The 144,179-nt window shown below is 45.2% G+C and overlaps 2 protein-coding genes and 1 long non-coding RNA gene across 4 annotated transcripts in view; 1 reads left to right on the top strand and 2 right to left on the bottom strand.

The window, feature by feature from the left end:
- The first annotated feature begins 44,083 nt into the window (after window positions 1-44,083).
- On the top strand, window positions 44,084-96,862 carry CCNJL (cyclin J like). 2 transcript variants are annotated; one of them, XM_036918150.2, is made up of 7 exons: window positions 44,085-44,921; window positions 45,293-45,407; window positions 69,107-69,320; window positions 91,094-91,396; window positions 92,969-93,128; window positions 94,632-94,666; window positions 94,906-96,862. In XM_036918150.2, exons 1-7 carry the CDS (start codon window positions 44,677-44,679, stop codon window positions 95,040-95,042), a joined length of 1,209 nt encoding a protein of 402 aa, XP_036774045.2. In that variant the 5' UTR covers window positions 44,085-44,676; the 3' UTR covers window positions 95,043-96,862. The 2 variants fall into 2 exon arrangements, with proteins under 2 accessions (XP_036773967.2, XP_036774045.2); XM_036918072.2 differs by having other exon boundaries at window positions 44,084-44,921; window positions 94,632-96,862.
- Window positions 96,863-118,419: 21,557 nt separating this feature from the next.
- FABP6 (fatty acid binding protein 6) lies at window positions 118,420-124,085 on the bottom strand. The gene is made up of 4 exons (XM_036918277.2): window positions 123,783-124,085; window positions 122,413-122,588; window positions 121,029-121,118; window positions 118,420-118,550 (listed from the first exon to the last, which is right to left on the bottom strand). The coding sequence occupies exons 1-4, from the start codon at window positions 123,847-123,849 to the stop codon at window positions 118,497-118,499; spliced, it is 387 nt and encodes a 128-aa protein (XP_036774172.2). The 5' UTR covers window positions 123,850-124,085; the 3' UTR covers window positions 118,420-118,496.
- Window positions 124,086-141,489: 17,404 nt separating this feature from the next.
- The window catches only part of LOC130680566 (uncharacterized), a 7,811-nt gene continuing 5,121 nt past the window's right edge, over window positions 141,490-144,179 (bottom strand). The window contains exon 2 of the long non-coding RNA XR_008993571.1: window positions 141,490-143,189. This is a non-coding gene — a long non-coding RNA (uncharacterized LOC130680566). The remainder of the gene's footprint in view (window positions 143,190-144,179) is intronic.

Raw genomic sequence — 144,179 nt, 5'->3', positions numbered from 1 at the left:
ACTCTGAGATGAACAAAATTTTAAGTAGACATGGATGTTGTAACAGTGCTGGGATTGGGGTGAGGTGAAGGAGGCTGAGGCAACGCAGTGGGATCCTGGCAGTCCACCAGCAGCATTCGCCCCTGGACCGCCGGGCCTGGAAGGGGAATGAATCCCTTCCCCTCACCGCCTGCCTTGACTCCTTCCACTAGGGGGAGAACGTCCACCACACAATCCACCAGTCGTGCGGCTCAGAGGCTGGCTTTACCCACTGTCTCCTCTACAGGCTGTTTTCTAGATTCAGAGCCAAAGGGAAAAAGAGAGCCAGAGATTCTGGCTCACGGTATTTATGCAACCATGACCTTCTGCTGGGAAAAGAAAAAAAATAAAACACAAGAGCTGCTCGTCTTCCTAGTATTTTCATTGCAGAGACAGCTGGTATTGTGCCGGAATACCACAGTTCTCTGGGAAACATGAAATCTGCATTCCAGTCCTTGCTCTGTCTTCAGATTCCTTGGGTGGCTTTGGCCGAGTCATTTCCTGTCTTGTGGCCTCAGTTTCCCCATCTGTAAAAGGAAGGGTTAGATCAGATTATCTCAGAATCCACCTTGGCACTAAAAACATTCACGTTTCTGTCTGCAAAGCAGGGCTAGGAAAAGAGCCTGAAATTCCTGAAACATAAAACAGCTGTATGAACCAGGCCAGCCTGTTCTGAAACACGGGACTTCCACATCTGGCCCTCTGCTTCTACTGAAGATTTTTGGCAAATTGCTGTAATTAGGTTTCCTCAGCTAGAAGATAAATAATGGCTTTTTTATTGAACATGAGCAATTTGCTGAGTTTTACATGTATTGTCTCATTTCAGCTTCTCCACACCCCTGGGAGCAGCTGCTATGATCATCATCCCCACTGTACAAATGGAAAAACTGGGGTCCTAGAAAGGTTAGGTCAATGCCAAAGGCTACCTCGCTGGTAAATGCAGAGCTAGGATTGGAAGGGCATCTGAGGCCACAGGGCACACTTTCAGCTACACTGGCCACAGGGCAGGCCCACCTGTGGGCAACAGGCCCTCCCTGTCACCTGTGTGTCCCTTTGTGAGAAGGGAGGCAGAGAAATGAAGCCAGAGAAATGAGAAGTGGCCTGATTTTGGAGCACTCCTAAGTGGAGGGGGGCAGTTGGGTCCCACACAGCAGGATCCTGCCTGACTGATGGAAGATACCAATCCAGCAGACATCTAAGTACCCACTGGGGCAAGGCTAGGGAAGGCACTAGGGGACCCCAGGACAAGTGGAGGGTCAGAATCTCCCTGGGCAGGATAGGGGTGTGGGAGGGTGAGACACTGCACCCTCTCCAGCCCTCCCTTCAGCTTCCGCGGCGTGGCCATCAAGCTCACAGCCAGCTTTGCCAATCCCTGGGCCAAGCTGAGGGAAAATTAAAGCAGGAAAGGCTCAGATTGTGTTCTTTAGTGCGGGTGGGACATCTGTGTTCCTTTTTCCTCATGTTCCCCTTTCCTGTGTCACTGGCCTCAGGCCCATGTGGACGTTGGAAATGGAGCTCTGAGGGTGGGTTGGAAGGTGACGTCCCAGGCTCAGCTGCTCAGCGTCAGTGTCTGAGGGCAGGAGAGAAACACAGCTGCTCCCTTGGTCCTGTAACCTCTGAAATTCCTGGTCTCTCCCCATCTCTGCTTAGGGACAAAAGCCTAGCAAACATTTCTCAGAAAAGGCACAAAGATGGCTCTGCACAGATTGCTTTGTTTTAAAAGACATTCGCCATCTGCTTTGCAATTTTCCCTCAGACTGGCCCTGATTAAAACCAAGAAGGAAGAATTAAACTTCCCCGCTGGTATAGATTTTTGCTGATGCCCTTGTAAACCTGCAATGCCTATTCATCCCTCACCCAAGTGGTTTTCAAGGGGAGGCGGACAGTTATCCACAATGGCCTCCTGGTGTGACAAGTCCATATCCTACTTGGTGCTCCCTTATCCCACGGAACTAATTTCATGTCGAGTTTAATTAAATAGGGGTCAAGGGCCTCAGAGGTAAAAGGCCAACTGAGACACTAAATACTGAACCCCTTGACAGAATTGTATGCACAAATCCCTCTTGAAAAGCTCCCATATCCTAGTTTGAGTCCCATTCTAGGCATTGGTCAGCTACAACTTGTCTAGGAGTAATGTGGAGGGTCTTAGAAGAACCACCTTCTATAAGAAACAGAGAAGAGAGGAGGGTGGGAGTCCTGCAAGGTGGTCCTGGAGTCCAGGGCACCGGCTGCTTGGAGAAGCCTAGAGCATAGAACTTGAACAACTGTGGACTTTATCAGAAGGCCATTTTGGGCCAGTTTGTTTATTCAACAAACATTTGTTGAACCTCACCTATGTGCCAAGCGCTGAGCTAGACATTGATGATACTGGGATGAGCAAAACACAGTTATGATTTCTGTCCTCCTGGAGCTTAGAGTATAGCACAAGTGACAGACATTGGACAAATGACCACCAAATAAATGTAAACTGTCAGCTGTGACGTGGTGCCATGAGAAAAGCAAGGTGAGGGTCTGTCCTGGTAATGGTGTCAAAGAGAAGTCTACTGGTGGAGAGACAATGAAGCTGAGAGCCAAAGAGTGAGTTGGTGTGGAAAACAGAGTGGAAGAGCCATTCCACAAGCTGGACCATCATGTGCAAAGGCCCTGTAGTGTGACAAAACATGCCAGGTGCGGGGAATCAAAAAAGCCCCCTCCCCCAGGTCATGGGGAGAAAGGGTGCAAGATGAGAAGGTGAGGGGGATAGAGCCCGGATCTTTAAGGCTGGTAGTTCAAACTAAAAACTTCTGTCTTGACACTGAGAATAACAGAAAAGCACAGAATGATTTTATGTCTGTGGGCAGGTGACATAAACAAACCTGAGTTTTGAGAATATCATTCTTACAGCCATAAGAACATTTCAACTTAAACTAAAGAAAAACTTTCTATTAGAATGCTGGACCTTGGGAAAGTAATAACAATAAACATATCTATTGGGCTCTTACCAAGAGTGAAGCACTGAGCTATGTGCTTTCCATGGATTAATACATTTGCCCTTGAGAGCAACATATAAAGTAGGTGTATTACTATGATGCATTCTTTTGCAGACGAGGAGATAGTGGCTCAGAGAGATTCAGAAAGTTGGTTGAGGTCACTCAGTTGGAGACGTTGCAGAGCAGGAGCTCAAATCCAAGTCTGTGTGACCTCAGAGGTCCCACTCACAATAACCAGAAAGCTGCAAGGGACCATAGCCCTATACTCAACCATAGTTGCACACTGGAATCACCTGGGTGGGTGTTAAAAACTGAATCCTCACCGCAAAGAGATTCTGATACAATCAACATGGAGTGCAGCCTGGGCATTGGAATTTTTGTAAACGCCCCGGGTGAGTCTGCTGGGCAGCCAGGTTGAGGCCCACTGGCCCGCAGCCCAGGAAAGGCTGTACTTGGGAGGGCTGTTTGCAGCAGGGAGCCATCCCGCTGGTTGGACTCTGACCTCTGAGCTCCCTTTCAGCTCAGATACTCTGTGATTTTATGATTCACCAGTTCTGCTGCCAGAAGCCTTTCCCCAAGGTGACTGGGTTTCTAGTACTGACAGATGGAGTTTGAGGGACCTTGGTATCACCACACTGGCTCTAAGGGCTGGGCACCGAGAGCCAAGTCTGCAACCCTGCAGCACTGAGCTACCTTCCCTCTGGCCCAGCCCAGAGCAGGAGAGAGATGGGCAGCTGATCCAGGCGGCACTGCCAGAGCTGTGTTGCTCCCTGTTAGCCCCACTACTGGGGGCTTGCTATACATTTGGCCTTGAGAGCAACATGGAAAGTAAGTGTATTATTATGATGCATTTTTCTGCAGATGAGGAGATAGAGGCATCTGGAGCCTTGGAAAGTGGGGGGACCCTCCCAAGGCCTGGCCCCAGAGAGATCAGTGGTGACCATGTCTGAGGGCCTGGTGGTGAAAAGAACCAGGAAACATTCCGTACCTATCCCCTTGGGGATCCTTGGCTTCTTGAGGCCTCTGCTGCCTGGAGCAGGTTATGGCTGCTTGATCTCTTCCCCTTCTCTCTAGCCAGGCTGGTCTACTGCCACTTGAACCTGCCAAGTTCATTCCCCCTTGCACTTGCTGTTCTCTGAGCTTGGCACGCCCTCCCGCAGCCATTTGCTTGGCAACTCTGAGCTTGGAACGCAGGCCTGGTCACTTGGCAGGTGGGGCCCAGACAGAGCGCTGAGCAGATGCCGAGTTGAGTCCCTGAGGCAGGCTGTGCCCAAGCCCCCTGCTCCTCCCAGATGCCTTCTCCCTGCTGTCTGGGTTTAGATTTCTTCTGCCCCCAGGGAGACCAGCCCTTCCTGAACCACCATCACCACTATAGTCCAAAGATTCAAGTCACAGAGGCTGACCTAACCCTCTCTGAGCTCAGTGACTGCACAACTAGGGGAAATTGGAAAGAGATGGGGCAGCAGAGAGTGAAAAATAATACCTCCCATCTGTGAGCTGCTTTCTGCCTTTCCAGGCTCTTCTGGAGCTATTATCTCATTTATAGACTCAGAATATGACAGCCTCATAGTGATTTCAGGTGGCCCCCCTCTGAATGTGAACAAGAAACTTGGACAGTCAGATATTCTGTGGCTGGTACAGTCATACAGTTCATGAGTGATAGGGCCTAACCTACAACTCCAGCCAATCTTGATGTACCTTTGAGTCTCAGAATAACTGCAGATTTACCCTCAGTACCATCAGCCCATTTCACAGATGAAGAAACAGAGGTAGAGACAAATCTATCTGCCCAAGGTCACAGTGGCCTCACACAAACAGACCCAAAATCTGCATCCTTGGCACTTACCACCATGACACCACAGAGCCCTGCTTCTGTGAGGTGCAGAGAGGAGGCAGGTGGGGTGCAAATAATGCCAGTTGACATGAGTTCTGAGTGGAAAAGTTGTTTTTAGGACAGTGAGGTCTCCACTTCCCAGAATTAGAGTGACAGACAAGTTCAGTCCCAGCCCAGCTATTTTTTCCTTGACTTCCATGAGTCTTGCTTTTCTCATTTATTAAATGAGGACAATGATAGTCCTTACTTCATAGGGTCATCATGAGGGTTAAATGAGATAAAAAGCCCCCCAAATGCCTGCCCGGTACTTAACAGGTAATAAAAAGTAGTTGCTATTTTTATTTTAATTACCCATTATTATAATTTCCATTTTACTCATAACCATTCCAGAAAACAAACCACTGAAACAGCTGCCTCCAGCTCTAGGGCCTCATTGCCAGCCTCCAGCGCTCCCAGCTGGTGAAGCCACCCAGAGGGAATCTCTCCCTCTTTGTCCTTCCTTTCTCCTTCCTCTCAACACATTGGTGTGCTGGAACCAACTTGTCCGGCTTCTCAGAGCCTGTTGTTAACTTTTCAGAAACTTTCTGAGCTGGTTATTAAACACAGCTATTATTAAAACTTAAATTATATAAACTGTTTCTCCGTAAGTCTTATTTCCTCTGGTCTGGAGAGGGAAGGCACTGACTCTGTTCTGAACTATCTTTTCAAACTTGTTTGCATAGTGTTTCTCTTCAGAATAAAGGGCAGGTTTGCTTACTGTCCAGAATAATAAAGATGATGTCTATCTCCAAGCATTATAAAAGCTGGTAACTTATCATAAAAGATTGAGGTCCTTAAGCTCAGGATTCCTCTTCTCGCTGTATGTGCACCCCGCTGGTCCACTTTGACCATCCCTAGGGAACTAGGGCAGTATAACGCTGACACTCTGACTACTGCAGTTGCTGTAAGTAATAAAGTCCTTTGTCTCTAACCCAGGAGTTTCATGTCTTCTGCCAGCATCCATGAAAGTGACAATTTGTTAGCTTGCAACTAGGGTAATCTCTTAGAACCTCCAAAGTTCTTGACATAAACTTAAATTAAGTTAATTACATTAAAACAAAGGTTATAAATACTTAAAACTCAATATTTCCCGCTACATTGTGTTATTATTTATACTTTTGAGTTTATAGGTATCTGTTTTACATATTAGTATATAGTGGTGTGCTTCTTCCCAACTCTGTTCAGTGGCATAATATTGGTAGCTTGAAATCAGCTATGGGGGTTTTATTTCTACCATGGAAATTGCCTCTGCCCACTCCAGGGTGAAACATTTACCATCACATCAGCATCTAACTCCCACAAATCCCTCTACAGCAATTATCAGACCTCAGTGTCTCTGAGAAGTTTGTAAAAATGCAGCCTCCAAATTGGACACCCGTAGGTAAAAAGAAAAGTAAACCTCAATCTAATCTCATACCTTACATATAAACTAAAACAAAACTGTCATAGTTCTAAATGTAAGGCATTAAACCATAACACTTTCAGAAAAAAAAAATCACAGGAGGAACTAGTTAGGATCTGACTAGGCAAAGGTTTCTTAGACTTGACACTGAACTACAACCCATAAAAGTTGGTCATCATCAACATTAAACACTTTTTCTCTATGAAAGACCCTGTAAGAGGATAAAAAGATAACCTACAGAATAGGAGAAAGTATTTGCAAAATATCTGACAGAGAACTAGTATAGAGAATATATTTTTTAAACTCTCAAAACTCAGTTGTAAAAAAGCAAGCAATCCAGCCAGATCATGGGCAAAAAACATGAAGGAACATTTCACTAAAGAAGATATATAAAGATGGCAAATAAACACACAAAAAAGATGTTTGAGATGGTTAGCTATAGAGAAATGCAAATTGAACCTACATCACTATATACTTATAAAATGGTTAAAATAAAAAATAGTGACAGTACCAAATGCTGGCAATGATGTGGAGAAACTGGATCCCTCTTACATTGTTGGTAGAGATATAAAATGATACAGCCCCCTGGAAAACAGTCTGACAGTTTCTTTAAAAAAGTAAACATACAGCTACCATACAATCAACAATTGTACTCCTGGGCATTTATCCAAAAGAAAAGACTTATGTTCATATGAAAGCCTGTACATGACTATTTATAGCAGTTTTATTCATAATAGCCCCCAAATGGAAACAGCACAATTGTCCTTCAATGGGTGAATGGCTAAACTAACTGCAGTTCATCCATACCATGAAATACTACTCAGCAATGAAAAGGAACAAATTCCTGAAATGTGCAGCAACTAAGGGAAAGAACTACTAAAAAAAAAATTTCATCCCTTTGTCCCAGTAGCCCACCTTGAATACGGGATATGCTAGCACAGAAAGACTAGTTAATTCAGTACTTACTGAGCACCTATGTGTGCCAGGCACTAGACACTGAGGATAAAGCAGCAAACAAAACAGAGAAAGAGTCTTGCCTTCATGGAGTTTACATTCGATAGATAGGCAACAAGTCAGGTAAATAGATAAGATAGTATGTTGGGTGTTCCTAAGTGCTGTGAAGAAAGTAGGAGAGAAAATAGGTGGCTGGTTCAGGGTGGGTTACAACTTGAGCGAGGTGTTCAGAAAAGGTGTTACTAGGAAAGTGATATTTGAGTAAAGACCTCATAGGAGGTGAGAGGAGAATAGCTGGGGGTGTTGCAGGGGAGGGGAGCAATTCTGGCAGAGCGGACAAGTGCAAAGGCCCGAGGCAGCTGCATGCATGGGGTGTGTAGCCAAGAGGTCACCAGGGCTAGAAGAGATGGTCAGAGAAATAACAATATGCAGATCACACTTGGCATTAGGGGCCACTGACCTGACAGTGGCTTTTATATGAGACAGAGAGCCCCTGGAGCATTGAACAAAGGTTTTATATAAAGGATGTACATGTAAGCAAGAAATAAATGCAGGGTCCAGTTCCCCTGCAGAACTGCTGATTGGGTGGGCCAAACCTCATAGAGTTCTGAAGTTGGTTTCATAGTGATTAATTAAAGAAAGGGAGCAGGCAGGACACAGCTCCAGAGAAATGCCTGTCCTTGAACCTAGTTACAAAAAATCATAGATGAGAAATAACTTCACAGAGCAGGGTAGGAATGTTTTCCGTCTCCTTTTTCTGCTGTGCTGTGCTGGGCTTTAGCTCTGATGGGGTTGACATGGAAATCTCAGCAGCACACCCCACTGGGAGGGCGGCATCAGCAGGCTGCCGCTGCCCCTCCCGCTCCAGGTCCAGACACCCTCCCTCCTAAATGACTCGTGTACAACATCTCATTTCCATAATTTAATCCTCATAACAACCTTATCAGCTGGGTCCTGTTTCATTACATTGTAAATCAACACTGAGAAAAAAGAATTCCCTTCCATTTTATCCTTTTTCCACTTAAAGTCTAGCACTACCTCTTCAGATAGGTTAATTTTAAGGCACATTGTCGATACCAGAAATGTTAAAAAAGTGAATGACAGAACTGAGGAAATTCAGAGTTATCACATCCATTTCACAGGTAATGAAACTAATATTCCTGAAGTTCGAAGTGTAAAACAGAACCTTGACTACACCAACACTGGTTCCTGCCCATCTCCCTCACTTTAGTAACTGACAACCCCAGCCACCTAGGTTCTTGCTAAAAAAAGTCATATCATTCCCTCTACCACAATGTTGTCACAGAGGGGTTGTCTTAATCCTAAATTAACGGGACCTGAGTTAGCAGATAGAACCTCCTACTGCAACTCCCATCTGTTGATTTTTTGGTCTTGTTGATTTTTTGGTCTGTGGCCCAGTTTCTGAATTTTGTTGATATGTTCTAATCTTTTAAATATATGGAACTTTGACACTGTAGTCATTAACATCTCTACTTATATGAATATAGGAATAAAATGTTTTTCTCAGCCAAATCTTTGAATAATCTTGAAGCCTGAAGGAAAATGCACCATGGTCTTGGGCACCCAGAATACACTGATAAAGTTGATCCATTCAGTTGTATGTTGCCAATAAGCCAACCACAGCTTGCCACTTGGCAGATATGTGTAACAGATGAATAGGCACTTTCTGTGTCAGCATTAATGTATCACTGAGAGCAAGTCAGTCACTGTTTGTAAGATGAGGCATACGTCTATGAGAGAACCACCATTTCATCAGGCTGAAATATTTGGAGGGGTAAGCAAGTCATATATATGTTGAATTCAAGGATGTGTCTTTCACATGGAGTTTGTTACAAATTCTTTGAACTGAAGGCAATTACAACTTTTCCCTCTGCTGGTGGTGAACTAAAAAATAAACATTTTCTTTATGTATGCCTAAAATATATATGTATTTGTTAAAGAGTATCTTTGTCTTGAATTTTATTGCTCTATCTTCTAAGAGAACTCTTACGTATACTGAGATTTAATGACTAGTGCTGGGGCAGAGTGTGGTATTGCCCTTAATTCTGCCAGGTCTTTTTTTGGCTTAAGAGAACTTGTAGTGTACTTGGGATGAATGCTTGTGGGAATAATAGCTCTTATCAGCCTTTACAATGTGCCAGGCCCTGTAGTAAATGCATTATATACAATACCTAACTTAACTCCTTCCTGTCCAGCTTAAATTTTATGGTCCAACCTTATATCACTCACTTACACAAATGGCCTAATGTCCTTACTCTCCTCTTCCCATCATTCTCCCAGAGCAAAATCTTAATCTGGGTATACCTCTTCTTTCTCCATTTACTCATTCCCAAATGAACATCATAGAGATATATAGCTGTGCCAACTGGTCTCACTTTAAATTCACATCTACACATCTCAGATGGCACAAAATGTAGCCTGGTAATCCTACCAGCTCCCCTCTCAAACCCTGAGCATTCTCAGTGAAAAGTTACTGAGATGGGAACCAACATAATGGGATCAAGGAATGCAGTGATGCAGGGGAAGAGTAGCAGGAGATGACACCAGAGAGGTTACAGTGCCAGGATCATGTAGGCCCTTGCAGGACATCTTAAGGACTTAGCTTTTACATTGAGAGAGATGGAGAACCATTGGAGGGTTTTGAGCACAGGATTGGCAAAGTCTGACTTAGATTTTAACAGCATCACTCCAGCTACTATTTTGAGAATAGACTAAGAAACAAGGACAAAATCAAAGACAGAATGTGACTGTGATAATCCAAACAAGAGATGATAGTGGCTTAGACTCACGTAGCTGCAGGAAAGTAGGTTAGAAATGATCTGATTTGATCTTGGAGATGGAGCTAACAGGGTTTGCTGATGATTGGGATGTGGGGTGTGATAGAAAGTGAAAGGTCAATGATACCCAAGGTTCTGGCCTGAGGGCTGGAATTGCCCTTTAGTGAGATAGGAAAGAGTGGGAGGAGTGAGTACAGCGGGCAGGAGCTGGAGGAGAGTACATGAAGAGTCTCTTCTTGGGCATGTGGAGTTGGAGATGTCTATTAGCCATCTCCATTAGTTTCCTAGGACACACACCTTTCTGGGCTGCAGTTTTTTTAATCTTAGAAATGCAGGTGATCAAAATAGTATCTCATAGGGTTGCTGTGAGGATTATATGACTTATTATATGTACATCACCATAAACCTGGTAGCTTAAAACAACAGAAGTTGGTTTTCTCCCAGTTCTGGAAGCCAGAAGTCTGAACTCTAAATGCCAGTAGAGCCATGCTCCCTCTGAAGGCTCTAGGGGAGGATCTGTTCTTTGCCTTTTCTCGTTTCTGGCAGCTGTCAGCATTCTTTGGCTTGTGGCTGCATTGCTCTAACCTCTGCCTCCTTGGTCACATTACCCATTTCCTCTCTCACAGAAGCAGAACAGAACCAATGGCCTGCGGTGCTGGAATCCAAGTGTCTTAGTCTGTTCTAGCTGCTCTAACAAAGTTTCCTACACTGGGTGACTTACAAAAACCAGGAATTTCTATCTTACAGTTCTGGAGGTTGGAAACTCCAAGACCAGGCTGCCTGTATATTTGGTTCCCTGTTCCTAGTTCATAGGTAGCCATCTTCTTGCTGTGTGCCCACAGGGCAGAAAAGGCAAAGGGAGCTCTCTGAGCACTTTTCTGTAAGAGCACGAATTCTGAAGGCAAGAGAGATCCACCTTCATGACCTAATCACTTCCCAAAGAACCCACCTCCAAATACTGTCACATTGGGTATTAGGCTTCAGTATGAATCTGGGAGGACAAAAACATCAGTTTATATAAAAGAGCATATTTCATGCTACATATATTTTACCACAATAAAATTTTCTTAACAAACAAAAAGAGACACTAGGTGAATAATTAGAGGCAGTGAGTATGGACAATTGTTTTGAGAAGTTTTGTTGTAAAGCAGAGAGAAGTAGCTAAGAAGGGGAGTAAAGTCATTTTTCCTTAAGATAGGAGAAGTGATAGCATGTTCCTGTGTTGATGAGAACAATCCAGTAGGGACCATTCAGCTGCAAAAATAGGAGGAAAGGCAGCAGGAAGGCCAGGAAGTAGGATTGAAGAGCTGGTGACTTCTCTTCTGATGACTCTTGTTTTCTCAGTGAGAACAGAGGCAGGGTCATCCATCAGCCAAGAGTGAGGATGCAAATGAGGTACTGGAGGTTGAAAAAAGGTGTGAAATGGTGTCTCAGAGAGGGCTGACGGACCAGGGCTGTATCCTCACTGTGGCGTCACCTGGGCATTATTAGAAATGCAAATGATCAACCCACTCCTTATCACAGATCCAGAAGCCCAGGGAGTGGGGCCAGCCAGCTGTGTTAACAAGCCCCCCAGGTCGACCTGATGCTTGTCTTGTCTGAGAAAGCCTGGGCTTACTTAAATGCGGTAAACCCCCTGGTTGTTAGTGGCTGCATGAAGTCAGTGGACCTGAGAGGCCACTGTAGCGGTTCTGAGTCTGGGTTCTGAAGCTGAACTGCCTGCATCCTAATTCTTCCACTTAGTTGTGTGATCTCGGGTAAGCCTCTGGACCTTTCTGTGCCGCAGTTTTCTTATCTTAGAAATGCAGGTGATCAAAATAGTATCTCATAGGGTTGCTGTGAGGATTATATGACTTATTATATATAAAGCACTTATAATAATACCTTATCCTTAGAGAACACTCTGCATGTAGCTGCTATTAATTTATAGTGAAGCCTTCAGTGTGGCTTTGTATTTTTTTACTGCAACATCTAGTTGTGCAGGGCCAGGGTAGATGGAGAGTTGCATTCCCTGCAAGGCTGGTAAAAGCTGTGAAGTGAGAAAGGGCAGTAGAGTTGAGCACATGGGCAGCAAAAGCATTTAATGATAAACTGTGGAGCTGTGCTGTGTGCAGAAGCAGGTAAGGGCATGAGAGCAGGTGGAGGGGCCCGTGGATGAAAGACCCAGTGGGGTGGAATGGCTGTTGGAGGTGGGTTGGCAGAGGGGTGAGGTAGAAAGACAGGTGGGTGATCACAGCCCAGGATGCCTAAAAGGGATGGTTTACAGTTATTAATAATAGCAAAGCCTGGGTTTGGGCTCAATTAGTCTGGAGGACAAGATTGTTGGAGAAGACTTCAAGGAGCTGGGAGACTGAGGTCTTGATGGATCGTCTACCACGATAATGAAATCATGCAGAATTATGATGAAGTCATGGTAGAGATAGTGACTGTGAGGCCTGGTTTCACATCCTCAAGGAATGAGGGGAAGTGACATGGGGGCCCATAGGAGACTGTCACAAGAATGTCTTGTGTGGTGACGTGAATTCCTTTTTTTCCTTTTCTTTTTTCAGTTAATTAATTAATTTTATTAAGGATTATTGATATACACTCTTATGAAGGCTCACATGAAAAACAATGTGGTTACTACATTCACCCCTGTTATCGTGTCCCCCGCATACCCCATTACACTCACTGCCCATCAGTGTAGTAAGATGCCACAGTCACTATTTGCCTTCTCTGTGCTACACTGTCTTCCCCCTGATCCCCCCTATACCATGTGTGCCAATCATAATACCCCTCAATCCCCTTCTCCCTCCCTCCCCACCCGCCCTCCCGCACCCCTCCCCTTTAGTAACTGCTAGTTCCTTCTTGGAGTCTGTGAATGTGTTGCTCTTTTGTTCCTTCAGTTTTGTTTCATTGTTATACTCCACGAATGAGGGAAATCATTTGGTACTTGTCTTTCTCTGCCTGGCTTATTTCACTGACCATAATATCCTCCAGCTTCATCCATGTTGTTGAAAATGGTAGAATCTGTTTCTTTCTTATGGCTGAGTAATATTCCATTGTGTATATGTACCACATCTTCTTTATCCATTCATCTACTGATGGACACTTAGGTTGCTTCCATATCTTACCTATTGTAAATACTGCTGCAATAAACATAGGGTGCATATGTCTTTTTGAATCTGAGAAATTATATTATTTGGTTAAATTCCTAGGAGTGGAATTCCCGGGTCAAATGGTATTTCTATTTTTAATTTTTTGAGGACCCTCCATATTGCTTCCCACAACGGTTGAATTAGCTTACATTCCCACCAGCAGTGTAGGAGGGTTCCCCTTTCTCTGCATTGTTGCCAGCATTTGTTGTTCTGAGTCTTTTCGATACTGGCCATCCTTACTGGTGTGAGGTGATATCTCATTGTGGTTTTTTTTTTTTTTTAAATAATTATTTTTTATTGAAGGGTAGTTGACGCACAGTATTACATTACATTAGTTTCAAGTGTACAACACAGTGGTAGAACATTTATATACATAATTCTAGGTTCCAGCTATCACCCTACCAAGCTGTTACAATATCTTGACTATATTCCTTATGCTATACATTACATCCTGGTTACTTATTTATTTTACCATTGGAAGTCTGTCCTTTTTTTTTTTTTTTTTTTTTTGTGAGGGCATCTCTCATATTTATTGATCAAATTGTTGTTAACGACAATAAAATTCTGTATAGGGGAGTCAATGCTCAATGCACAATCATTAATCCACCCCAAGCCTAATTTTCGTCAGTCTCCAATCTTCTGAGGCATAACAAACAAGTTCTTACATGTAGAACAAATTCTTACATAATGAATAAGTTACATAGTGAACAGCACAAGGGCAGTCATCACAGAAACTTTCGGTTTTGCTCATGCATTATGAACTCTAAATAGTCAGTTCGAATATGAATACTCATTTGGTTTTTATACTTGATTTATATGTGGATACCACATTTCTCTCTTTATTATTATTATTTTTAATAAAATGCTGAAGTGGTAGGTAGATACAAGATAAAGGTAGAAAACATAGTTTAGTGTTGTAAGAGAGCAAATGTAGATGATCAGGTGTGTGCCTGTAGACTATGTGTTAATCCAAGCTGGACCAGGGCAATAAAACATCCACGTATGCAGAAGATTTCTCTCAGAACAGGGGGGGTGAGGTTCTAAGCCTCACCTCTGTTGATCCCCAATTTCTCACCTGATGGCCCCCCTGCGACTGTGCCTGTCTTAGGTTGTTCCTCCCTTGAGGAATCTTACCCGTCTCTGGCTAACCAGTCATCTTCCAGGGCCATACAGGGAAATGTGAAGTTGGTAAGTGAGAGGGAAGCCTTATTGTTTGAAAAGGTTAGCTTTTTACTTCTTTGCATATTTATGCCCTGTGGCTTCTATGCCCAGCATTTGTCTTGAGGTATCTTTACCACTTGGAACAATTATGATACTCGGTAAATTTGATATGAGGCACAAATTCTATTTAAGGGTTGTAATTAGGAAGGAAGAAGAAAAGCTATAGAAGTAGCAGGCGGAAGAAAACATGGGAAGATTGATTATTTCTTTGACATATCTTCTTGTAGAGTAACTTCAACATGTATAGGTTTTAAGCTACTACTTAAATTGTGCACACACATTAACATAATAGGAGTATAGTTACATAACCAAAGCATATCTGTAATTACCAGCCATCTCCAGTGAAACCAAGAAAACCAGTTAGGCACCTTAGGCATTTGTGAAAACTTATCTATGATATGGTGGATATTGTCCAACTGAACTTGAACAGTCTGAGAGAAATCAGACAAATTAAAACAACCCATTCCTGGGGACTGTTCACATGCCATATGTTCTTTTAACAGTAAATAGTCTGTAGTTGTAAGACTTTGGAGCGCTACAATTTGCACTTCTCCAAATTCTTGGTTGAGTTCCAACAGTATAGATCCAGTCAAATTTGTTGTTTTACTGTATGCACAGGCCAGCTTAGATATCTCCTTCCTCATTCCCATGGCAAGTCCAGGAACTGGTGGGATGAGTGCATCTACAGCTGTAGCAGTGCATGGATCTTTGTTGGGGTTTTTTGATGATCATCTTCTGGCATGAGTCTTCCCGAGAGTGCTGATGTTGGAAGTTCTTTTTCATATCGTATCTTAGTTCATTTTCGGGGTAGCCCAATTAGGCTTTGATCCTCTGTATAAACACAAACAGACCCTTTGCCTACACTTTTATATGCCCTTTATACCCTTGTGTAGAACTCGTTGGAGGTTACCACACAGGAACTGCCCTTTTTTTTTTTTTTGCTTTGTTTTTGGTATCACTAATCTACACTTACATGACGAATATTATGTTTACTAGGCTCTCCCCTATACCAGGTCTCCCCTATAAACCCCTTTACAGTCACTGTCCATCAGCATCTCATTGTGGTTTTTATTTGCATTTCCCTGATAATTAGTGATGTGGAGCATCTTTTCATGTGCCTGTTGGCCATCTGAATTTCTTCTTTGGAGAATTGTCTGTTCATATACTCCACCCATTTTTTAATCAGGTTATTTGCTTTTTGGGTGTTGAGGTGTGTGAGTTCTTTATATATTTGGATGTTAACCCCTTGTTGGATATGTCATTTACAAATATATTCTCCCATACTGTAGGATGCCATTTTGATCTGCTGATGGTGTCCTTTGCTGTACAGAAGCTTTTAAGTTTGATGTAGTCCCATGAATTCATTTTTGCTTTTGTTTCTCTTGCTTGAGGAGATGCATTCAGAAAAAGTTGCTCATGTTTATATTCAGGAGATTTTTGACTATGTTATTTTCTAAGAGTTTTATGATTCCATGACTTACATTCAGGTCTTTGATCCATTTTGAATTTACTTTTGTGTATGGGGATAGACAATAATCCAGTTTCATTCTCTTGCATGTAGCTGTTCAGTTTTGCCAACACCAGTTGTTGAAGAGGTTGTCATTTCCCCATTGTATGTCCATGGCTCCTTTGTCGTATATTAATTGACCATATACACTTGGGTTTATATCTCTGGGCTCTCTAGTCTGTTCCACTGGTCTATGGGTCTGTTCTTATGCCAATACCAAATTATTTTGATTACTGTGGCTTTGTAGTAAAGCTGGTAGTTGGAGATGTAATCCCCCAGCTTTATTCTTCCTTCTCAGCATTGCTTTGTCTATTCGAAGTCTTTTGTGGTTTCATATGAATTTTAGGATGATTTTCTCTAGTTCATTGAAGAATGCTGTTGGTATTTTGATAGGGATTGCATTGAATCTGTAGATAGCTTTAGGCAGGATGGCCATTTTGGCAATATTAATTCTTCCTATCCATGAGCACGGGATGTGTTTCCATTTATTGGTATCTTCTTTAATTTATCTCATGAGTGTCTTGTAATTTTCAGGGTATAGGTCTTTCACTTCCTTGGTTAGGTTTATTCCTAGGTATTTTATTATTTTTGATGCAATTGTGAATGGAATTGTTTTCCTATTTCTCTGTTAGTTCATCATTAGTGTATAGAAGTGCAACAGATTTCTGTGTATTAACTTTGTATCCTGCAACATTGCTGAATTCGGATAATAGATCTAGTAGTTTTGGAGTGGACTCTTTAGGGTTTTTTATGTACAATATCATGTCATCTGCAAACAGGGACAGTTTAACTTCTTTACCAATCTAGATGCCTTTTATTTCTTTGTGTTGTCTGATTGCCATGGCAAGGGACTCCAGAACTATGTTGAATAAAATTGGAGAGAGTGGGCATCCTTGTCTTGTTCCCAATCTTAAAGGAAAGGCATTCCGCTTCTCACTGTTAAGTATGATGTTGACTGTGGGTTTGTCATATATGTCCTTTTATTATTTTGAGATACTTGCTCTCTATACCCATTTTGTTGAGAGTTTTTATCATGAATGGATGTTGAATTTTCTCAAATGCTTTTTTGGCATCTATGGAGGTGATCATGTGGTTTTTGTCCTTCTTTTTATTGATGTGGTGGATGATGTTAATGGATTTTCGAATGTTGTACCATCCTTGCATCCCTGGAATAAATCCTACTTGATCATGATGGATGATTTTTTTATGTATTTTTTAATTCGGTTTGCTAATATTTTGTTGAGTATTTTGTGCATCTATATTCATCAGGGATATTGGTCTGTAATTATCTTTTTTGGGGGGATCTTTGCCTGATTTGGGTATTAGAGTAATGCTGGCCTCATAGAATGAGTTTGGAAGTATTCTTCTCTCTTCCACTTTTTGGAAAACTTTAAGGAGGATGGGTATTAGGTCTTCACTAAATGTTTGATAAAATTCAGCAGTGAAGCCATCTGGTCCAGGAATTTTGTTCTTAGGTAGGTTTTTAATTACCAATTCAATTTATTGTTAGTAATTGGTCTGTTCAGATTCTCTGTTTCTTTCTGGGTCAGCCTTGGAAGGTTGTATTTTTCTAGAATGTTGTCCATTTCTTCTAGGTTATCCATTCAGTTAGTATATAGATTTTCATAGTATTCTCTAATAATTCTTTGTATTTCTGTGATGTCTGTAGTGATTTTTCCTTTCTCATTTCTGATTCTGTTTATGTGTGCAGACTCTCTTTTTTTCTTGATAATTCTGGCTAGGGGTTTATCTCTTTTGTTTATTTTCTCAAAGAACAAGCTCCTTCTTTCATTAATTCTTTCTATTGTTTTACTCTCAATTTTGTTTATTTCTGCTCTAAGCTTTATTATGTCCCTTGTTCTACTGATGTTGGGCCTCATTTGTTCTTCTTTTTCTAGTTTCATTAATTATGAGTTTAGACTGTTCGTATGGGATTGTTCTTCTTTCCTGACATAGGCCTGTATTGCAATATACTTTCCTCTTAGCACAGCCTTGGCTGCGTCCCATAGATTTTTGTGGTGTTGAATTATTGTTGTCATTTGTCTCCATATATTGCTTGATCTCTGTTTTTATTTCATCACATCCATTGGTTATTTAGGAGAATGCTGTTAATCCTCCAGGTACTTGTAGGTCTTTTCACTTTCTTTACATAATTTATTTCTAGTTTCATACCTTTGTGGTCTGAGGAACTGGTTGGTATAATTTCAATCTTTTTGAATGTACTGAGGCTCTTTTTGTGGCCTAGTATATGATCTATTCTTGATAATGTTCCATGTGCACTTGAGAAGAATGTGTATTCTGCTGCTTTTAGGTGGAGAGTTCTGTAGATGTCTGTTAGGTCCATCTGTTCTAATGTGTTGTTCAGTGCCTCTGTCTCCTTACTAATTTTCTGTCTGGTGGATCTGTCCTTCAGAGTGAGTGGAGTGTTGAAGTCTCCTAGAATGAATGCATTGCATTCTATTTCCCCTTTTAATTCTGTATTTGTTTCACATATGTCGGTGCTCCTGTGTTGGGTACATAGATATTTATAAAGGTTATATCCTCTTGTTGGATTGACCCATTTATCATTATGTAATGTCCGTCTTTGTCTCTTGTACTTTCTTTGTTTTAAAGTCTATTTTGTCTGATATGAGTACTGCAACACCTGCTTTTTTCTCCCTATTAGTTGCATGAAATATCTTTTTCCATCCCTTCACATTTATTCTGTGTATGTCTTTGGGTTTAAAGTGAGCCTCTTGTAGGCAGCATATAGTTGGGTCTTGTTTTTTTATCCATTCTGTGACTCTATGTATTTGCTTGGTGCATTCAGACCATTTACATTTAGTGTGATTATCGATAGGTATGTACTTATTGCCATTGCAGGCTTTAGATTCATGGTTACCAAAGGTTCAAGGGTAACTTCCTTACTATCTAAGAGTCTAACTTACTTTCTAAGAGTCTCACTTAGTATGCTATTACAAACACAATCTAAAGGTTCTTTTTGTTTTCCCCTTTTTTTTCTTCCTCCATTCTTTATATATTAGGTATCATATTCTGTACTCTTTGTCTATCCCTTATTACCTCTGCTAACAGCTATTTAACCTTAGGAACACTTCCATCTATAGCAGTCCCTCCAAAATACACTGTAGAGGTGGTTTGTGGGAGGTAAATTCTCTCAGCTTTTGCTTATCTGGAAATTGTTTAATCCCTCCTTCAAATTTAAATGATAATCTTGCCGGATAAAGTATTCATGGTTCAAGGCCCTTCTGCTTCATTGCATTAAATATATCATGCCACTCCCTTCTGGCCTGTAAGGTATCTGCTGAGAAGTCTGATGATAGCCTGATGGGTTTTTCTTTGTATGTGATCTTTTTTCTCTCTCTTACTGCTTTTAATAGTCTGTCCTTATCCTTGGTCTTTGCCACTTTAATTATTATATGTGTTGGTGTTGTCCTCCTTGGGTCTCTTGTGTTGGGAGATCTGTGCATCCCCATGGCCTGAGAGACTATCTCCTTCCCCAGACTGGGGAAGTTTTCAGCAATTACTTCCTCAAAGACACTTTCAATCCTTTTTTCTCTCTCTTCTTCTGGTACCCCTATAATAGGAATATTGTTCCATTTGGATTGGTCACACAGTTCTCTCAGTATTCTTTCATTCCTAGAGATCCTTTTTTCTCTCTCTGCCTCAGCTTCTTTGTATTCCTCTTCTCTAGTTTCTATTTCACTTATCATCTCCTCCACCATATCTAATCTGCTTTTAATACCCTCCATTGTGCTATTCGACATTTGGATCTCCATCCTAAATTCATTCCTGAGTTCTTGAATATTTTTCTGTACTTCCATTAGCATGTTTATGATTTTTATTTTTAACTCTCTTTCAGGAAGACTTATTAATTCAGTCTCACTCAGTCCTTTTCTCTGGTGTTGAGATTTTGCTTTGAACCAGGTTCCTTAGATGTTTCATTTATGTATGTGGCACCCTCTAGTGCCCAGAAGCTCTACTCTCTGGAGCTGCTCAGCCCCTGGAACGATGTCAGGGGTCACAGGGGAGTGGTTCTGGTGCCTGGGGGGAGGAAAGAGCTGTTTCCTGTTTCCCAGCTGTTATGCCTGTCTCCACTGCCAGAACCAGTGGGCTTAACACACAGGTGTAAGCTTCTATGCTTTGTGTTTGTAGCTGCTGTAGGCGGGGCTTCCCTCTGACTGGCCTAACACCAGGGCAAGGCCTGCAGGTTTGTGAGCCAGGTGAAGGCTAGCCAGGAAGAAGACACAGCAGACTGTGTGTCATGGTGGGGGGCCTTGGAGCTGCATAGCCAGCCAGGGGGACAAAGCGCCTGAAGATCCTTTAAGTTCCCAACCCTGTTCCATGAGGTCTGCTCTTTTCTCCAGGTGTATGCACTCTGGTGCAGCCCTCTTTCATGTTGCTCTTTCAGGACTAGTTGTGTTAATTGTATTTTCATATTATATGTGGATTTAGGAGGAGGTCTCTGTCTCACCTCACATGCTGCCATCTTTAATACAATCTGCCTCAATGTGTATTTCTAAGCTGCAGGGTTAATGGAGGAGGGGGAGAATGGTCTGGGTATGACAATGAGGCACAGGGAAGTCACCAACCTCCTGCTCAGGCCTCCTGGTACAAGAGGAGTGAAACAGAAAATACACCCCACCTAAGGGAGCTATAGTGGAAACCCATTGTCAGAAAGGGGCCAACTGTTAGGTCAAGGTAGAATAGGAAGGGAATATTCAAAGAGATGGGTGGCATTGATCCACTTTCTGTGCCAGGGACTCAGCTGGGCCCTGAGACAGTGAATGAAAGAGTAAAATATCCTGCCTCATGGACTTATGTTACACTTGGGGAGACAGAGTAAACAAGATGTAAAAAGTGAGAAGTATCATTTCTTAGTGCTAAATATTAGGAGAAAAAAATAAAACAGTGGAGAGAGATTGAAGTGTCAGTAGGTAGGGGCTGAAGCCAAGAAAGGCTCATTGAGAAGATGACATTGAATAAAGACTTGAAGGATATTGGAGAGCCAATCAGCGATCTGGGGATGAGAAGTACAGTGAGTGCAAAGAACCTGAGGTAGAAGCAAGCCCAAAGGGTCTGAGGAAGAGCAAGGAGTCCGGTGTGCTGGCAGCAGAGAGAGGGAGGGAAGTTTGTGGGAGGAGATGAGGTCAAAGGGGAAAGCCGAGGGGTGGGCAGACCATGTAGAGTCCTGTGGTTATAGGAAGGAGTTGCCTCTACTCTGAGTGAGATGGGGAGCCTCTGAAGGGTTCTGGGCAAAGGGGAGATGTCAACTGCATTTCAATGGGATCATTCCAGCTCCTGTGTGGAGGGCAGAGTGAGGGGCAAAGGCTGATGGAAGGAGACTAGTTAGGAAGCTTTTGCTAAACTGCAGCGGAGAGCTGGTGGTGGCTCAGACAGGGCAGTCAGTCCTGCGGGTGTAGCCCGGGATGCCCCACAGCCTGGGCACCGAGAGCAGGTAAGAGTGAGGATACAGACACACTGAGAAGGGTGTGGGTATGTTGTGGAAGTTCCTCTGATTTCTTCTGGTTTCTTGTTGAATAAGGGAGCAGGCTGCCTGTGAGGTGGGAGAAGAAGTACTAGACATCTGCAGGAAGAGGAGAAAGTGCAAATAGTCATCTAGAGGGTGGGAGAGGAAATGGATGGGAGCCATAGTTCTTAAGCAGCCAGGCCCAACTGGAGGGCTCGCTAAGGCACTGTCGGGGGCCCCAGCCCTGAGTGTCTGATCCAGTAGGTCTGGGTGGGGCCTGAGAACTGCATTTCTGCCACGATCCCAGGTGGTGCTGGTGCTGGCGGTCCAGGGACCACCTTTGCAAACCACCAGCCAAGCATGTCCAGAATGGTGCGCCTACTTGTGGGTAATGATGGTGAATTCACTGCAACTGCCAGCATGGCTACGTTTTTGTCCAGTCATGCTCTGCCGGTGCAGAACAGGCAGGTGGGCTTAGCCCATGTTGAAGTTCAGCCAAATGAATGCTACAAATCATGAGAAAACCAATTGGGTTAAGGGTTGATGCAATCAAATGATTCCACTGACTGGCCTTGGAGTCAATCCGGACAAGTTGAGAAGAGAGAAAAGGCGACACAGTAGAGAGGGGGCAGGATCCAGGACTTCAAGGATTCCTGGGGGTCTGGGTCCTAGAGGAAGTGAACTGGAACTGAGGTTATGGATGGGGCAAGACCATAGCAGGGGAGTGCTGAGGCTCGAGGAATTGAGGGTGATTGGAGGACAGCTGTTCAAGAAACGAGAGGCCAGAGTCTTGGAGAATATATCTATCTGTGTCTGTTTGAATTTTGAAACATCAGGAGTTAAAACAGGAGTCCAGCAGAGAGAGTGACAGTGAGCCAGGAGCTAAAGCCTTTGGCACTAGGGCAGTGGTCCGGCATCTGAGAGGCGACTGCGTGAGGAGCTGTGGCAGGAGCTGCTCTCTGATGACAAGAGGTTTAAAGCAGGAAGGTTTTACAGGAACAATGACAGGAAAACACCTGGTGGCGACAAAGGCATGCAAGGAGGCTCCCCCTACCTCACTCCAGGCCCAGGAAGCAGAGGCAAGAGCAATGCTCTACCCCACCCTGCGGAGAGCCAGGGGCTATTCCTTCTACGGTTCTCCACCCTGCAAATTAGAAAACCCCCTGGGAATTTCAAGGCCGTTCCAATGCCTGGGCCCCACCAGCCAAGATTTTAACTGAATTAGTTTGGAGAGGAGCGCCGATTTCGGCAGTTTGAATGTGTAATCGGGGAATGACAGTAAGAGGGTGAAGGCACACCAAGGAGTCTGAGGATGTGGGGTACTTGGCCCATGCCTGGCCTTGGGGCTGAGGGGGAAATGGCAACTTCAGGAAACAGGACCAGAATAAGGGAAGAGGGTGGGCATGAGGATTCGAGTCTGGGGAGTGAGGGGAGGCCTGGGCTGGAGAGGGTTCCGGTGCCTGGCCTTGGTCTCAAGAGGGAGTGTGGTGGTGAGGCTGGGAGTGCCTGGGAGAGGAGGGATGGGGTCTTGCCTGGAGCACAGAGAGGGCAGTGCCCTGGAGGCGAGGGGGAAGGCGATCCTGTGCGACACTGGGAAGTGTCCGCTTGGCTCCCAGCTTCTCCGGGGGTCCGATCCCCCAGCAAGGCGGCAGGCTCTAGTGAGACAAGGTAATGTTACCGCTAGAACCCAGCCTGTGGTACCAGATGGCCTTGGTTCAACTCTCCTCCTTAGGCAAGGTACTTGATCTTTCTGTGCCTCAGTTTCCCTATCTATAAAATGGGGCTAAGAATAGTACCCACCTCCATGGGATTTTGTGAACATTGAGTTAATTTATAGAGGGTGCTAGAAGAGTGCCTGGCAAAAATAGTTAGCCCTATTTGTATTTGCCATTGTTCTTTATAAGACATACCCCAAGGCTTCTCCTTCTCTCTGCCCCCATTATTACACTAGTCCGAGCCACTGTCAGCACCCACCATCATTGCTGGGGGTCCGGCTTTCACTCCGTCCTCTAGCCACTCTCACCTGCAGCCAGGGAGATATTCTGAAACTGCAGATGAATCCATGTAAATCCTTTGATCAAAATCTTCCCATGACCTCTCATCCATGGCATTTAGAATAAAGCCCCAAATCATTATTCCTGGATTACAATGTCCCTCACCATCTGGCTTCCTCTCCATTTCATTTCCTCATCTGCTAAGTTCCTGCCTCACTCACCTTTCTCTTCTTTAACATGCCAAACACACGCCTGCTCTGGCCTTTGTACCAGCTGCTCCCTGCACCCCAGATTATTCTGTCCCTTAGTCTGTGCGTGGCTGGATTCTTCTCATCCTCTAGGTCTCAACGGAGACTCTCCATGACCCCAATGTCATGTGGCCTCCAATCACTCACTTTATTCAGCTTGTTTTAATTTTCTGCATGGTTCTCACGACCTCCTTGTATTTTCTTCATTTTGTTTGTGTCTGTTTTACTTTGGCTTTGCCCCAAAGCAGAGACTGAGACAGGATTTGGGTGCAGAAAGTTTATTTGGAAGGTGCTGCCAGAAGGTAAGGGAGGTGTAAGGGTGGCGTCAGCCTCACTGCCGTGGGGCTTTAACCCAAGAAGACCTCTGGAAGCATGGGAAACCCGCAGGGAGTCGTCCTGCCCAGGCCGGGAGGCGAAGGCTTTATCCACTGGCTCCCATCCCATTGGCTGAGGCCTTCCTCTGGGGCACTGATGCCCCGACTTTCAGGTTGTGCTTGCCTGAGGGCTGAGCTAGCTTCAGCCGCCCAGCGACAGGGGAGAAAGGTCAGCAAAATTTTTGTGTAAAGGGCCCAAAAGTAAATACGTTTTGTGAGCTATATAACCTCTATAGCAGTTTCTGAGTTCTGCCATTGTAGCAATGAAGTAGCCACCATTTATACATAAACAAATGGGCATGGCTGTATTCCAATAAAACTTTATTTGTAGAAACAGGTGATAGGCCATATTTGGCTCAAGGGCTGTAGTTTGCTGGCCCCTGCCTTATAGGAATGTAGTCTAGATCTTCTGAATTCTCAAGAGAAGATGGAAGTCAGTAGTTTATGTAAATTTCCCAGTTCTGAAAATATAAGGGCTGCCATTTGCACTCACTAATTTAGTGGCTTGCCAAATTGTTTCAGAGGTTCGTATACTCCTATTCATAAATAAAATATAAATATCAGCAACCATAATATAAATGGCATGTGAAGAATACTGTCGTTCAAAAGAGAAAATTTCCTCTGAATTGGGAAATAGTTGCTAAAGGCTTTGTGGAAGAGGTGGTGCCTAGCTGGGGTTTAAAAGTTAGGTAATATTTTTCTGTATAAAATATACAGTGTAGTATGGCCCTGGAAGATGACTGGTTAGCCAGAGACGGGTAAGATTCCTCAAGGGAGGAACAACCTAAGACAGGCACAGTCCACAGGGGGGCCATCAGGTGAGAAATTGGGGATCAACAGAGGTGAGGCTTAGAACCTCACCCCCCTGTTTTGAGAGAAATCTTCTGCATCCGTGGATGTTTTGTTGCCCTTGTCTAGCTTGGATTAACACAGTCTATAGGCACACACCTGATCATCTACATTTGCTCTCTTACAGCACTAAACTATGTTTTCTACCTTTATCTTGCATCTACCTACCACTTCAGCATTTAAAAAATAATAATAATAATAATAATAATAAGGGAGAAATGTGGGATTCACATATAAATCAAGTATAAAAATCAAATGAATATTCACATTTGACCTGATTGTTTATAGTTCATAATGCGTGATCAAAATCGAAAGTTTCTGTGATGACTGCTCTTGTACTGTTCACCATGTAAGAACTTATTCACTATGTAAGAATTTGTTCACCATGTAAGAACTTGTTCATTATGCTTCAGAAGATTGGAGACTGTTGAGAATTAGGCTTGGGGTTGATTAATGATTGTTCATTGAGTCCCCTATACAGAATTTTATTGTTGTTAACAACCATTTGATCAATAAATATGAGAGATGCCCTCTCAAAAAATAAATAAATAAATAAATAAATAAATAAATAAATAAAAATAAAAATGGCACAGTACCTCAATCCATCAGGCAAAAATATATATATATATATACAGTGTAGGAGCATTCCCAGAAAGGCAATGGTGTGAGGAAAAATATTTGGGGAACTACAGTGGTTCATTTTGACAGGGATCAGCAGGCAATAAGGCTGGGAAACAGGGATGGAGATCCAGGACCGCAGAGGGGCGGGGTCCCATCTACAGCCCTTGAGCAGTACTCAGCGCTGGTTGATGTTGGCAGTGCCCACTGAGGACTGGAGCCTGGAGGGATCAAAAATGGGAGATCAGTTTAGACACCACCATAGACTGACTGTTTGTGTTCTCCACCCCACTCCAAATTCAAAAGTTGGAGTCCTAATCCCAGGTGTGATGGTATTTGGAGGTAGGGCCTTTGGGAAGGAGTTGGGTTTGAATGAGGTCATAGGGGCGGAGCCCCCACAATGCGATTGGTGCCCTTATAAGAGAATGAAGGGAGCAGAGCTTTCTCTCTCTAACATTGAAGATACAGCAAGAAAGTGGCTGTGTGAAAATGAGGAAGATAATCCTTTCTCAAGAACCCAGCTATGCTGGCACCCTGAGCTCAGACATCCAACCTCCAGAACTGTGAGATACAAATGTTTGCTCTCTAAGTCACCCAGTCTCTGGTAATTTGTTACAGTAGCCTGAGCTAAGACACGCTGTTGTAATAAGCAGTAATAGTTTCTTGCAATGGGCTCTGAATTCAGAGCCAAATTTCTAGCTCTAAAGCTGGAATCATGGAATGGCAGAGCTGGGCTGGAGCTCGGAGATCTAACCGGTGCCCCACATCGACAGTTGCGGAAGCTGCGATCTGGGAGATGCCACCTGCCCATGGCCACTCATCAAGCTAGAGCAGAGGTAGCCCTGCAACGGGGCTCCCAGGAGCATTTGAGTGTGCATGCCCAAGTGCTTGGGGAGCACATACTCTCAGGAAGGGAAAAGACGTTTGACCACATGTGTCCTGTGAGTCATAAAAACCCAACGTAAAATTTAAAGACAGCAGAAAAAACAGTAGAGAGTAGAGACCAAAGCTTGTTAATTTTAATATGTAAGTAGCTCTTGCTTGAACAAAGATGCCAACACAAAGATGGGTAAAGGACACTTTATAGAAGAAATACAAATGACAGATAATCACGTTTTTAAAACTGCAGTCTTGCCGTACAGAAATGTGAACTAAAATCATATATTTAATTTCATAATCAGTTTTGAGGAAAATCCAATATATATATTATTTGTTTGTTTGTTAATGGTGACTTAGTCTTGGTGAGGGTCCAGGGAAGCAGGCACTTTCTAACATTGTATTGACAGGAATGTGTTTTGGTAGAAAATTCCCGGGGTTCAATTTATAAGCTATTTCAGAAGCCTTAAAACTGCTCATACCATTTATCACAGCAATTTCACTTCTAGCTTTCTATCCTCAGGATATAACTGGAGAAGAATAAAGAAAGCATGTTTTTATGATTTTCATCTCAGTGTTGTTTACAAAGCACAGAGACAAACCAGAAACAATGTAAGAGTTACCAATAGCTCCTAGTCATATTTTAAAATATCAAGCAGTAAAAGACTGGTTAAATAAATGATGATTTAATTATATGATAGAATATTATGCAGCCATTATAAATATTTTTGAGAGGTGTTTTTAAGTTATCTCGTGAAAAATGCTCATAAAATAATTTGGGGCTTAGAAGCAGCAGCATACAAGGCTATATATACATACAATTACAATGTAATGATGATACAGTAATTTTAGCTCACAATATTCAGTGTCCTGGACACGCCACTTTATTATTTGATCTTCATATAACTCTATACAGGAGATACTATTATTATCTCCATTTTGCAAATGAGGAAAGTTGGGTTAAGCAACTTGCTAGAAAGAAGCAAGACCAAGATTAAAGTCTGGGGCAGCCTCACTCAGAGCCCCACTTTTACCACTGAGCTGGCAGGAGGTAGAGCAATAGTTCAGAAATGTCCTGGGTGATGGCATTAACATCGCCATCTCAGTAAAGAGAACTTCAACCTTCAGGTGCTTAGAACTAAAATTTTGGTGTCTTCCCGATCCCCCTCTTTGACAACCCACATCAGCAGAGCCTATCAGCTCTAACTTCAAAATCTGCTCAGAACCTGGCCCCCTCTCACCTCCACCACTTCCACCTGGGGCTGCAAGCTGGTCTCCCCTCCCCACCGCTGTCTATGTGCCCAGCCGTGGATACCATTGCTTTGATATCACATGGTTGCTCGGTTGCAGTAGAAGGTGGGGGGGTGTTCACCATCTCAAGAATATCTTAATCATGCTTTAATAGCGTCACAAGAACAGTTGATACTTGTGCAATCAAAAAATGTCAAAATAGAAGATTGCCCAGCACCCCCTCCCAGTTTCAGGCCCCCTAGACAAGCAACTGCTACCTTAATTCTCTGCTCTTCCACCTTCAGTCTCTGTGCACCTGTAAGTTTGGAAGCACCTCATATAAGGTGACCTTGTGGGATCCCGTGGCCCAAGGAAAGCAGCACCATGCTGCTGGCAGTCAGGACCTCCTCAGCTTGAAAGTCTCATCAGCAGGGCCCAAAAGCTTATCTGGTTGCTTTTTACTGGCCAGTCTCAGTTTCCTTCCTGGTCATTGTCTGTCAGAGGAGGGGGTCTGGTAGGCTCAGGGGCTTTGAAGTTAATGGGGCTTTTATTTCCTCCTCCTGGAGTCTGGGAAGTTCTTAGGGTCTTGCTCCATTGTTCCCAACAGATCCCTAGTCAGGCTGGAAGGCTCCTTATCACACACCTATTCCAGAGTTCATTTATTCCAGAGTTCACAAACAAAGGCTGGTGCTGGGTGTGGCCACATGACTTTTTTTTTTTAAGCCAGTATTTTGAAAATCAGGAGATACTTTGATTTCTTTTTTCTTTTGAAAATTAACAACCAGGCAATAATAACAGGTCCAAATTCTGGAGGTGGAACAATCAGAGGGTGCAGGGGGCTCCTCATTGGGATGCACCATGAACTCCCCAGCTCACCACAGTCCCCACCACTCCACAGGTGGGGGAAGCACACTGCAGGTGCTTCCCTGGTACTTCAGCTGGGGTGGCCATTGGCCTCAAACTTGTGCTATTGTTTTCCTTACAGAGAAAAATATCCCCATTTCTCTTTCAAAGTTGAGAGTGGGGGGGAAGTTAGACCAGAAGGGCTGTGAGAATTTTCTTCAGTCAGCAAGCTTCTCTCACACATCTTCCTGATCCTCTTATGCCCCAGGCTTTGTGTCCCCACAGTGATCTAATGCCATTCCCTCCTTTGACAGAAGGAGGGACTGAGGCTCAAGGAAGGAAGGCTGCTATGCAAGTCTCCACAGTGAGTTTACAGAGTGTGCACAGCGTCAGCTGAAGTTTACAGCTTCAGGCTGTAAAGAGCAATGACCTAGAAGGTTCCAGCATGTTTTGTCATCATTATGAATGACAAATATTAGACAGCGGTGTGAGCTTCCACTCACGTTTTTCCTTTTCATAGTCACAACAGCCTTTAAAGAAAGAGTAGCACCTCCATTTTACTAACAGGAACAACAAGGCCCAAGGAAGCACTTAAGTGTCTGTGGTCACTCAACTTTCTGGGTCTCATTTTTCAGATGCAGACAATAATAGTTCCTTAGCAATCTGAAGTCTGAGCCAGGTGATCCCTTCAAGCTCCCATTAGCTCTGCTAGCCATATGTCCATCATTTATTTATTAATTCAGTAAATCTGTGTTGACTACCTTTCAATCAGGCACTGGGCTTGCTATCTTCAAGGAGCCTACACAGTGTGAGGGTAAATGGTAATGTTGCAGAGAAATGGGAAAAATTTTGCCCCAAGGATTGCCCGTGGGGAGATGGGTGAGTTCAGATTAAGAGTAATATGGCAAAGAATATCTTCGGAAAGACACATATCCTTTTGAACCACTGTAAAAAAATACCCACAGGCTCTATTGCTTATAAACAACAGGAATTTATTTCTAACAAGTTCAGGAGACAGTGTACAGGGTACACAAAGATCAAGGTGCCGGCACGGTGGCATTGTGGTGAGAGCCCTTTTTCCGGTTCATAGCCAGCATCTTCTCGCTGTGTCCTGACAGGGTGGAAGGGGCCAAGGATCCCTCAGGCGTGTCTTCATAAAGCATAATCCATTCTGGAATGCTCAGCCATCAGGACCTCCTTACTTCCCAAAGGCCCCACCTCCTAATACCATCACCTTGGTGTGTTAAGATTTCAACATATGAATTGGGGCAGGGGTGAGGGTGTGGGGGTGAGACACAAACATTCAGACATTGCAATGGGTTTCCTCTGAGGTAGAGTTCAGAGGGCACAGAGGGCTATACACAATTTGCAGGGCCCAGTGCAAAATGAAAAGATGCGACCCATGTTCAAAAAGTAGGGAAACGTGCTGTTAAAGGTACTAAAATATAAAGTTTTTTCCTTTCCTTTGCCGTCTCTTAACTTGTTACAAGTTTTTTTTGTTTAATTTGCTATTTTATGTTTCAAATAAGAAAAATTCAAAATGAAAAACATTAGCTAAATTAGCATGAGTTTTATCATTCATCTTTATATTGTGCAATTCCACCTTTCAATGCAAAAATAAGAGTATTTAGCTTATAGGCAAGATCCCTGAAATCGCAAAATTCGCATTTCATCGATCATGTGGGCTTAAGTATTTAGCTTATATAATAACAGTGCCAATGCTGCACAAAACTAACTCAACTGTTTCTGTTTCACTTCTTTTTGTGTACTTGTTTTTTGTCTTATAATAAAAACTGTGTGTATTTAAGGTATGCAACATGATGTTTTGATATACATAGAATGTTGCATATGGCAGGATCTTCTTTAAGGCTGAATGATTTTCCATTGTATGTATGTACTACAATTTCTTTATCCACTCATCCATCAAGGACACTTACTTAGGTTGCTCCTGTGTCTTGACTATCGTGAATAATGCCACAATGAACTTTTTGAGATGCACACATCTTATCGATATTGTCTCCTTGTGGCTTACTGATGAGAAAGGAAGGGCAGAAAGGGAAAGGAATGCTGGCTGCCCCATCTTTTCCTTTCCTTCTATGTTTTAATACAGTTGCCTAATATAAACAAGCCACAACAGTATAAAAAAGGATATGATAGGATTTCTTGGCCATTCATGTTTCTCAGAATGCTGTCCTCTTCTGTTATCAACTGAGCTGTGTCCCTCCAACAAGATATGTTGAAATCCTAACACTGACTATGTGAGAAAGTGACCTTACTTGGAAATACGGTCACTCCAGATATAATTAGTTAAAACGAGATTGTACTGGAAAAGGGTGGGTGCCTAACCCTGTATCACTGGCAGTGTACTTTTTAAGAAAACTGTAAGGGTGCAGGCAGATTGCAGTCATGCGCCTGCAAGGCAAGGAACACAAAGTTAAGTGCCACCACCGGAAGCAGGGAAGAGGCAAGGAAGGATTCTACTTCCTGGCAGAGCACAGGCCTGCTAATACCTTGATTTCAGAAGTCTGACCTCCAGAACTGGAAAGAATAAATTCTGTTGTTTCAAGTCACCCAGTTTGTGGTACTTTGTTATAGCAGCCCTAGGAAACTGATACACCTTCTTTCAAAGCAAGTCGTAGCTCAAGTGGAAAGCATTTCCTCTCAAGGTTGTCACTGAGAACCCCCACGCCTCGTAGGCCTACCACTGTTCAGTGTTCCAGGCACAGCAAGGAATGGCACACACCTCTTCTGTAACTCTCCTCTGCTCATGTACATGCTCCACTGTCCTTTTAGACCTTGATTACAAAAGGTGGTTCAAAGATAGAATTCCTGAGAATTTCAAGTGGGGACAGTAGAGTATTAAACCAAACACAGGGCCCTTCTCAGCACTGGCCTATGCAACTGTTTCCTTAGGGCCTCAATGATATTAGGTCACACATCCATGAATTGGCTCCAGTGAAAAGGAGATTTATTTTTTACGTATTCCTTTTCTGGTCTTTTGTCTTTCGTTATTATTATGATTAAAAAAGGTAAGACAGGCCAACTTTATAAATGTCTTAGGCTTTGAGTTTCGTTTGCCAAGTGCTGCTTTTTTATTCCTCCTACCTGTTTCTCAGACCTAATCTATCGAGTTAAGATTTCTAGTCAAGGATCATAAAGATTTGGCCAATGTTCTTTTGACTATGTACAGCACACAGCTAGAAACAGTGTAAAGGGGCTGGTTTGGTTTTTGGTTAAAGAAAAAGTGGTAAAGAAGGCTTCTGTCTCAAAGTTGATGGACCAGATGTCTTCTTCCTGTCCCTAAAACAGAGCCAGCTTCATGCTTTGGGTCCTAAATGATGCAATGCAAACCATTAAGGCCCTAAGGAAACAGTGCTCAAAGTATATATCCTCAACCTCCCCTGCAAAGCTGAGTGCTCAAAGAATTTATATCACTGACCCCCCTGCCACCCGGGATACTCACTGCAGTGTGGTTATGTAAGCTAAAGGCTGGAAACTATCAAAATGTCCAGCAAAATCTGATTACATGTATCATGATGGATCTGGACCATGGGATAACCAGGCAGCTCTGTGAGGACTTCCATGAAACAACTACAAGGGAAAAGCAAGACTCAGAGGAGGTAGACAAAAGTAGTAAAGAAGCCTTCATGCTACCATTTGTATAAAAGGTAAAAACAGCATGGATGTCTAGTTGGTAAATGCATGGATCACTTCTAGGAGGAAACAGAAGGTGCTGTTTATCTCTGGGAAGGAGAAAGATGTCTAGGCCCAGGGCAGGAACATACACATTTCACCATGTATATTTGTAATTGAGAGCCTGTACCATCTAAAAAAGAGAAAGGAAAGTTAAAGTGAGTAATCAATGATATTAGGTTGATTTGTCTTCTGAGGAAGATTGGAAAGGTCAGAGAAAAAAAAATGTTTTCTCATTTTTGTACATGGGAAAGTTGTAGGTAGATAGGATGGTCTGGATCTAAATCTTGGGCTCCCACCCTGTGAGCTTCAGCAGTTGGGGATGAGAGGATGGTAACTGGCTCATAGTAAGCACCTAGTAAAGGTTTAGTTTTTGAATGCATGCATGAATGAATCCTTTTTGGCTTGTAGTACTGTAGCATACTAGGCTTGGCCTATAGTATATACATCTCGGGGATGTAGTGGGTGGGGGAGTAGCTCAGGCTGCATTGTTCCCCTCCTGTCCACCAGAGGAAGCCACTCCTGCTAAGAACTGGGCACCATTCTACCTGGGGACAGCGACTCACCACTGAAACCATCAGTGCAATGTATTGTTATTCTTCAGAGATACTGGGAAAAGGAGAGACTCCTGAGCATGATATGCACAGGACTGCAGAGCAGGAATGATGTTTAGAATCCTCTTAAAATAGCTCCTGGAGAAAAGCCCAAAGTTTCTGCCTCTTCTCTCACCTGATAAGTGAGAGCTAAAGTTAGGAAAAGAGGACTCCAAATTAGTGAATAATGAAGGCTTTTCTTCTTCTGGTGTACCCTGCATAGGAAGATTGAGAAAGAAATACTGCTACTCTGAAAAACAAAGAACAAAACGAAACACTACTGTGAGTTGGTATTCAGTGGAAGTAAGTGTATCATGCGATAATTTAAAAATAACATTCACCCTTTTTTTCTGATTATGAAAGTAATGCATACTGTAGAAAAATTAGAAAATACAGATATACTAGAATAAAAAGTAAAATAAAATGTCTCATAATCCTACAACTCTGATTACACAGCTAATATTTTTGTAGATATTCTTCCATTTCGTGTGTGTGTGTGTGTGTGTGAATGTAGCATAATTGGGCTCGTACTTTAATTTCCTTTTTCACTCAATAAACTGTGAACATTTCCCAAGTCATTAGTCTCTTAAGAAATGTTTTCTAAGAGCCAAATCATTATTCAACCAGTGTCTGTTCTAACAGTTCACTGTGCAGTTGACCCTTGAACAACAGGCTTGAATTGCATGGCTCCACTTACACATGGATTTATTTTGAATAAATATTGTATAGTACAGTAAATGTATTTCTCTTCCTTATGGTTTCCTTAATAATTTTTTTCTCTAGCTTTCTGAATTGTAATAGTACAGTATGTACTACATATAACATACAAAGTATGTGTCAATCAACTGTCTATGTTATAGGTAAGACTTCCTGTCAATAGCAGGCTATTAGTTAGGTTCTGGGGGAGTCAAATGTTATACAGGGATTTTCAACTGTGCAGTGGTTCAGCATCCCTAACCCATGTGTTATCCAAAGGTCAACTGTAATTTTAAAAAGCATTGTTTCACTCACCTGTGGAGAATAAGAGCAAAGAAAAAAACTGAAGGAACAAAATAGCAGCAGACTCACAGAACCCAAGAATGGACTAACAGTTACCAAAGGGAAAGGGAATGGGGAGGGTGGGTGACAAGGGAGGGACAAAGTGAAAAAAAAGGGGGGCATTACTGTTAGCAGACATAATGTAAAGGGGGGACAGGGAGGGCTGTACAACACAGAGAAGACAAGTAGTGACTCTATAGCATCTTACTACGCTGATGGACAGTGTCTGTAATGGGGTATGTGGGGGGACTTGGTGATGGGGGGAGTCTAGTAAACATAATGTTCCTCCTGTAATTGTAGATTAATGATACCCCCCCCCAAAAACAGGCATTGTGATGAAACCCCCTATAGGTAAATATTTGTATTCATCTGCTAATTTTTTAAAAATAAATTTCCAGAAGTGGAATAGGGGATCAAAAGATACATTTTTAAATGTATTGAGTTATATTATCTTTCAGAAACATAGTATTAATTTCTATTCCCACCTACACCGTATTTGTCAACTCTGCATATTATGTTTTTTAAATTCCTTGATAAAGATATACTCTACTATTTCTAAAAAAATGTTCATGTCTTTGCAAGTGAGCATGAGCAGTTAAAAAATGATATTTGTCCATTTGAATTTGCTCTTTCATGATATGTCTGTTCTTCCATTTCAGGATTTTGGGTATTAATGTTCCGTAAGGAGTCTATATAATAAAATTAAACTTTTGACACATTTGTTTAAAAAAATCTGCAGTTCACCGTTTGCCTTTATGGTGAAATTTAATATGTCTGTCTTGCATTATTTTTTCAAACATGTATGTTCCTCCTTGCTTTTGGTTTCTTCCTGTGCCTTAATATTTGGGCCTTCTCTGAAATAATTCATCTATGTCTTATTTTAATTCCTTGTGATTTTGTTGTTACTGTTGTTCTTTGTGTTTGATAAAGTTATTCATACATAGGGACCCACAAAGTGGAGGCCACCTTAGTGGCCCCACCCAGGTCATAAATCGAACTCTAAAGTCAGCCTGCACTTTTCTGAAAATACCTGTCAAAAAGCCTTACATACACCAGTCACAAGTCTCCAACTCGCTTAAGGTAGTTTACGTTACAACCTTAGGAAACAGGACCTGCTTGCCTTATTTGTAAATCCTTCACCTCCCAGCCAATCATGCCCTGTTTCTGCATTGCCTCCTGAAATGCTCTATGAAACTCACTCTTGTCCCAGATCCTCTGGAAAAAGTGTCTCACTGCCTGAGAGGCATGGCACTGCCGGAATCCATGGATTGTTTTCTCTTGAATAAAGGACATCAAACTCATTGCTAAATTGTTATAGTTTTGTCATTTGACAGGTTCTTTTATTTATTTTGGTGATAGCTTAAGTAAATCCCTAGTTTGGCTTTTTTCCCTCAGATTAACTAATTTTCCTGCTAATTTATTGAAGAATTTATCCTTTTCCCCACAGAAGTTGAAATGCCCATTCATCATATGATTAATTTTTAAGTATATTGATTATGTTTTTAGACTTTCAGTTATCCATTGATGCTTATCCATCCATTCTTGTATCAACATGACAACTTTAATTATAGTTACATTTGCACTGTTTTCAGATTTGAATATAGGTATATCCTACCATTTAAAAAATATAAGAATCCTAACTTTTCTCACAGATATTCTTCTATTTGAGTGTTAGAAAAAGTGTTAAGTGCCATCCTCCCCCATCCTCACTTACCCACAATCATTGGAATTATATTAAAAGGGATATTTGGATAAAGCTGGTATTTTCATTTTATTTCTTCAAGCCTCTCTTATGTTCCAACTTTTATAATCTCTTCAATTACATTTTATTTCTAGGTGTTTTACACTTTTACTAGAGTTCATGATTTTTATTTTACATTAAAACTGCTCTGTGAGGGAGGGGCGGAAGATGGCGGCGTGAGTAGAGCAGCGGAAATCTCCTCCCAAAACAACATATATCTATGAAAATATAACAAAGACAACCCTTCCTAGAATAAAGACCAGAGGACACAGGACAATATCCAGACCACATCCACACCTGAGAGAACCCAGCGCCTCGCGAAGGGGGTAAGATACGAGCCCCGGCCCCGCAGGAGCCGAGCGCCCCTCCCCCCAGCTCCCGGCGGGAGAAGAGCAGGCAGAGCGGGAGGGAGACGGAGCCCAGGGCTGCCGAACACCCAGCCCCAGCCATCCGGGCCAGAGCGCAGACACAGTGCATGCGGAGGCGGCCCTGGATACTAGGGAAATAGGGCAGCAAGAACAGTGAGCGGGCACTGGAGGCCGGGTTCCGGAGGACATAAGAAAAGCGCGCGACCATTTTTTTTTTTTTTTTGCTTTTTTGCTGCTTTGTTTTGGCGAGCGCTTTTTGGAAGTCTTAAAGGGACAGGGACCCCAATACTAGGGAAACAGGGCAGAAAGACCGGTGAGCAGAGGCCTGAGGCTGGCACCGGAGAATGAAGAAAAACGAACGACAACCTTTTTTTTTTTTAATTAAAAAAATTTTTTTTCTTGTTTTTTTTTTTGTGGTCGTTGTTTTGTTTTGGCGGGTGCTTTTTGGAAGTCTTAAAGGGGCAGCGCGGGTCACTTAATCCAGAGGTAGGGAATCTGGGATCTCTGGGCACCCTAACCCCTGGGCTGCAGGGAGCAGGGAGGCCCCTTACGGAGATAAATAGCCTCCCAGCAGCTCCTGCTCCAACGCAACTCCACCATTTTGGAGTAGCTGCCCGAGCCAGGCCACGCCCACAGCAATAGCGGAGATTAACTCCATAGCAGCCAGGCAGGAAGCAGAAACCCTGTCTGCGCGCAGCTGCGCAGCACAAGCCACTAGAGGCCGCTGTTCTCCCAGGAGAGGAGGGCCACAAACCAACAAGAAAGGAAGTCCTTCCAGCCGTCACTCGTCCCAGTTCTGCAGACTATTCCTATCACCATGAAAAGGCAAAGCTACAGGCAGACAAAGATCACAGAGACAACACCAGAGAAGGAGACAGACCTAACCAGTCTTCCTGAAAAAGAATTCAAAATAAGAATCATAAACATGCTGACAGAGATGCAGAGAAATACGCAAGAAAAATGGGATGAAGTCCGGAAAGAGATCACAGATGCCAGAAAGGAGATCGCAGAAATGAAACAAACTCTGGAAGGGTTTATAAGCAGAATGGATAGAATGCAAGAGGCCATTGATGGAATTGAAATCAGAGAACAGGAACGCATAGAAGCTGACATAGAGAGAGACAAAAGGATCTCCAGGAATGAAACAATATTAAGAGAACTGTGTGACCAATCTAAAAGGAACAATATCCGTATTATAGGGGTCCCAGAAGAAGAAGAGAGAGGAAAAGAGATGGAAAGTATCTTAGAAGAAATAATTGCTGAAAACTTCCCCACACTGGGGGAGGAAGTAATCAAACAGACCACGGAAATACACAGAACCCCCAACAGAAAGGATCCAAGAAGGGCAACACCAAGACACATAATAATTAAAATGGCAAAGATCAAGGACAAGGAAAGAGTGTTGAAGGCAGCTAGAGAGAAAAAGGTCACCTATAAAGGGAAACCCATCAGGCTAACGTCAGATTTCTCAACAGAAACCCTACAGGCCAGAAGAGAATGGCATGATATATTTAATACAATGAAACAGAAGGGCCTTGAACCAAGGATACTGTATCCAGCACGACTATCATTCAAATATGATGGTGGGATTAAACAATTCCCAGACAAACAAAAGCTGAGGGAATTTGCTTTCCACAAACCACCTCTACAGAACATCTTACAGGGACTGCTCTAGATGGGAGCACTCCTAGAAAGAGCACAGCACAAAACACCCAACATATGAAGAATCGAGGAGGAGGAACAAGAAGGGAGAGAAGAAAAGAATCTCCTGATAGTGTATATAACAGCTCAATAAGCGAGCTAAGTTAGGCAGTAAGATACTAAAGAGGCTAACCTTGAACCTTTGGTAACCACGAATTTAAAGCCTGCAATGGCAATAAGTACATATCTTTCAATAGTCACCCTAAATGTTAATGGGTTGAATGCACCAATCAAAAGACACAGAGTAACAGAATGGATAAAAAAGCAAGACCCATCTATATGCTGCTTACAAGAAACTCACCTCAAACCCAAAGACATGTACAGACTAAAAGTCAAGGGATGGAAAAACTTATTTCAAGCAAACAACAGTGAGAAGAAAGCAGGGGTTGCAGTACTAATATCAGACAAAATAGACTTCAAAACAAAGAAAGTAACAAGAGATAGAGAAGGACACTACATAATGATAAAGGGCTCAGTCAAACAAGAGGATATAACCATTCTAAATATATATGCACCCAACACAGGAGCACCAGCATATGTGAAAAAAATACTAACAGAACTAAAGGGGGATATAGACTGCAATGCATTCATTCTAGGAGACTTCAACACACCACTCACCCCAAAGGATAGATCCACTGGGCAGAAAATAAGTAAGGACACGGAAGCACTGAAAAACACAGTAGAGCAGATGGACCTAATAGACATCTACAGAACTCTACATCCAAAAGCAGCGGGATATACATTCTTCTCAAGTGCACATGGAACATTCTCCAGAATAGACCACATACTAGGCCACAAAAAGAGCCTCAGAAAATTCCAAAAGATTGAAATCCTACCAACCAACTTTTCAGACCACAAAGGCATAAAACTAGAAATAAACTGTACAAAGAAAGCAAAGAGGCTCACAAACACATGGAGGCTTAACAACACGCTCCTAAATAATCAATGGATCAATGACCAAATCAAAATGGAGATCCAGCAATATATGGAAACAAATGACAACAACAACACTAAGCCCCAACTTCTGTGGGACACAGCAAAAGCAGTCTTAAGAGGAAAGTATATAGCAATCCAAGCATATTTAAAAAAGGAAGAGCAATCCCAAATGAATGGTCTAATGTCACAATTATCGAAATTGGAAAAAGAAGAACAGATGAGGCCTAAGGTCAGCAGAAGGAGGGACATAATAAAGATCAGAGAAGAAATAAATAAAATTGAGAAGAATAAAACAATAGCAAAAATCAATGAAACCAAGAGCTGGTTCTTCGAGAAAATAAACAAAATAGATAAGCGTCTAGCCAGACTTATTAAGAAGAAAAGAGAGTCAACATAAATCAACAGTATCAGAAACGAGAAAGGAAAAATCACGACGGACCCCACGGAAATGCAAAGAATTATTGGAGAATACTATGAAAACCTATATGCTAACAAGCTGGGAAACCTAGGAGAAATGGACAACTTCCTAGAAAAATATAACCTTCCAAGATTGACCCAGGAAGAAACAGAAAATCTAAACAGACCAATTACCAGCAACGAAATTGAAGAGGTAATCAAAAAACTACCAAAGAAAAAAACCCCCGGGCCAGATGGATTTACCTCGGAATTTTATCAGACATACAGGGAAGACATAATACCCATTCTCCTTAAAGTTTTCCAAAAAATAGAGGAGGAGGGGATACTCCCAAACTCATTCTATGAAGCTAACATCACCCTAATACCAAAACCAGGCAAAGACCCCACCAAAAAAGAAAACTACAGACCAATATCCCTGATGAACGTAGACGCAAAAATACTCAACAAAATATTAGCAAACCGAATTCAAAAATACATCAAAAGGATCATACACCATGACCAAGTGGGATTCATTCCAGGGATGCAAGGATGGTACAACATTCGAAAGTCCATCAACATCATCCACCACATCAACAAAAAGAAAGACAAAAACCACATGATCATCTCCATAGATGCTGAAAAAGCATTTGACAAAGTTCAACATCCATTCATGATAAAAACTCTCAGCAAAATGGGAATAGAGGGCAAGTACCTCAACATAATAAAGGCCATCTATGATAAACCCACAGCCAACATTATATTGAACAGCGAGAAGCTGAAAGCATTTCCTCTGAGATCGGGAACTAGACAGGGATGCCCACTCTCTCCACTGTTATTTAACATAGTACTGGAGGTCCTAGCCACGGCAATCAGACAAAATAAAGAAATACAAGGAATCCAGATTGGTAAAGAAGAAGTTAAACTGTCACTATTTGCAGATGACATGATACTGTACATAAAAAACCCTAAAGACTCCACCCCAAAACTACTAGAACTGATATCAGAATACAGCAAAGTTGCAGGATACAAAATCAACACACAGAAATCTGTGGCTTTCCTATATACTAACAATGAACCAACAGAAAGAGAAATCAGGAAAACAACTCCATTCACAATTGCATCCAAAAAAATAAAATACCTAGGAATAAACCTAACCAAAGAAGTGAAAGACTTATACTCTGAAAACTACAAGTCACTCTTAAGAGAAATTAAAGGGGACACTAACAGATGGAAACTCATCCCATGCTCGTGGCTAGGAAGAATTAATATCGTCAAAATGGCCATCCTGCCCAAAGCAATATACAGATTTGATGCAATCCCTATGAAACTACCAGCAACATTCTTCAATGAACTGGAACAAATAATTCAAAAATTCATATGGAAACACCAAAGACCCCGAATAGCCAAAGCAATCCTGAGAAAGAAGAATAAAGTAGGGGGGATCTCACTCCCCAACTTCAAGCTCTACTATAAAGCCATAGTAATCAAGACAATTTGGTACTGGCACAAGAGCAGAGCCATAGACCAATGGAACAGACTAGAGAATCCAGACATTAACCCAGACATATATGGTCAATTAATATTTGATAAAGGAGCCATGGACATACAATGGTGAAATGACAGTCTCTTCAACAGGTGGTGCTGGCAAAACTGGACAGCTACATGTAGGAGAATGAAACTGGACCATTGTCTAACCCCATATACAAAAGTAAACTCAAAATGGATCAAAGACCTGAATGTAAGTCATGAAACCATTAAACTCTTGGAAGAAAACATAGGCAAAAACCTCTTAGACATAAACATGAGTGACCTCTTCTTGAACATATCTCCCCGGGCAAGGAAAACAACAGCAAAAATGAACAAGTGGGACTATATTAAGCTGAAAAACTTCTGTAGAGCAAAAGACACCATCAATAGAACAAGAAGGATCCCTACAGTATGGGAGAATATATTTGAAAATGACACATCCGATAAAGGCTTGACGTCCAGAATATATAAGGAGCTCTCACACCTCAACAAACAAAAAACAAATAACCCAATTAAAAAATGGGCAGAGGAACTGAACAGACAGTTCTCCAAAAAAGAAATACAGATGGCCAACAGACACATGAAAAGATGCTCCACATCGCTAATTATCAGAGAAATGCAAATTAAAACTACAATGAGGTATCACCTCACACCAGTAAGGATGGCTGCCATCCAAAAGACAAACAACAACAAATGTTGGCGAGGCTGTGGAGAAAGGGGAACCCTCCTACACTGCTGGTGGGAATGTAAGTTAGTTCAACCATTGTGGAAAGCAGTATGGAGGTACATCAAAATGCTCAAAACAGACTTACCATTTGACCCAGGAATTCCACTCCTAGGAATTTACCCTAAGAACGCAGCAATCAAGTTTGAGAAAGACAGATGCACCCCTATGTTTATTGCAGCACTATTTACAATAGCCAAGAATTGGAAGCAACCTAAATGTCCATCAATAGGTGAATGGATAAAGAAGATGTGGTACATATACACAATGGAATACTACTCAGCCGTAAGAAAAGGGCAAATCCAATCATTTGCAGCAACATGGATGGAGCTGGAGGGTATTATGCTCAGTGAAACAAGCCAAGCGGAGAAAGAGAAATACCAAATGATTTCACTTATCTGTGGAATATAAGAACAAAGGAAAAACTGAAGGAACAAAACAGCAGCAGAATCACAGAACTCAAGAATGGACTAACAGGTACCAAAGGGAAAGGGACTGGGGAGGATGGGTGGGTAGGGAGGGATAAGGGGGCGAGAAGTAGGGGGGTATTAAGATTAACATTCATGGGGGGGGTAGGAGAAAAGGGAGGGCTGTACAACACAGAGAAGGCAAGTAGTGATTCTACAACATTTTGCTATGCTGATGGACAGTGACTGTAAAGGGGTTTATAGGGGAGACCTGGTATAGGGGAGAGCCTAGTAAACATAATATCTGTCATGTAAGTGTAGATTAGTGATAGCAAAAAAAAAAAAAAAAAAAGGGCAGTTCCTGTGTGGTAACCTCCAACGAGTTCTACACAAGTGTATAAAGGGCATATAAAAGTGTAGGCAAAGGGTCTGTTTGTGTTTATACAGAGGATCAAAGCCTAATTGGGCTACCCCGAAAATGAACTAAGATACGATATGAAAAAGAACTTCTAACATCTGCACTCTCTGGAAGACTCATGCCAGAAGATGATCATCAAAAAACCCCAACAAAGATCCACGCACTGCTACAGCTGTAGATGCACTCATCCCACCAGTTCCTGGACTTGCCATGGGAATGAGGAAGGAGATATCTAAGCTGGCCTGTGCATACAGTAAAACAACAAAATTGGACTGGATCTATACTGTTGGAACTCAACCAAGAATTTGGAGAAGTGCAAATTGTAGCGCTCCAAAGTCTTACAACTACAAACTATTTACTGTTAAAAGAACATATGGCATGTGAACAGTCCCCAGGAATGGGTTGTTTTAATTTGTCTGATTTCTCTCAGACTGTTCAAGTTCAGTTGGACAATATCCACCATATCATAGATAAGTTTTCACAAATGCCTAAGGTGCCTAACTGGTTTTCTTGGTTTCACTGGAGATGGCTGGTAATTACAGATATGCTTTGGTTATGTAACTATACTCCTATTATGTTAATGTGTGTGCGCAATTTAAGTAGTAGCTTAAAACCTATACATGCTGAAGTTACTCTACAAGAAGATATGTCAAAGAAATAATCAATCTTCCCATGTTTTCTTCCGCCTGCTACTTCTATAGCTTTTCTTCTTCCTTCCTAATTACAACCCTTAAATAGAATTCGTGCCTCATATCAAATTTACCGAGTATCATAATTCTTCCAAGTTGTAAAGATACCTCAAGACAAATGCTGGGCATAGAAGCCACAGGGCATAAATATGCAAAGAAGTAAAAAGCTAACTTTTTCAAACAATAAGGCTTCTCTCTCACTTACCAACTTCACATTTCCCTGTATGGCCCTGGAAGATGACTGGTTAGCCAGAGACGGGTAAGATTCCTCAAGGGAGGAACAACCTAAGACAGGCACAGTCGCAGGGGGGCCATCAGGTGAGAAATTGGGGATCAACAGAGGTGAGGCTTAGAACCTCACCCCCCCGTTCTGAGAGAAATCTTCTGCATACGTGGATGTTTTATTGCCCTGGTCTAGCTTGGATTAACACATAGTCTACAGGCACACACCTGATCATCTACATTTGCTCTCTTACAACACTAAACTATGTTTTCTACCTTTATCTTGTATCTACCTACCACTTCAGCATTTTATTAAAAATAATAATAATAAAGAGAGAAATGTGGTATCCACATATAAATCAAGTATAAAAACCAAATGAATATTCATATTTGAACTGACTGTTTAGAGTTCATAATGCATGAGCAGAACCGAAAGTTTCTGTGATGACTGCCCTTGTACTGTTCACTATGTAACTTATTCACTATGTAAGAATTTGTTCTACATGTAAAAACTTGTTTGTTATGCCTCAGAAGATTGGAGACTGACAAAAATTAGGCTTGGGGTGGATTAATGATTGTGCATTGAGCATTGAGTCCCCTATACAGAATTTTATTGTCGTTAACAACCATTTGATCAATAAATATGAGAGATGCCCTCACAAAAAAAAAAAAAAAAAAAAAAAAAAAAGGACAGACTTCCAATGGTAAAATAAGTAACCGGGATGTAATGTATAGCATAAGGAATATAGTCAAGATATTGTAACAGCCTGGTAGGGTGATAGCTGGAACCTAGAATTATGTATATAAATGTTCTACCACTGTGTTGTACACTTGAAACTCATGTAATGTAATACTGTGTGTCAACTACCCTTCAATAAAAAATAATTATTTAAAAAAAAAAAAAAAAACTGCTCTGTGAGCTCCAATTGAAGCTTATCAAAGGTCATTAAAAATTTTTTTGCCAGGTGGGTATTTGCTCTCAGGAAACTAGTCAGAAACCAAAAACTCTAGTAGTGGCTATTGAGAGTGTTCATTTTACACCTGGCATGGCAATTACCCTTTACACAAATTATTTTATTTAATGATGGAATATCTCCAGCAGGTTGGTGCCATTTTTATTTCCAGTTTACATGGTTTCCGTGTACAGTTACATGAGAGTTTCCGTGCTTAGAGAGTCTGAGGAACTTGGCAAAAATCACCCAGTTGGCAGGCATATTTTAAACAGGTCTGTGAATCTCCAGATGTATCACAAGAAACAGCCCAAGACAGCCCAATGTTGTGTCAAAAGATGAGCTGATTCAAGGGGGTGCCTTTCCCAAAACAATCAACTGAATTAAAAGACAGTACTTTCCATCCACCGGACCGTCCAAAAGACTGATTTCCTCCAGCGTAAGGAGGTGTAGATCTGTACTTAGCAGGAGCAAAGTAAACGCTAGTTGATTTACTGAGACTGCTTTAGAATTAGGGACACGTGGATAATCAAGAGTGGCTTTTCTAGAGCTTTCGTGGGAATTGTCCGTTTGAAAGTCTACCTCTCCATCGCAGGGCAAGCTTAAAAGGGTGGTAAAAAAAAAAAAGGAAGAAAGAAAAAAAAGCAGGTGGAACCGTCCGAAGGTTGGCTAGAGCAACGCACGCGGGAGACAGAACTTTGAGGAGGCATCCTGCCCGCGCGTTTCACGCGTGGTGCGCGCAGGTGGCGTGCGGCCCCTGCGCCCCCGCGAAGGTGACAGGAAGCTTTCCACACAGGCGAGTGGGGAGGGTGGGCAGGAAGCCGCGCCAGCGCCGGCGAAAGAAAGACTCTAATTCCCAGCCCCCCGCCCCACGGGGTGTGGGGGCCTGCGGCGCATGCGCGAGGCCCGGCCCCCAATTCCCCCAGCGAGGGAGGGAGGGACGGAGGAAGGCCCCCGGCGGCCGGGAGGCTGCAAGCCGCGGCGGGACCCGGACGCTCACAGGGGCGCGGCGGCGGCCGGGACGAGCGGGGCTGCGCGGGCGGCGGTGGAGACCAGCCGCGTGCAGGCACCCGAGGGCAGCGCCGTCTCGGCCCTGGGAGGGGCCTGGCGCCCGCAGCCCCCAACCCCGGACAGGAATGGGTGAGTTTCGCCCCGGCTCGAGGGCAGGATGTGGGAGCAGGACAAAGGCTGGGTGGCGGGGGAGGAGTTGGGGACGGCCAGCCGGTGGCTGCTGCCGGAGCCGCAGCCTCAGGCGAGCCAGCGGAGTAGACAACTTTCTCTGTAACTTTTGCAAAAGAGAAGATAAAAAGTCTGCAAGTTGTTGCACAGCTCTTAGGTCGCCCCGGGTCCCGCGGGCAGAGGGCACCGCAACCCTCTCGGGTCGGGAGGTGACCGCCACCTCCGCTGAGCGGGGGAGTGGGGGGCGTCCGGCCAGCTCCCCGGCCGGGAATGAGCACAGATAGGATCCCGGGGGCGCGCTCCGGCTGCTGAAGTTGCGCGTGTCCACGCAGGGTGCGCCCTGAGAGCCCGGTAGCCTTGGATTGCGGCGCTGCATACCCGATGATGGATGAGCCGTGGTGGGAAGGGCGCGTCGCATCGGACGTCCACTCCACCCTGCGCGAGAAGGTCAGTTCCTCTCCGCCCTTGTCAATCACAGGACTGGGTATTTAAAGTCCCTTTGGCTGTCGGCTCGGTGTCCTCAGGTCGCCCCCCGTAGGTACTCGGAACTCCTGGTGTTTTGCTTTCCTCCTGCCTCTAGCCTTCTACCGCAGTGTGGGGGAGGATGAGGGTGGAGGGAGATTGGAGGGCTTAAATTAAACTGGTTTAAATTGATAAGGAGCCCAGAGCTCCCAGTCATCTAAAGGGAAGATTAGTCACTAGTCTTTTAGGCGGTATTTCTTCTCATGTCACTGCCACCCGAGGTTATTTTAAATGTACATGAATGGATGCAAAAAAAATGTGTGTTTATTTTATTTACAATTAAAAAATGTTTAGCAAGTTCTGTGTAGGATAAATCATGCTTTTTTTACGTTGATTGTAACGATATAGCAATTCCTTTTAAGATAGTAGAAGTCGTGACTTGATATAAATATTAGGTAAAGACGGGATAAGGTGTATATGGTTATGCCCCTACCCTTCAAAAAATATCTGGAATGAGACCGATACAATTTAAGAAACACCAATCTAAATGAGAGGCTACAAAACTAGGAGGATGTGGGGAGAAAAGAGACACTCCTCTGCCACTTTGCCCCTGGGGGTGGCTGAAATGTGATGTCTGCACTCCCCTCACCTGGGGACAGAATACAGCAAGTCCAGAGGGCCTGAGGCTTGGCCTTTGGGTCTTGCCTCCTGCCTCTGGGCTGCGACTGGGAAGGGTGGTATGGGGAGTGAAATAGAGGCGTGTATTGGTTTCCTAGGGCTGCCATGACAAACTACCACAAACCATGGGCTTAAAACATTAGAGATGTGTTCTCACAGTTCTTGGAGGCTAGAAGTCTGAAGCCAGGTGTTGGTTAGGCCATTTTAATGCCTATTAAGTCTTAGGTTGTCACATCTTGTAGATGCATCACTCCAACCTAAGACTGTTGTCACATGAGCTTCTATCTGTATGTCTGTCTGTGTCTGTTTTCCTTCCTTATAAGGATACCAGTCATTGGAATAGGGTTACCTGTAATCGGATGACCTCATTTTAACTATTACATCTGAAAGACCGTATTTGCAAAGAAGGTCACATTCTGAGGTTCTGGGTAGACATAAATGTTGGGGGGATACTACTCAATACAGTGGAGGTGGGAGAGTTCTTCCTAGTGGGGTACCCGGGTCCATACATCCAGTATATTTGTACTAGTGTCCAAGGTGTTCTGCTTAAAAAGTCACCAGCTCTTCTGGGTTTTTTATTCATCAAGGAGTAGCTGTCTTTCAGCCAAATTAATTTTTTTCTTTTTTCCTGTAGGTACTCATCTATCTCTGTCTTGTGCTGCTTGCTCAGGCTGTACCTGTCCTCTGCTTCCCCTGGTCTTCTCCCTGGAGCAGAGTGGCCAAGGTGTAGCACAGTCTGGGTGGCTAGAAAGAAATCTAGGTCTTGGTGGTTCAATTGAAAAGCAGGAATAGTGGGATGGAAATGAAGCAGGATGGCCTTGGTCCTCTCTGGAAGGTGGTGGTTAAATGAATTAGTGAGGACTGCCATGGAAATTGGGCTTCCTTGTTTACCATAGGTTTAAGTGGTGGTTAGTTCTGCTCATAGCTTGGAAGGAATGGCTTTGACCTCATTTGCCCCTTTCCAGCAGGAAGATTTCTGAGAGCAGTATAATCTCAACCAGCTCAGTTGCCTGAGAATTCCCAATGTTTTATACATAAGGGAGCATATTTTAAACATTCCTCCAGCCACCCAAAGGAACAGGGCAGGCAGTTCCCCCATTAGCTGTGCCTTACCCATGCCCTAATGCCATATCAGTTCCCTATTGGGCTGCCCACCTCAGAGGGAGGACAGATTTATCAAGGTTTTACAGGTTAGAAATAGAAAATTCACTCAGGGGTTGATGCTCAGGGTCACCCAAGACTTGAAGCTAGTTTTCTTAGGGCAAACCCCGGGTTCTTTGGGTTACAATGTCCCACCTCCCCAATCTGTTTCTCCTTTATTTCCTCTCCCTGTTCAAAGAAACAGTTGCTTCTCCAGAAGATTTGGCTTAATGGAGAGTTTGCAGAGAAAGTGAAGACTAGCTCACCTTTTCTTGAGGAATTAGAGCTGGCCCTTTTTTCCCCAGAGTCATTTTTATCGAACATCTACTCTAATCATACATTTCTAACACTGTACAACAATCTTACAGGTGTCTGGCACACAGGAGACACTCACTGTTTGCTGAATGTTGCCAGATGAATACAAAGCCTGTTTCCATACATGCTGTGAAATTGTCATCACAGAATCAGGAGCAGTTACCACTTGACCAATGCAAGAAGCAAAGCTGGGATTGTGGAGATAGTGGGAGTCCCACTTTGTCCGATGTGAGATTCCACAATAGCATTATACGATAGTGTGCAAAATGGGACACTGGAAATGTACCTTGGAGTTAGGTGCAAAGTAGTAATGATGGTGAGACCCTGAGCAGCTTACTTAACCTCTAAACCTCTTTAAACCTGGTCCCCATCACCAGTTCTTGCCACAACAGCCAGAACTTAGATCATGTTACTTCCTTGCTTATAGACCTCCAGTGTCATCTCATTGCACTTAAAATAAAATTCCCAGTCCTTAACCACTGCCTGTAATACCTGACACATTCACACCCTGGCCTGCCCCCCTGACTTGTCTCCTACCCCTTCCCACATTGACCTCCTTTCTCTTCCTTGAATAAGTTAAGCTCATTTGTGTCTCAGGGCTTTTGCATTGGCTGTTCTTGCATTTAGAATCTACTCTTCTTTGTTATGGTTTCTCCGTGTCACTCTATCAGATCATACTGTTTTATTTTATGTTTACTAGTATCTGGAATTATTTCCTGACTATTTACTCTCTAGTCCTCCACACTAGAATATGTGCTCCACAAGAACAGGCCTGCCTTTGTCCCATTCAGTGCCGAGCCTTAGGATCCAGAACAGAGCCTCTGCAATCTGTGTGGACTGTTGAGAAGAATGAGTCTTCATTAATTTTCTCCTCTGGAAATAGGGGTTGTTGTATTGAATGTCAGGAGTAAGTGAGAGACCCTAAGAACTGTGCACAATGCATGGTAGGTACATGACAGGTATCATGTCTTTCCACTTCAGATTGCTGCGTGTAAGACTGACAGCCCCTTGTGTGATCAGGATAAGGCTTGGGGTTTGTGACCACCCTGCAAGGGGTTCATAGGTGTCACATGTAATCCTTATAAGAAAGGAATAGTTACCCCATTGGGTGTTGTATGGTGATGGGTTTGAAGCTGGGAAAGGTAGCAGTTGGCTAAAACTCATGTGCCTCCTGAGGGCTGGGGCCCGGGAACTAGACCCCATCAGGACGCTCTTGGAACCAGGCTGGATACAGCATCCTATAAGCATTATTGAAAACAACCTTATAACACGAAGAGTCTTTGTAGTATAAACCCATTACTCTGGTCTTGTAACCCAGCAAGGGGAGAAGGGAAACCTCCTCCCACCAAATCGCTCTACAGAAATTTCTCCCAGGCCACCATTATTACCTTCAATTTATTCAGCCTTAAATTGCTCCTTTGATGTCCTTCCTAGCCCTATTGCTTCTGTGGTAGCAGACCTAGAATCCTCTTCCTTCGGCTGCTGCTGCTGGAGCTGGAGAGCGCAGCTTGTACAGGGAAATTAGGTTTCTTACCTGTTACACCTGTGATCTCAAACTTCCAGGGAGGAGCAGGTCATCGCCAGACCAGTGGAGACAGTGAAGCTGTTGGCAATCTGTTTCTGGTAACTGTGTGTATGCCCCTGTGAGTATTCAGTTTAAAACCCAGAGCCACCTTTTTTTTTTTCCAAAGGATGAATCCCCCTAAGTTTAAAATAAACAGGTTCTGGGTGCACATGATGGAATTAGGGATGGGACAAACCCTCAGCTTAAGCCCAGCCCCTCGTCCTTAAAGTCCCTCTCCCCTCCACCATGTGTCCTGGCCCAACGTCATGCTTACTTCTCACTCTCCCTGTCACCCTGTAACTTCTCCTACGCTAGAAACAGTGAGTTCCTTACAAGTATGACGTGTGCCTTATATCTCTGCATTCCCAGACCTAGGGACCAAGGGGTGCCCGCCACCTCACCTGATGCAGGCACAGGCATTGTGAGAGCACAGAAGGGGAGGACCACACTCAAATGGTCTCTTCTGGGACACAGTGAGTGCTGGTGTAGGAAAGCTTCCAGGGTCCCTCGGCGGGCCCTTGGCCTGCTCTTGGCCTGGCCGGGGCAGCCTGTGTGCACAGCCGTGATGCTGGCTATGGTGCCAGGCGAAGGACCAGGGGAGGCTGCCTGTCAGCTTCCCACATCCTTGCATGTTCACATCCTCCTCTCTGATAATGGGGGGGGGGGGCATGGGGGAGGGAGTAGAAATAGAATTCCTCACAAGAGCAGATTTACTGGCACGGACCAAAGTCCAGTGTAAGGATCTTAGGAAAAGAACTAGAGGTTGAGCCCAGATAATAGAAATCCAGATCATTCCTCTGGACTTCTGCTAGGAGGTTACATTTTTCTTCCTGAATTTTATATCCTGATGAGCAGCAGAACAGGTAGAACTTGCTGTGGCCTGCTTTTGATTTATGTCCATTTTACAGCTAATCTTTACTCTCCAATCAGGAGGAAGTGTTGATGTCAGTAGCCATAGAACATGTTTAAGGACCCTCACTGCTGTGGTTTAAGGTTTCTTGGATGTGTGGAAGACTTTCGGGATATAGGGATTTGGGGGGTACATGGGAGAAAAATCCCACCCTCCCAAAGCCATGTCAGCAAGTTCTACTTGGCGTGACCTGGTGGCTTTATCTGTTGGACTATAGGGAACCTGTGTGCCAGAGGCTCCCCCCTCCTCTATCGGCTCCCCTTCTCCCAGGACTGGAGTCATGATACCTCAGGGGTCTCCTTGCCTGCCACAGATTTGAGGTCTGCAGAGCACATGGCCACCAAATGCATTTTTCCTGCTTCCTGAAGTTTGCTTCATTGCATACTTAGAGAACTAGCTGTGTGACACCGTGTTTCTTGAGCCAGTGGACATTTTTACTGATTTATGACTGAATTTATACAAAGATCTTTCAAAAACCCCAACAGCAAGGATGACATCCAGTGATGGCAATGCAAGTGACTCCTGCATATTGAGCACTCGCTGTGTTTCAGGCAATGTCCCAAACACATCCCCTTGTATTACCTCACACTCCTCAGATCTGCCCCAGTGCTGGGATTGACCCCATTTTACAGGTGGGAAACCTCAAAACTCAAGGTGTAAGTAACTCTTGAAATCAGACAGCTAAGTAAATCACAGCTTGAACATAAATTCACTTGAAAAAACATCCACTTTAATAAAAAATGGAATTACAAGGCAGGGAACAATCAAGACTCTACCATGCATGGCACTTTAGGTTCTGTGTTTTTTAGTTTGTGTTCTAAAAACTAGAACCATCAAATGGTATTTGATGGTTCTCCCTAAACCACCCTGAGAAGCCAGCAGCCTTGGGTTCTGGCTTTGCTCTGGGTAATCGGGAAGGGCTGATTGCTGGGCCAGGCCTCCCTTACTTGGTCCTGGGGGGTCCTGGTTCCCCACCTGTGTGTGTTGATTCTCCCCTTGACGTGATTCAGCCTCTGCTGTTGCCTGTCCCTGGGGTGGACGTGGTGGACTGTTCTGACTTGTCAAGGAGAGGAAGGGACACCTTGGAACCTTCCTCTCTTGCCTGAAAATGGCAGCTAGGTATGGTGGAATCTCATTCCCGCTCCATCTCTGTGCCTGGTTAAAGCTATGTCATTTTCTAGTAATCTGTAATGCTTGTACATCCTTTTAGTTATCACTTCCAACATCAATATTTTTTCTTCTCACTCCTCCCACTAAATTCCTTAAGCTTCCCCATTGTGGGACTGAACATCTGTCTCTTGATAGAAAGTGGTGACCCAGGTCCAGGCTCAGTGTTTTGGCTAAGTCACCCCCTCATTGGCTTTTTAATTTACTTCCCTTCCTTTTGGGTTTCTATACCCCAAAGGGGCAGCTCTTCCCAAATCATGAGACATACCCAGATCTACTGTAGGAAAATGTTCCAGACATTGGCAGTGGGACACGTCTGCCCACTTAGTTCCAGGAACGAGTCACACAGGACTTTGAAACCCAAGTGCTGGTTTTAAAGACAAGCCCTGACCTACATGGTTGCTCCAGGGTTGTGTTCTCAAGGGAGACCCGAAGCCGCAGACTCCTGGGGCTCCTTCCTGGAGGTGAGGGCGAGGCTTTCAGTGTAAGGAGGAACTTCCTGCAGTCCAGCCTACAAAGGTGACCTGGGCTGCACCCCGAGGTGTAAACAGAGAGGATGGGTTGAGAAATGGGGTTAGGGGGCCAGGTGAGATGTCATTCAAGGTGGCATCCAGCTTTTGAGACTCCTCGAGTCGCCAGTCCTCACCGGTGTTCTGTAGGAAGCTGGGGACAGGACTGAATCATCAGAGCTTGTGTTCTCGGGTCCTTCTGGCCTTAGAACCGGGAGTACTCAGCACGCCCACTGCTCTCTGCTGAGACACGTCTCTGTGCAACTTACCTGTGGAAGCAGATCACTTAGGGGCTTCCTTTCATCTGCAAATCAGGACAGTGACCCCCACCCCTCCTGCCTCGCAAGTGTCCCAGGAGAAAGGGGAATGGGCGCCCTCCATCAGCCTCTGGGGCCCTGGACTGTGGCGGCAGGGGTGGGGGGGACCTGGACCCTCTGAGGAGAGGACAGTTAAGGCTTTGAGCTGGCCCTGTTGGCTTGTTCTTTGTCTTCCTAAACCACACAGCCCTTTGGGTAAAGGGAGTGCAGCCAGCGCTTCTCGTGTGTATCTGGCACCTGGCAGAAAGTGGGTCTGCTGTTTTTTTCTCTTTTCATTTTTTTTTAGGTTATTAAACACATACACACACAAAGTGGGCTTTGGTTTTATTTTTTATTTTGCTTTGTCCTAAATAAATGCAAGTGAACAAAGGAAAGTAAAAATCGCCCCCCCTACACACGAGTCCTACCACTTGGAAGTAGTGTCTGTAGACATTTTGGTCTAGGTTCTTCTGTTCCTTTGTGTGCGTGTCTTCACAACACATTTTTATTTTGAATTTTTTTTTTTTAGTAAAAAAAAAAGGAATGAAAATATCTCAAAGCACTTTGTTCATTTTGCGTTATACCATGCACACATTTCAATGTCATTTTTCTCTACCCAACTCCTGATTATTGGACATTAGCAAAAATTCAGAAATGATTTTACTCATGTTCTCCTGCTTCCCAGCAATTTTGCTGACCCAGGATGTCATCCTTCAAAAAAAATTGGTGCCCTTTGGTCAAAATGATGTTTCTTGGCTGTGTTTAAAAGGAGCAAGAACCCAGAGTGGGAAAGGCACTGGAGGATGGAGGGGGAAAGCAGGGAACTGTGAATACTTTCCAGGACCTGGGGAGCCCCATCTGCAGCAGGGAACACGCCTGAGCCCAGTATTGGGCTGAATGAGGTCTCTTGGCCAGAAACCTCTGTGCCCCTTCTCAGCCCCATCATTGATGTGTGTGCTGCCCTGACCCCCAAGTGGAGTTCCCTGGAAACGGAATCCTCATGAGGCCAATTTTGAATCATCCTGCAGCCTTGGCTCCCTTGCAGGTCACTGGAGCAGATGGTGCCAGAATCGGGGCATCCTTTGTCCTAGGGACAGCCACACTGGTACCACCAAGTATTTAGTCAGAAACGGTCTTCCAGGGATGTGGGTGGTTGGTTTGGGGGAGACCGGGAAGGAAGGAGGGATTATTAGAACAGAAGCATCAGCAATTGGATAGATTGGTTTGTTAAGGAAAGTTGCAAAGAACCTAATTGCCTATCAGAAGGAAATTGATTTCACTGTTGTTCATTCATATACTAAAATATGATGGAGTCTTTAGATGTGACATGGTAGACAACTTTGTACTTAATGACAATTGACTTTTCTGATCATTGTAAAAAATCCAGACAACTCAGAGCACTTCTCATTCTTTGGAGTGTAACACTGTTTTTTCCTTAACTTTTAACTATAGAAATTTTTGAAAGTACATGAAAGTAGAGAGAATAGTAGAATGAATCCCCATGTACCCTCCAGCCAGCTTAGTTTAGTGCCTGCTTCATCTGTTCCCCAGACAGCATATCATTTCACCCGTAAGTATCTACTAACAGATAAAGGCTTTAAAAAAAATGTAACAACTAGGCCATTATTACACCTAACAAAATTAACAATGATTCATTAATATCTTCTGCTGCTCAGTCTTTATTTAGTTTTCCCCAGTTGTCTGAAAAATGGCTTTTATGGTTAGCTTGTTCAAATAATGATCCAGATAAGATCCATGTATTACCTTTTAAAAAAATTATCCTCAAGTCTTTTGTTCTCTAATGGTCTCCCTGGTGCTACCCCGCCCCATTTCCTTAAACAAATATTCTTTCATGCAATTGATTTTTGGAGAACCCAGGTCATGGGAGAACTAATGAACATCCCCTATCTTTATTTGGCCTATTACTTCCTCATGGTATCATATAACTTGAGTTTACTAGTAACAATTTGCTTTATATACTTCCTTACTCTTGTGGAATCTTTACTATGCCATAATCTACTTGTTCCCTAGTTGTCAGCTCAAATATCACTTCCTCAGAGAAGCCTTCCCTGACTCCTGGACAAAGTCAGGCCTAGGCCTCTTGTAATGTTCTCAGACCACCCTGGACCTTTCTTCAGCTCTCAGCGCAATTGGTCATTCTGTCCTTATTCATGGGATTATTTGATTTAGAGCCAGCTCCCTCCCTAGGTGGTGGGCCGTGGCGGGGGCAGGCTGGGGCTATGTCTCCCCAGTTCTGAGCCGCATAGCTGCTGCCTAAGAGGTATGTGTGCATCACAGACACCTAATCTGAGGGCTGTGTCTAGCTGCCCACATTGCCTTCCTGAAGTGGGTAGCATGGCTGCCAGGAGTTGTCCCCTGCTGGGAGAGAATGGCCTCAGGGGCTTACGTGCTCTGCCAGGGTCTCCCAAGTAAGTGGGAGAGCTGGGCCTTAGCACCTTGGGATCTGCTGTCCAGAGGAATTGCAGCCAGCCTGGAAGTCGGTGATGATGTGACATGACCTTCCCTCCAGCGGGCCACAGCCACCCAGCAAGGTGAGCAGGTGAGGCTTAGTGGTATAAAGCTGTATCCCTGGTTAGTCTCTCCTTTAGTGTTAATGTTCTGTTTTGACACAATTTCAAACTTACAGAAGAGTTGCCAACACTACACAATTGTGAACATTTTAACACATTTGCCTTATCATTCTCTTCTGTCTTGGTGTATTTTTTTTTCCAGAACCAAGTTGCAGACATGTTACCTCATTATCCAGTAACAGAATTTATTCCACATGGTTACTTTTAAGACTGGCCATGAAGTGGTTTCTGATTAACGGGTAGAGACATCTTCCCAAGTGTCAGGGACCTCCCCAGGTGCCCATTGGGGGAGGAAGGGTTTCAGCATTCTGGCCAGGAAGGGGGAAGCCTAATGGCCATGTCAGCCATTCCGTCTGTGAGTCTGGGGAAGGCAGAATTCTGGCTTATTTCCTTGGAGGATCCCCATGGCTGGGTTAGCAGACAGCCTCTTGGTCCAGCGGTCATTTACTACGCCCCATGTAGAGCCTGCATACCCACAGGATGCTCTGCCGGGAGAGGCCACAGACCTGACCCCCACCCCCAGGGGGACCTCATTATTAGGAATGATTGTCCACATTAATGGTTCTTGCTTGACAACATTCCTTTGAATTGTCAAGTCCTCAGGCAGCCCCCTCTAGTAGGTACTATAATTATCCCCATTTTACAGATGGGACATGCTGAAGTCCCATCTAAACGTTTAGAAAGTGAAATAACTTAAATAACTACCGAAGGCCATGCACCTCGATGGCAGAGCCAGTATTCGAAGCCAGGAAACCTGGCTCCAAAGCTCACACTCTTCTCCCCTGCACCAGCAGTGACATCCCTTTGCCTAAGGAGGTGCAGGAAGCTTCAAAGAAGAGGTGTTGTTTGATCTAGGTTCAAAGGATACGTAGAAGCTTGTGGAGGAAGTTCATCTACCAAGGCCCAGGGCAGTGTGACAGTCACCTGTCAGTGACCTGCCAGTGGTGTTCTGGTGAGGAAGGAGAGGGAATGGGACCAAGAGCACTGGGGGTGCAGGTCTCCCTAGGCATTTATACTTACATGAGAGCTCATGGAGAGCTCGAGAGGGGAGTGCTGGATCACCAGAGAGTGGCCTTGACCTTGGACACTGGGTGTTGGCAGTGATCCACAGCAATGGCAGCTGAACCAGGGCAGGAAGTGGGAAGCCTTGAGAGCTTTAGGAAATAGGGTCAAAGGACCAGTTAACAAAATGAGTGAAAGATTTCAAGTTTCTTACTAGTTGGAACAAAGTGATTTTCTGTTGCTGAGCATGACTGACCTTCTTCACAATCAACTTTGCTCTTAGAGAGCTCCTTGTAGCAACTGCTAGTTTTCACATACTCTTTAAAAATTCCCAGTGCCCACTAAGTTAAGGGAGTTGATATTTATTGGGCAGCTATAATATGCTAGACACTATTAAGTTCTTGATGCACATGCTCTCATTTGATGATTAAAGTTGCTTTTTAAAAAACAAGGACAAGTAAAATATCCTTGAACATCAGTGCACGTTCATTCTCCCATTCAACAGATGTTTAGCAGCTAACCCTATGCCAAGCACTGCTAGCCACTGCAGATAGCAAAACAAAGTGCTCTACCTTCGTGGAGTTTATAGCTGAGCCTCAGGCTCTGTTTGTAAAGCATGGATAGGTGCCCAGCTCTGCCACCTGGAAGTCTGATTCAATAAGTCAGAAAGTGGGAAGGGTTGTAGATCCCTAGGGCTGCTTTAATCTGGGGGACTTCAAACAACAGGACTTTATTCCCTCACAATTCTGAAGGATAGAAGTTCAACCTCACCATGTGTGCAGGGCCGTGCTCTCTCCAGAGGTATCGGGGAGGACCCTTCTGCCCCTTCTAATCTGGTGGTTGCCAGTGGTCCTTGGTGTTCCTTGGCTTGTAGCTGCACCAGTCCATTCTCTGCCTCTCTCTCTTTCCATGGCCATCTTCCTGTGTCTGTCTCTGCCTAGTCTTTCCTCAGAGTGTCTGTGTGCCTATTTTCTTAAAAGAGCACCTGTCATTGGATTAAGGCCCACCCTAATCCATATGACCTCATTTTAATTACATCTGTAAGGAGCCTATTTCCAAATGAGGTCACAACCTGAGGTTCTGGTAGACATGAATTTTGGGGAGATATATCCAATTCAGTATGGAAGAAACTTCCATCTTTCAGTAGCTTCCCAGGAGCTTTCAATGCCTGTGATCAAGTGGCCAGAGTTAGTTGCAGAAACCCTGGACTGTCGATCAGCGAGGGAATGGAGTCCCCGCTGGAGTGACTGTGGGGTAGTGGTGCTGGTTACCCAACTGACCCATTTCGGGCTGCATGTTAAGATCAAGGTGTCCAGGAGAATCCATCAGAAGGAACCTGGACATTGGAGATGGGAGCACGGAGCAGAGAGCTCCTGGGACCACAGCTTAGAAATGGTGAGCCAGGAGGAAAGGAGGCGAGATCCAAGGACTGGACCTGTTACAGAGAACCAGCATAGGAGCTGCCTCCTGGCCCCTGCCCCTAGCTAGATAACGGACGATGTGGAGAACGAGGAGCACCCCGAGCTGAGAAAGTGTGAGGATGTGGTCATATCTGGAAGCTGCTGAAGTGAAGAATGTGGAGGTGTTTTATAAGAAGGCCTGCAGTGTTGTCTGTGGGAGCGCCAGGAGGGCTCTGTGGCATGAGTGGGAGTGGGACCCTCAGAGGTGGGCAGACGTGTCTGTGGCCCCGATGGAATGCCCGTCAACAGTAGCTGGGCCTGTGGCAGAGCGTGCCCCGAAGGGCAGGGTCTCTGCTCCTGGGAATGAGGAGACGTGTCCAGATCTCCCCCCCGCCATTTGCTGAGTTTCGGAGCCAGCAAGAGATGGGGGCTGGAGTGAGCTCTCTGTCTGCCGGGAGACAGCTCCCGGCCGCATGTGAGCAGGCGGCATGTCAGGCTTTCCGGGCAGCACGTGCTGCAAGCCACCCTCTGGAGAATGTTGAAATGGATTCCCCGCAGAGGTGTTGCTGCTTTACTGAAAATGCCCCTTGGGCTTTATGAAGCAATCGGGGTGGGGAGGGGGAGGAGGGCGATTCTCCAGCCTCACAGGGCCTCCCAGGTCGGTGGTGCCCAGGGCCTACTGAGGCTTCTGAAGAGCAAACCTACCCCCTCCCCTTTCTTTTTCCCTTTCCAATTTGCAAGTCTCCACTTCCTGTTGGTCACCTTGGTTACCCATGGTGTTTCTTCATGTCTTGCTACTCTTTGCTCTCAAGCTGACATGACCCCTTGAGCTGTTTCCCAACCAGCTGGCCCAGCGCCCAGAGGCCTAGCCTCCCTAGGGAGGTAGCAGTTGGCAGCACCAGGGGTGAGCCTGGTGGGAAGCATAGGGTGGGGTGAGATGCATAGTGGTTTCTTCCAGCGGCTGGTATGGGAGGGCAGCTCCAGCCTGCTCTGTACCTTGACTGCTGATAAGGCAGTTGTCACACTCAGAGCAGTGCCTCACCAGGCCCACCCAGCGACTCTGATGGCCAAGTTCAGGATTCGCCACCAGTGTGGCCTAGGCATTGCTCACCTGAGCTTGGTTCCCTGGGTACCAGTACTGCCTTGCCAATGGGTTCAGCCCTGGGGCAGGTTTGCTATGGATTCAGTGTGACCAAAGAAATTGACAGCAAAATGTTCTTGGGGTGAAAGGGTTATACCCAACTTTATTTCCAGGTGGCAGGTCAGTCACTAAACTCCCTATCACTCAGAGTGAGTGTGCATGCAGCAAGCTGGTCTCTGCCTCTGGGCCTCTCTGTCTGCACAGCCGTCCTCCGGGCCTCTCTGCACAGTGGTCCCGCACAGCCACCCTCCGGGCCTCTCTGCACAGTGGTCCCGCACAGCCATCCTCTGGACCTCTCTGCACAGTGGTCCCGCACAGCCATCCTCTGGACCTCTCTGCACAGTGGTCCCGCACAGCCATCCTCTGGACCTCTCTGCACAGTGGTCCCGCACAGCCGTCCTCTGGACCTCTCTGCACAGTGGTCCCGCACAGCCGTCCTCCGGGCCTCTGTCCTCAGCACTGCCACCACTCCAGCCTCTGCTCTGCTCTCCTGCAGCCTTGCAGCCCTGCCACCATGTTGTGCCCAGAGCACTGGGTGGAGCTCTTTTTATAGAGTCAACAGCCATGTATTGCCCACAGGTGTACAAGCTAGTCAACCAGGGCCAGGTGAGAATCCTGGCCACAGGAACTCTCATTTTATCCACAAGTACCAGCGGCAGCATGGCTGCCCAGGCCCACCTGCACAGGGTGGGCATTGGGATGTAGAGCCTACACTGAGTTACAGCTGTCAGTGGGGTGGTGGTCTCATGGGAGAGAGAAGTAGGGTTGTGCCTGTGCAGAGAAACCAGACAGGGAGGCCAGGTAGTGGTATGGGCACATAACTTGCTCTTGTCTCCCGGTGGTGGAATTGCTGGTGACTTTAATTTTCTCTGTATGGTCTGTATTTTCTAAAATTTCTATAGTGATCAGATATTTTATAATTGGTTTACTATAACATTAATTTTGGGAGGAAAACACAAACCTATACTATCCCATGGAGGCCCTAAAACATAGAGTTAAGAACACAGAATCAGAAAGCCCAGATTCAGATCCATCATTTATTAACTGAGGGACCTTAAGTAGGATACTCAGTCTCTCTGAGCCATCCTTGTTTGGACTACTGATATGTCTGAGCCATCCTTGTGAAGGATGAGAGAACAAAATGTATGGAACCCAATGTCTGATATATTAAATACACACAGACATGTATGTATGTATATATATGTGTATATGTGTATATATAAGCTTTCAAGTTATATATGATTCATATATGTAAGGTGGAATTTGTATAAAACTACTCATCATAATGAACAATTCCAAATACTCATGAAGATGAGAGGGAAGGTACAAGGAGCTCAGGGAGCTGAATTCCAGGGGAAAGGGCTCTGTCCTTGCCTAGGGGTGACATGTGCCTCAGTTTACCCAATAGCAACAGAAAGTTTCCAAGGAGGAACCAGGCCCATGTTTGTGGAGGATTGGGGGCTGCCAAAATTACAATGCATATATGTGTGTGTGTGTGTATACATACCCTGTATATGTATATACTCACATATATATATGAGATGGGGCAAGGGTGGCAGGAATGCACCTTGGGCCCAGTGCCTGGAATCCCTGGGGCAGGGACCCAGCACATGGCTACCTGGGGCTTCTGTGAGCTGGCATCTGCAGCCTCTTGCACCTCTCCAAGGCCCCTAATATCACGGCCTTGTAGAAATTCTTACCAGGGCAACTCTGCAGGTGAGAGCTGTGGTATTTAATTTCAGCAAGCTTTCCAGAAAATCCCTCAACTTAGAATCATCAACTTATTAGGCACTGAGCCAGGGATTTTCAACCGTTTCACCTTGCAGGTGTCCTGGGGTTTAATTTTCCCCAATGCACCAGTGCCTGACTGCCAGCACCTTAAAGCACCATTTCCTAGAACAAGGAATGTTGTTACTCTGCCCCCTGGAAAGGGGTGGTAGTGGCCTGTGGATAAATAAATTTAACTTAGAGTTTCCCAAAACTATGAGATTTTTCCTGAACATGTTTCAGGGTGTGGATAAAATGAGAGTTCCTGTGGCCAGTGTTCTCACCTGGCCCTGGTTGACTAGTTCACTGCACACCTGTGGGCAATACATGGCTATTGACTCTATATAAAGAGCTCTGCCCCATGCTCTGGGCGTGACACGGTGGTAGGGCTGCAAGGCTGCAGGAGAGCAGAGCAGAGGCTGGAGTGGTGGCAGCGCTGAGGACAGAGGCCCAGAGAATGGCTGTGCGGGACAACTGTGCAGAGAGGCCCAGAGGACGGCTGTGCGGACAGAGGGGCCCAGAGGTTGAGACCGACTTGCTGCATGCAGACCTGCTCTGAGTGAACAGGATTTTAGTGACTGACCTGCCACGTGGAAATAAAGTTGAGTATAATCCTTTCACCCCAAGAACGTTTTGCTGTCATCTTCATTGGTCACACTGAATCCATAGTGAACTTGCCCCGGGGCTGAAACCCACTGGCAAGACAAAGGCCTCTAACTAGGTAATAGGAAGAAGCAGTGTAGTGTGCAGTGTTTCCCAAACCAATGACCATAGAATCCTTCCCTTCAGGGAGCGTATCTTGGGACTGGGGCATCATGGAACACACCGGGAAACATTGCCTTTGAAATGACTGAGTATAGAGTGCATAACTGATAATTCTTGATGCTCCCTGTTCTCTGTAAATGCTGAACTGCTTTCTCCTTGGAAAGCCTCGTTGCTGTTGAGGCACATGCTGCCCCAAGGCAAGAACAGACTTGCTCTTTACCCTGGAACTCAGCATCCCCAGTTTCTTGTACCTCCCCTCTGGTCTTCACAGGCATTTGGAATTGCTCACTATGTGAATAGTTTTGTTCAACCTAAGACTAGGAGCAAATCCTTTTTTCTTTACCTTTTCACTTCAAGTATTTGCCATTCCCCAAATGTGGAGGTTTGGGGATATATGGAATGCCTCTGTGTCGGGTGTTGGGGTTCCAGAGCTGAACAAGATGAACCCAGTTGAGGGGTGAGGAAGGACACCAGAAGTAAATGAATGGGTGGCTGGATGAATGAATGGATGACAAGTATCTGACAGGGACTTGGGACTGGGGAACACTTATCAGAAGTGACTTCTAAGCTGAGATCTGAAGGAAGAGTGGGTTAATGAGAAGTAAAACCAGGAGGCAATTAGAAAATCACACAGTGCACGATACCAAGGGTTAAAATGAAGACTTACCTTCTCCCCTAATATGAGAAACCAGGATGACTGGCTGAACTTTACCTTCAGAATCCTCTGAGGTTAGCCTCCAATTGCTTACAGAGCCTGTGCAAAGAACACATGCTGAATTTTCTCCCCATTATCCTGCAACAGTGGCAGGCCAGGCTCTCTGCCCAGCAGTCTTTTGCTGGGCTCAGGCTCTGTTTAACTGCACTTCAGGCTGGCCTTATGCATCTCCCAGGCACCTGTGAGCCCAGCACAGGTGTGGAGTCAGTGCCTCTGTGGGGGAGGGGGAAGTCAGTGTAGACCTGGAATGCCTGGCAGCCTGTCCAGGCGGCCCGCTCCTCTGTATATAGCTCAATTTCGGGCTTCTGTGGGTTGTGCATCACTTGTCCTGGGCCTCCCTCAGACCGTTGTCCCTCATGGATAATCCTTTCTGCTTTGGAACCCCCAGGCAGAGCTATCGGTCAGCAAGGGGAGTCATTTCTAAAGGACTCAAGCCTGACACCCTGACCTGACCTTCCTCCAGAACACTGCTCCCATGTCACCATGGGATTTCCGCAGGGAAGGCTGCAGGGCCAGGTAAGGGAGACTTGGCAGGGGAGGGAGGGCAGAGCAGGCCACAGGTGGATGGCGGACTTCCCAGTGGTGTTTGCTCAGGTCACACCTGTGTGCATCAGAAAACCCCCACTCCATTTATCCATGCGTTCATTCACTCACCCAGCAGATGCTCATTATCCCTATGTGCCAGGTGCCAGGGGTGCAGTCAAGAGCTGAGAGAAGTGGCTCCTTCCCTCATGGAGATCACAGGGAGGGGGCAGTGGGTGCAGAAGGACAGTAAACAAGCAGACCCTTTCAGTCAGTAAGAACTGTCGACTGGGAATGCACAGGAGGGTGGCTAGGGAAGGCCCGGTGGATGCGGGAGCAGAGCAGAGACCACAAGGAAGAAAAGTGGCCCACATGTCCAGAGCGGGTCTGCTAAAGTCACAGCACAGCCTTACAGAAAAGCGCAAAGCAACCGTTGCAAACATTGTTTCCCACGCTGTCTGAAGGGGAAGTGGGGCACACTTGTAAGTTATGGTCCCATTCTGTGAAAGTTTGCACAGAGGATAACATCTGAAGAATGCATGCAAGACTTAATAGTACTTTTCTCTGCATAAGGGATTATCAGTGATATTTGTTATTTTCTACTTATGAGAGTTTGTCAGTGAACACATAATCCATAATAAAAAGGAAGAAGAAAGATTGGTACTTCTGCTTAGACCTTGGCAGGGCCTTGTGAGGATAAAGCAGGATATTTAGCCTAGCACTGGCCTGGGAAATGTTATCATTAAAGGGCTGATTTTGTCAAAGTGAGGATACAGGAAGCCAGGGAGTCCTTGGGGTACAACTTGAGCAGGAACCTTAATTCAGTGAGTGTCTGGTTCCTCACTCTTTTTTTTTTAAACTGGAAACAGTAATTGAAGTAATACAGTGGTTTATACACTGAATATTTTTTAATTTCAATCTTTTTTTGACATACATTCATTTCCAGTGTACAGCATAATGATTCATACTTGTATATATTGCAAAATGATCGCCACAGTGAGTCTAGTTAACCCCCATCATCACACAGTTACATTTTTTTTCTTAGGATGAGAAGTTTCAATACTCACTATCTTAGCAACCTCAAATATGCAATACATTATTGTTAACTATAGTCACCAGGCTGTACTTCACATCCCCAGGACTGACTGACTTTACATCTGGAGGTTTGTACCTCTTGACCCCCCTTTCCCATTCACCCCCACCACCCACCCCCGGCCTCTGGCAGCCACTAATCTATTCTCCATCTATGAGTTCATTACTTTTTCATTGAATGTTTTTTCAAAATCCTCTGTGTTGAAAAGCATTAAAGTAAAAATCACACAGGGCCCCAGCCCTCTGAGATAACCACTGTTCATGTGTTGATGTATCTCTAATCATTTTTTTCCTAGCCCATTGTTACTATTTTTAAAAAGCAAACTGCTGTGATAACAGCAGCAGTAAGGTGGCTTTCCCCGCTAACTCTGCTGTAGCCGTCTGTCCCTGTGCGCCTGCTCATCTGCTCATCTCACCTGAGGAGCATGTGTTCTCCTGTCTGGCTCAGGTGATAAAGGGCCAGCAGCCTGGCAGGGAGAGTTTCAGGAAGCCTCTGCCTGCTGCTCTTCATCTGTGCCCTCCCTGCAGCCTTTCTGCTGGCCACACCGATGTTGCCCCTGGCCCAGCTGAAACAAAGGTCACCCTGCCTGGCCAGGCTCCTGCCCGCTTTCCGCCCGCGCTGGCTGCCGAGTCCTGCCAAGCGCCTGCCTGATCCTGGAGAGCTTTACAAGCCGCCCCGTGCAGGCTGCTCTTTTGTTTCTGGAATCCAGGCCCCTTAGCAGAAGGAGCTGGCTTCATGCAACCCGGCTGCCGCCGTCAAGCTGCCTTAGGTCAAGAGTGCAGCTCCTTAGAGCAAAGCCCTTGTAATGAAAGCCTTTCTCCTGTAATTGGAATAATCAGCTGGACTTTCAGACTAAACAGGGTAGGCATGCTGGTGTGTCACATTGTTGTTCATTTGCCAAAGCATTGCCCTTCTCTGAGTGCCAGAAGCTGAAGCTCAGGGCTCTGAATTCCATTTGGCTTGGGGCCTCTGCCAGGACAGACTTGGGAGATGCAGGTTTCCTTTCCTGCAAAGGCCTCAAGTAGAAAGCTTTATTCCACCTTACAGGTTCCTTTGAGAGGCCAGAGAGCTTTTGACAGAAGCAGATAAGCTCAGTTCAACTCAGGTTTGATTGCCTGACTTGAAGGAAAATCCACCACTGCTTGCTGAGTGTTAAGTGCCGAAAGTCTACATTGTATGGCAGCGTCACCCCCGTTTTTCAGATGAGGTCACTGGGGGTTCAGAATTCACATGCCTGAAGCTAGTAGTTCACCTTGAGATTGAGTTGAGCTTCTACCCCAGAACTGCCTGCCTTCTGTGCCAAGCTGCTCCCCCACATATGGGGGGAGGAGTGTATTTGGTATAGGGCAGGACATCACTATATTCATTCTTTTTTTTAATAGACTTTATTAGAGCAGTTTCAGGTTCACTGCAATATTGAGCAGAAGGTACAGAGTTCCCATATGCCCCCTCTGCCCACACACACGCATAGCCTCCCCACTGTCAACAGCCTCCTGCAAGTGGGACATCTGTTACGATGGATGAACCTAGGGACACGCCCTAATCACACAAAGTCCATAGTTCACATTAGGGCTCACTCTTGGTCGTGTACATCTATGGGTTCGGACAACTGTATAATGACAGGTGTCCACCGTACGCCACGCAGTCTCACTGCCCTAAAAGTCTTCTGTGCTTGGCCTGTTCATCCCTTTCTCCCCCAGCCCTACTCCCGGCAACCCGATCTTTTTACTGTTTCCACAGTTAGGCCTTTTCCAGAATGCCCTGTAGTTGGAATCACACAGTATGTAGCCTTTTCAGATTGGCTTCTTTCACTATGTAATAGGCATTTAAGGTTCCTCCATGCCATTCATGGCTCTTCATTCTTTTTTACTCATGCAAATATTTTTGAGTACCTGCCTCTGCACCAGGCACATTCTGGGCACCAGGAAAATGGATCAGGCAAAATGGGGATGGCCCCTACTCTCTGGAGCTGTAGTTTAGCAGGAGACATAAACAGAAGAAAATACTTGGCGGTGAAGAACAACATGCTGAGAGAGCGAACAAGGTGGACCTGATTTAGAATGATGAGGGTCAGAGAAAGCCCCTCTTAGGAAGTGATGTTTAAACTCATACTGAGGGACGAGCAGAAGTGAAGGCGAAGAGCATTGTGAGCAGCTGTGGTTCTTAGAATCCTGCCTACCCCAGAGACGAGCTTTTTCCTTGAAGCTCTGCCTTCTGACTCCTTCCTGACATCTATTGTTGCCTGTTGCAAAGGTCCATCCTTTTCTTCTGTGTACCGATGGCTTCCCATAAAAATGTGCTCAAGCCAGTGGACCCTTTTCCCAGGACAGTGTACAGAGGAAAGACCTTCAGTGTGTTGGTCTGAGCTGTCTTCTCCCACTTGGCAGAAGGGAAAATCTACAAGGAGTTAAACTTGGCTGAATTGAGCAGGGAGGGAAGTCAGAATGTTGCATATCTGACTGGTGTTCTGGGGCTTTGAACTGCCTTGATGAGGGCAATACAGCCTGGGCCAAAGGTCACTTGTCTAATTTCCGGCAGCTGCTGCCTACAGAGCACCAAGGATCTGTAATTGTGGTTGCTTCTTGCCTTGGAGCCCTCTGCTTAGAGGAAATATCCTAGTAGCCTGCAAGCTTCTGGGGGCTGCTGGATGGTGGGAAGGGAGGCCGCTGTTGGGGAATGCTGTAGCCCCACGTTGGCTGCAGCGCCAGCTGTCCGGTCATAGCCTGGGGCCTGGCTGAGAGATCTTCATACATGGCCACCCTGCCCATGTGGGGACCCAGCTCACTCTCCCAACCTGCTTTGTCCAGGCACACCCTTCCTGTCCAGCTCTTCCAAGTGCTCCAGATTCCCGGACTGGGATACCTGCATGGCTCTTCAAGTGTCATTTTTCCTGTTGACCTTCCTTTCTTCCCTGAATCTTCAAGAGGACAATTCCCAGATGTTCTTCTGAAACTTGGCTAGCTAGAGCTCTCCTTGACATCCCTGTGACCTGCTGCTCTCTGCAGAGGCCACACCTTGCTCAGCTGGGCCAGGGGTGTTCTGTCCTCACCGCCACAGTTGGGTCCCCCTTGCCTCTCAGCTTCTCCCCCTCCCTCCCTCCATTCCTTTCACACTTAATTACTGGGCACCTGACACATTGTAGTCACACACTAGGGTGGTGGGAAAACAATGACTGCAAAAGCAGACCCAGGCCCTGCCCTCAAGTAATTTGAAATCCCTTGGTGGCCACAGAAATTCATGAATGAAGAGGAATAATACACAAAGAAGGTAGGTCTCTTCTTTAAAGAAATTAAACTGGGGATAAAAGACATCTCCATGATTTAAAAAAAAAGTAAAACGTTGAAGAAAAGAACACATGAAAAATCTTTTGGTCTCAGATTTTTATTTCAAATTAAGCCCTGGGGCCACAGACTTCTTCAAACTCAGTTTCAGTTTCCTCATGTGTAAACATAAAGAAAAGGAAATAATCAGCTTTGAGCACTTTCCATGAGCAAAGCTCTAGGGCTCCTAGGTGCCGTGTACTGGCCCCTAGGCGCTCTGCAGAACAAGGCAGAGAGAAGGGGTCCCAGCGTGAAATCTCAGCTCCAGCTCGGCTTTCTGGGAAAGTTCTCCATTCACTCCGAGAAGAAGGGGTGCTTTCACAGGCTTTCCTTCCTACTGTTGGGTCAGTTTGGAATTCTGAATTGCCTTGTTACTTGATCACCATCTCTTAGTGGGTCATAAACTCCATGAGAGTGGGCAATGTGTCCATCTTTTTGTTTTAAGAGCTTTATTGAGATGTGTCACATGCCATAAAATTCACCATTTTAAAATACAAGATTCAGTTGCCTTTAGTATATACTTAGAGTTGTGCAACTATCAATGCTATGTAGTTTCAGAATATTTTCATCCCCAAAAAAAGCCTCATGTTTGTTAGCTGTCACACCCTGCTGTTAACCTCTACCCCCCCAATTCTGGCAACCACTGATCTGATTTCTGTTTATATGGCTTTGCGTGTAATAGGCATTTCATATAAGTGGAATTTTACAGTATCTGGCCTTTGATGACTGGCTTTTTTTCACTCAGAGTAATGTTTCCAGTGTTCATCCATGTTATAACATATATCAGTACTTTGTTCCTTTTTATGACCTAATAATATTCTATTATATGGATATATGTACCACATTTTGTTTATCCATTCATCAGTTATGGACATTTGTGTTGTTTCTATCTGGGGGGGTATAAACTGTTGTAAACATTCCTATACAAGTTTTTGTGTGGCCATGTGTTTGCATTTCTCTTGGGTATTCACCAAGGGTTAGAAGAGCTGAGTCACATGGTAACTCTGCTTCACAATTTGAGGAGCTGCCGAACTGTTTCCCACAGTGGCTGTACCATTTTACCTTCCCCCCAGCAGTGTCTGAGGGTTCCAGTTTGTCCATACCCTCACCAAGACTTACTTATTTTATGTTTGTTTTTACAATATCTCATTGTGATCGTGGTTTGCGTTTCCCTGATGACTAGTGAAGTAGAGCATCTTTTCATGTGCTTATTGACTATTTTGCTCTCTTTGGAGAAGTATCTATTCAGTCCTTTGTTCATTCTTAAATAGGATGTGCCTATTTTACTTTTGAGTTGTAAGAGTTCTTTATATTTTTTTAATACAGTCTCTTACGGATACATATGATTTGCAAACATTTTCTCCCATTTTGCAGGTTGTCTGTTCACTTTCTTGATGGTGTCCTTTGAAGCATGAAAGTTTTACATTTTAAAGTCCAATTTAGGTTTTTTTCTTTTGTTGCTTCTGCTTCTGGTATCATACGAAAGAAACCATTGCCTAATTTGAAGTCATAAAGATTTGCTCCTGTTCTCTTTTAGGAGTTTTATAGTTTGATTCTTATATTTAGGTCTACGTCTATATTATTCCAAATTATATCCCCAGTACCTAGAATAATTCCTGATCTGTAGAAGGTACTTGGTACTTATTGAGTGAAATGAATGAATTACTATCTTTTGAGTGAATGAGTGAATGAATGAATGAACAGGTATCTCCTAGTCCCAGTACTGTCACTACCTAGGTAAAGCCCCAGGGTTAAAAGAGTGGCATTATACAGAAGAGGGGCACCAATTTGTTCTAATCTCATTTTCCATGTACTCGCCATTAATGAGCACGCACTATTTATTCCTTTTCTACCAGCTTCTCCTTTCCAGTTTCTCCTCAGTTTTGCTTCTCTTCAGTTGCCCTATTTTACAAAATGTTGCTAAGATATTTCCTAAATGAATTGTGTCTACTTTAGTTAAATTGTAAACATGGAAGTATATAAGTTTTTTCCTGTCATAACAATCTTGGTCGGTTTGACATTTCTCTTGTTGGTTTTTCTTGTGTTAGACAAATAGGTGACAGGGCAGTGTGTGAGATACAGAGTAAAAGTTGCCTCCCAAGGCGGTATGATGTCTGCAACTTACTTTTAGGAAAAAGTATATGTGTGTGCAAAGAGAGAAAAGGTAAAGTGGCACCAACTCATGAATCTGGGCGAAGGGTATTTGGGGATTCTTAAAAAAAAAATTTTTTTTTTTTACATTGACTCTTTTTTTAAAAATTGTCTCTCATAATCCCATCCACAGAGGGAATTAAGCCATGGACGCTGACAGGTTACTGTGTGCTCGAGATGTTTATGTTCGTGGTTCAGTTGATCCTCAGCGACTGAGGAGGAGAAAGAGGTGAAGCAGCTGGCCGGGATGCTAGAGCCTGGCTGAGTAGTGGAACGGAGATTGGGATGTGTGTCTTTAATCTCAAGGCCTACAGACTTGTAAAGCCGTGTACATCTCAAATAGGAAACCCCTCCCAGGGGCATGACAGGCTTCTTTGGAGCCAGCCGTCTCCTTTACCTGCCTCTGTCATCATGTCCCTGCACCGCGAGCCTGCCATCAGTGAGGGCAGATGGGAGACAGTCCAGGAGTTTCTGTAATAGACGGGCTGCCATCCTGGGACTTGAAGGAAACGAGCAGGGTATGGAGAGAATTGGTGGCCCCTAAGCAACCAGCAGGCGAGCCCCCATGTCTCACTTTCTTGGGGCATCCGAGGCTCCCGGGAGCAGCCCTGACCCCCATCTGCCCTGCTCGTCTCCAGGAGCTGAAGCTGCCCACCTTCCGAGCCCACTCCCCGCTCCTGAAGAGCCGCCGGTTCTTTGTTGACATCTTGACCCTGCTGAGCAGCCACTGCCAGCTCTGCCCTGCGGCCCGACATCTGGCCATCTACCTGCTGGACCACTTCCTGGATCGCTACAACATCACCACCTCCAAGCATCTGTACGCCGTGGCGGTCTCCTGCCTCCTGCTTGCAAGTACGTGGAAACTGCTTTCTGTCCCATGCTGTGTCCTCCCAGTTGGTGAGCCTGGGTGCTTCCAAATCAATTTATATTTCTGTGGTCTTTGCACATCCTCTGTCTTCATCTGTAGCTGAATGCGAGTGATAGTAATAATCAACATTTGCTTTAGTATCTGTAATCTGCCAGGCTAAGTGATACGGATTTTAACGGTTTCATCTTAGTGAATCCACACAGTGACCCTAGGAGACAGACACTTTTAGTACTCCATTTTACTGTGGCACAGAGAGGTTGGGACATCCAGCTAGTATATAGCACACGAGATTTGAGCCCAGGACTACATGGTACCAGAACCTGTACTCTTAACCCCATGTCACCTGCTTCCTGGCATATAGCCTCTGAATGAGCTGGGAGCAGAACCCTAGCAACCACTGCTCTTAGAGGTGTTCAGAAGTGTGCCTGCTTGATTGGGGCCCAGATGGGACCTGTTATGTAATCACCAGGCCTGGGCACAGGCCTCTTCAGGTTTGTATCTTTCATTGAGACCTCACTGAGAACACAGAGTACCTTTGACCATGTTTGTCGGCTGTGATAGGCCGTGATCACTACGTGAATATGCTGCTGCTTGGTTATCTGCTTAAAACACAGTTCTCCATGCCACCCTGCTGCCTAAAATCACCCCCTGGTTTGCCAGTAGTCTGAGCATAAGGACAAGCCGTCAAGGTGCTACTTCTCCGAGCTCATGCCTTTCTCCTCTTCAGTCCCTGGGAGTGGAAGCCCCCTCTGTCACAGAACTTTGTGTATGCTGTTCCCTCTGCCCTGAGAGCTTCCCCTCCTTGCTGCTACCCCACGCCATCCATCTGGTCCTAGTTGGACACCACTCAGGCCCCAAATCCCTAAGAAAGCCTTCCCCTACTGCCCTGGGTAAGTTCTCCCCGGTAGTCCCATGGCATCGTGTACCTTTAATTAACACCCACCTCCCCCACTAAACAGTGAGTTTCAAGACAGGAAAGGAGCTTGGCACATACTAAAACCTCAACAACAAAAAAATTTGTGGATTAAGGAACTGAATGGAGTTAGGGGTTCCTTTAGAGCTGCGCTTCCACACTTTTCCAAATGGCCCTTAATGCAGAGGAGCAGAACGCCCCAGAATGGCCAGCTGCATCATGAGGGTTCCTTGACATTTAGTATTTCCTCTAAAATTCAATCAGATTTTAGATTCTCCTCTGCAATGTATTACTGTCCTGTTTTATTGTACGGGCCCCTTCCCAATCCTTGAATCCCGCTAATGCCATGAGACGATGGCACCATTTTCTCCTGTTGCATTGTCTGCACTAGGCACATGGCCTTGAACCCCCACAGGCGTGATCCCCAGCCCCAGAAGCCTGGCTGTAGCGTTCCCTCGAATTCTGCCTTGTGTTCTCCCTCAGCACCTTCCACCTGCTGTTCTTTATCATCCTTTCAGCTGGTTTGGGTTGACAGGTTCCCAGTTTGGGATTTCCTCTGCTCTGGGGGAGCTGGAGTGCCTGTGTCCTACAGAGGAGCCTGTCTTGCTGGGAGTCCAACCCTTTGCAACTTCAAAGTCACAAATCCACGTGCAGCCCTTGCGTGTTGGGAAGAGATGTGGGGCCTGGGAGACAGCCCCATCAGGGAGGGCAGAGTGGGCGTCGTGTTTCAGGCGGCCCTGGGGAAGTCTGCGTTGTGGCCTTTGTCCTGCTGCTGTCTGTGATCTGTGGCCTGCGTCCAGGCCCCACGGGGGCAGGGGACTCAGATTCCCACAGGGCTGTGGAAGCCCCCACCCACCGCAGCCCTCCCAGCGTCTGTCTTGGGGGCTGGGACACGTGGCTCACACTGGAGACCCTTTTGTGCTGCTCAGCCATGGCAGAGGGAAGGGGCCCCTTCAGATGGAGAAGCAGACACCCTACCCACATGTCTGAGGGAGCAGCCAGCCTCAGGCTGCAGAAACGGATTTTTCAGGACACCTGCCATATGCTCAGAGGCCCAAGGAAAGAAAAGTTTCCATGACAGCCTGAAATCCTATTCAGTCCTCCCTCCCCTCGCCCCAGGCCTGCTGTCAGCCACTAGGGGGGGTCACCTTGCCTCAGGAGGTTTTGAGTTCTGCTAATTTGGTACCAAATAATTCCCAGATAGGAAGAGTGACAGTTCTTGCACCCCACCTGTCAGGTCTTAGGTTTTCAGGCTGCCCCCAGATGAAGGCCTTTGTGCAGATGGAACCTTCTCACCTACACACAGCCCCTTCTGCCCTCCATAAAACAAGGGTCAGCCAAGGGCCATGTCTACAGGCCTGTGGGAGGTGGAAAAAGCAGGAGCTTGTAGATTGTTCTGTGGCAGACAAGTGGCAAAGCCACCCCTTTGTCTCCTTATGACTGAGTTAAGTGTTTGTGTTTCCTATCTTAACACAGGATAGAATCCTCTGTAAACGTAGTCGAGATGTAAATAGTCTGGAAATATAGTAGAGCCACTCACTTCTTTAATCTTTCATCTTACACAGCGCCTCTCCCCCGAATGTCTTGTTGGAGTTGTTTAATTAGAAGGATAATTTGACAACATGGAAACCGCACGGCTTCCAGGTGAGCTGGCTCTGGCAGCGCACCTTAACAGTCGTCGTCCCCCGGGCAGCAGCTCCTTTCCTGACTGGGCCTTTCCACATGCCTGGCCCTGTGCTGAGACTTCACACACATACCATGTGGAACCCTCACCACCAGCCTATGTAGTCATGCTGTCATCTGCCCATTCTGTAGGTTGAGAGAGGCTGAGGAAGTTGCCCAGGGGCACACAGCTGTAGTTTTGCTTTTATTATTTTTTAATCAAGATAAAGTTCATATCACAATATAAAATTCACCATTGTAACCATTGTAAAGCATACAATTCAGTGGCATTTAGTACATTCACACTGTTGTGCAACCATCATCTCCCGCTGGTTCCAGAACATTTTCCTCACCCAAAAAAGGAACCCTTTCACCCGTTAAACAGTCACTTCCCATTCCTTCCCCGTCTCAGTCCCTGGCAACCACTCATCTGTGTTCTGCCTGTGTGGATTTGCCTGCTCTGGACATTTCAAATGAAAGGAGTAATATGGTGTGTGATCTTCTGTGTATGGTTCGTTCACATATTTTCAGGGTTCACCGTACTGTGGCATGTATCCACACATTCCTGTTCTGGCTGCCAAGTATTCCATTGTGTGGGTACCACAGTTTGCTAATCCAGTCATCTGCTGGTAGACATTGGGGTTGCTCCCGCTTTCTGATCACTCTGACTGGTGCTGCTATGACCCTTCAGGACCAGCTTTGTCTGACCATCTGTTTTCAGTTCTCTGGGGCATGAGACTAGGAGTGGAATTGCTGGTCATATGGTCCCTCCATTTTTTTTTTTTTTTTAAGGACATGAGTTTTGCTTTTGCCTGATTGTTGCTGCTCAGAGTAACTGGGAGTTGATTCCTTAGCCCCAGAGCATGGCCCTGCCTGAGGAAGGAGAGAGAGTGGGGAAGAAAACCAGAAGGGCCAGTTGCCTTTGGCTGGGGTGGTGTGGCCTGAAATGTAAGACCTTCTTGTTAATGATACAACAAATACGAAATACATTGTTAAAAAATAGGAAAAATTCAGAAGGTGCCTAGTGTAAGAGATTAGTTTTCCCGAAGTCCATAGTTCCATTCCCACAGTTTGGTGTGTGTCCTTCCAGACCTAGATATAATTGCATATTTTCATAATTGGGAAAGTAAACCCATTTTCACTTACATCATGGGGGGAATGAATCACAGATTAGACCCATGTAAACTACCCAGTAAACAAAGCCACCCAATTTCCTATCTTCCTCCCCTTTCCATCCTTTTATTTTCCTCTCCACTTAATCCCAATTCCATCAGACTTTCTCTTTGCACACCCTTGTTTTCTTCCTTTGTCACTTCCAGGCCCCTCCCGCTCTTGGGAAAACAAGGTTTCTCGGTGCTGAGTTGCTGTGCTCTGATCTGTGTGTCCCATCCTGCCCCTGGCTGACCACTCCGGGTGTGGTCAGCAGAAGCTAAGGGTGACGAGTTCATCTATTTCTTGGGATACAGTTCCCCACTTCAGGTTTTTGTAGGTGAGGCCAAGTCCTATGCTGGCCTTCATCTCAGCCCTTGTCTTCCTCCCTGGGAGAGGGAAACCCGAAGCAGGATATCGGTCACATGGCCGCTTTCCCAGGGAAGGACCCTCCCTGGGCACTGTCCTCCTGCAGGGCAAGGTCTCTTGGCTCAGAGAGAGTCTGTCGTGGTGTGCTCTCCTTACCTGTAGAAAGACCCATCTCCCTACTGCAGATTTTAAAATTCAGAAATGCTCTATTCACTTGTAAAGTGAGATTCAAAGAATAAAATTAAAAAGTCTGTTGTCCATCCCACTCTCCAGAGATAACTTCTGGGAACAATTTATTAGGTCTTTTTCCAAAATTGATGTTAGTGTGTTTTCTAAAAATGTTCTGTGCATATACAAACATATAGTCAATCCTCATGATTCAATGATTCTGTGCGTACAAATTGGTCTACTTGCTAAACTTTATGTCAGTACTCACAGAACTTTCTGGGCCATTCACAGACATGTGCAGAGCAGTGAAAAATGTGAGCCGCCCAGGGTGCGTGCCCCAGCTGAGGTGGAACTAGGTGACGCTCTACCTTCTTGTCTCAGCTCTCACATTGTGAACAAATGCCCTTTTCTCGGTCTATTTAATGCCATGTTTTCTCATTTTTCTGCTTTTGGTGGTCTTGCTGTTGAAAATGGCCCCAACCGTAGAGGTGAAGTGCCGCCTAGTGCTCCTGAGAGCAAGAAGGCAGAACATGTGCCTCAGATAGACTTTGTTCATGCGTGAGTTATAACGCTGTTGGCTGTGATTCAGTGGTAATGAATCAACAGTACATTAAAGAGAAATACACAAAACAAGGTTATATATAGATTGGTTCATGAAAATGTGATCAGAGGCTCACAGGAACCTAACCCAATACCATCCCCTAGGAGCATGGTTGGTATTCACAGCATTCACAGTGACTTTACAGAATGTAACTGCTGCAGATAACCAGAACTGACTGTATACTTACACAAGTGTGTTTATACCAAAGGGGCGTTCTTCACAGTACATTAGGGAACATCTTTTCTGTCCACCTAATTTATGTTACTACTCTTTTTATTGACTGCAGAGCTCTCTCCCTGTTACATGCACTGCCACTATTTAATGACTCCTCTGTCAATGAACAGTTAGATAGCCATCCTGTTTTTCCACTAAAAAATACAACTGTCTTTTTTCCTCTATCTTTAGGCTGTGAGATAAATTCCCAGAAGTGGAATTGCTTTGGTCAAAGGTGTGTGCATTTAAGATTTTATAAGTAAACTAAATTGCCTTGCAGAGGTTTTAACTAATAGCTGATGAGATCCCTTTTTTCTTAAATTGAACTTAATTTGCTGGAGGCTTTGGAACTTCAATTCTCCACCTAAACAACAAACCACCAGAAGAGGAGCAATGTCCCTCCTCCATCCTGGCCCCTCACCAGTGTCCACTAGTGGTTTTTCTTCTGTGCTCCCACCAGGTAGGGCATTTGCATTCCACCTTCTGCTCTATCCTGTCCAGCATGGCCATGTGAGAAATGACTTCCCAGACCAATTGCCTTTCAGACTCACTAAGGCGGAAAGCGGTAGCCCCATCTCCTAGGGCAGGGACCAGTAAAAGCGAAGGCTGCTCAGTGCTTGTGCTCTGGACTCAGTAAATTCTAGGAAAGGCCTGTCTTCTCCCAGTAAGCCAGCTTCACTCCCTGCCACTCACCCCTGCCTCCCTCCCCTTGCTTACCCCTGCTTTGATTATTTGCTTCTGAGAAGCAAGTAACTTGTTGCTTCTGAGAAGCAGCTTCTTTGACAGCAGGGCAGGGGGACAGGATGGGGTCACGCCGTTGGAGATCTCAGAAAGTTGAAAGCAGTCTTAATCCCTCCCGGTAGACAAAGATGAAGGAAGGTGCCCTCTTCCTGCTTGGGGAAGCTAAGCACACCAGCTCTCCCCAAAGCTGGGAATATTTGAGATGCCTCTGGGGCACTAACTGTGGGCAGCAGATGCAAAGGGGTGATTTTTCTAGGTGACCTTTCTCAGGAGTGTCCTTTAGACAAAGCATGAGATTTATTTATGGAGTTAAACCCAAATCTGTAAGGAAATGTGGCCACCCCTGTGCAGGAGATAATTTAACGACTCCTGTGTCTCATGCAAGAGTGACCAGGAGGAATAGTACATTTCCTCCCCGCCGTGGTTTCACATTTCAGAAATCAGGATGGGTCTTACATTTGATGTATGCTCTTAATATGACAGTTGTTTATGATTTCCTCCAAAAAGCTGCTGCAACATCAGTGGTGCATCTTCTAATCAATGGCATTTTGGTGGTGGTCACACAGCATAAGGCAGATCAGAACAAGTGTTCTGCCATGTGTGGGCCATGCTAGCAAATCAGGTTCGGGACTCCAGTGTTACAGTACAGTCAGTGAGTGAGGACATGGGGATTTTCCATTTCCTGTTCCCATCTCTGTAGATTGGCAGGCTTAGAGCTATTCTGAGCAGAGAGACTTTGTGTGAAGTGCCTGTCAGGAAGTTGGCTGGCTGGAAACCCAGAAACTGTATGTTTTGCCATAGTAACTCTGGTGCGCCAGACCTGTTTGTCTAGGGACTGGCGTTCTGAGCTGTGTGTGTTGTTTTAGGGGGTGGTGAGGAGAAAGGGGAGTCTTAAGCTGCATGATTTAATCGAACAAGGCAGTATTTGGGAGCCCTTGACCACCCCACAAAGGTAAATCATTCAAAGAAACTTGTATTTAATCTCTGCTGTGTACCAGACACTGTCAGCCCTGGGGAGACAGGAACAACAGGAATGTCTACAGCTCCTGTCATTGAAGAAGATTCATTCCACACATACTTACCTACTGTGTGCTGAGCCTGGAACACAGTGGGGCACAAAACAGATCAAGTCTTCATCCTCATGTGGCTTACGGTCTGGAGACATCTCATAAAGCAGCAGCCTTCAAGCCAGACATCCCTAGGCACATACCAAGAACAAGAAAGTCCACGGGCCCTAACTGTTAGGAAAACAGCCTGACTCACACCCCTGGCAGGAAGATAACCAGAGCACTGCCATCAGGCGCACCCAGTCTGTTCTTGATACTGTCTGCCTTTTGGCTGCTGGGAGCTAGGCATTCGTTTTTATTTTTATTTACTTACCCTTGAACCCTTACTGCAGTGAACACTTGTGTTTTGTAGTACTGTCTCCCCGTTACGGCCAGGACTGTGTTCCCCCCTTTCTTCTGTTAATGCCCATGTGGAAGAGGGCAGAGCTTTTGAGTTCTTATTCATTAGGCCCCTTACCTCCTGGGAGAATCGCTGGGAGGTTTTCCAGATTATAGTTCTTCCTTGCCTCGCCTAGGAGACCCAGGCTTCATGGGATGGAGAGTTTACGCCCCTCCCTGGGCACAGCAGGCTGCCTTCTTCGCTGAGTACCCACTGTCTAGGCAACATTGGCTGTGACAGTACCAGAAGAGCAGCTTGGTTTTAAAATCACTTTCAGACCTGAAGGAAATATGCCGGCCTGTTATCCACTGAGTGGTGACATTAGAGATTATTTTTATGTTAGATGTGTTTGCCTAAATTTTCAAGATTGCCTTCAAGGAGCATGCATTGCTCCTTGCCTCCTAATCACCTGCCTCCTAAATCACCTAATCTCCCTGCCTCCTAAATCACCATTTTAATTACAAGCATTTCAGAGGAGAGGAGCCAAGATGGTGGTGTGAGTAGGGCAGCAGCAATCTCCTCTCAAAACCATATATATTTTTGAAAATACAACAAATACAACTATTCCTAAAAGAGACACCAGAAGATACAGGATAACAGCCAGGCTACATCCACACCTGCGAGAACCCAGCACCTCGTGAAGTTGGGTAAGATACAAGCCGTGGCCTGGCGGGACCCGAGCGCCCCTCACCCCAGCTCCTGGTGGGAGGAGAGGAGTCAGAGCAGGAGGGAGAGGGAGCCCAGGACTGCTAAACACCTGGCCCTAGCCATCCGCACTGGGAGCACAGACACACGGTGCGTGGTGTGCTGGATACTAGGGAAACGGAACAGTAAAATCTGCGAGTGGGTCCCCGCAGCCAGCGCCCCTGGGACAAAAGAAAAGTGAGTACTTTTTGAAAGTCTTAAAGGGACAGGGGCCTCACAGCTGGACAGAAGCGTCCTGGCACAGTCAGCCCAGTAGCTGGGAATCCTGGGGAATTCTGGGCACCCTAACCCCCTGGGGGGTAGTGCAACTCTGAGGCCCCTCACAGCGATAAACAGCCTCCTGCCCATTCCCCCTCCGGCGCAGCCCTGCCATAGCAGGGTAGCAGCCTGAGAGCGGCTGCACCCACAGCAACCGCCCAGAGCCTCCTCCGCAGCCACCCAGGCCAGACTGAGGCTGCATTGGTGCACAGCTGCCCAGCACAAGCCGCTAGGGGTCGCCATTCTCGCAGGAGAGGAAGGTGACCAGCAAGCGGGAAGGGACTTTGTTCTCCCCGCTAACACACGCGCCAACTGCCCACGACTACCTCTATCGCCATGGAAAGGAAGAAGAATTTGATCCAGACCAGAATCACACAGACAACCCCCAAGATGGAGCCTGGGGAGATAGATTTAACCAATTTTCCTGAAAAAAAATTCAAAATAAAGGTCATAACCATGCTGATGGAGCTGCAGAGAAATATGCAAGAACTAATGCATAAAGTTGGGAGAGAGATTACAGAAATGAAACAATCTCTGGAAGGACTTAAGAGCAGACTGGATGAGGTGCAAGAGGCCATTAATGGAATAGAAATCAGAGAACAGGAATACAGAGAAGCTGAGGCAGAGAGAGATAAAAGGATCTCCAGGAATGAAAGAATATTAAGAGAACTGTGTGACCAATCCAAACAGAACACTTTCCGCATTATAGGGATACTAGAAGAAGAGAGAGAAAAAGGGATAGAAAGTGTATTTGAAGAAATAATTGCTGAGAACTTCCCCAAACTGGGGGAGGAAATAGTCTCTCAGACCACGGAAGCCCACAGAACTCCCAACAGAAGGGACCCAAGGAGGACAACACCAAGTCACATAATAATTAAAATGGCAAAGATCAAGGACAAGGACAGAGTTTTAAAGGCACCTAGAGAGAAAAAAGGTCACCTACAAAGGAAAACCCATCAGGCTTTCATCAGACTTCTCAATAGAAACCTTACAGGCCAGAAGAGAATGGCATGATATATTCAGTGCAATGAAACAGAAGGAACTTGAACCAAGGATACTGTATCCAGCACGGTTATCATTTAAATATGAAGGAGGGATTAAACAATTCCCAGACAAGCAAAAGTTGAGGGCATTTGCCTCCCACAAGCCACCTCTGCAGGGTATTTTAGAGGGACTGCTCTAGATGGGAGCACTCCTAAGGCTAAATAGATGTCACCAGAGAAAATAAAATCACAGCAAAGAAAGCAGACCAACCAAATACTAACTAAAGGCAAAAAATAAATTCAACTACTCACAAAAGCAGTCACAGGAAGCACAAAAGAGCACAGCATAAAAAACACCTAACATATAAAGAATGGAGGAGGAGGAATAAGAAGGGAGAGAAATAAAGAATCACCAGACTGTGTTTATAATAGCTCAATAATTGAGTTAAGTTAGACAGTAAGATAATAAAGAAGCTAACCTTTAACCTTTGGTAACCATGAATCTAAAGCCTGCAATGGCAATAAGTACATATCTTTCAATAATCACCCTAAATGTAAATGGACTAAATGCACCAATCAAAAGACACAGAGTAATAGAATGGATAAAAAAGCAAGACCCATCTATACGCTGCTTACAAGAGACACACCTCAAACCCAAAGACATACAAAGACTAAAAGTCAAGGGATGGAAAAAGATATTTCATGCAAACAACAGGTAGAAAAAAGCAGGTGTTGCAGTGCTAGTATCAGACAAAATAGACTTCAAAACAAAGAAAGTAACGAGAAAAAGAAGAACAGTACATAATGATAAAGGGGTCAGTCCAACAAGAGGACATAACCATTATAAATATATATGCACCCAATACTGGAGAACCAACATATGTGAAACAAATACTAACAGAATTAAAGGAGGAAATAGAATGCAATGCATTCATTTTAGGAGACTTCAACACACCGCTCACTCCAAAGGACAGATCCACCAGACAGAAAATAAGTAAGGACACAGAGGCACTGAACAACACACTAGAACAGATGGACCTAATAGACATCCACAGAACTCTATACCCAAAAGCAGCAGGATACACATTCTTCTCAAGTGCACATGGAACATTTTCCAGGAAAGACCACATACTAGGCCACAAAAAGAGCCTCAGTAAATTCAAAAAGATTGAAATTCTACCAACCAACTTCTCGGACCACAAAGGGATAAAACTAGAAATAAATTGTACAAAGAAAGCAAAAAGGCTCACAAGCACATGGTGGCTTAACAACATGCTCCTAAATAATCAGTGAATCAATGACCAAATTAAAATAGAGATCAAGCAATATATGGAGACAAATGACAACAACAACACTAAGCCCCAACTTCTGTGGGACGCAACAAAAGCAGTTATAAGAGGAAAGTATATAGCAATCCAAGCATATTTAAAGAAGGAAGAACAATCCCAAATGAATAGTCTAAAGTCACAATTATTGAAATTGGAAAAAGAAGAACATATGAGGCCTAAAATCAGCAGAAGGAGGGACATAATAAAGATCAGAGAAGAAATAAATAAAATTGAGAAGAAAATAGAAAAAAATCAATGAAACCAAGAGCTGGTTGTTTGAGAAAATAAACCAAATAAGTAAGCCCCTAGCCAGGCTTATTAAGAGAAAAAGAGAATCTACACACATCAACAGAATCAGAAATGAGAAAGGAAAAATCACAATGGACCCCACAGAAATACAAAGAATTATTAGAGACTAATATCAAAGATTAATATCAAAGAATTATTACTATGAAAACCTACATGCTAACAAGCTAGAAAACCTAGAAGAAATGGACAACTTCCTAGAAAAATAATTACAAGCATTTCAGTGTCTAGATAGGAAAAGTCTCTTCTTTGTCACTGTCATGTTGGGGTTTCTGAGACTTGATTCAGGCCAGCAAATGGAAGTTGCTGGGAGACTCCTGGCTCTGCTTTTTGAGCCTGCACATGTTAGCTGACCTAGATGAATGCTTCAGCCTTCAGAACCAGCTCTCATGTCTGTTCTCTGAAAGCAGCTCCTGTTCTAACCTTGAAAGAAGTGGCCAAGTTTGCTTTTCCTCCTTTTCCTCACTGCTCCCAGCCAAGGTTGGAACAAAGGACCCGGGGCCTCTGATGTCCACGCCTTGGGTTCTGCAACCCAGGACTCTGTCTCTGCTCTCTCTGCACCTGGAAGCCCAAGACCAGGCAGCCCCTGGTGAGCTGGGGGTGAGCATTCTGCACAGCAGTGACCTTCATTACAGGAGAGAACTCCAGGACATTTCCTAACCTCTGAATCCCTGGAGGGGCCAAGCTCTGGGACATGCTGGCTGGCTGCAGCAGGCTTTTAACAGTGGAGTGGGTGGGAGCTGCCCATGCTCCCCATCCTCCATGGTCTTCACAGCTCCCTCCCTTCCCTGAAGACCCTCAAAGTACTGTTTTATAACTGGGGAGTTTCTCCCTCTGTCACTGGCTTTCTCTCTCCACCACAGAATCCTGTCCAGAACCTAAACTTTCACTGCAGCTGTGACTCACTGCACGGTTGGTCCTCAATCAGCAGAGGTTTATAAAGAAGAGTGTGTTCTAGTGTTGTTCACTGGGCACTAGGCACCATGCTCAGCACCCTCCTGTTGTCCTCACCACAGTTCTGTCTGCTTCTGTTATTCCCACTGCACAGGCCCAAGAGGTTGAGATTTGCCCCAGACCACATGCCAGCAAGTGGACAAGCCTGCACAGAGCCACGGCCCAGCACTGAACATGTGCACACTCTGCCCATCTGCACTGCATCAGGAAGTCAGACTGCATTTCAGAGGGTGCTGTCCTCAGAAAGGTGCTTGCCTGCTGGGCATAGAAAAGAGCCCCTTAGGGGACAAGTAGGAACCACCCTTCCAGCCTCCAGTAACCACGCAAGACCAGAGGTTTTTTTAATGGAAAAGCTGGTCTGGGTAGAGGAGTATTACAGAAAGTATCTCCTTAGAGGGTCACTCTTAAACTTCAGTTTCACTATTGGGGAAAAAAAACTAAGTCCTGTTGATCTTGCAGGTCTTCAGTGGAAAGGTTGTAGAATTAAGTCACTGAATAGCCTGAGCAGAGTGGAGGGTGAACAAGGTCATTTCTGAAAAACTGGTGGTTAGACAAGGAGTCACAGCCACATCCATGGGAATTCCTGCTCCAGGATACCTGTACTCATTATGGAGACTTTCTGGGGTTGAAGGGATCCTCGTGACTGTATCTGAGATTTCCTTCTTGTGGCATAGAAAGCTCTGGATTTTGGAGCCATTTATTCACTTGTCAAAAAATAACAAAACCAACTCTTTATTAAGTAATAACTTTATGACAGGTGCTGTGCTGGTGAAGGGGACCTGTAATATGCTACAAGATAGATGGTGGAAGCAGATAGCTAGGCTTTTAATTTTGCTTTGTCCCTCTGAGCTGGATGATTGGGTCAACTCACTTAACCTTTCTGTTTCTGAGCTTCTGATTCTATGTGGAAAACACTGCCAGCCTCTGGGATTGTTGGCAGAATGATCTGAGATCACTGAGAAGGGCATAACAACACAGTCCACTGAGGCCTCCCCTCCCTGGGGCCTGCCTGCGTTTCTTGATTGCTGCTGTGCATGAAACCTGGCACTCCACTGGGGACGCAAATGTGAAACTCCCTGCCCTCTGAAGGCTCAAGTCCTGGGGTGCGGGTTCTCTGCCTCTTGCTCACTGGCTGAGTGACCTGGGAAAGTCCCACCCCTCTGGGGAAGACCCATCTGGGAAAGGCCTTGGGCCCCACACTCCCCTTTTCCTCCCTTTCTGTGAACTTTACCCAACTAGTAGGATTTTAGAAGATCCTAGAATAAAGACCATGTTCAGTAAAGGCATCAGCGGCTGCCACCATTTATGGAGCACTTCCTGTGCCCCGGCCCCTGTGCCAGTCGCATTACCTGCTACCTCCCTGGACATCCCTACCAGCCTTTGAGGTATGAGTTTCCAAGTGATAACCTGAAATCACACAGGTTATAACAGGGGAGCAAGGACGGAACACTGGCACCTGAGCCTGAACTGAGGCTCTGGGGGTGGGCATCTCACCTGTTCCTGGTCAGGACCTCCCCCAGAATCCAGGCTCCCCCATGTCACAGGATCCTCAGCCCTCCTTTAGTATTCTCAGAGCTGGCTGTCAGTAAAACTACTTGGTTTCTACCCCTTTTGGTAGCTGGGAGGTTCTCTCCCATCTGAGGGAGAAAGAATTAGCATCAGAAAGGTCTCCAGGCAGCCTGGGAACTGAGGGGCTTGCACTTCCTCCCAGGTCCCCTGATCCTGGAAAGCCCTTTACTCTTGGGTCCCCACCACCTCCACTGCTGAGCACTCCCCACCTCACCTAGGAAGATGTCAGGGCCATCTGGAGGGCCAGGCAAGGCCAGGAAACCATTGGGGTGGCTCTTTTGACTCTGGCCTGCCTCCCTCCCTTCCCTTTCTTAGCACCATAATGAGTAGGACAGGCTACTGAGGGGTGCAGGGTAATCACGGGGTCTCAATTCCTAAGCAAATTTTGTTTCTCATTCTCAAATGCAAAGAGGGGAAGAAAGACTTTAAAACAATGGCCCTTGGGGAAGAGTACCTTTGTCTGCTTTTAACGGCTTATTTCTTTGGTAAAGAAGAGTAGCCAGCTGTGGCTTTAAAACCTGGTTCTCTGTAGTTGGAAACTGGCCTCGTATCTGAGCCTCAGTCTAACCCCTGAATGGGCAGCAGGCAACCCTGAATGGGTCAGTAAATAGGCATCTGGCTGGCACAAGGACTGTTGGGGGAATTGACTGGGAGCCGTACTGATACAGCCTGTCAAGTACAGTGAACAGCCTGGGCCTGGGCACTGGAAATGGGGTGGCACCAACATTTTATAGAATCCCATTCTATGCTCTTTGTCTTTATATTTGAGAACTTTTCTACAGGCACTATAAATGTTGATGATTTTTGGAGGTGGGTAATGCATTCTTGTGGGTTCATTATAGCATTTCTCCTTTTGTGGGGGAGGTGTGTATTTTACATTTTCCAAAATGAAACTTTTTTAAGCAATTAAAAATATTGCTTCTGTTGGCCCTAAATTAGAAAAGTCAGGCATTTGGTCTGCTTAAGGCTTGATTTCTGGGACAATAGTTGAAAGAAGAAAAGCCAGCCTTAGAGTAGTCAGTTCAAAGAGACAGACAGAATAGTGGTTGCCAGGGGCCAGGGGTAACAGGGAGTTTTTGTTTCATGGGTATACAGTTTCAGTTTTGCAGGATGTAAAGAGTTCTGGAGATTGGTTGAACAACAATGTGAATGTACTTAATGCCACAGTTAAATGGTGATAAATTTTATATTATGTGGGCGGAGCCAAGATGGGAGCGTGAGTAGAGCAGTGGAAATCTCCCAAAACCATATATATTTTTGAAAATACAACAAATACAACTATCCCTAAAAGAGAGACCAGAAGATACAGGACAACAGCCAGGCTACATCTACACTGGCGAGAACCCAGTGCCTCATGAAGTGGGTAAGATACAAGCCCCGGCTCGGCGGGACCCGAGGCCCCTCACCCCAGCTCCTGGTGGGAGGAGAGGAGTCAGAGCGGGGAGGGAGAGGGAGCCCAGGACTGCTAAATAGCCAGCCCCAGCCATTCACACTGGGAGTACAGACACACAGAGCGTGGGGTGCTGGATACCAGGGAAACGGGACAGTAAAACCTGCAAGCAGGTCCCCACAGCCGGTGCCCCTGGGACAAAAGAAAAGCAAGTGCTTTTTGAAAGATTTAAAGGGGCAGGGACCCCACAGCTGGACGGAAACGTCCCAGGACACTTAGCTCAGCAGCTGGGAATCCCGGGGAACTCCAGGCACCCTAACCCCCTGGGTGGCAGTGCAGCTTGGAGGCCCCTCACAGAGATAAACAGCCTCCCGCCCGTTTCCCCTCCGAATCCGCTCTGCCATAGTGGAGCAGCAGCCTGAGACAGCAGGGCAGAGCTTCTTTCACAGCGGCTGGGCAAGAATTAGAAACCCCATCTGCGTGCAGCTGCCCAGCACAAGTCGCTAGGGGTCGCTGTTCTCCCAGGAGAGGAAGGCCACAACTAGCAAGAAGGGACATTCTCCCAGCCAACACATGCACCAGCTCCCCACAACTACCTTTATCGCCATGAAAAGGCAGAAGAATTTGATACAGACCAGACTAACCCAGACATCCTCTCCTGAGAAGGAATCTGGGGAGATAGACCTAACCAATCTCCCTGAAAAATAATTCAAAATAAAGGTCATAACCATGCTGATGGAGCTGCAGAGAAATATGCAAGAGCTAAGGGATGACGTCCGGAAAGAGATTACAGAAATGAAACAATCTCTGGAAGGACTTAAGAGTAGACTGGATGAGATGCAAGAGGCCGTTAATGGAATAGAAGTCAGAGAACAGGAATACAGAGAAGCTGAGGCAGAGAGAGATAAAAGGATCTCCAGGAATGAAAGAATATTGAGAGAACTGTGTGACCAATCCAAACAGAACACTTTCCACATTATAGGGGTACTAGAAGAAGAAGAGAGAGAAAAAGGGATAGAAAGTGTATTTGAAGAAATAATTGCTGAAAACTTCCCCAAACTGGGGGAGGAAATAGTCTCTCAGACCACGGAAGCCCACAGAACTCTCAACAGAAGAGACCCAAGGAGGACAATACCAAGTCACATAATAATTAAAATGGCAAAGATCAAGGACAAGGACAGAGTTGTAAAGGCAGCCAGAGAGAGAAAAAAGGTCACCTACAAAGGAAAATCCATTAGGCTTTCATCAGACTTCTCAGCAGAAACCTTACAGGCCAGAAGAGAATGGCATGATATATTTAATGCAATGAAACAGAAGGGCCTCGAACCAAGAATACTGTATCCAGCATGATTATCATTTAAATATGAAGGAGGGATTAAACAATTCCCAGACAAGCAAAAGTTGAGGGCATTTTCCTCCCACAAACCACCTCTGCAGGGTATTTTAGAGGGACTGCTCTAGATGGGAGCACTCCTAAGGCTAAATAGATGTCACCAGAGAAAATAAAATCACAGCAAAGAAAGCAGACCAACCAAATACTAACTAAAGGCAAAAAATAAAATCAACTACCCACAAAAGCAGTTAAAAAAATTTTTTTTTATATTATGTGCATTTCCCCACAAGTTTGTTTAAAGTATTTTTTAAAAAGCCAGTCTGTGAGTATCCCTTTTGAGGCTTCTTGGATCAATAGTATCTTGACACCATGGCCTAGTTTGTGATTAAAAGTTTAGGCCACTTCCCTAGACTTGTGATCATCAGTCCATTAACTGTGTGGCCTGCCAGGAATGTCCTAAACTCGCCCAGGCTCTCTGGGATTAGGGGAAGGAGTCAGTCAGCGGGTATGCAGAGGGTCCTAAAAGGCATTATTTGCAGGTTTTACCATTGCCACCAAGGCTAAGGACTCACGTGTCTGTCTGTGGCCTCCCAGGCCCAGGGTGAGTGCTTCGATAGATTTAGGCTTTTTTTTTTTTATCTTAGAACTCTGTTGATAGGGCTCTAGCTATTCAAATTGGGAAGAATGTGAACATCCAAAAAGAACGTTTTAGATGGATTGGTAGGATCGTAAAGTTCTTTTTCAACCTCAAAATAGTAATTTCTTCAGGAAGGATTATCTGTGGATGCCAAACCAGTGAGTTAAAGGTGGTTGGAAAACAGGATATTCACAGTCTCAAGGTATCATCTCATAGATTACTTATTAATTTCACAGGAAATGGTACCTTTAAAATGGAGAGATCTGGTGTCACCACCTTAACCAAGTGATCAAATGTAGCATTGCTATTGCTGGGACAAACTGACTTATATATAACTCCTGACATGATCTGGGTAAGAACAGAAGCACAAAACATCACCTCTGTAGTTTTCTTGCCCAAACTATTTGGTCATGCAGCAACAGGCAGGCAGTGCAGAATATGGGACATTTTAAAAGGCAACTGGCCTGGATTCATCCAAAAGTCCATGGTCATGAGAAACAATGAATGGGACTGAAGAGGTAGAACAGACTCCATTATGACCTGTGTTGGATCTGGATCCAAAAAACAAATGGCTTTTTGGGGATGCTGTGGGGAAAGTCATGTATGGACTAAATATTAGAAAATAGTATTATGTTGTTAATGCTGATGTTCTAAAGATTGCTAATAGCATGATGATTATGTAGGAAAATGACCTCAGGGATGGATGAAGAAGGGTCCTGGGGGAGCATGTCATGTCTTCAACTTAATTAGAAATGGTCCGGCAAAACTAATATATATACACGCATACATACATGTGCACACACGTGTGCACACACAGCGAATGTGGCTCAGTGTTAGCGGTAGTGAATCTGGGTGAAGGGTCGTCTGTGTTCATTGTTCTGTTATTTTGCCTGTTCTGTGGATTTGAAAAATCTTCCAAATAAAAAGTACATCAAAGGAGTTGAAGAGAGTCTGTGGCTCTTGTCTGACTTAGAAAGACTCGGACATCTGTCCCCCACCCCTCCCAGGAGACCTGCCTGAAGACTTCCAGGCATCTATAGTCTACGCAGTTTGTCGATGAGGAGCAAGCAGCTGAGCGGCAGCACTTGGTGGTGGCAGGGGACAGAAGGCCAGCCTAGTCATGGTCATGAGAGGAGGGGAGGAAACATCCACCAGGCACATGCAACACCAGGAAACTCAAAATCTTTCCTGGCTGTGAAATGTGCTGGGAAATAGTTGCTAAGCCAGGGTCTGCTGGTCAGCAATAAGGGAAGGGGCTGTGAGGTCACTGCTCGGTGTGGAGCTGAGTTCTCTGCGCTTCCTCCCTGAGCCTCTGGGCATCTAAACAGAACCAACCTAGGAAGATCCAGTGCCCAGCCCAGCATGGGGACTCTGTCCATTTCCTTGTGCTGTGCACTTCTTAATCACTTTCCGTTCTATATGGCCATTTCGTCTCCATTTGGGGCACATTTCCTAGACAGGAAACAAATGACGTGGAGTTTAGTGCTGTTACATCCAGAGCAAAAACTCACTGAGGATTCAGACCCCAACCTGTCTGTCTAGCCTATAATTTGGTGGGTCCCCAAGAATCTCCTCCAGCATGGGGAGCATCAGGAGCAGGTGAATTCAGATTCCCAGTAATCCGTGGCCCCTTCCATTTGAGGGTAATCCTCTTGGGCCTACTTACTGGGAAAAGGCAGAGCTCTGAAAGGTTTGAAAAGCTCCGAACGCCAGGAGGAAACTAATCTGATCGAGCACATCTGCCAGTTGGAATAGATTGCTGGCTGCTAGCAATGCCATGAAAGGGTCTTAGTGCATTCCAAGCTGATGCATGTTTCTGCTGGGGCTGCGACCTGACCTTCACCATGCCACCTTCTGATCTGGGAAAGAAAAGAGTTTATATCTGTAGAGTGCCTGCAAACAGCATTGGTTCAATTCAGCACAAGATTCAGGGAAACCTTGACAATTTTGAAAAAATTTTCTTTCTTTAAATTTCACAAAAAAATGTATGATCATTGGAGAAAAAATTAGGGGATACATATAATCTGAGGTCATCAGAGAACAATTCAACTGGCTTAAAATTCAACTATTGCGAGAGAACCATTTGTTCTTTCAAGGAATATTCATTGGGCACCTACCATGTGCTAGGCAATGTGCTGGGACCTGGGGGAGCAGCAACGATCGAATGGGTCTGACATAGGTCCTGCCTCATGGGGCTTAGACCTGTTAATGACCTATTAATAGTCAGATGCTGGCCATTAATATTAATACTTATATTGAACAAGCAATCTGCATGTCGGAAGTACCTTGATAACATCCAGTGGCCTCTAAACTGAGCCTGGGAGGACATGTGAAAGGTGGAGAAGGGATAGGCAGTCTCAAGTGGAGGAGGGGCCAGACTTGTATGTGGCTGGAATCCTGTGTTGAGAAAATGGCATGAGACAGCAGAGGCCAGCAAGGCCTGGTCAGCCAGGCCCTGCCCAGGACTTCCAGCCATGCCAGAGGCTCTTCCCCCTGGAGCACCATTGACCTTGCCTTCCCCTGCACCGTATGTGGCTGCAGGATGGGTTTGGGGTTGCTGTAAGCTGCTTAGGAACTGGTAGGCACTGATCTCCACCCTCCACCAGGTTGTACATTTCCACTGGCTCCAGTCCTCCCCATCAAAGACCAGAGCTTCGCATCTGACTTTGTCAACTTTGTGGACTGGTGCCAGGCTCGCTGAGAAGGTGGAGACACTGGCTTCTCGGAGTCAGTGTTGCATTTCTGCATGACATCATCTGAGGCGTCCTGAGGAGCATGTTGTATCTGCTGTAGAGCAGCCTGTAGTGGTTACTGCCTTATACCTCTCCTAAAAAGCATGCAAGTCTGATGAGAACTGGGTCAGAAGACACTCGCGGTTGTGCACAGGTGTGTGGACGCCTTGTTTATTGTGCCCTTAAGGCACTGACGTGGGCTTTTTGAGCTCAGCTGGGCTACCCCACTGCCTCTGCCAACATCCGCTCAGCACCTGCTCTGTACCCAGTATGGGCCTGGAGGCCGCAGGTGGCAGACCGAAGCCAGGCCTCAGGGCTCACCAGCCAGTGTGGAGGTCAGACAGCCTGTGGGGACTGTGGGTAGTGACTTTGAGGGCGAAGGGCAAAGCGCTGTTGGTGGAGTGAAGAGGGGCTAGGAAAGAGAGCTCCTTGCAGAGAGACTCTGTAGGCCAAGGCTTGTGGGCTCAGGGAGCCCGATGCCTTCAGAGAACTGCAGCAACGGGGCCACCCCCAGGCATGCATGGTTCCCCCAGAGGGTGAAGCATGTTAAAGCTGGGAGGTCCCCACAGTGAAGGCTGCCACTGGGCCATCCACAGCTGATGACCCTCAGGGACTGCTAAGTACATACCTCCTTTCCTTCAACCCTTCAGTGGGATAACCCAAGGCTCGTGTTTTACTCTTATTTGTATCTAGCTCTTTGTGACTTTATTCCATACAGTTCATTTCCAGGACATTCCAGTATTTATTCATTGTTCCTTCAGTACTTTCCAAGCTGTGTGACATGTCTGTGGAGTTTTACATCTTTTTGCTGCTGCCCATTGATATGAATGCATTCCAGTTATCTATCCCTGCAAAACAGATCACTCCAAAACAGTGATTTAGAACAATGCTGTGTTATTCCTTCCAGGTCTGTGGGTTGCGTGTTAGTTCCTCTGCAGGCTTCAGCAGGGTCGGCAGGCCCAGGATGGTCTTGTTCACGTGTCTGAAAGTGGGTGCTGGCTATTGTCCAAGCACCTTGGTTGTCCTCCAAGGGGGCCAAGGCAGAAGTTGCAAAATCTCTTAAAGCCTCACCTTGGAAGTCACATAATGTCAGCCCCCCACCCTCCCAGTTTTATTGAAATATAATTGACATATATAACATTGTATTAGTTTAAAGTTCACAAATAATGATTTGATGTATGTACATATCGTGAAATGATCATAAGTTATCATCCATCACCTCACAGTTAATTCTTTTTCTTGTTATGAGAACTTCTCTACTGTCCTAGCAGCTTTCAAATACACAATACAGTATTGTTAAACTGTGGTCACCATGCTGTACATTACATCCCCAGAACTTATTTATCTTATAATGGGAAGTGTGTATCTTTTGACCCCCTCCACCCATTTCCCCCACCCCCTGCCTCTAGCAACCACCTCTGTTTTTCTGTATCAGTTCAGTTTTTTTAGATTTCATGTTTAAATGAGATAGTACAGTATTTGTCTTTGTCTGACTTACTTCACTTAGCATAATGCCCTCAGGAATCCTCCATGTTGTCTGAAATGTCTTGGTTTTCTTTTTTATGGTTGACTTAATATTCCATTGTATATAAATATCGTAGTTTCTTTATCCATTCATCTGTGTGGACACTTAGTTGTGTCTGTGTAAATAATGCTTCAGTGAACTTGGGAGTAAAGATAATGTACTTTTTGGCTTCTTCCCTTTCCTGTCTTCTCCTCCCACTCACTGATCTTTCCTAGGCTTACCTCCCAGCAAACTACTTCTGAGGGGATCCAAACTAAGAACCACTGAGGGAGTTTAAACTCAATACTGAGGATGTGGGGAGCCATTGGAGGGCTTTTCTATATCTGGAGGGACAGGGTCAGGTTTGCAAGGTCATTCTGACTATGGCTTTTTGATCCCCTGACCAGTCCTGAGGCTGAATTAGTGAGGACCTCCCTTGTTTCCCAGGCCCTCGCTGCTGCTGCTGCTGCTGCTGCAAATTCTGTTGAACACCTTCTGTGTTCCACATGCTGGTTTGAATATTTGGTGGCATTTTCTCATTGTATCTGACAAAGGCCTTAGGAGATACAGGTTGCATTTTACAGATGAGGAAACTGAGGCATAGGGTGAGATGTGCATGATCACACAGCTGGAAGTGGTGATCCCTGCAAGGGGCTAGGGATTTGACTCCATTGGCCATGGGGCCTTCTGGCGCTCTGTCCTCCCTGCCAGCACCATCCAGGCACTGGAAGGGGGGGCCTTTACTTCCTGGGTGCCAGCTGTTGCTGTGTCCCAGTAACCTCTGCTTCTCTTATAGGTAAGTTCGAGGATAGGGAAGACCACATACCCAAGCTGGAGCAGATAAATAGTATGAGGATCCTGAGCGGCCAGAACTTCACCCTCACCAAGAAGGAGCTGCTGAGCACAGAGCTGCTGCTCCTGGGGGCCTTCAGCTGGAACCTCTGCCTGCCCACGCCCGCCCACTTCCTGGACTACTACCTCTTGGCCTCTGTCAGCCAGAAGGACCACCACTGCCACAGCCAGCCCCCCACCTGCCCCCACAAGACCAAAGAGTGCCTCAAGGAGTATGCCCACTGCTTCCTAGAGGTCGCCCTGCAAGGTGGGACCTGCTGTCAGGACCTGTCACCCCTTCCCTACCACTCGGGCCAGGATCAGATGGCACTGAGAGGATGTCCATCCAGAAAGTCCTTAACTGTCCATCCACCCAAGTCACTCCCACTTTGCAGGAGACAGTCAAAGAAGGAGCAAGGACTCTCCCAGTGTTACCAGTAATGTGTAAAAGAGAAATAGCACCTTATATTCAGGCAGCTATTACCCCACAAACATACCGATCCATAAGGTAATTTTTCTTACGGCAACCTGGAACATGCAAATGATGTAAATAGGACGGATTGGTAGGTAGGTCATTCCAGAAGAGCTATCGTCATACAGATGGGTTGGGGAGGGAATTGGGGAGAGGATTATGTTTACCTCTGCTTTAACGATAAAGTTGCTCTGGGGACTTTTATCTGGATCTCATTCTTCCCAGTATCTTAAAATCCAGGTGTTAGGAAATTACTAGATCAGAAACACTTGACGCAACTCCTCAATACCCACCACAAACCAAAATGATCATGAGTAATAATATCCACAGTTGTGATATCATGCATTAATTGAGTGCTTAGTGTATAACTGCTACCTTATTATAGAGCTTTACATACATTATCTCATTTGAAACTCACAGTGACTCCACATGAAAATCATTTCTGCTATTCTCATTTTACAAATCAGTTTCCTCAATGGATGCCTAAGAGGTGAAGTGACTTACCCAAGTCACTGCTAAGATTTAAACCTGGAAAGACTGATCTGTGTGACTGTAACTGTAGCCATAAATATCACCCTGCCTGATTCATACGTTAATAGGTAAAATGCTGAAGTCATCAAAAATCATAAGCAGTTTAAGACAATATGATAATGCACTGATCACCCAGTGTCATTTATGAAAAATTGTGGGAATTTCAACAGTTTGCCTTTGCATAAGTAACATCTGCTTTGCCATGTTGCCAGATATCTTAGGAAATTAAGATTTCTTAGATCATTTCATAATTTATACATATACCAAAACATCACATTATACACCTTAAATATGTACAGTTTTTATTTCTCCATGCTTCAATGAAGCTGGGGGGAAGATTCCTCAGTAAATACATCACTTTTAGTTATGAATATCAAACTCTTGTAGCCATTCATTCATTCATTCATTCAACAGATGGTGGTTCAATTTCCCTCTGTGGGCTGGGCTTTGTTACTATTACTAGTAGCCTTCACTCACACCTCAAAACATAGGTGTCATTCACCACTAACAACCAAAGAAGGGACGAATGTTTTGTGTTTCTGTTTGTAGCCCATCGCAAGTCCCTTACAGACCCCTGGAAGCCCTAAATAGTATTCTGAAAATCACTGTTCTAGGCTGACATCAGAAATCCCAGGCTAAGATCCAGGGTGTTTAAGGTTCAAGAGTGGAACTTCACACTGTTTCTGACTTTTCATGTTGTGTGTAAACATGAAAAGCCTCGAACAGCCTCAAACCTAATATTTTTTCTGCCAATTCTTGGGAGGCACAAGGCAGGGGGACACTGGGACTCTAGGGTGAGGCTTTACAATGCTGACTCCTTCTGTGATTCTCTTTCAGATCACATTTTCTATAAATTCCAGCCTTCTGTGGTTGCTGCAGCCTGTGTTGGAGCCTCTAGGATTTGCCTTCAACTTTCCCCCTACTGGACCAGAGACCTACAGAGGATCTCAAATTACTCCCTGGAACATCTCAGCGCATGTATCGAAACCCTGCTGGTGTAAGTTCGTCTTCTGAGCCCTCTGTGTTTGAGATACCGAGTCTCCGCTTTCTCTCAAGGCCCACTTCAGATGAGCTCCTAAAGTTCGAGGCTTTCGGTGGTTCCCCCAGCTAGTGTCTCATATGAAGTGGGCCAGGGTGACTCTTGATAGAATTGGGGCTTGGGAGTTGGTCCTTCCTAGTTTGGGTAATTTGGGGTTTGGAATTTTAAGGTCAAGAAGATGGGCTCTGTGCACATCCTTCTGTGTGCCTGTGCTGTTTGATCTGAGTTCTGATGTGTCAGTCAGTCTTACGGATGATCACACTGAGGGACTCTCATTATAAGCTACTTTTCTCAGACATGGCCACAAAGCTGGCCTCCTAACCAGCTGAGCCCAGAGTGGCTTAATTTAAGAAGCCACAGCCTCCTGGCAAGGGTCCCTGGGAATCTGAAGGAAGAGATGTTCAGTGTATCAAAGAAGATGCTTTAAATTCATAGACCCAAAACCAAGCAACTGGTATCAGGGCAAAAGTGCTCGATAGTAACCACAGGGAGGAGAACAGAGAGGACAGGAGATTCCTGCCCGGCAGCACCCAGGCCCTCTTCCACTCAGCAGGAGGGGACATCTCCTGGACACCGGCCCCACTGACTGTGGACCAGGCTCCGGAAGAGCCATCTCTTGGCCTCCTAATGTGGGAAGCTTTGCTTCTGTCTCACTCCTCTGAAATGTCATCCCTGCTCCCTGGGCCTTGTTTCAAAGTCTATGCTTTTAGAAGGCACCCAAAGCCAGAGGCTAGGGCCTGGTCTGAGTGCAGTGGGTGCCCCTGGGTTCTCAGCCACAGTGGTTGTAGCTGTGGGACAGCCCCTTCTCAGATTTGTTCCAGCCTCCATTTGTTCCTTTAATACATAAGCCTCTAATCCATTTGTTTTCCAAAAAAACTTTATGGGAAGCTTTTTTTTTTTTTTTTTGACATGGAAATAAGCCTGTTTCTCCCTCTTTACAGATGGAGAAATTTAGGCCCCAGGTGGCAACTTGCTGGAGATCTGCTGGCTCTAGAGTGGCCCAGCTGGGGATGGAGCAGCCCGGAAGTGCCTTGAAGGCGGAGGCAGTGCTCATCTAAGCAATGGGGGAGGGTGGCGCTGTGCCAGGTGCTGGGGCTGCCCTGAGGAGCAGAACACACGGGTCCTCATGCTGGGCGCACGGGGCCAGTAGAAGCCTGGAAGTTGTTGTCTGCAGTCTGGACTGCTGAAGTGGACCGATGCAGGGGCTGGGGGATAGCTAGGCTAGTCTCAGGAGCTCAGAAAAGGTTTTTTTGTAGGAAACAGATCCCAACTGAAAGCTGAGGCCAGAGTTTTATCAGAGAAGAGCTGTGGTTGTGCCCAGACAGTGCCCAGGCTGGGCATGGCCTGCAGTAACAGCACACAGATCTTGGATTCCATGCAGCCAGGCAGGGAGAGGTGCACTCAGGTGCCTGGTGCTAAGGCCCCTGCCCCCCAAGTCTCACCCAGGTCCTTTCCTTTCAGAGCTTATGACAACGTCCTCAAGGACGCCGTCGCAGGTAAGAGCCAGGCCTTGGCGATGGTGCCTGGCACACTGCCAACCCCTACCCAGGTGCTGTTCCAGCCACCCACCTACCCTGCCCTCAGCCAGCCAACGCCACCAGCCCTGGCACAGTTCCAGACCCCCGTGCAGGACCTATGCTTGGCCTATCGGGATGTGCTACAGGCCCACCATCCGGGGAACCTGCTCTCAGGGGTCCCTGGCTCATCACTCCATACCCTGTACCCCTCCCTCCAGCCCCTGGACATGTGTCCCGTCCCCACACCGCTCAGCATGCAGATGGCCATCGCAGCAGAGCCCAGGCACTGCCTTGCCACCACCTATGGAAACAGCTACTTCAGCGGGAGCCGCGCATTCCCCACAGGCTGTTTTGACAGATAGGGCACCTTTGGGCCACACAGGAGGCCTTAGATACCTGGGCAGAGGAAGAAGACACGACTGAGGGGAACCGCATGGAGTGATTCGGCGGGGAGGCCAACCCCACAGAACCTCGTTGCCCTTGAATGGAGAGGGTTGGTGCTCTCTTTAAATAAAACTGACCCAGAGAAAACAGTCAGTGGCATACCTCACCCAAGAGCCTTCCTCGGGAAAACGTCTTCCACACGTGGCTGAAGTGCAAAGAAATGGCTTGGTGGCTATACCCTGAGTCAGGGCCCAGTGAATTGAGAAAGGCCCGGTAAGAAGCCAGGAGACTGGGGACTGCATGCAGACCACCAGTCCATGAGCTTGTCTGGATTTTAGCATCAGAGACTTCTTTATTCTTTGCCGATGGCAGCTGCACTGGAAAAGCAGGGGCAACCTGGCGTGGTCTCAGGAACCCCAGTTGAGACTGTACTGGGGGCTCTTCTTTTCCTGGCTCTGTGCAGAGGGGCCTGTGTGTGTGTTTAGGCCTGAGCCTCTGCCTGCCAAGGCGCAGTGGGTGGCTGTCCTCCTGTATTGTTAAACCTAAAACCTTATTCAGCCTTTTAGATATTTTATGTGCTGCTACTTCCCAAAGTGTCCTAGCTTTCTGTTCAGTAAGATACCTTGTTTACATACTGTATCAGGGATTTTGTAATACTTGAAAATTCCTTAGGAGAAAAAAAATTTCCACACTGCCTGTCCCACGCGAGGGCTGTCGGTTCTAACCTGGCTGGTGCCTGGCCCACAACTAACAACAGAGCTCCCTTTTCAAAAGCATGTGTTTGGGGAGAAAAGCTTTGCAGGATTTTGGTTCCAGAAGATTGCACACCTTGGATGCTTTGTTCACCTATAGAACTTTGATGACCACCCAGAGGAAGAAGGCTGTGGAAAGGTAGACAAAGGTTAAAACACAACACCCCCACCTCCCTTCACCACATGCCTGTAGTACATGAGGTTAAACCCGGCCTTGGCTTTGAGTTGGCTAACAGGAAAGGATAATCATGTGGAGTACTTGCTTAAAGCCAGCTGGGTTTGGGGAGCAGGGCTGTACATGGATGATATGTGATAACCACAGTTGACAGGCAGGCAGTGGTTGGATCGAAAGCCAGTATTTGGGTATCTGTAGTGAGAGGCTCTCAGGAAGACTGTTTTGTAACCTTGTGCAATATGTTTTTATTCTGACTTGCGGCTTATGCCTAGTGTATTTTTTTTTCTTTTTTTTGGTTGGATCAGGGTCAGGGGAAACTTTGTTCACTTAGCAGAACTGGGAGGTGCAGAGAACACAGAGACAGTTTTTTTGTTGTTTGTTTGTTTGTTATCATTAATCTACAATTACATGAAGAACATTATGTTTACTAGGCTCCCCCTTCACCAAGTCCCCCCCACACACCCCATTACAGTCAGTGTCCATCAGCGAGTTTTTGTTTGTTTTATGAAGAACCCATCTTGGTTTTCTTGGCTCCTTTGCCAGTCCAGGAGACTGTGGCAGGGGACTGCCAGGAAGGCGGCTGCATGCTGCTGAGTCGGATCCGAAGGTGATTTTCAGAGCAGATGAAAGCCTCAGCTGGAGGCGGAATACGAAGCCTGGACGTGGATGAGGCGCTGCCACTTCATCACTAGCATAGGAAACTGCATGCTTGTTGTTTTTCTCTTTTCCCTTTGCCCACTCCTCCTGTTTATGTGCAACTGGTTTGGATTCCAGGTTACCGTGTCTGCCTATTTTGGGGCAGGACTTGTGGGGCCCCCCAGTATATAGCCTCGCAGCCAGCCTGGTCCCCAGAAAATGGCATCCCGCAATAAAAACATCACCTATTCTTGTGCTCTCTGTTCTCTTTGTGGCCTTCTCTCAGCCAGTGCAACAGTGCAACCCTCCCTCATCCACATCAGCCCCCCTGGGCTCTGGGGGAGGGGTTATGGCAAGACTGGGTCCTGTGGAGTTGGGGCCTGCCCTCTGAATGGGACCTGGGCCTCCCTGGAGACAAGGGCAGCAGAAATGAGTAAGGCGTGACATCCCAGCTCCACCACTGTGTCAGGGTTCTCTAGAGAGACAGAACCCAGTATATATGTAACCAAGGACATTTATTTTAAGGAATTGGCTCAGGTGATTGTGGAGCTGACCCATTAGGAATCTGTAGAGCCAGCGAGCAGGCTAGAAATTCAGGTAAGAGTTGATGTTTTGGTTGAGTCTAAAATCTGTAGGGCAAGCTGGAAATGCAAGCAGGACTTCCGTGTTAACAGGCTTTGAGGCAGAATTCCTTCACCTGGAAACCTCAGTCTTTGCTCTTAGGGCCTTTCACTGGTGAGATGAGACCACCCACGTTATGGAGGACAGTCTGCTTTACTGAAAGCCTGATTTGGTTGTTACCTGTCAGTCACATCTATAAAATACATTCACAGCAATATCTCGACTAGTGTTTGACTAAACAACTGGGCACCATACCCTAGCCAAGACGACACATAAGATAAACCACCTCAACCACTTACTAGCTGTCAGAAAGCAGTTGACTCAGCCTTTCCGAGCCTCTATCTCCTCACCTGTTAAAATGGGGGTAATAACACTCACCTCAGGGTATCATGAGTATTAGGCCACATAGTGAATGTCCCCCAAAAAAATAATTACTCCATTTCTTCAAACAAAATCTACTTTAAGATGCACCATTATTTTATGTACCAGTAAGAAGAATTTAAAAATTGCCAACTCAAATGTGACACAGTGCTTGAGAGACTGTTGATTAGATGCTGCATTCTTCTTTCAGGAATATTAAAATGTAAAAATGTATGTATCACAGAATCGATGGAGTATGGCATCAGCTATTAGGGAAGGTGGCAGACTGCAGCTCACCCTTGAAGGCATGTGTCCCACTCAGGAAGCTCCACCCTCTGCTCTCCCAGGTGCCTGTGGGAGAACCACCCTGGAGATCCAGCCTCAGGGTGGAGCTGAGAAGTACTCACCAAGCACTGGTACATTTAGTTAGGGTGGGGAGGCGTGAGGAGATATGTTCAGGGCCTGAGGCTGACCTCTGTCCCCACGAGGATGTTCAGGAACCATTGGCAAGCAGGACTGGGGGCAGGAATCCTCTGCCATGTGCAAGGCCAGGCAAGGCAGGGGACTCTAGGTTTCGGGAATTCAGAGGCAAGGCAAGTCTTGGATTTACCATGGGCACCCACTTCACCTGAGGTGAATCCCTCAATTATTGGGTCTGTTTCTCTACCTGCTAACAGAGATGGTTGAGTCGATGGGTGGTTTTCAGCTACAGAGGGAGACAGAGCCACAGACGCCCTGGGCCCCTACCTTTCTCTAACCAGAGGGATGTGGAAGTCCCATTTCAATTTTGTTCATTCCCATGATGAGGGGTGGCCCGGAAATCTTGAAAAAGCTTAGAGGTGTCTTTAAAGGCCCTTCCAGGGAAAAAAATTTTTTTTTCTTGATGAACTAGAACTTCTAGTTCAGTCTGGAGATTTTTTAAGCTGAGCAAGCTATAGAATTGCCTGGAGCATTCTCCAAGCAGGGTTGGGCCTAGGAATCTGTATTTTTAACCAGCTCAGTAATTCAGATGTATGATTTCTTTGGAAATCCAATAAAGGGTTGCATGTACAGGAAGGACCTGTTTCCAAGCTCAAAGGAGAGAGTAAGAAAATGCTATCCCAGTCTGAATTTCTGAGCCACTGGAGTTCTAGACCTACACTTTGTGCTACATGTAGTATTCTTTGTTCTATACAGTATTCTTTTTACCAAGCTGTGTGAAGAGTTGGGATGCACAGATCCATTTTCAAGGAGAACTGATTTCCTTCCAGGCTTAACATTGCAAATGCCTGGATTAGGATTAGGGTCAAGCTTCTACTTGCATGCCCTCCTAACTTGAAAGTCCATCTCTCCAAAGCCATCTGTTCTCTCATCTGAATGCTCTTCTCCCTTAACCCTTTATATCAGTGATCCTCAGCAGGGCTCATTTTTGCCCCTAGAGGACTTCCAGCAATGTCTGGAGACAGTTCTGATTGTCACCACTTGGGGAGAAGTGTGGCTGGCATTTAGGGGTGGAGTCCAAGGCTGCTGCTAAACACCCTACCATGTACAGGACAGCCCCCACAATAAATAATTGTCCAGCCCCAAATGACATAATACCAAGGTTGAGTAGTACCAAGGTCATCTCCTAAAAATGTCCCTGTATTAATCTGAGTCACTCATTAGCCCTGTTACTTTCCTCAAAACTTAAAACCAACTGAAATGATCTTGGCTTGTTCACGTGGTTTGATGGCTGTGCCCTAAGCTACTTTCCCGCACCCCACAGAATCTCCCCTGCCTCTCACTGTGTACAGTATCATCACCTGGTGGTGGTGACACTAGTCATGCAGCTGGCATTGTTGAGCATGCATTGTGTATAAACCACTATGGTAAGAAATTTGCTCATACTATTTCCTATTAGCATCTCAGTAACCCTATAAGGTAGGAATGATTATTAGCTGTATTTGGCAGATGAGAGAATGGGGGCTTGGGAAGGTTATTTGCCTAAGGAAGCAATGGTGAAGGAAAGAGCCACCATTCAAACCCAGGCAGTCCGAATCTACCTGCTGCCTCGTAGTTCCTCAAACAAGGACTTTGAGTGAAAGGCTCTACGACTGTCCCAGCTGGCCATGCCCCTCACCTGGTGGGGAAACCATGGCAGAATAATGGATATGGGTTCATAACAGAAAAGAGTTGCCAGGCGCTCATGCTTCTCATTTATAGAGTGGCAGGTGTTCTCTGAGCATGCTCTCTAGCAGGCAGAAATACAGAATATACAGCTTCTACATCTGCCACTGGCTAATGTAATTTACAGTCCCTCTGTCTGCCCCTGACACACTCTGATCTGGGAGGAGTTCCCCACCCCATCTGTGAAGGTGCAGATCTGGGACTGGACATGGGGCCTTCCCAGAGCGATCCCTCGGGGGAGACCTGCCTCTGGCAATCCCTGACACCAAGTGCCTGGGAAAGAATCTTACCAGCCTTCAGTAACCTCATTCTCTGTTCCTCAGGGGAGACCTTTGTGACTTGAATTTCAGCAGAAAGTCCATAGCACTTGGGAGCAGTCTCAAGTCCAAATGCCCACCAGGACCAAGCAGGTAACAGTGAATCCAGCCGGGTGAGGTGGTGGGGACTGTGTTGAAGCCAGTGTCCCCTGGAGAATATGGCTTCTATCAGCTCTGGGCAATTATTACCTTTCAGGGATCTAAGCCCTGTATTGCTACCTTCATATTTCCAGAGAAACTGGAAATACACACTTTTAAGAAATCTAATTTTTCATTTAATTTAAAATTTTAATTTAAAAAATTTAACTCAATAGAAGAACAATAAAGCACACTGTAGGCAAGAGTGGTTCTTGTGCTGTAAGTCCACAACTTTTAGTACATAGACAAGAACATTGGGCATGAGAGGTGGAAGGTCTGAGTTGGCTCTTAACCAGATGACCTTGAGAAAGCCAGCTCTCCACTCCGAACTTCTGCCTCTGCATTTGTAAGATGGAAAGGCTGTCAGCCTGGCTACCCTTCAGGTTAGTGGTATGAAAGCATGGACTGAGGGGGCAGAGCCAACATGGCGGCGTGAGCAGGACAGTGGGAATCTCCTCCCAAAAATATATATACTTTTGAAAATACAACAAACACAACTAGCCCTAAAAGAGAGACCAGAAGACGCAGGACAGTGGCCAGACTGCAGCTACACCAGCGAGAACCCAGCGCCTGGTGAAAGGGGTAAGATACAAGCCCCGGCCCTGCGGGACCCGAGCGCCCCTCCCCCCAGCTCCCGGCGGGAGAAGAATAGGCAGAGCGGGAGGGAGACGGAGCCCAGGACTGCTGAACACCCAGCCCCAGCCATCCGGGCCAGAGTGCAGACACAGTACGTGCCCAGGGGGCCCTGGATACTGGGGGAACAGGGAGTAAGACCTCTGAACGGGTGCTGAAGCTGATGCCCCTGTGACAAAGAAAAGCGGGGGCTTTTTGAAAGTCTTAAAGGGACAGGGACTTAGCTTGACGGAAACAACCCAGGTCACAGTACAGCAGCTGGAAATTACAGGGAAAACCGGGCGCACTAACCCCCTGGGCAACAGCTCTGAGACCCCTCACGGAGGCAAACAGTCAAGCAGCCCCCCCCATCCATTACCCCACCGGGCGCTGCGAAAGCAGAGAAGCAGCCTGAGACAAACTCCGCCCACAGAAAGGGAAATTCCTCCCTTCCATCCAGGCAAGACACGAAGACCCACTCTACACGCAATTACCCAACACAAGCCACTAGGGGTCGCAGTTGTCCCAGTAAAGAAAGGCCAGTAGCAAGTGAAAATTTTGGCCCTCCCAGCTGACAGTCAATAGCACCTGTCAACATGAAAAGGCAAAAAAATATGATCCAGACAAGACTAACCCAGACAGCTTCGGCATCTGCTACATCTTCCCCTGAGAAGGAATCTGGGGAGATAGATTTAGCCAGTCTTCCTGAAGAAGAATTCAAAACAAAAGTCATAACCATGCTGATGGACTTGCAGAGAAATATGCAAGAACTAAGGAAGGAGAATTCAGAAATAAAACAAGCTCTGGAAGGACTTCAAAACAGAATGGACGAGATGCAAGAGACCATTAATGGACTAGAAAACAGAGAACAGGAACGCAGAGAAGCTGATGCAGAGAGAGATAAAAGGATCTCCAGGAATGAAAGAATTTTAAGAGAGCTGAGTGACCAAACGAAAAGGAACAATATAAGAATTATAGGTATTCCAGAAGAAGTAGAGAGAGAAAAGGGGATAGAAAATGTCTTTGAAGAAATAATTGCTGAAAACTTCCCCAAACTAGGGGAAGAAATGGCCTCTCAGACCACAGAAGTACACAGAACTCCCATGACAAGGGATCCAAGGAGGGCAACACCAAGACACATAATAATTAAAATGGCAAAGATCAAAGACAAGGACAAAGTATTAAAGGCAGCCAGAGAGGAAAAAAAAGGTTACCTACAAAGGAAAACCCATCAGGCTATCATCAGACTTCTCAACAGAAGCCCTACAGGTCAGAAGAGAATGGCATGATATACTTAATGCAATGAAACAGAAGGGCCTCAAACCAAGACTACTGTATCCAGCACGAATATCATTTAAATATGAAGGAGGGATTAAACAATTCCCAGACAAGCAAAAGTTGAGGGAATTTGCCTCCCACAAACCACCTCTACAGGGCATCCTACAGGGACTGCTCTAGATGGGAGCACTCCTAAAAAGAGCACAGAACAAAACACCCAACATATGAAGAAGGGAGGAGGAGGAACAAGAAGGGAGAGAAATAAAGAATCATCAGACTGTGTTTATAATAGCTCAACAAGCGAATTAAGTTAGACAGTAAGATAGTAAAGAAGCTAAACCTAAACCTTTGGTAACCACAAACTTAAAGCCTGCAATGGCAATAAATTCATACCTTTCAATAATCACCCTAAATGTAAATGGACTGAATGCACCAATCAAAAGACACAGAGTAATGGAATGGATAAAAAAGCAAGATCCATCCATATGCTGCTTACAAGAGACTCACCTCAAACCCAAAGATGCACACAGACTTAAAGTCAAGGGATGGAAAAAGAAATTTCAAGCAAACAACAGAGAGAAGAAAGCAGGTGTTGCAATTCTGGTATCAGACAAAACAGACTTCAAAATAAAGAAAGTAACAAAAGACAAAGAAGGACATTACATAATGATAAAGGGCTCAGTTCATCAAGAGGATATAACCATTATAAATATATATGCACCCAATACAGGAGCACCAACATACCTGAAACAAATATTAACAGAGCTAAAGGAGGAAATAGAATGCAATGCATTCATTCTAGGAGACTTCAACACACCACTCACTCCAAAGGACAGATCCACCAGACAGAAAATAAGTAAGGACACAGAGGCACTGAACAACACACTAGAACAGATGGACCTAATAGACATCTACAGAACTCTACATCCAAAACCAACAGGATACACATTCTTCTCAAGTGCACATGGAACATTCTCCAGAATAGACCACTTACTAGGACACAAAAAGAGCCTCAGAAAATTCCAAAAGATTGAAACCCTACCAACCAACTTTTCAGACCACAAAGGCATTAAACTAGAAATAAACTGTTCAAAGAAAGCAAAAAGGCTCACAAACACATGGAGGCTAAACAACATGCTCCTAAATAATCAATGGATCAATGACCAAATCAAAATGGAGATCCAGCAATATATGGAAACAAATGACAACAACAACACTAAGCCCCAACTTCTGTGGGACACAGCAAAAGCAGTCTTAAGAGGAAAGTATATAGCAATCCAAGCATATATAAAAAAGGAAGAGCAATCCCAAATGAATGGTCTAATGTCACAATTATCGAAATTGGAAAAAGAAGAACAGATGAGGCCTAAGGTCAGCAGAAGGAGGGACATAATAAAGATCAGAGAAGAAATAAATAAAATTGAGAAGAATAAAACAATAGCAAAAATCAATGAAACCAAGAGCTGGTTCTTCGAGAAAATAAAATAGATAAGCCTCTAGCCAGACTTACTAAGAGGAAAAGAGAGTCAACACAAATCAACAGTATCAGAAACGAGAAAGGAAAAATCACGACGGACCCCGCAGAAATACAAAGAATTATTAGAGACTACTATGAAAACCTATATGCTAACAAGCTGGGAAACCTAGGAGAAATGGACAACTTCCTAGAAAAATACAACCTTCCAAGACTGACCCAAAAAGAAACAGAAAATCTAAACAGACCAATTACCAGCAAGGAAATTGAAGCAGTAATCAAAAAACTACCAAAGAACAAAACCCCCGGGCCAGATGGATTTACCTCGGAATTTTATCAGACATACAAGGAAGACATAATACCCATTCTCCTTAAAGTTTTCCAAGAAATAGAAGAGGAGGGGATACTTCCAAACTCATTCTATGAAGCTAACATCACCCTAATACCAAAACCAGGCAAAGACACCACCAAAAAAGAAAACTACAGACCAATATCCCTGATGAACGTAGACGCAAAAATACTCAACAAAATTTTACCAAACCGAATTCAAAAATACATCAAAACCATCGTACACCATAACCAAGTGGGATTCATCCCAGGGATGCAAGGATGGCACAATATTCGAAAGTCCATCAATATCATCCACCACATCAACAAAAAGAAAGACAAAAACCACATGATCATCTCCATAGATGCTGAAAAAGCATTTGACAAAGTTCAACATCCATTCATGATAAAAACTCTCAGCAAAATGGGAATAGAGGGCAAGTACCTCAACATAATAAAGGCCATCTATGAAAAACCCACAGCCAACATTATATTGAACAGCGAGAAGCTGAAAGCATTTCTGCTGAGATCAGGAACTAGACAGGGATGCCCACTCTCCCCACTGTTATTTAACATAGTACTGGAGGTCCTAGCCACGGCAATCAGACAAAACAAAAAATACAAGGAATCCAGATTGGCAAAGAAGAAGTTAAACTGTCACTATTTGCAGATGACATGATACTGTACATAAAAAACCCTAAAGACTCCACCCCAGAACTACTAGAACTGATATCGGAATACAGCAAAGTTGCAGGATACAAAATCAACACACAGAAATCTGTGGCTTTCCTATATACTAACAATGAACCAACAGAAAGAGAAATCAGGAAAACAACTCCATTCACAATTGCATCAAAAAAAATAAAATACCTAGGAATAAACCTAACCAAAGAAATGAAAGACTTATATTCTGAAAACTACAAGTCACTCTTAAAAGAAATTAAAGGGGACACTAACAGATGGAAACTCATCCCATGCTCGTGGCTAGGAAGAATTAATATCGTCAAAATGGCCATCCTGCCCAAAGCAATATACAGATTTGATGCAATCCCTATGAAACTACCAGCAACATTCTTCAATGAACTGGAACAAATAATTCAAAAATTCATATGGAACCACCAAAGACCCCGAATAGCCAAAGCAATCCTGAGAAAGAAGAATAAAGTAGGGGGGATCTCACTCCCCAACTTCAAGCTCTATTATAAAGCCATAGTAATCAAGACAATTTGGTACTGGCACAAGAACAGAGCCACAGACCAATGGAACAGACTAGACAATCCAGACATTAACCCAGACATATATGGTCAATTAATATTTGATAAAGGAGCCATGGACATACAATGGCGAAATGACAGTCTCTTCAACAGATGGTGCTGGCAAAACTGGACAGCTACATGTAGGAGAATGAAACTGGACCATTGTCTAACCCCATATACAAAAGTAAACTCAAAATGGATCAAAGACCTGAATGTAAGTCACGAAACCATTAAACTCTTGGAAGAAAACAGGCAAAAACCTCTTAGACATAAACATGAGTGACCTCTTCTTGAACATATCTCCCCGAGCAAGGAAAACAACAGCAAAAATGAACAAGTGGGACTATATTAAACTGAAAAGCTTCTGTACAGCAAAAGACACCATCAATAGAACAGAAAGGAACCCTACAGTATGGGAGAATATATTTGAAAATGACACATCCGATAAAGGCTTGACGTCCAGAATATATAAAGAGCTCACACGCCTCAACAAACAAAAAACAAATAACCCAATTAAAAAATGGGCAAAGGAACTGAACAGACGGTTCTCCAAAAAAGAAATACAGATGGCCAACAGACACATGAAAAGATGCTCCACATCGCTAATTATCAGAGAAATGCAAATTAAAACTACAATGAGGTATCACCTCACACCAGTAAGGATGGCTGCCATCCAAAAGACAAACAACAACAAATGTTGGCGAGGCTGTGGAGAAAGGGGAACCCTCCTACACTGCTGGTGGGAATGTAAACTTGTTCAGCCATTGTGGAAAGCAGTATGGAGGTACATCAAAATGCTCAAAACAGACATACCATTTGACCCAGGAATTGCACTCCTAGGAATTGACCCTAAGAATGCAGCAATCAAGTATGAGAAAGACCAATGTACCCCTATGTTTATTGCAGCACTATTTACAATAGCCAAGAATTGGAAGCAACCTAAATGTCCATCGATAGATGAATGGATAAAGAAGATGTGGTACATATACACAATGGAATACTACTCAGCCATAAGAAAAGGGCAAATCCAACCATTTGCAGCAACATGGATGGAGCTGGAGGGTATTATGCTCAGTGAAACAAGCCAAGCAGAGAAAGAGAAATACCAAATGATTTCACTCATCTGTGGAATATAAGAACAAAGGAAAAACTGAAGGAACAAAACAGCAACAGAATCACAGAACTTAAGAATGGACTAACAGGTACCAAAGGGAAAGGGACTGGGGAGGATGGGTGGGTAGGGAGGGATAAGGGGGGGCAGAAAAAGAGGGGTATTAAGATTAGCATCCATACCGGGGTGGGAGAAAAGGGAGGGCTGTACAACACAGAGAAGACAAGTAGTGATTCTACAACAGTTTGCTATGCTGATGGACAGTGACTGTAAAGGAGTATATAGGGGGGACCTGGTATAGGGGAGAGCCTAGTAAACAAAGTATTCGTCATGTAAGTGTAGATTAATGATTAAAAAAAAAAAAAAAAAAGCAGTTCCTCTGTGGTGACCTCCAATGAGTTCTACACAATGGTATAAAGGGCATATAAAAGTGTAGGCAAAGGGTCTGTTTGTGTTTATACAGAGGATCAAAGCCTAATTTGGCTACCCCGAAAATGAACTAAGATACGATATGAAAAAGAACTTCCAACATCAGCACTCTTGGGAAGACTCATGACAGAAGATGATCAGCAAAAAAAAAACCCCAACAAAGATCCACGCACTGCTACAGCTGTAGATGCACTCATCCCACCAGCTCCTGGACCTGCCATGGGAATGAGGAAGGAGATATCTAAGCTGGCCTGTGCATACAGTAAAACAACAAATTGGACTGGATCTATACTGCTGGAATTCAACCAAGAATTAGGAGAAGTGCAAATTGTAGCGCTCCAAAATCTTACAACCACAGACTATTTATTGTTAAAAGAACATATGGGATATGAACAGTCCCCAGGAATGGGTTGTTCTAATTTATCTGAATTCTCTCAGACTGTTCAAGTTCAGTTGGACAATATCCACCATATCATAGATAAGTTTTCACAAATGCCTAAGGTGCCTAACTGGTTTTCTTGGTTTCACTGGAGATGGCTGGTAATTACAGGTATGCTTTGGTTAGGTAACTATATTCCTATTATGTTAATGTGTGTGCACAATTTAATTACTAGTTTAAAACCTATCCATGCTGAAGTTACTCTACAAGAAGATATGTCAAAGAAACAATCAATCTTCCCAGGTTTTCTTCTGCCTGCTACTTCTATAGCTTTTCTTCTTCCTACCTAATCACAACCTTTAAATAGAACTCGTGCCACATGTCGAATTTACCGAGTATCATAATTCTTCCAAGTGGTAAAGACACCTCAAGACAAATGCTGGGCATAGAAGCCACAGGGCATAAATATGCAAAGAAGTAAAAAGCTAACCTTTTCAAACGATAAGGCTTCTCTCTCACTTACCAACTTCACATTTCCCTGTATGGCCCCGGAAGATGACTGGTTAGCCAGAGACGGGTAAGATTCCTCAAGGGAGGAACAACCTAAGACAGGCACAGTCGCAGGGGGCCATCTGGTGAGAAAATGGGGAGCAGCAGAGGTGAGGCTTAGAACCTCCCCCCTCATGTTCTGAGAGAAATCTTCTGCATACATGGATGTTTATTGCCCTCGTCTAGCTCGGATTAACACATAGTCTACAGGCACACACCTGATCATCTACATTTGCTCTCTTACAACACTAAACTATGTTTTCTACCTTTATCTCGTATCTACCTACCACTTCAGCATTTTATTAAAAAAAATAATAATAGAGAAATGTGGTATCCACATATAAATCAAGTTTAAAAATCAAATGAATATTCATATTTGAACTGACTGTTTATAGTTCATAATGCATGAACAAAACCGAAAGCTTCTGTGATGACTGCCCTTGCACTGTTCACCATGTAACTTATTCACTATGTAAGAATTTGTTCTCCATGTAAGAACTTGTTCGTTATGCATCAGAAGATTGGAGACTGACGGAAATTAGGCTTGGGGTGGATTAATGATTGTGCATTGAGTATTGACCCCCCTATACAGAAATTTATTGTTGTTAACAACTATTTGATCAATAAATATGAGAGATGCCCTCACAAAAAAAAAAAATATATATATATATGTATAAACACACTTCCAATTGTAAAATAAATAAGTAACCGGAATGTAATGTATAGCATAAGGAATATAGTCAAAATATTTTAACAACTTGGTATGGTGATAGCTGGTACCTAGAATTATCATGTATATAAATGTTGAATCACTGTGTTGTACACCTGAAACTAATGTAATGTAATACTGTGTGTCAACTACCCTTCAATAAAAATAAATAAATAAATAAATAGTAAAATAAAATAAAATAAAAAGAATGCATTGACTATATGGGATCATCAGCTGTGCGTTTCATGAGAAATATTGTAAATACGTGGGCCCCTCCCTTCTTTGAGGCTCAGGTGAACCTCTGAGAGTCATTTTCCTCCAGATCTAGCTTTAAAGGAAGAACTCTCAGAAGTCAGCTTCTGCCGGGCCAGCTCTGACCAGGGCTTCAGCCCCTCCCCTTGCAGAGACGCAATAGGCAGGATATATAGGAAGTCAGGCTGCCTGCTATGCCCTAGTTTTGAGGACTTGGGCACGTCATTTCCCTTTCCTAGATCTCAATTTTTTTTTTTAAGAATAATTTTTATGCTAGTCAAGACTTTACACATCATTAAAAGTGAAAATAGAACAAAACTGAACTAAATAACATCAACATAAAACTATCTTAGAGATGTCTAGAAATTTTTTTTTTTTTTTGAGAGGGCATCTCTCATATTTATTGATCAAATGGTTGTTAACAACAATAAAATTCTGTATAGGGGACTCAATGCACAATCATTAATCCACCCCAAGCCTAATTCTCATCAATCTCCAATCTTCTGAAGCATAACGAACAGGTTCTTACATGGTGAACAAATTCTTACATAGTGAATAAGTTACATGGTGAACAGTACAAGGGCAGTCATCACAGAAACTTACGGTTTTGTAGATCTCAATTTCTTTTTATCTAACAAATGGGAGGGAGGGTTGGGGCTGGAACAATTTCCAAAGTATGCCTGGCTGGGGCACACTTCACAGCACCAGCTTCATACCTGGAGAGTTCAGTTCAGCAGGTCTGCGGTGGGGCCTGGGCTCTGCCTGTGACGGGAACCCCAGGAGATGCTCACGCACAGCCAGGTTCAACCACATCTCCTTGCTCTAAAAGCTCTGACCCTGTGTCGGCTCCTCTCACCAGCAGAACTACCAAGAAGGGCCTTATTAGCTGTTAAATGAGAACTGCCTATGTTCCAGGCCCTGTATTTGACACTTTCTTCATACTCTTTTATTCCCCTACTCTTCTTTTGTCCCAATAACACCACAGTCATCCCAGACATATTATCACCATTTTCCAGATGAGGATACTGAGTCTCAGGAAGGCTCAAATTCTGAATAGAGACAAGTAGTGGGACTAGGATTCTAATTTAGATAAGCCTGCCCGTGTGGCCTCCAATGCCGTGTCAACGCCTGGATGCCACCTACACCAGAACGCTGTCAGTCAGGATTTCACTGCCTGCCCTGCAGCGTTCATTCACATTCACAACTTGGTGTCCATGGGCAGCAAGCGGGTGGTGGAGCACCACTTAGTGGTGGTCTTCAGAGATTCCTGTTTTACCAAATAAGCTTGGCAGGAGGGGAGGGGTTGCCCTGGCCGAGGGGAAGACATGACTGCTGAGAGTCAGGGTGAAGGCCAGGAAAAGCCTGGGGTGAAGGGTGCCTGGACCAGGGCCTGTGGAGCGGGAGTCAGGACAGCAGCTTGAATGGTGCAGCAAGGTGATGAAGTGCTCCAGCTTTCTGGAAGCCATGAGCATGGATTTTTACCCTTTATCCTTATGACTTCCCTGTGACCTAGGAAGGAAAAGTTTTACTTCTGGACAAGGTAAGACTCAGAAACCCAGCAGCTTGCCCGTGTGTCGTCTGAGTCAGTTAAGGAGACACTAGTAAATCTTTCACCACACTGGGCAAGAATGATAGCGGTGATAATGGAGGTGACGGTGGCAATGGCTGGTATTTATAGAGTTTGTAGCATAACAACTCTAATTGGTAAGTACAGTTATTATCCCCATTTACAGGCAAGGAAACTGAGGCTCAGAGAAATGGATGACCTTATCCCAAGGTGACACGGCTGCTGGGCACTAGAAGAGGGATGTGAACCCTGGCAGTGTGCCTCCAGAGTGGAAGCATCTCAGCCACTGTCCCTTCAAGTGGCCGAGGAAGCCTCGCTGCCAGGCTGCCAGCAGAGTGCATGCTGTGGTCCGGGTCACTCTTAGCCCTCCTCAGCTGGGCTGAGAACCTAGCCTCCATCAGCCTGTCATAACCAACCCCACATTACTCTTGAGACTCTCTCCTGTGTGACCCGGGGTGAATTTCTTCCCCTCTCTGAGCCTGTTTCCATATCTATGAACTACAGAGTTTAGTTGACTTCTGACGTCCTGCTATTCCATAGGCCTGTGAATCTGTAGCAACACTAGCTTAAGAATTTCTCCCCTGCTGACAAATTTGAATTTGTCCTTGAATCGGTTACCAAAGTGAGAACAATCTCCTCTTCCCCTCCTCCCGTTTTCTTACACGCTCTCTCCTCTTTTCTCTTCTGTTCTCTCTGCCTCCTTTCTTTCCCTCTCTCTCAATTTCTCCATTTCGGCCTTATTATGGTTAACCCTCCATTATTTAGACTTATTATCCAAGCTTATTACAAGAAATTACTGAGGCCGGTAGGGGAAACAGCACTGTTAGTTTAATGTAATGTTTACCTGGTTCACTTAATTAGCATTAATCTTAAAGTGATGGAATTCATGGGGTCCTGCCTTGGGGGGTGAGAGCAACTGAGTGGTGTTCTTGGAGAGAGAACCAAGATTCAGGGCAGAACGTGGGAGGAGGCAAAGAGTGGGCTGCCAGGGCGCGGGGCTGTGCCATGTGTCCAGGCTAGCTGGCCTCCAAGAGTGAAAGGCGCAGACTACATAGGCAGGAAGGGCCTTAGGTCAGGGAGCACTTATGAAACACCTGCTATGTGCCACACCCTATGCAAGGTTTGGGCAAACCTTATTTCTAATGCCCCATATATGGGACCTGATCGTTCAAGCTAATTTATGTAATTCGACATGAGTACACGCTTCTCCTTCCATCAGTCTGCAGTCGTTCCGATCAGTTGAGTTCTCCACTTGACTCTACTGCATCTTTTTTTTTTTTTTTTGAAGAACATTATGTTTACTAGGCTCTCCCCTACCCCAAGTCCCCCCCACAAACCCCATTAAGTCACTGTCCATCAGCATAACAAGACGCTGTAGAATCACTACTTGTCTTCTCTGTGTTGCACAGCCCTCCCCTTTCCCCCACCTCCCACATTATACATGCTAATCATAATATCCCCTTTCTTCTTCCCCACCCTTATCCCTCCCTACCCTCCCATTCTCCCCAGTCTCTTTCCCTTTGGTAACTGTTAGTCCATTCTCGGGTTCTGTGATTCTGCTGCTGTTTTGTTCCTTCAGTTTTTCTTTTGTTCTTATACTCCACATATGAGTGAAATCATTTGGTATTTGTCTTTCTCTGCTTGGCTTATTTCACTGAGCATAATACCCTCTAGCTCCATCCATGTTGTTGCAAACGGTAGGATTTGTTTTCTTCTTATGGCTGAATAATATTCCATTGTGTATATGTACCACCTCTTCTTTATCCATTCATCTGCTGATGGACACTTAGGTTGCTTCCATTTCTTGGCTATTATAAATAGTGCTGTGATAAACATAGGTGTGCATCTGTCTTTTTCAAACTGTAGTGCTGCATCCTTAGGGTAAATTCCTAGAAGTGGAATTCCTGGGTCAAATGGTAAGTCTATTTTGAGCATTTTGAGGAACCTCCATACTGCTTTCAACAATGGTTGAACTAATTTACATTCCCACCAGCAGTGTAGGAGGGTTCCCCTTTCTCCACAACCTCGCCAACATTTGTTGTTGTTTGTCTTTTGGATGGTGGCCATCCTTACTGGTGTGAGGTGATATCTCATTGTGGTTTTAATTTGCATTTCTCTGATAACTAGTGATGTGGAGCATCTTTTCATGTGTCTGTTGGCCATCTGAATTTCTTCTTTGGGGAACTGTCTGTTCAGCTCCTCCACCCATTTTTTTAATTGGATTATTTGCTTTTTGTTTGTTGAGGAGCATGAGCTCTTTATATATTTTGGATGTCAAGCCTTTATCGGATCTGTCATTTATGAAAATATTCTCCCATACTGTAGGGTACCTTTTTGTTCTATTGATGGTGTCCTTTCCTGTACAGAAGCTTTTCAGCTTGATATAGTCCCACTTGCTCATTTTTGCTTTTGTTTTCCTTGCCCGGGGAGATATATATTCATGAAGAAGTCGCTAATGTTCACATCCAAGAGATTTTTGCCTATGTTTTTTTCTAAGAGTTTTATGGTTTCATGACTTACATTTAGGTCTTTGATCCATTTTGAATTTACTTTTGTGTATGGGGTTAGACAGTGATCCAGTTTCATTTGCCTACATGTAGCTGTCCAGTTTTGCCAGCACCATCTGTTGAAGAGACTGTCATTTCCCCATTGTATGTCCATGGCTCTTTTATCGAATATTAATTGACCATATATGTCTGGGTTAATGTCTGGAGTCTCTACTCTGTTCCACTGGTCTGTGGCTCTGTTCTTGTGCCAGTACTAAATTGTCTCAATTACTGTGGCTTTGTAGTAGAGCTTGAAGTTGGGGAGTGAGATCCCCTCGACTTTATTCTTCTTTCTCAGGACTGCTTTGGCTATTCGGGGTCTTTGGTGTTTCCATATGAATTTTTGAACTATTTGTTCCAGTTTGTTGAAGAATGTTGTTGGTAATTTGATAGGGATTGCATCAAATCTGTGTATTGCGTTGGGCAGGATGACCATTTTGACGATATTAATTCTTCCTAGCCAAGAGCATGGGATGAGTTTCCATTTGTTAGTGTCCTCTCTAACTTCTCTTAAGAGTGTCTTATAGTTTTCAGGGTATAGGTCTTTCACTTCTTTGGTTAGGTTTATTCCTAGGTATTTTATTCTTTTTGATGCTATTGTGAATGGAATTGTTTTCCTGATTTCTCTTTCTATTGGCTCATTATTAGTGTATAGGAAAGCCACAGATTTCTGTGTGTTAATTTTGTATCCTGCAACTTTCCTGTATCTGATATCAGTTCTAGTAGTTTTGGAGTGGAGTCTTTAGGGTTTTTTATGTACAATATCATGTCATCAGCAAATAGTGACAGTTTAACTTCTTCTTTACCAATCTGGATTCCTTGTATTTCTTTGTTTTGTCTAATTGCCGTGGCTAGGACCTCCAGTACTATGTTAAATAACAGTGGGGAGAGTGGGCATCCCTGTCTTGTTCCTGATCTCAGAGGAAAAGCTTTCAGCTTCTCGCTGTTCAGTATGATGTTGGCTGTGGGTTTATCATATATGGCCTTTATTATGTTGAGGAACTTGCCCTCTATACCCATTTTGCTAAGAGTTTTTATCATGAATGGATGTTGAATTTTGTCAAATGCTTTTTCAGCATCTATGGAGATGATCATGTGGTTTTTGTCTTTCTTTTTGTTGATGTGGTGGATGATGTTGATGGATTTTCAAATGTTGTACCATCCTTGCATCCCTGGGATGAATCCCACTTGGTCGTGGTTTTGCCAGCACCATCTGTTGATATATTTTTGAATTCGGTTTGCTAATATTTTATTGAGCATTTTTGCATCTACGTTCATCAGGGATATTGGTATGTAATTTTCTTTTTTGGTGGGGTCTTTGCCTGGTTTTGGTATTAGGGTGATGTTGGCTTCATAGAATGAGTTTGGGAGTATTCCCTCCTCTTCTATTTTTTGGAAAACTTTAAGGAGAATGGGTATTATATCTTCTCTGTATGTCTGATAAAATTCTGAGGTAAATCCATCTGGCCCAGGGTTTTTTTTCTTGGGTAGTTTTTTGATTACTGCTTCAATTTCTTTGCTGGTAATTGGTTTGTTTAGATTTTGTGTTTCTTCCTTGGTCAGTCTTGGAAGGTTGTATTTTTCTAGGAAGTTGTCCATTTCTTCTAGGTTTTCCAGCTTCTTAGCATATAGGTTTTCATAGTAGTCTCTAATAATTCTTTGTATTTCTGTTGGGTCCGTCGTGATGTTTCCGTTCTCATTTCTGATTCTGTTGATATGTGTTGATTCTCTTTTTCTCTTAATAAGTCTGGCTAGAGGCTTATCTATTTTGTTTATTTTCTCAAAGAACCAGCTCTTGGTTTCATTGATTTTTTTCAATTGTTTTATTCTTCTCAATTTTGTTTATTTCTTCTCTAATCTTTATTATGTCCCTCCTTCTGCTGACTTTAGGCCTCATTTGTTCTTCTTTTTCCAATTTTGATAACTGTGCCTTTAGACTATTCATTTGGGTTTGTTCTTCCTTCTTTAAATATGCCTGGATTGCTATATACTTTCCTCTTAAGACTACTTTCGCTGCGTCCCACAGAAGTTGGGGCTTTGTGTTGTTGCTGTCATTTATTTTAATTTGGTTCTTGATCCATTGACTATTTAGAAGCGTGTTGTTAAGCATCCAGTGTGTTTGTGAGCCTTTTTTGCTTTCTTGGTACAATTTATTTCTAGTTTCATACCTTTGTGGTCTGAAAAGTTGGTTGGTAGTATTTCAATCTTTTTGAATTTACTGAGGCTCTTTTTGTGGCCTAGTATGTGGTCTATTCTAGAGAATGTTCCATGTGCACTTGAGAAGAATGTGTATCCTGCTGCTTTTGGGTGTAGAGTTCTGTAGATGTCTATTAGGTCCATCTGTTCTAGTGTGTTGTTCAGTGCCTCTGTGTCCTTACTTATTTTCTGTCTGGTGGATCTGTCCTTTGTAGTGAATGGTGTGTTGAAGTCTCCTAAAATGAATGCATTGCAGTCTGTTTCCTCCTTTAGTTCTGTTAGTATTTGTTTCACATATGCTGGTGCTCCTGTGTTGGGTGCATATATATTTATAATGGTTATATCCTCTTGTTGGACTGAGCCCTTTATCATTATGTAATGTCCTTCTTTATCTCTTGTTACCTTCTTTGTTTTGAAGTCTATTTTGTCTGATACTAGTACTGCAACACCTGCTTTTTTCTCCCTATTGTTTTGCATGAAATATCTTTTTTCATCCCTTGACTTTTAGTCTTTGCATGTCTTTGGGTTTGAGGTGAGTCTCTTGTAAGCAGCATATAGATGGGTCTTGTTTTTTTATCCATTCAGTGACTCTATGTCTTTTGATTGGTGCATTCAGTCCATTTACATTTAGGGTGATTATCGATAGGTATGTACTTATTGCCATTTCAGACTTTAGATTCGTGGTTACCAAAGGTTCCAGGTTACTTTCCTTACTATCTAAGAGTCTAACTTAACTCACTTAATATGCTGTTACAAACACAATCTAAAGGTTCTTTTCTATTTCTCCTCCTTTTTCTTCCTCCTTCATTCTTTGTATATTAAGTATCAGATTCTATACTTTTTCTCTATCCCTTGATTGGCTTTGGGGATAGTCAATTTAATTTTGCATTTGTCTCGCAATCAGCTGCTCCACCCTCCCTACCGTGATTTTACTAGCTCTGGTGACAGCTATCCAACCCTAGGAACACTTCCATCTATAGCAGTCCCTCCAAAATAGACTGCAGAGATGGGTTGTGGGAGGTAAACTCTCTCAGCTTTTGCTTATCTGGAAATTGTTTAATCCCTCCTTCAAATTTAAATGATAATCTTGCCAGATAACATAATCTCGGTTCCAGGCCCTTCTGCTTCATGGCATTAAATACATCATGCCACTCCCTTTTGGCCTGTAAGGTTTCTGCTGTTAAGTCTGATATTAGCCTGATGTGCTTTCCTCTGTATGTGATCTTATTTCTGCCTCTGGCTGCTTTTAACAGTCTGTTCTTATCCTTGATCTTTCCCATTTTAAGTACTGTGTCTATTGGTGTTGTCTTCCTTGGGTCCCTTGTGTTGGGAGATCTGTGGATCTCCATAGCCTGAGAGACTATCTCCTTCCCCAGATTGGGGAAGTTTTCAGCAACTACCTCCTCAAAGACACTTTCTATCCCTTTCTCTCTCTCTTCTTCTTCTGGTATCCCTATAATGCGAATATTTTTCCACTTGGATTGGTCACACAGTTCTCTCAATATTCTTTTATTTTTAGAGATCCTTTTTTCTCTGTGCCTCAGCTTCTTTGTATTCCTCTTCTCTAGTTTCTATTTCATTTATTGTCTCCTCCACCGTATCCAACCTGCTTTTAATACCCTCCATCGTGTTCTTTAACAATTGGATCTCTGACCTGAATTCATTCCTGAGTTCTTTGATTTCATTCTGTACCTCCATTAGCATGTTGATGATTTTTATTTTGAACTCCCTTTCAGAAAGAGTCACGAGGTCCATATCATTTAAATCTTTCTCAGGAGTTGTATTAACAATTTTACTCTGGACAAGGTTCCTTTGGCATTTCATGTTTGTATATGGCGCCCTCTAGTGTCCAGAAGCTCTATTCTGGAGCTGCTGAGTCCCTGAAGCAATGCTGGGGGGTCGCAGGGGAGCAGTATTGGTGCCTGGGGGGAGGAAAGAGCTGTTCCCCACCTCCTGGCTCCTGGGCCTGTCTCCACTGCCTGAGCCAGTGGACCGGTCACACAGGTGTAAGTTTTTGTCCCAGAGCAGCCGGATATGGATCCTTGCTCTCCACAAGCAGCCAGAATCCCAGTCTCCCCAGAAACTCTGCCTGTATTAACTTTCCAACCTGGTAGTCATGCGAGTCTCATGAAAGCACCATGAAATGTAGGTTTGTGCTCCCAGTGCAGATCTCTGGAGCTAGGTATTCAGCATTCCCAAGCCTTCCACTCCCTCCGTTTGTCTTCCTCCCGCCGGTGAGCTGGGGTGGGGGAGGGGCTCGGGTCCCGCGGAGCCACAGCTCTGGTATGTTACCCTGTTCGCTGAGGTCTGCTCTTTTGTCCAGGTGTGTGCAGTCTGATGCCGTCCTCTTTCCTGTTGTTCTCTCAGGATTAGTTGCGCCAATTAAATTTTCTAATTGTATCCAGTTTTAGGAGGAAGCCTCTGTCTCTCCTGTCACGCCGCCATCTTTAATCTCAGTCTCTCTGCTGCGTCTTTTACATCTCTCTCACCCTCTTCTCAAAGGGAGGCCTCAGGCTCAGGGCTTTGGACAGGCAAGAGAATCTAGCTAGAAGTTACACTACACTGTTCAGCTTTGACTTTTTAATAGTTTTCTCCTATTTATGACAAAGATGTTGGCTTTCCATATATAGAAGTGATGTAAAGTTTCCATTGTAGTAAAAATAAATGAACTGTCATGCAGAAAAATATGGGGTAAAAAGTCAAGGTGGCACCCAGATGGAGAAACGCCCAAGGAGAGAAGAGAATGCAGAAAGTTCCATTCTGCACTCTGAGTTAGGGAATTATCTAGCCACGGGCAGGCCGACCTCTTTCCACTCCCACGCCCTGGGCAGACGCAGTAATCAGAAAGGGAGGGATGTCTGCTAAACCCAAAGGCTGCCTCAGAACCCTTCTTGACTCATGGCTGCAGGTACCTAGCAGGGGATCAGAATGACCCTTCTGACCTCCCTTCCCAGCCCCTCTGTCCAAACCAGGACATCCCAGGCCCTTACTGTCCCTCCCGTCACTCCCGCTGTCATCTCTCCTCAGCCCCGCCTTGGTCCTCCTGGGCCCTGTCTGTACCAGTAGGCAAGGTGAGGCCCAGGAGGAGGCCCGCAGCAAACTGGCAGCAGGGCCTCGCGTGCGGAAGCCCCTCCCCTGCCTCGCCCCGGTGCACCCATCCCGGTGTCTGCCAGCCCTGGGGCTCAGCAAGGGGGCCCTGTCCTGGAAGTGCTACTCCTACCCTCCCCCAGTTCTGATACACCTGCCCTGTGGCCCACCTGAGAGTCAATGTAGTACCCCTCCAGGGGACCTCTGTCTCCTTAAACAAGCCCCGTGTCACCACCTGCAGAGTGGTGGTAGCAGGGCAGCCTGGGGTCCACAGTAGTGTGCCCACCACACCTCTCGTGTGTGCCGTTGGCTGCTCCCAGGGGACCGAGGTTCTTGCAGTCCACATGCCAGTCTCCCTGTGCTCGGACGCAGGTCCCACTCACCCCACCCAGCTAGAACTGCACCAAGACACAAGAAAACAGACAAAGTAGCTCTGGAGCAACAGAATGTCTGTTCCTATACCAGCTTTATTAGTGGCTTTGTAGCCCGTCGGAACCCTGCCTGGTTGCTCAGGCCAGCCTCTTGCTCACACGCTCGTAGGTCACGCCTCCGATGGTGGAGATCTGAAAGAAACAGTCCCCGCAGGGTGTTAGCACAGGGGCCCCAAGGTGACTGCAGGGCACAGCTAAAGAAAGATGGCCGCCATCCCCAGCCCTGAGGAGAGGGGAGTCAGCTGCCACTTCTAGGAGCCTCAGGCTCCCAATGTGTTCCACGAGCCACTGCACAGATTCAGCACAGCAGGGTGCTAAACAGGTGTTGGGGTGGTGTGGCTTTTCACGTCCTAATTGTCCACCTGTCTATTCAGTTCACTCATGCCAGGCACTTCCCTTGCATTATCCCATTTAATCCTACAAACAACACTATTAGGTTGTACCCATGGTACAGATGAGAAACTAAAATTTCGAAAAGTCAAATAACCCCTCTAAGGTTAAGAGGCCACACTCAACCATTGCACCAAATAACGTATGTGGGGCACCTGTGCTCAGTGAGGGGCAGATAGAGTCCCTGCCCTTGGGAACTGTAAGGCTTCATGGGAGAGGCAATCAAGAGGACGCTGGTACTCAGTGGCAGCCTGCTGTGTGCCATGCTCTGGGCTCCGGCCAGGTGGGCATGCTGTCCTGGGATGTGCATGTGTCATCAGTTGGTGCAGACACCCAGAGGAAAGCAGGATTCTTGTGAGGTGGGTGGACAGCAAGTGGAGTTTGTCAAGGGGCAGCAGAGTGAAGTTATGCGTGATTTGCTCATGGAATGATGAACGATGGAGTGGAGAGGGGAAGCCAAAAGCAAGGAGGAGGCTGGGATTCGATTTAGAGGAGAAGTGATGAGAGCATAGCAAGGCATACTGCGGTGGGCTGGAGGAGGGAGGGGGGATGCCTACAAAATGCACTCCTTGGTGGGGGAGAAGGAGAGTGGCATCCAGGATGATCCTGGGCCTCTAAAGATGGGAGATTTGCAACCACGACAGCTTCTCTCCGGTGCCTAGTCTCTGCACATGTGCGTTTGAGTGTGTGCATCCCTAGGCCTTTGTGTAAGCATGCATACGTGTGTGTGTATGTATGTGACAGCCTTGAACTCTGAGCACCAATCACGCCCTACAAGCTCCATGGCCAGGAGCCTCTAGGAATCTAGAAAGAGCTTTGTTCAGTTTGGGAAGACCCGTTCTCCAGCTGGGCACAAACCTGCCTCTAGTTCTTCTGCCCTGTGTCCTCCCTGCACACCTCACAGGCTGGGGGGCTGTGCTTCTGACCCTCAGAATCCACTCACTGATATTTAATGTAAAAATGTGTCCAAAGTTTTTATTAGATTCTCCAAGAGGTCACTTTCCATCCTGGACAAATGCATAGTCACTTTTGTTCTTTTATATATATTCTTAAAACACTGTGCATCTATTTTAATTTTTTTTTTTTACTAAAATGAAGGAGGGAAATAAGACCCACTGGCCTGGGAAGAGCAGGCAGAGAGCCTAGTCTAGAAGTCAGCTGACAAGGTCAGCCTTCACCATAAATTAGCAATGTGGCTTTAAATAAGTTACCTGCTGTCTCTGAGCCTCAATGACTTCTCTGGAAACTAGAAATAATGGGAAGGCATTGAACCTCTTGGGCTACATGCCCCTTTCCTCTAGTCTGGGCTTGAAATGAGGAAACAAGGGATATGGGGGAGAAGGGAGGGGAAGGCAGGAGAGAACGGGGAGGCAAGGAGGTGAGAAACCCTGCCTCCCTAGTCAGTCTTCCCTGGAGAGCCTTGGGGAGGGTGACTGGACCACAGAGGGCCTCTGCCCCAGGACACAGGCCCACAAGCAGGGAATGAAGTATGGAAATGCCTTCCTTTTTCTTTTAAATTCGCATCCATTTCTTTGACCTGAGGAAAATTCTGGAGGCTCAGGGGGAACAAACAGAAGTAGGAGGAATGGTCTTCCAGGGCAGCCCCTCCAGCCTGTGTTTACAAAGCACCAAGTGTGGGAGGGGTCTGTCCACAGATGTATACATTCACCCTGCCAGCACTTTTTAGAACGTTTAATTGGTTGCCAGTGTTTAATGATCTGGAGGCTTCACACAGAAGCACATGTTTCCAGCTTCTCTTAAAAAATCAGATTTAGCAGGAAGGGCATGAAGACCATTTTGAAAATGGAGTGGAGTGGTGGCTGCCCTTGCAGGGCCCACCTGGACTCTAACCTTCCTTTACACTCCGGGAAGGGGACGGTCCCATGGGCTTGCAGAACTGTGCCCCTGAGGTGGCTGAGCATGGGCGCCGGAGTCAGACCAGCTAGTGTCAGATCCCAGCTCTGTCATAAAAGCTATGTGCCCTCTGGCTAATCTAACCTCCCCGTGCCTCAGTCTCCTTACTGTAAAATGGTAATAAAAATCCCTACCTACCAGGGGCATTGTGGAAATCAAATGAGATGATGTGCGCCCCACACTAGGCACAGCATGGCAGGCAGACAGTGCTCATAAAGCCAGCTGCCCACTGTTCCACCTCAGGGGCCATGGCTGGGCCAGCAAAGTGTTCTGGTCAATTATCCCAGGAACCAGCACGATACTCACCTCCACCAGCTTGTCACCCAAGATCTCCGAGGTCTGGTGGTAGTTGGGGAAATCCACCACCACCTTCCCATCCTCCATCTGCACGGTGGCCTGGAAAAGACGTTTAACACTAAGTCTGAGCCTGCAGAGGCCCCCAGACACAGGGCAGCCCCCAAGGGATGAAAAGTCCACCTGCATCCCCAGCAGCCCCCTCTAGGAATTAATTTTCCTTGTAAATATTCAATGTCATATATCCAAAGACACAGATAACATGCACAAGTCTCCCAACCTCCCTTTGCCTTGCTTTTCTCACCTCTAAAAGGGGGGTAGTAACTGCACCTACTTCATAGTTACTGTGAGACTTAAATGATTGAATATGACATAGGGAAGGTGCTTAGAGCAGGTGGTGGTTCTCTAAGCATGATTAGGCTTCTACGTGGTGAACACACCTTGTAACTACAGTTAGTTAATGATCATCATGATTAAGATGATGATGTCATCCAGGGATGTTGATTGCAGCATTGTTTGTGACTGTTAACCATCTAACTCTCCAAAACCTAGACTGTCTACCAGCAAATAACTTAAATATCTATCAATGAGGGAGTGTTAAATAAATGGCAGCATTTCCAAACTGTAAGAGACTGTGCAGCCTTTAAAAAGAATAAGGCAAATGAATAAGTGCTCACTCAGGACATCATGAGAGATTGTTAAATTTCTTAAATACCCAAGGGGCAGAGTTGAACATTATGAGTCCTTATTCTCCACTTCAGCAGCCTGAGGAGCAAGGTGCTCACAGTCGTGGCTGGGGCTCCAGAGGGGACTCAGAATGAGTGAAAGCCCTGAGGGACCAGTGTGGGTAGAATGGGGACAAACAGCCACCTGTCACTTCTTTGTTACCCATGATTGCTGTCTCAGTCCCAGATGAGTCTGATTCAGGGCTATTCGTCTCTAGGCTACACTAGGAGGCAGCATAGAGAAGTGGCTCCCGCTCTCTGGGGGCCGGACCGCGTGGGCATGCAGGTTTGCCCCAGCTGTGGGGCAGGGGCAAGCTACTTAGTTCATGGCTCAGCCCAGCTCGCCTGTCTGTAAAATGGGGATAGTAATTGTAGCCATCTAGTAGGATTAACTGCATCAGTGTGTGAAGTGTTCAGCAAGTATTTGGGGTTTACTGTATTAAATGCTCAGCAAATGATAACAATTTTTACTATCATTATAGTGTTTGTTATTGAGATTCGCATTAAAAGCCAGGAGTGGTTAAATTGCCAAGTAACTCAAGCTCCTAGTGCTGGGGGTTAGACTTAGGAAAGAAGCTGCAGCTCGCAGAGCAACCCCAGAGGAAATGTTTGACACCAGGAAGTCAGGCAGAGGCTTGGGGAAGGAAGGAGGGGTGGCCAGCGCCTCTCACCTTGAACTTCTTGCCCCCCATGGTCTCCATGTCGCACTCCTTGCCGATGGTGAACCTGTTGGTCATGGAGTGGCCCCCCGGGTAGTGCTGGGACCAGGTGAAGTGCTGCCCCTCCTGCTGCACCTCTGTGACGATCTTGAAGTTTCTGCCCTTTTCAATAGCGTCCCTGGGGAGCCCTGGCCCGGGGACAAGCAGAGCAGCTGTGTTAGAGCTGCTAACAGCCTGTGCTTTGGGGAAAGAGCTTTCCTCCCTGTGGCAGGCTAACGTGATGATTCAAAGCACATGAGCCATGTAGCTTGGGCAAGTCTCTACCTCTCTGAGTCTCAGTGTTCTCATCCACAAAATGGGGATAATAAGGACTGTTCCAAGGATTTAAGTGTGTCTTGTAAAGCTTCTGGCCACATAATTGACAATAAATGATAGCTGCTCTTCTGATAGCACTGTGCCAGAAACATAACAGAAATTTGCCAAGCTTACAAAGTTCTAGAATGAATGGGGCCATCAAGGCTGTCTTCTAATGTTCATATCTCACAGATTAGGAAATAAAGACCCCAAGCAGGAAAGAGCTTTCTAGCATCCCGGTAGAAACTAATGCAGAACTGGTTCTAGAACTGAGACTGGCTCCCTTCCAGTTCTACACTGGACTGTTGCAGGTGAAGCCAAGTCACTGTTCCTTCAGGGCCACTCTCAGAAATTGGCTCAGAAGGGCTCTTGCCTCCCCAAGAGCCCAAGGCACATATGCCCTCCTTTCAGGCTCCCTTTGACCATACGGAGGTAGGGCACAGGCCCACTGGGGCTGTTCTCTGAATATTGGCAGTTGCACTGCCCTGGACATAGATAGCGTACCAAGATTTCTGCAGGACTGTCAAGGCTACTGTCTCACATATTCTTCACAACCAGTGTTGCAAGTCCAGCAGTGAGAGGAGTGGGATCTTTGATCGCTGCCCACAATGCCAAGCTGATAAGAGGCCATGTTTGTTGAATGACTGAGTGAATGAGTGGCTGGTCAAACCTGGTCTCTATACTAACCCCCTTGGTCACCTCTCCCCAGGCAGGATGTGGTGATACCACTTATCATCCATTATAGAGTCCTGGGTTCTAATGCCGTCTGCCACTGATTTACAATGTGACCTGGGCAAGTCGTGCTGAGGTGTTCCATCAGTAGCATTGGGTTGACCCTTGCATAAAGCAGGTGTTCAATAAATGTTTGAAGGAAAAAACCAATCAGCTCTCCACCTCACCAATTACTAGGTATGTGACCTTGGCCTAGGAACTAAGCTTCTCTGGGCCTCCAGGGGCTTGGGCTCCAGGCCCAGAGCTGGCTGTGGTAGACCCCCCCCCCAGGGAAGGTGTCCTAGCAGCTCACTCACCAAGACGCTTCATGAACTCATCATAATTCTTCTCACTCTCGATCTCGTACTTGCCATTAAAGGCCATGCTGCTGGGAGAGCTGGAGGCCAGAGAGCAGGGGGATGAAGAAGAGGGTTCGTGGAGCTGAGGGGTCTGCGCCACAGCTTATGAACTCTCCCAGATGCTGAGGCTCAGCCCCTAAGTCACCCCACTTCTCCACCCGCCCCTGAAGAGGAAGCGCTTTCTGTTTTATGATGTGGGCAGGGCCTGCAGGAGCAGAGCCCCGAGGTTGTTTACCCTGGGGATGTGCTGGCCAGCAGTGCATCGCCTCTGGGGCTGGGGCCAGCACTGCCATTGGGTTCGAGGAGTCATCGACCTCTGCCCATCCCTGTCCCCTCCCCATCCATCCGTGGCTTGCCCTCCATCAGCTGCCTGGTCCCTTCTTTACTTGTTCACCCCTCATTCATCAGCCAAAGTCCATTTGCATGGGGGGCCAGCACTGAGGAAACACAGATGAATGAGACATAAACCCTTCCCAAAAGAGCTTCCAATATGATCCAGACAAACCACACACCCGCAGAGAACCCTCAGATAAGCAAGATGTGTCTTAAGAGAAAGGCAGGGAGTGTGGCCTGGGAAAGGAGCGACGGTGTCCAGCTGGGGGCTGGTGCATCTTTTCATAAGGGATGGTATTTGATACAGGTTTTGAAGAATAATGAGACCTGGAAGCTGACAGAAGAAGTAAGATTGGAGGAGGCTGAGAACACAGGGAGACAACATTCCCGGGTGAGGGAACGGAAGTGGGAAGGGCCCAGATGAAAGGAGACTGAGTGTGGCTGCACTTGAAAGAGAATAGACACAAGAAGGGTGCAGCTGGTGCAGGCAGAGTGAAGCAGCCTGTGGACCCAGGGAACTGACTTGGAGGAGGAGGTACCAGGGTGCCCTGGAGACCCGCTCCGTGCCAGGCATGGGCTAGGAGCTTGAGGAGGGCTGGGAGTTCAGACCCCTGACTGCAGTCCTGTTCTGTCTTCTGGCACCGCTTCCTACACAAGGAATCTGCCTCGGTGATAATTCCTGCTCTGCCCGTCTCACGGGACCGCTCTTTGCATCAAACATATGATGCGAAGCATAAAGCACTCTGCAAGGGCTCCCACTCTTATTATTAATGAAGAATTAATTATTATATAATTAATTATTATTAATTAGGCAGTCTCCTTTTCTAGAGTTGGCTCTCCATGAATCCCCATCATGTCTATCCAAAGCAGAATTCACCACAGACCTGGAACTAAGTGGTATCTGAAGTGATGAAACCAACTTTGCCACATTTTGCCAGTCTTTAATCTCCAGTCTTGGAATTCCTTACCCCAACCAGGAATCTTAAGAAAAACAAACAAAACATAAACACACACATTTAAAACACGTACATCATCATGGATTTTCTGACGATAAATCATATATATTAAAATTTCATAATTCAGAGCAAGTAACAGTCCTGGCAGAGATGGCCGTTAATAACAGTTTGGTATCTATCCTTCTAGACTTTAAAATGTGTATGTATACTTTGTTATATAAATGAGATTACACTGTTCTGTAACCCCTTTTTTATGTAATAATATAAGTATATGTATTACATAAAGGTATGTCATATCCTTTTAAAAGCTCCAGAGTATCCTGTTGCATGCATGCTTCATAATTTATGTAACTATTGCTGGATCCTTAGGTTATTTCCAATCTTTTTCTATTATAAATAACCCTGAGATAAACATTCTCATTCATACCTCTCAGTCTATCGGTCAGATTATTTGCTAAGATTCCTAGACATGAACTTCCTGAAACATAGGGTTTTTTTTTAATCTAAAATGTTCATATCTATTACTCTGCTGCCCTTCTGAAAGGCTGTACTCTCCCACCTAGAGAATTTGAGAAGTCCCCCTTGTTGGTAATAAGTAACAATGACAAATAGCTAAAACTCACTGAGCATTTAGAATGTATTGGGTTTCACAGGGGGAATCTCATTTAATCTGCCAACACCCCGATGAAGTAGGTGCCATTATTGTCCCCATTTTGCCAAAGAGGAAACAGGTTCAGAAAAGTAACTGGCCCAGAGTCACAGAGCCCCTGTGTGTAGTTCACACTGACCACCAAAACAGCTTTCAGCATCACATAAGGACATTTCCAAAAATCCTCCACAATCTATCACCCTAATACAGTAACTGTACTTTTTTTTTTAGTCTCTTCCTCACTTTTGCTCCTCTCTCTTCCTTATTTTCTTCCTCACTGACTAGTTATAACAAGTATGATGGCCATTTCACCATGTAAATGCAATATTCCATTCTGTTTTTCTCTGCTCAGCATTAGTTTGTAAACAGTCCCATGTTTATCGTCAGAAGTGGCTGCATAACGTTTGCTGCTGGACTCTTGGTGGGGGGTAGGGTGGTGGGGTGGGGGTATCCTACCTATTCAATTCAGTGAGCTTTATACATAGAGAAATTTTTTTTTAAGTATTTCCTTGAGTTAAAGCCCCAGGATTGGATTACAAAGTTATGGGAATCTGGAACATTCTTAAAAGACCTTAACATACTTTGCCAAGTTGGGACTGAACTGGTTTACACCCGGCTTGTCTGGGTGCTGAATTTCCCAGGATTCAGAGTTCAGGATATCTTTGGTACTTTCCCCAAACATACTGCCCCCTACATCCCAAATTGTGCCGTCTTGAGACTCTACTTCTTTTCTTTTTAACATTTATAGAGGAAAGGGCTTTACATTTTCTGATTATATAAGTAAGTACTAGATGTCCATAGAATAAAATTTAGGAGGAGGAATAAAGCACAAACTAAAAGCTACCTATAAATCCACCACAGGGTCTTATTTTTCACTTGTAAAATTAATACACACTCATTGTTTAAAAAGACACTCAAAACTGTATAAAGTAAGAGTCCTACATTCCACTACATCACATTTTCCAGAGCTACTTACTGTTACATTCAGAATATATGGCCTTCTAGATATTTCCTACATACACATATTAGTGCTTATCCTTTTTCTTTTCTGTTGTTTTTAACAAAAATGAAATCCTGTGATACTGTTTTATTGCTCTATCTTTCCACTTAGCAATATATCACGGGCATTAATGGATCTTATTTCTTCATGGAAACTAAAAAATCCCATTTATGATTAGAAGGGACTTTCCAAATGGACAAATCCACTAATAGAATATATTATGTTGCCTGGTCTAGGCATGGGACAACAGTAGAGTATTTGCCACCTCTCTCCCTCTAAACCTTGGAGGAAAATAATTTCATAGCTGTAATTACCATGTAAGTTACATATAAGGTGACACCTGGTAGGTCAGCTGGAGAGGAAGTGTGGAACCCCCTAGGGTCCCTTAGGGTCTCAAGTCTTGGAGGAAGTATGTACTTTGTAGAATCCCATCATCATGACTTGGTCTGCCGACAATGATTGCTCACCTTTCATCTGTCTTTCCAAATTCTAACTGTCCTTCTAACTCCTACGTCCTCTAGAGAGCCTTCTCTGATAATGCCAACCAATGATTTCCCCTGCAGGAATCCCTATAGGGTATACCATCTGCTTATAGTGTCTTAGGGGGAAATTGGGGCTAACGTGAATTACCCTTTAGGTGTTAGCTCTGAGATTTCAAATACACAACTTTGATTCATTCAACAAACATTAGCTGAGCACCTATTGTGCACTAGACTCTGGAACTGCTAAGTATCCGTCCTCAGGTCTTGGGGGAAACCCAGACAGTAAACAGCAGTTCCAACACAGTGTGATCAGTAAGACAAAGCCCTAAATTTCTGGATATAGCGGGAAAACAGACATCAGCCCGACCACCCTCTTAGGGCTGGGAAAGCCTGATCTGAGAGGAATCAACCAATAAGCTAACGCCTTAACTTATTCACTATTAAATGGGATAAAAATACCCATCTTCTAGAGTTTTAATGAGATTAAATGAGAGTATATAAATAAAGTACTTACTCACAATATAGGTAGGTCACAGGGAAGGCAGTATAGCATGGAGAAGACAAGTAATGACTCTATAGCATCTTACTACGCTGACAGTGGTTGCAGTGGGGGTGGGGGGACTTGATAATATGAGTGAATGTTGAAATCACAATGTTGCTCGTGTAAAACCTTCATAAGATTGTATATCAATAATACCTTAATTTAAAAAGAATACATGAAGCAGAAACTGAAGAACTATAAGGAAAAACAAATAATTGCACAATTACAGTTTAAATTAATTAATTAATAAAGTGCTTAGCATAGGATTTAGTATTTTGTAAGTGCTCACTGAATAATAGAATTGTTCCCTCTTATTGGCAAATTGTCCAGCCTGTCTGTTGTTTTGAATTACCCCTTATTTATCATAGTATTTGATTTAACTCTTCACAGAGCAGTGTCTTTTATCTCCCAATTAGACTGTATCCCCTCAAGGAGAGAGGCTGCATTTCGTACTTCCTTTTGGATATGTACCCGGCAGGCACTGGTATACTGGTGATGTCAATGCATTCAAATCAGGTCAGTTCAGTCTGGAATAGGCTGTGAGGCTGTTCTTTACAGTGTGGTCTTCATAATACACATACAGAAGAGAGCATGTGAATGATGGAAATCCCTGGGCCCTGACCCCCTGAAGTTCAGATTTGGTAGGTCTGGGCAGTGCCCTGGGATTGCACTTGACAAGCTCCCAGGGGTTATGATGCAGTGACCCTGAGAAGCAGGGTCATGTGGGATATGGGATATGGGCAGGAGCTGGCAGGGTGGGTCACATGGCCTCTCCCGGCCCTCACTTTGCTCCCTTTCCCATTGACTTCATTCTGCGCAGTCAGACTGTTTTCTGCTTAGTTACTGCTCCTCCAAGGTCAGTGTCAATGGCAGGATGGGAGTGGTGAGGGTGTGGGAGAGGGCAGCATTGGTGCAGAATGCCTGACTCAGCAGTGCTGCTCTGCCCGGGTGCATCCAGCTCTCCAGCCCTCTTCCCTCCCTTCCCTGCTTTTTTCCTCTCCAGCTGGGGTTCACCTGTTTGTGCAGACACTCCCTGAGAACTTCCTAAGAGGGGTAAATGAACTCAGACCGCCTTCATATCCTAGTGAGATTTTACAGGGCAATTGAACCAATCGAGCAACTATATTCCAGTAGAGATAAAGAAGGGCCCCAAGGCTAATCCCCTGCATCAGCCCAACTTCTCCCCCAGCTTCTGGCTCCTGCCCCACAGCAGCCACCATTATCCTGAGAGCAGCGAGGGAGGAGTGGGAAAGGCAGGTGCTTGAGTCCGTACTTGGAGGAGAAGCCCTGGGCCTCCTCCTGACGTCCCACCCCAGGGCCTTCCGGGGCCTTATATGGAATAATTGTCATGGTTATATATTCCTTGATGGAGACCTCCTTCCTCTTTTTTCCTCAGCCAAGAATCTGAAATGTTAATTGGGTTGATTCTAGAATATCGAGGCTAAATGGGACCTCTGAGAGCATTCCGCGATGATTCTCGTAGCTCTGCTCTCAGGAGTTAGAGGCTAAGAAACCCAGCATTCCCTTGGAAAGGCCAGTCGGTACTTTGTCTACAATTAGAAGCGGGAGAAATGGAGACTCTGAGGCCAGGATGCCTGGGTTTGAACCCTGGCTCTGCCACTCACTGGCTGCCTGACCTCAGGCAGGTTATTTATCTTCCTGGGTCTGTTTTCTCATCTGCAAAATGGGAATATGAATGCCCGTCTTAAAGGGTTGTTACAAGTATTAAATGAGTTAATTCCTGTGAAGCATTTTTCACAGTGCCTGGCACACAATATATGAAAGGGTGTTAAGTTAATGGTGCTGGGCTAGGCTGGCTGTGCACCTGCAACACTGCTGTGCCTGGTCACCAGCTTTGCAGTGACAATCATCCCCCTCTTCACAACGATCAGAAGCCCCAGAGTTCAGTCCTGAGCACCCTCTCTCCTGGTAATCTCATCCAGTCCATGGCTTTAAATATCCCCCCGATGTTGATGACTCCCCCGTTTCTTCCTTCATCTCAGACTTCACCTCTGTATTTAGGTCCACCTGTCTACCTAGCAGGTCCACTTCATGTCTTATGCCATCTCAACCTTAACATGTTCAAAATGCCTGTTCTTTGACTCTCACCAAAGCCTGCTCCTCCCAGGGACTTCTCCGTTTCAGCTGATAAGGAACACTAGGAGCCAACTTCTATTGTATACCTGCAATTTGCTAAGTGTTTTACATGAATTATCACCCAGTTTTCCCAACCAGCCTATTAGGCAGGCCCTGATATTATCCCCACTGTGCAGATGAGGAGACTAAGGCTCAGAAATGCCACACTTAGGTGGTAAGTGGAGGAGACAGTCTGGCTTCAGGTCCTGCCCTCATGTCCTCTAACTAAATGCAACAATTTTATTTGGATGCAGCCTCCAGGAACGACTGAACTCTTGGAGACTATTATTGCTCCTGCAGTACTTAGTGAGGGATCCCAAAGTGCCAGACACTGTGCTAAGTGCTGAGCACATGGCATCTCATTTAGTCCACACGACAAACTTCTGAGAGGGCTGTTATTATCCCTACTTGCAGAAAAGAAAGTCTAGACTCAGCAAAGTCAGATGACTTGTCTAAGGTCACACAGCTTGTCATCAATGAAGCTTGGAATTGAACTCAGTTCACCCTGATCTGAAATGGTACTTGGCACTACCGTGGATCCTGCTGGCTCTCCATGGAAAAGCTCTGATGCCAGAGCTATAACCCATGCATTCATTAATTCCCTCATTCAATATGCATTTACTGAGAACTGGGCTATGTTTTAGGGAATGGAGATACACAGCAGAAGAGAAAACAGTCCCCATCCCACTGAATGAAGCTCCCAGCCTCACAGCTCATCCCCTTAGCCTCACTTCCTTCACTTTTGAGACCATGGATGCATCACTCCCTCTGCCAGGACCCTCAATGTTCTTTGGCCATCTTGGCTTCCCAGGTCCCATCCTTGGACCAAAAAAATTGCCTTTCCTCCTCCCATCTCCAGGACTGCTGACTTCAATCAGAAAAGGTACAATGGTCAGGGGGCAGAGGGGAGCAAGGGAAAGATGATACCACCACACATTCATGGTACTCCCTCCACTGAATTTTGAACAGCAGGGTAATCCTTCTTCTCATCACTGGGTGGTCATCAAGTTTTATCAGGTTTCCTGTATCATTCCCATAACCCAAGTCCACCCATCCCTAGCCATCACTTTAATGGCTATATAATAATCCACTATATGGATATTATCACAACTCATTCCACCAGTCCCCTATTATTGGACAATTAGGTTAAGAAGGATGAAAGAGCATATGTGAATAGGAAACACCACAGTGTGGAGAAAACACAAACAAAAGCATTATTCAATGCCATGAATTAACTTGAATAGTATTTGTTCTGCTGGATGTTCATGGGTCATAAATCAGTGGTAGACGATGACCTCAGAGACAAGACCTGGAGACAAGATGGGAGTCCTGTAGCCACTGGGAGCAGGGCAGCCTTCCCACTGGGGGCAGTTTTTGCCAGACAGAAAACTCTTGTTTTCTGCTCTGTGTCTGCCTATTCCACTTGCTACTTTTGAGCTGATGGAATATCTGTTGTAGACACAAACTTTTGGGTTACAAGTAAAGAAACACACTTTAACTAGCTTAGGCCACAAGGGGGAACTTACTAGGTTAAGCCATACTCAATTGCTTTGACCTTCTTAACCTATAAAAACAACAATTTTATATGGCTTAACTTAATATTATAAGGATGCAGTGGCAACTTGGGGAACCCAAAGGGTGGAAATGGAATTTGGGGCATCGTGAGGAACTAGACCCAGGAACTGTAAAGCATCGAGAACCAGTTTCTCTGCTATCATGTGCAGCTTCTCTCTCCGTGTCTCCTTGATTCCCCACAGATGAGACCAGTGTCTGCTGTCCATGAGCCTGGAGACAACAGGGCTGTCAGAGTAACCAACAGAATCCAAGTCAGGAGAAAGGTAATCTGATTGGTCCGTCATGAGTCCAGTGTCTGCCTCTGGTCCACTCAGCTGTGGGCAGGGAGGCAAGCTCTTCATCACAAGCACTAGAAACTGATGTGAGCAGAGAAGAACTCTATTGAAAGGATATTGGTTAGATCACAGAATTTCCAGGCTTGGAAAACTAGCAGGGATGGGAGAGGGAGAGCAGTTAGAGCCACAGTGACAAGCACATCACAGAACTGGTTTTATGAGGATCCCACTGCCAGTACCACCAAAAGCTGGCTGGGTGGTTTGCACCCCTCTCACGGTGGCACTGCACCCCCACACTCCAGCCACCCTTCCCCTGGGCACTGGATATGCCCTGCACCACCACAACAGTTCTCTGGTCCCTGCTTCTTTGCATAACTAGCTGCAGAGGCAATGTCCCAGTGCGGGGAGGTAGACTCCACCCTCCACCACACACACCCCATGCAGTGGGGAATTTTCTAAACAGGGCTGCATGTTGATGCACAGCCCCACCAGTGAAGTCGTGAGGACTCCCTCATCTCTCAGGGCCACTGCTTGGGCAGAAAGGGCCAGTTTTTGAGGAAGGCACTATGGGATGGGCAGATGGCCCACAGTGTCCATGGTAGTGACCTCTTCCCCAAGATCCTGTCCAGCTCATGTGCTGTGCCCTCCATGAAACCTTTTTCTCCTCCCAACCTAGCTCACCCAGGTCTGGCTCTCTTCCACTTAGAATCTGCAGAGCAGGATTAAATTGTTACCATTGCTTTTCTAACTGAGATGTAAGCAGCTAGAGGGTAGGGAGTCAGTCTTATGCTTCTCCGTGACCCACCAGGGGGACCTATAGTAGGGACTTTATGGGTACTTGGTTAACTCAGGCATTAGGGCTTTTTCAGATATAAGCGACATTCCCCAAGCAAAAAGGAAAAAAGCATTTTTTTCAAAGCTAAACCACCAGACCTCAAGGTAGGCAGCACCAGGGAGCAAGAAGGCAAGACACCCTTTCTTCTTAGGGCACTGCCACCCAGTGGATCACTCTCAGCCATCCTCCATCCTTACAGCAAGACTCATCCGCTCAAGACTCAAATTCCCAGCTTGGTCAGTCACGGGGTATATCCCTTGGGCAGGTCACTTAATTACTTAATTTCTATGCTTGGGTGTCCTCGTTGGCAGAATGGAGCAAACAATTTGACCCACTTCCCAGGGACACGGGACCATTGGATGACTCAACATATGAAGGCACTTCTGAAAGGGACAGGCACCTAGCACATACTTGATAAGTGCTAGCTACTAAAAAAATACCAGGAAAGGAAGTTCAGTTGGCTTGGCAAGGGTCCTGCATCCACTCCTGGGGGTGGGCGGAGAGTCTTGATTGACAATCCTTCAAAGACCCACGTGCAGCAGGCGGAAGGGAGGCTCTTCAGGGAAGGGAACAGGAAGTGCTCTTAGAGAGGAAGGGGAAATATATTCAAGGCACGTGAGGACTATCAGCCCTCCCTAGGATGCCTCAGCTTCCCAGGACTGGAAAAGAAGATTGCCCATTCCAGTGTCTTTTGGTTTTATTCTGCCTGGGGCCATAACCACAGGGAGAAAGAGGAAGTGAGGCAGATAGATCCAGTAACATCCAAGCAACCTCACCTCCAAATTTACAAACCAAAGCAGCTTACCTGTGAATACTGCTTCAGGCCAAAGCCAGATGCCAAAAGGTCTTCATTCAGTTCCCCAAGCCATTATTCTTCGCCCCCTCTCCTGCCTCTGGCCAACTGTGATTAATCCCTGTGGCAGCCACAGGAATTACTCCTAATGAATTTCTAATGAACTCATTTGGTGTTAATGCTGTGTGTAATCCTGCAGGACAGTCATTATAATTTAGCCTTATTAAGTCTCTAGTTACTAGGAACTACAATTGCTTTAAGCTCATAAGCAGGAGAAAAGTAATCATCCGGAGCAGGCAGTTAAATTATGGAAAGGATTGGACGTTCAGAGAAAGCCAGGAAGTGAGCTCTGTTTTTCTCTCTCCTTGGGGTGTACTGCTGTGCAGAGGGGGCACTGGCTGCGCAAATCTTTCAGCTGAGGCCAGAGTGTCCTTCCTGCCTTTATGTTCTGTAATGTCAGAGCCATGGGGGCTCCAACCTGCATGTTGCAATTTTTAAGGCCCATCCAAAAGTGGCCTGGCCTCCAGATTGTCCATTCCACTTGCTTACTGCTAACGTCTGAATTTCCGCCACAGGGATGGGTTCCTTTGCACTGAGGCACTGAGACACTGATGCTGGGTGAAAGGTGAGCTGTACCACACCTTAGTGTTCACAAAGCAGTCACAGATAGGTTATCTCATCTGGCCATCAAAGCATCCCAATTATTATCGTTAAACTCCTTTAACAGATAAGGAGATTGAGGTTTACAGAGGTGAAGCAATTTGCCAAAGGTCACTGGGTGCCAGAGCTGGGAACAGAACCCCTGCGCCTAGCCCCCCAGGTGAGTTCTCAGCTCCAGCTCGCACTTACCACATCGTATGCACTTACCACATCGTATGCTTGCCACGCACATATGGCTCACACCCCCGCCTCAGTCAAATGGACCTTGGGGTCAGAGCCCTTCCTGGGATCCTGTTTACCTGTTTGACTGCCTTGGTTCAGATGGGCTGCCGGCTCCTTTGGTAAGGGGCAGATCAGGTCCCATGAAGACCCGGGCATTCTCTCCCGCGCAAGTTGATTTTGTGCTCCTTTTCTCACTTCTCCTGGCAATGTTCTCTTCATTCCCACTTTCTTATGACCAACTTGACACTTTTGGCTAAAATGTTGATTACACTTCATTTTAGTTTGAAATTATTTTCTCCTGGTCATACAAGTAATACTTGCTTTTTGCATATAACTCAGAAAAAGGCAGAAAAATCTAAAGTACATGAAAATCATCTGTCAGAGGCGGAGCCAAGATGAAAATCATCTGTAATCTCATCACTCAGTATAACTCCTGTGTAATAGTTGGCATATATATATATCCTTCCAGACCTTTTTATATGCACATATAAATATACACATGTTTTATTCAAAATGGGATCATACCACATGTGCTATTTTAGAAACTGCTTTTTATTAGAAACATAAAATTTCTGAAAGGTGAATTTTTAAAATTTTCAATAAGTAAAAGCTAAACAAGAATATCCTTGGTAATGTAATATCTGGGTTATGGAAATCTACAAAAGAAGGGATTTAGAGAATAATGCCCAAATAATCTCATACGCAAGTGAGAAAGGAAATTTGTGTATTACTACCTCGTCTCCCAAAACATCTCATTTATCAGTTTGGTTTAGGAGTCTGGCATAAGACCAGGCATAGGAAATGAAGGCCTGTGTGCAAAGTCACATGGCACAGGGCGGGATGGGGGAACAGTTCTGGGGAAAGGTTAGGATAAATAGCCGGGGCCATGGGAGTTTGGAGATAAACCTAGGGACTCGCTGTGGCCCTTACCCACCTGCCCAGCCTCATGTTCTGTCCTGCTCTCATTTTGCTACAAACTCATTGTCATGGGAATACCCCACATGCACTGTGCGATTTGCACCTGTTGCCTTTGCACATAACTTTTCTCTCCAGCTGGAATGTCCAGTGGCATAAGTGGTGAAAATTTGCATGACTTCATATAATGTTTAATTCAATTGTTTGCCTACAGGAGGGCCTTAGAGGGCTATGTGTTAGTATGAAAGGAGGTGCTGGGCCACTATAGGGAAGTGTTCTTTCCTCTTTGAGGATAGAAATAGCTTATCACAGCCTTCCTGGGTGCTGTGTTTAGTTCAGCCTCCATGACCATGGAGCTGCCATATGTCCAAGCCACCCTGGAACTGACTTACTGACTCCTGGGCTGTGTTCTGGTCTGCAAGTCCCTCTTTCTTAACTCTCTGGAACTTTCTGCTGTTGGCCTCTGCCAGTGGCTTCTCACCCTGCTTGCAGCCAAGCAGCCCCTCAGAGCTGTGGGTATGTTTACTGTGGCTGTTCAGGCATGGGCAGGAATGGGTAAATTGATACTGATACTGATGTGACCAGTATGTATGTCTCTGTACCTCTCTGTACAAAAATACACATTACCCAGGTGCATTTAGGGCTGTGGTATTGTAATAGTAATTGCATGTATGTGAGAAGCATATATGTTCCTCTATCTGTGTATGTAAGAGGATGTATTGGATGTATGCTGTCCCTGTATTTAGGTATATATCACTGTGTATGCATGTGGAGTATAGAATTATTATGTACTTGTGTATATATGTAAAGCAGAGTGCACGGGTGCTCTGTTGTGACTCTGTGTCTGGCTCTGGATCTATTTAAATACATGCATATGAGAGGGTTTGCTTACTGAAGGATGGGGAAATACTAGTTGGACACCTTCGACTACATGTAAAAACAATCAAACCTAAAAACAGACACCTCAAATAATAAATAAAATATTATCACACGTAACTGGAGTTCCAGAGGTCAGAGGGAGGACTCTCAAGCTGACTGTGTTGAGCAATAATGTCTTTAAGAGCCTTTGATCTTTCCACCTCTCCCTCTCCACTTTGCTTAGTTCTGCATCCTCATGGTCACAAAATGGCTCCCAGATTTCCACATTCCACACTCAGGCACTGAGAATCCAGTTACAAATCAATGCATTTTAGCTTCTAGGGTGACTTTCCTAAGAATGAAGTTGGCCCAGAAGCCCCAAGCCTACCTTCCCCCATGTCTCATTGGCTAGAACTTGAACACATGACCGAAGCTAAACTAATCTCCGTTAGGAACCAACACCACCAAGTGTGGATAGACTACTGAGGATCCCCTTCCTGGAGCTGAAAGCAGGATTAGCCTTTTGAAGCACAAGGCTTCTTGGAGAAATGGCAGTCGTCTAGCAGAGTTCTGTCAAGAAGGAAGACAAGTAGGAAGGGATGTTGAATAGACAGAGTCAAGTACAAAGTTATGTGCATGTGCGCAAGTGTGTCTGTAAGTGTACATGAGTTTGTATTTATGTATGCATGAGTATATAACATGTACGGGTGTGTCAATTACCTCTTGTTGCATAACCATTCCAAAACATAGTGGCTTAAAACAACAAAGTTTTGACATTTCCCATGATTCTGTGGGTTAGGAATTTGGGCAGGGTGTGGCTGGGTGGTCATCTGCCTCATGTAATGTTGTCTGTGGTCACTCACAAAGCTACATTCCACTAGTGGCTAAGCTTTGCTGGAACATCTACAGCCTCTCCGCATTGCTCCTTTCTCTGCTTGCCTGACTGACTAGCTTGTGCTTCTCACACATGGGGGTCTCAGAATAGTTGGACTTCCGACATGGCAGGTAACTCCAACTAGGAAGAAGCAAGAGCTGCCAGTCCTCTTAAAGCTGGATTCAGACATCTCAGAATGTTACTTCTACCACAAGTATTCAGGAGGAGGGAAATAGAATTCCCCTTTAGACAGGCAGGGAAGTGTGCACGTGCAGAGAAGAAAGGAACCAATGACAGCCATCTTTGGAATTGATCTACCACAGCAGGAGTATGTTCTGCACATGAGGGTGGTATATCCAAGTGTGAGCATTTTTGTTTGCATGTGTTTAAGGCGTATGGGTATGAGTGTATGGCAGTGTGTGTGTGTCAGTTTGCACATGTATGCCTGCTTGTGTGCATATATGTACATGCAGGTGGGTAAGTGTAGACGGAGGAATATACATATACACGTAAGGAGATGTGCACATGTTTACCTACGTGAGTGTCCACCTGAGCTAGAGGCTGATCTGTGTGTGCCTGCAGAATAGAGTTGAAGGAGCTGACCCGCCCTAGCTGTGGCTTCTGGGGTAGATATGCTGAGACCACAAATCCTGGCCAAGGTAACAAGCTAACCATTATTGGGGTTTTGTCCTTGACTTGGAGGCCTGGGGTCCCAAGCCAGGAAGAAGACTCAGCCCTTAACATAACCCCACCAAAACCATACTGCTAGCAGTTGAGGATACCCTCCACATTTTTTTTTTAATTCCTTGAGAGTCTGGGTTTTTCTACCTGGGACACCACCAGCCTTAAGCATCCAATGGGAAAGCTTAGCTGTTATACCCCAACCCTCCCCGATCCCCACACCAGCCCCATCCATGGGTCAGAAAGAGCAGGAAGCCTGAGCTCAAGGCTGCTAGCAGGGGGAAGTGTCCTACCTCAAGTAGGCCCTGACCCTTGGCTTCTCTTTCCCTCTCCACAGCACATTTCTCAGTAATGAAAATACGACATTGGGGGCAGGAAGCAGGGAGGAAAACATGTGGGCTAAGCACCACCATGTGCTGTCCCTGGGCGCCTTACGGCATTGCACTGTCTCCACAGTGAGCTCTGCAGCCAGACTCCATGGCCCTTTTCACAGACGAGGAGAGGGAGGGGGCCTCCCTGCAGTTGGCCACCTTATAAAGAGCAGAGGTGGGGTTTGGACTCCAGTCTGTATATTCTCTGTCCCTGTCATCTATCATCAAACAGGAACACAGGTGTTGAAAACTGTAAGGAGATAAGTAACTGCTCAACTTATATGATACATGGCCTCAAAGAAAAGCATAGTTCAGAATCAATGGGAGGCCCAGGCATTATGCTGAAATTACTTATGATTTTTTTCACTACCCATCAGATCATCTCTCAACATTGATTAAAACCAGTCAGGGGCTCCCCATGGCTATGAGCTCTGTACTGTAACTTAGGAAACCCCAAAGGGTATATGATCACTGCCTACACCCTTGTCACCTTTGCTTCAGCCACATGGGCCTTCTCTTTCTTCCTTACGCCCCCATGTGTGCACACCCCTCTCTGCCTCAGGACTTTGCACCTTCTATACTCTCTGCTTAATCTGCTTTCAGCTTAAATGTCACTTCCTCTCTTAAGGAAAAGCTAATTTTGTTTAGACATGATAATGGTATTGTGATTTTATATATATATATATATATATACATACTTAAAAGAGTCATTTGGGAGATACATACTGAAGTCCTTATAGGTGAAATAACAAAATGCCTGGGATTTGTTTCAAAGTAATTGGGTAGGGTGGGGGGCAGGCATGAAACAGGACCTGGTACGGTGATTAGCTTGGGAGCTGGGTGGTGGCTGCACCAGGGTCATTGTAATATTCTCTCTACTGTTGAATATGCTTGAATCCTTTCATAAGAGATTTTAAGAGGTTGTTCAAGAATTAAACAGAAAAGAACTCACTTCCTCCAAAAAGCCTTTCCAACTCTGCAGCTGGGTCGGTTCCCCTTTCCTGTGCCCCCTTCAATCCTTCTCAGCACTTAGACTAACTGCAGTGTCACTGTTGGGTGGTTTTGTGTCCACAATATCTGTTGCCCCTATAGACAGCAGAAAGTAGAGTCTTTGTCTGCTAAGTAACCTGCCTCTGTCCCTGAGCACATTTGGTGAATGAATAGATGAAACGTGAATGAATGAGTTGAATGGCTGAATGAGGTCAGAGAAAGCTCATGCAGGCCACACAGGAAAGGCAGAGAGGAGGGAGAGGAGAAGGGAGTGAAGCCCAAGAGGTGCAAAAGGGGAAGGAATCCCAGCTTCTCTCCAACCCAAACTTATTACATTGTATCATATCATATTATTTATATTACAGTAACTACATTTTATTGTATATTTTTTCTTTGGCCGCCGTTTCCTTCCATTGAAGAGAGTTCTAAAATTACTTTTTAAAATAGGTAGTATATTCACGTTTCACTGTTCAAAATAACAAAAAGGACCCCTCCCACTCCAGGCCCCCTGCCACTCTGATCCTCCACCCCAGGCAACAGAAGGAGCAGTTTCTGATTCAACCTGCAGAGCTCTGCGATGCATGTATATATGAATCTGTGTACATTTATGTGCGTGCACATTTTCCCCTTATCACATTTTGACTTTTTTAGTTGACTGTAGCTTGAAGAATGTTCCATCTTGGTACCAACAGGTCTTCATTCTTGTTTGCAGTTGCCTAGTATTTCACTCTGTGAGTCAACCATAATTCCTTTGGCAGTCCCCTGCTGAAGGAGAGTTTAGGTTCCTTCCAGCTTTTGTTTGTTATGGCACACAAAGCAGCAGTGGGAAACGTGCATTATTTTATTTCGCATCTGTAGGATTGAGTCCCCTGAAGTAGAAGCCCTGGGTCAGAGTATGTGCTAGCTAGATGCTGGCACACCACCCTCTGTGAGGGTTCAGGCGCCCCCTAGCATGTTTGAGACCACCTCCCCCTCTCCCTCCCCAACACCTCTTCCCTCCTTCTGCCCCCACCCCTGGACTGGGATTGAGGGAGATCAGATGTGGTGGCCAGAGAAGGGTGGGGCCATTCCCAGGGAAGCCCCTGGCAGGAAAACGCAGATGAGGCACCTGGGGACAATACTGTGACATCAGCTGGTAGCAGCCCTCTCCCCAAAATAAGGGTGCAACCAGAGCTGGCATCCTCTTCCTGGGGCCTCTGCCCACCACTGCAGGAAAAGCTGAGGCCTCAGAGTCAGGAGGTAGGTCTGCCACCTCAGCTTGACCAGTGGCCTCAAGCAGGCCACCTTCAGAATGATGATGGCTAACTGCAGGCACAGTGCCAAGCACCTTGCATGTGTCATCTCCCAGGACTTTAAGAGGATGGTACTGCTGCAGCCTGTGCTCAGAGAGGTTAGAGAACCCACCTAAGGTGGCTCAGCTCTTAAATGACGGAGTAAGGATTTAACAGTTTCACTGCCTCCACTTAGCCCCTGTCCCGTCCAGCGGGACCTAGTTATTTGTGGGGACGAGGGGGATCCGACCTGAAAGAAAATGGGGGCGAGAGAAGAGCGAAGGCAAGACAGTATTCTGATCAAGCCCTCAAATTTTATTGTAAGACGGGGGTAGATATACACCAGTGTTCAGGGGCAGAGTGGGCCATAGGATACTTGTAAGCAGGGGATTGGCTGCATAGCAGGGATGGCGCAGCGAGTTACATTCTGATTGGTATATGATAATGGGGAAGGAGGGGGAGAAGAGTATCTCTTGGCGCGCGCGGGCTTTCTTGTTGGCGCGCGCGGGCTCGCAGCTAATCTCCAGGAAGTGAAGCAGGAACCTCATGAACTGTGGCCGTCTTGTTGTTTCAGTGGCCATCTTGTTGCCTTTGTGTGGCTCCCAACATCTCCTCCCTTTCTATTTATTTCAGAAAGGTGGGCCTTAATCGAGTGAGGGAATAGAGGCCTGGCTCCTCCAGCAGGGTAACATTTCGCAAATGCTCTCGGTATCTTTTAGGGAGGAGAGGCAGAGCTGAAAGCCAAATTAATCTTAATATATCAAGGCTTTATGTACATATGGATACCAACCTCTATGCAAGCCAGGCGTATTCTCAGGGAGGACCAGAGAGGTTCTAGGAAGAACCCTCCCTTGCGGTACTTTGTCTCGCACTCATCTCGATGCCCATACCCTCATAGTTAGGGGTATGTCTGGTTCTGGCTGACCAGCATATGGGCCACATTAAGTACGGTGCCAGAATCGATGGTACCATGGTTGAGGCGCCTGTAAAGTTGAGAACTGGAGACCGGGAGCATTGGTTGGTTCGGTGTAAGACTCTTCATCACAGGCTGTAAGTCTGTGATAATGAACAGCAACTGCTGGCTTGACGAGCTGGTCAACCTGCTCTCGAATAAAAACTGTCAGTTTTCTTAAGGCCCAAGGGCCAAGAGACACTAAAAGGAAGAATCCTGCCAAGGGTCCAAGGATGGTGGGGATCAGAGTAGTTAACCAAGGGGTGGCAGAGGTCCAGTTTTTATACCAGGCCTCATCCTTTTCTCTTTGTTTTTGCCTGGCTTCTAGGTTTTTCTTAACTTTATCAATGCTATCTTGCACTAACCCTGTTTTGTCTTTATAGAAGCAACATTCTTCTTTAAGAGCAGCGCAGAGGCCTCCTTCTTTCAGGAAAAGGAGGTCTAACCCTCGGCGATTTTGGAGCACTACCTCAGAGAGAGAGACAACAGATTCTTTCAGGCTGTCTAAACCTTCTTGCAGATTTTGTATGTCTTTATCAATAGCCTGACTAAGAGCATAATATTGTTGTTTAGAAGTAATTATGGAGGCAATGCCTGTTCCAGCCCCAGCTGCTCCTAATCCTAATATTACAGATAAGGTAATGGCGGTTACTGGCTCACGCTTAGTGCGAGTAGAGCCCGAGTAATATGGAAGGAGGTCTTCGGTGGGATGTATGGAAATCTTGGGCATGAGTATGACTAAAACACAATATTCATTGTTAGATATTAGCAAGCGCGGGTTAACAGAGGGCGTTATGCCAAAGGAGCAAGCAAAATAAGTACCGTTGGGCGCGACAAGGAATTCATAGGACAGCGGGGGTGAGAAGGAGCTGTTACAAATGGGTATTAGCTGAGGGGGTAGACGCAAGATGGGGCTATGTATACAGAGGCCTATTCCCGAAAGCTGCGTCAATGTGAGACCCGGAGAGGTCTCTGAAAAACGGGAGGGGTCTGACCAGCGAGTCTTGCTGGAGTCATTGGTAAGTATGAGGTCTGCTGAGGTGTTTACTAAAACTGCTATCCCTTCGTAAAACGGGGGAACGGGGGAGAAACATAACCAGCACTCGCTATATCCAGTGGAGTTAAGGGATTCTGCAGTCACATTAGCCAGGCCTTTAAGGATTTCGCCTGTAGAGGGTAAAACTGGGGGGAGCAAGGCCTGGAAAACAGTACTAGTAGACAGGGGAGAAGGGTTAGAAGGTCTTGGGTCTCTTGCCTTAGGGGCAATAGGGCCAAGGACAACGTGCTTGTTGGCGTTTGGAATGGATCGAATTAATTTGATTTTAAAAGTGAGCCCAGGGTCCTTCCCTGAAACATAAAGCCTTAGCCCCCATTCATGTCCCCTGAGCCATCTATCAATAGGGGCCCTTTTTCCCTTGTCAGTAAAGGCAATGGAGAGCGGTGTACATCGCCCCCTTGTGGATTGGGTGCTTTGACATTCTGGGGTAACAGTTGAGTTAGGCTTGGGATTCCAAGCCCTACTTACAGTTATATAATCCCAGGTGGAGCTAGGCTTCCAACTAGCATCTCCTGTAGTCTCACACCCCCAGGAGTCACAGAAATAGGAGTCTCTATATCCACATTTATAGTTAAGGGCTCGATCTCTATGAGCTCCCGGGCAAACATAAAATTCTGTTTCTCTGAGGTAGGTTCTCCTAGGGGTGTTGTTACACCCAGGAGAGGTGGTAGATTGTCCCTCAGGGTAGGTCTCAGGGGAGGTGGAAAAAGGAAAGTAAATGTCTGGGGTCCCCCAGGCTGCAGAAGCTCCAGCGGCCAAGTCACAGAGGTCAGGGGCAAGAACAGGCCATGGGGGGGAACTTGCTAAGGTAGAAGAACTGAAAACGACGTCTCCTGCTTCACTGGTGACTGTCCAGGTGAAATTGAAAATCTGATGGGTCCAAACGGGGCGAAAGGTCATGACGAGGGTCAATAGTGTACAAATCTTCATTTTTGCCTCCTGAAAATAAACAGAAAGGGAAGGCTTCTCAGGGGTTAATATGCCCTGGACTGGAATTATTACTGTTTTTGCCTCTATTTGTGTCTAGGAGTTTAATGAGCCTATCTGGGAGCCATCGGGCATTTTGTGCCTTGGCATCATATATACAAGCATGTCCTTTCCCCCATATGAGCACAGGGTCAGGCCCGTGCCATGTGTTGGTCATCGGATCTCTCCACATAGCCTGTGCATAATTATCTGCCGTGGAGGGATGCCAAAGGCGATCAGCAGCGGTTTTACCCGCGGAGTCATAAGTAAGGAAATTAAGAACAAACAGTGCATGATTTAGGAGTGTCTTTGCATTACCTGTTTTCGGATAGAGTACTTCTCCCCCCGACTGAAGTTTGAATAACATGTTTTTAAGGGTTAAGTGGGCTCTTTCAACAATGCCTTGGCCTTGGGGATTATAGGGAATTCCTGTTATGTGCTTAATACCTAACTGCGCACAGAACTGTTTAAAGCTAGAGCTGGCGTATCCAGGCCCATTGTCAGTTTTTAAGATTTTAGGTGGTGGTAGATATGCCAGGCATGAGAGAACATGGGTAATAACATTTTTAGTTGCCTCTCCCGTTTGCAAGGATGCACATAGGAAACCACTACATGTGTCAATAGACACATGGATATATTTTAATTTACCAAAGGGAGGGTAATGAGTGACATCCATTTGCCATATCTCTCCTGGAACCAACCCCCGGGGGTTGATTCCGTTATGAGGCTCTGGGAGGAGAGTTAGACATCCTTGACATTGCCGAACTATTTGGCGGGCCTGTTCTCGGGTGATTGAAAATTTGAGTCTAAGAGTATGAGCATTGAGATGATGTAGTTCATGAGCCCGTTGGGCTGCAGCCAAGGGTGAGTCTGACGTGACAGAGGCTACTAATTGAGTCGCCAGATCAACTCTGTCATTGCCTTTGGCAAGCGGCCCTGGAAGGCCAGTGTGAGCGCGTATGT

The sequence above is a fragment of the Manis pentadactyla genome, chromosome 2 (genome assembly GCF_030020395.1).
Source record: "Manis pentadactyla isolate mManPen7 chromosome 2, mManPen7.hap1, whole genome shotgun sequence".
NCBI classification, from domain to species: Eukaryota; Metazoa; Chordata; class Mammalia; order Pholidota; family Manidae; genus Manis; species Manis pentadactyla.
The sequence above is the reverse complement of the archived record's forward strand: the minus strand, read 5'-3'. Positions and strand labels throughout refer to the sequence as shown.

Coding starts and splice junctions, on each gene's coding strand:
- CCNJL (XM_036918072.2), top strand. CDS start 44,677: ATGCGCGAGGCCCGGCCCCCAATTCCCCCAGCGAGGGAGGGAGGGACG. Junction 45,408..69,106: donor ACTCCACCCTGCGCGAGAAG/GTCAGTTCCTCT, acceptor GCTCGTCTCCAG/GAGCTGAAGCTGCCCACCTT. Junction 93,129..94,631: donor TGTATCGAAACCCTGCTGGT/GTAAGTTCGTCT, acceptor CTTTCCTTTCAG/AGCTTATGACAACGTCCTCA.
- FABP6 (XM_036918277.2), bottom strand. CDS start 123,849: ATGGCCTTTAATGGCAAGTACGAGATCGAGAGTGAGAAGAATTATGAT. Junction 121,119..122,412: donor TGGGGGGCAAGAAGTTCAAG/GTGAGAGGCGCT, acceptor CGTCTTTTCCAG/GCCACCGTGCAGATGGAGGA. Junction 118,551..121,028: donor TGGGTGACAAGCTGGTGGAG/GTGAGTATCGTG, acceptor TGTTTCTTTCAG/ATCTCCACCATCGGAGGCGT.